The 128,589-nt window shown below is 31.1% G+C and overlaps 4 protein-coding genes and 4 long non-coding RNA genes across 14 annotated transcripts; 4 read left to right on the top strand and 4 right to left on the bottom strand.

Annotated features, from left to right (window-relative positions):
• Positions 1-15,736: 15,736 nt before the first annotated feature.
• LOC105196957 (allatostatin A-like) lies at positions 15,737-64,921 on the top strand. Of its 2 annotated transcripts, XM_039449525.1 has the most exons (4): positions 15,737-16,082; positions 62,313-62,417; positions 62,490-62,573; positions 63,997-64,921. In XM_039449525.1, the coding sequence occupies exons 2-4, from the start codon at positions 62,328-62,330 to the stop codon at positions 64,309-64,311; spliced, it is 489 nt and encodes a 162-aa protein (XP_039305459.1). In that variant the 5' UTR covers positions 15,737-16,082; positions 62,313-62,327; the 3' UTR covers positions 64,312-64,921. The 2 variants fall into 2 exon arrangements, with proteins under 2 accessions (XP_039305459.1, XP_011161424.1); XM_011163122.3 differs by having other exon boundaries at positions 15,741-16,082; positions 62,313-62,573.
• On the bottom strand, positions 34,882-36,503 carry LOC120357836. The gene is made up of 2 exons (XR_005574840.1): positions 36,085-36,503; positions 34,882-35,188 (listed from the first exon to the last, which is right to left on the bottom strand). It is a non-coding gene; the product is annotated as an uncharacterized LOC120357836 (long non-coding RNA).
• On the bottom strand, positions 51,824-57,250 carry LOC120357835. The gene is made up of 2 exons (XR_005574839.1): positions 56,719-57,250; positions 51,824-54,573 (listed from the first exon to the last, which is right to left on the bottom strand). It is a non-coding gene; the product is annotated as an uncharacterized LOC120357835 (long non-coding RNA).
• A 19,396-nt stretch (positions 64,922-84,317) lies between the features above and the next one.
• LOC113003052 lies at positions 84,318-88,604 on the top strand. The gene is made up of 3 exons (XR_003268245.2): positions 84,318-84,462; positions 85,739-85,740; positions 88,565-88,604. It is a non-coding gene; the product is annotated as an uncharacterized LOC113003052 (long non-coding RNA).
• Positions 88,605-98,310: 9,706 nt separating this feature from the next.
• LOC120357830 lies at positions 98,311-101,104 on the top strand. 6 transcript variants are annotated; one of them, XM_039449517.1, is made up of 5 exons: positions 98,311-98,683; positions 99,066-99,770; positions 99,869-100,101; positions 100,521-100,692; positions 100,773-101,104. In XM_039449517.1, exons 2-5 carry the CDS (start codon positions 99,476-99,478, stop codon positions 100,805-100,807), a joined length of 735 nt encoding a protein of 244 aa, XP_039305451.1. In that variant the 5' UTR covers positions 98,311-98,683; positions 99,066-99,475; the 3' UTR covers positions 100,808-101,104. The 6 variants fall into 6 exon arrangements, with proteins under 6 accessions (XP_039305451.1, XP_039305456.1, XP_039305455.1 ...); XM_039449522.1 differs by having other exon boundaries at positions 98,313-98,683; positions 99,615-99,770; XM_039449521.1 differs by having other exon boundaries at positions 98,313-98,683; positions 99,612-99,770.
• Positions 101,105-105,400: 4,296 nt separating this feature from the next.
• Positions 105,401-107,718, top strand: LOC105196956. The gene is made up of 2 exons (XR_850790.3): positions 105,401-106,940; positions 107,294-107,718. It is a non-coding gene; the product is annotated as an uncharacterized LOC105196956 (long non-coding RNA).
• Positions 107,719-119,596: 11,878 nt separating this feature from the next.
• LOC105196955 (uncharacterized protein F10E9.5) lies at positions 119,597-121,887 on the bottom strand. The gene is made up of 2 exons (XM_011163121.3): positions 121,504-121,887; positions 119,597-121,441 (listed from the first exon to the last, which is right to left on the bottom strand). The coding sequence occupies exons 1-2, from the start codon at positions 121,737-121,739 to the stop codon at positions 120,958-120,960; spliced, it is 720 nt and encodes a 239-aa protein (XP_011161423.1). The 5' UTR covers positions 121,740-121,887; the 3' UTR covers positions 119,597-120,957.
• A 793-nt stretch (positions 121,888-122,680) lies between these two features.
• LOC105196954 (TBC1 domain family member 15) lies at positions 122,681-127,706 on the bottom strand. The gene is made up of 9 exons (XM_011163120.3): positions 127,510-127,706; positions 126,809-126,901; positions 126,229-126,730; positions 125,967-126,137; positions 124,712-124,806; positions 124,425-124,623; positions 124,121-124,338; positions 123,728-124,042; positions 122,681-123,649 (listed from the first exon to the last, which is right to left on the bottom strand). The coding sequence occupies exons 1-9, from the start codon at positions 127,612-127,614 to the stop codon at positions 123,347-123,349; spliced, it is 2,001 nt and encodes a 666-aa protein (XP_011161422.1). The 5' UTR covers positions 127,615-127,706; the 3' UTR covers positions 122,681-123,346.
• Positions 127,707-128,589: the final 883 nt, after the last annotated feature.

The raw sequence follows: 128,589 nt of genomic DNA, 5'->3' as shown, positions 1-128,589 counted from the left end.
CACGCTCAAGTTTAAGAATAATGAGGAAGTATGTAATTAAAGGTTAAAAGTGTACCTTGAAAAAGTTTAGAAATGCTCAAAAATAAAAATGCCTTATAACAATTGTCAGTCATTAGCATATTAGCATCACTAAAAAACAACTGGCTTCTAAACAAATAACTCCATAAGTAACTGTTAGAATACGTCACCTAATAATGGAAATAATAGGGGTTGCCATATTGTCGACAGTAGCCACAATACCTCCTCTAATAGTAATTGAAATAAAGTTATAGATTTAGAAAATTGAACTTAAGTAATCCCAATAAACATTCATGGGTATAAATGTGATATAATATACGTATCAATGGTATATAAATGGTATAGGTGTAAATAATAAACGTTTTTTATACCATATAATAATATACGTTAAAAAATGATAATAGATATACAATTTTTAAACGTTTTTAATTGGTATAAATATAATAAAAAACGAATTTTATATCGTATAATATTATACGTTTAAAAGTTGTAATAAATGTACATTTTTTATCTATTTTTAATTGATATAGATATAAGTAATAAGCAATTCTTATACCATATAATATTATACGTTTAAAAATTGTAATAAATTTACGTTGTTTTAACGTTTCCTGCTGGTATAAGTTTAATAATAAACGAATCTTATAACGTGTATCAATACACGTTTAAAAATTGTAATAAATTTACGTTGTTTGAACGTTTTTTGTTGATATAAGTATAATAATAAATGAATTTTATAACGTATATCAGTATACGTTTAAAAGTTGCAATAAGTTTACGTTGTTTTAACGTTTCCTGTTGGTATAAGTATAATAATAAACGAATCTTATAACGTGTATCAACATACGTTTAAAAATTGTAATAAATTTACGTTATTTGAACGTTTTTTGTTGGTATGAGTATAATAATAAATGAATCTTATAACGTATATTAGTATACGTTTAAAAATTATAATCAGTTTACGTTGTTTTAACGTTTCCTGTTAGTATAAGTATAATCTCTTACAAAAATAATTTTGCAACTGATATTGTTTACAACAACTATAACAATTAAGAAAGCATCATATATGTTTCTTTAGTAATTTTTTCCGTTGAATCGATTAGCGCAGTTTTTCATTACAATCAATTTTTAATAATTTGTCTATAACAATTAATTTTCAAAATTGACTTTTGCAACGTGTTCTTTACATTAATAATGTTTTTTCATACTCAGGTCCTATATCTGATTGTTTTTTGGCTACTTTTGTCAGTCTGGCCATAAGCAGGAACGGTTTTAATTATTTATATAGTTTATTTTTTTGCATAAAATATGAATGGTTTAAGAAAGAGTCATATATATTTCTTTACTAATTTTTCCCGTAGAATCGATTGGCGCAATTAGTTTTCCTCTACAGTAAATTTTTAATAATTTATTTATAACAATTAGTTGCAAAATTGATTTCTGTAACGTGTTTTTTACGTCAATAATTCTTTATGCTCCAGTACTACTTCCAATTCTTTTTTTTTTTTACTATCTTTACTGGTTTGATTATGGACAGAAACAGTTTTAATTATTTACAAAGTTTATTATAAAAATATCTAAATTTAAATAATCAAAGGCCTAGTGAGTGTTCGCGCGGTACTCAACACTCAAGTTTCTTCCTGTTCAAATCTTTACTTCAAATATAACTTTTTATTAACGATATTTCAAGTGTACAATTAGCTCAGTGTTAGAGTATTAAGTTACCGTTCCGAGATCTTAGGTTCGAATCCCGCCAATGCGTTTTCAAAGTTTTAAAATAATGCGTAATAGTATTTAGTAATTAAAAAATCTTATATGCAAAACAGTGACTACAGATTAAGCTATAAGAATAATAAGATCTGTTAAAAAACTAAAAAAGAAAAAATATATATTTTTTTAAATTAAAAAATAAGTGTATTATTATACGTGTATTATAAGTGTATTATACATTTATCTCATACGTTTCTTATACCGTATAATACGTATAGTTATAATGATTATTATATCTATATACATTATATATTATAAACGTATTTATAAATATGTTTATAATACATTTACATATATACATTTTTTTTACGTATATATAAATACGTTAAAAACATGGGATGGGTTGCGGACATGTCCACGGATTATATACGTTTATCTCATACGTTTTTATACCGTAAAATACGTATGGTTATAATGATTATTATACGTATCTTATACTGATCTGTGTTTATTGGGATATTATATCTTTTATATGTACAATATATATAATGTTGATAAATATAGTAAGATTATATACTCAATAGATTGAATGTATCTAACTTATTTTAGTTTCATATATAATCTACAATTTACAATTTCATTATATTATAGAACGGATAACAGTTATAAAATGGTAGCGGTGCTACATTCAGTTTATTACTTTATTAATTTTATTTTATTAATGTATAACAATCATATATATATATATATCTCAGTCTCACATTGCAAATATTTGTTTTACACTTCAATCTTTAATCATATTTAGCATAGAAATATTAAATAAAATATAATCACAAAATAAAAAATAAAAATCCTAGACTCATGATTAATATTAAAAATAAACTCACTGTTTTAGCAAAAAACTGCTTTTTTATAACAAAATATGAAATTGCAAAACTGTAAATAAACTACAGTGTAATGTAAAGATTACATTTAAAACTAAAACATTAAACATACCACATTTAACATTGAGATAAAAATATTAGAAATATAATATATAGTAACACAAAACTAACTTCTTTGGCAATACATTATATAATTTGAAACATAGTTTAAACTAAAACTTTTTGGATAAATTCTCTTTTAAAGTAGCTTTTGTTTGCATCTTTGTATTTTCTTTTTCTTTTTGGTTTATTTTAAAAGGATAAAGACCAACATTATTCATCTAAAAAAATATATTTTATAGTATTGCTAATCAAATACTATTTAGTAAAGACATTTTATTTCAAAACTTACAGGAATTAATTTCACACATGAATAATTATTATGAGAAAATAGAGGCATTTGAGGCTTTAAAATTTGTATACTTTGTAAAAAAGTTTGCATAATTAAATTAGTTTGTTTCCGTTGAAAGTTACGTTCCTTTTTCATTTCATGTTGCTCTCATTCCAATGCTTATCCATTTCTTGTTGAATTAAGGCGATGCTGAACTGACAGTGGAATTCACTCGACGCCAGTATTGCAGATTGTTGTAGATTTTTCTTCGATGAACCGAGGGTCGCGCGTGAGGCGAAGAGTAAGAAAAAAAGGCTAGCGCACTTTGTCAAACGCACTCATCTGTCCTTGTTTTTTTGATTTCAACGTTTCTAATGCAAGAATCTAAACTACAATGTAACTAATTTCTGCTCTTTGCACTAATACACGTGAAAATTACATAAATAGTTTTCATACATTTATGAACATTAACATCTGTTATATTTAAGCTTCTAGGATTATTCTGTAGGTGCCATATTGTTCTTTGATTTAATTCACACCTTGCTAGCTACTTATTTCATACACACAATGTCTAAAACTTTTATATGGGTATGTATTGTCACGAGTCGGCTGCAGAAGCCGATAATTAAAACATAATTTTTTAATCAACTTTTGTTTTTTGTATTAAATTATAGTTAGCCAGGTGTGTTTTTGTCACTACTTTAATTTTGTGAAAGAATTGTGCGATCTGTAAAGCCAATTAAGAGTTATCTGCACAAAACTAAGCGCGTATAGAGACCGGTCCAGTATCGCCTTAAAGGCCTAATTTTATTTATCTTTAATGATCTTTTATGTTTATTTTTTTTTATAGTTATACCTTTCTTCTCTATTGTACAATGCAATATTTTGTTATTAAAATACAGAATCATTAATAATTGTTATAATATATTTATATTTTTTTTAATTGTAGGCATTTTCCTGGAATAAAATAGACGTATTGTAACTTTTTGACAACCATATTTGCCATTTAATTTCTTGTTTTTATTCACATTATCACGAGTCTTGTGCCTTGTATTTAATAAACAATATTTATAAAAATAACCATGAAATTGTCAACAATGTTAATAGATGTTCCATGTTCTTTTTTGTTTTTTGTTTAATAATGTTTTAAGTTTGGGAAAGTAATATCAGACGTGACAATTCCACGCATTCAGGCACAAAATTAATTTTTTGTTTTTGACCTTATATAAAATATCGTTTTTGATATTTGATGAAAAAATAGCGTTACAAATCAAATCAAATTGTTTACATACACCAGTAAAATTCTAATAAATATTTGTGTTAATATCATCCGAATATACTTACTCGTTCAAAAGTTATTTACCCAAAACAGCAGCAAAGCAAAATAAAGTAATTTTAGCTGCATAAACCAAACATTTATTGTTTATGTTTTTGCATCTGATTTCATGGACCAACATTGGAGTATTAACAATCAAAATTTTTTTTTTGTTAATTAGGTAAAAAGGATGAATAAATCTAAGAAGCCTATAGTTTTTAAATTTTAAATTATCAATTACTTTTTTAGCTAGTATAAAACATCCTTTATTTAGAAAATTACAACATGTTGATTGCAGTTTCTTCGTAATAGCAAAAACACAATAGTATGTATACTTATATGAATATTAAAGCTTTCCGAGATTACAAGTTTTAGCAAACAAGGCTTCTGTTATTTGATGTAATTGAATTTTACATATAATATATAGTTAAAACGCGAGAGAGTATAATTTCTCGAATAAATCTCGAATATCATGCTGTCACTTTTTTTATCAACTTCGCTTACGGGAAAAGTGAAAATCTTAGCGTTAAACTGCTCGCGCTTCGGTGTACATTGCGTTGTACGACTTTTAATGCTGATGTATGGAATTGAAGCAATCTTAACCTTGCTGATCTGTTTGAGTTTATTTAACCAAAAATGATTTTTGTTTTTCTGCAACATTTTCATGTGACAAATGAGCGTTTTGGTCTTTCATGACTTTGTTGTATGTCTTAAAAACTTTACTATGATTAAGAAAATTTAAAAAATCTTTTATTTTTTTTCTAAAATTTTTAGTTGGTATGTACGTTAAGAGGCGGAGCCCGTCCCCCAAGCATCTACATTTCACGTAAAACTACTCAAAATAAAAAAACATATTTTAAAACAGTTTTTTTACTATAACAACTACAGTATTAAAGTTAGATAAAATATGTATATAACCTTTTTATAGAGCTCATTACGAGCTTCATTTTTTGTTTGACACATTTTTTTTGTAAAATAAATATTTTCTAAAATAATTAAGAAAAACTCTTTTTTCTTTCTCTAAGTATATCTCGAAAACTAGACGAGAGCGTCAATTAATTTATAAGAAAAAGTTGATCAGTATCCTTGCCTTTATAACATACGTCAAGGTCAACATGATTGGAGCTGGGTTCTCTATAGTGCACAATTACCTACAAACTTTATACAAAATTTTTTAGTAAGAGAAAAACAAAGCGCCAGCCAATGATTATGTTTTATAACATAATCGACAATATTTATAACATAACGCCACGATTCTATGGCGCTATCCGCGGAGTGCGCGACTCGTCACTCGCGTGCGTAGCCAATCGCCAGCCAATCGATCATCCTCGCAATCTCTGCGAGATCTACGTCACGCCCAATCGCAAGGCTCTAGAAACAAAGTTGAACGCCGAAACTGTCGCCGAAACCGGCGCAATTGGAAAAAAACACTGTCGTCATAGTTCTCATTCAAGACAGTAGCGTGTTCAAGCTCCGGTTCTCGTGGGCGATCGGCTGTGCTCCACCTGAGTGATGAGGCGCGAGTTTCTCTCGAACACAATTACCGTGTTCCGCCGAGACATGTGTAAGTGCCGGGCTTACATTGACAATGCTCCAAAATCTTGGAGCAACACGGACGGCGTAGTGATAGCACGTGATCGAGCGTTCGCACATAGAGGTCGCAGCCACACAATCAAGATCTTCGCCGCTCCGCGCGCAAGACTTCCGTTTCGCGGATTAACAGATCGTTAATCATTTCTCAAGATATCTATTCAGAAGTAAGCTGTGCATTTCTTTCAAGATTTCTGTTCTTACGCTCGTACTCGTCACGTTCGTCGTCGTCTCTTGTCGAGACCACACGCGACTCGCTAAATCCGCCATTGTCACCGGCCGACTTGCGAAAAAGTTAAGTGTCGCACCGTACTTCCCGCGATTCGCGTAATTAGCGAACCTCCGCATTGGAAGAGTGACGACTTGGAAGAGTAACCTCCTTCACGGTGTTCTCATGGGCACGCGAATTATTGTTAACTCACGATGCAATTCTTGCTTCAAGTATCGAAATCATATGGCGCGGTAACTGATTCTTGCTCTTAAGGTTTTCAATTTTAAATTATAAAATATTCAGTGTAACAACGAGTGCTCATTTAGCCAACAATTCTGTATTAAATCAAGTGCTTATCAAGCTGTAACTTTTGTCTGAAATTATCGAGTGTTGAGAATAATGTTATGTATTCTTAAAACGATTATCAATAGCCAATTACAAGAGAGATAATCTCACGTAGAAGATTGTTTCTCTTAAGAGGATGCTATAGTGACGGCAATTATCGATACATTACAGTGTTCATTAATTTTCGAATTGGCTCTACAGATCACAAAATCCTTTTACAGAATAAAAGTACGCACCAAAACAAAGTGCGGGCTGGTAAATTTTACGAGAAAATCGAACAAAAAGTTAAAAATTTATTTATTTTCGGCTCGTGGATCTGTCAACCGAGGTTAACTTTTGTCATTTACTAACGTTCTGTAGCTCGTATGTATGAAATGAGACCAGGCCGCACTTTAGAAAACTCTAACGAACAACACTGACTGTGTGTCATTCCAGTCAAAAGCCTAACAAAAAAGTTTAACGTGTAAACAGCTGTATGTGTACAAATTTCGCTTAGCGCACGTAAACAATGGCAAGCAAAGTAGTGACTGTAGTTGATAGGTCTTTTCGCAGATGGCAAAATAATCGAAAAACAAAGACAGATCTATGCGTTGGACAAAGAGCGATAGCCTGGTCTCCCTCGAAAAATAATCTGCAATGCCGACGTCGAGGAAGTTTTTCGGTCACTATAGCATCCTCTTAATTTGTCATTACAAAAGTGCGGGGATAACCTATATATCAGAGGGTATAAATAGCGAGCAAATGTTAAACAAAACACACAACACATTTTATTTCTATACATCTGCTCACATTACACATATCTTCCGAGTCGTTTACATATCGGAGCAGCATCCTCCCATTCGCAGAGATTGGTCTAATAACAAGCATCTACATTGACTGTAATTTGAACGCTAGGCGAGCGATGAAATAAAATTCTGGTATAAGGAACAGATTATTCTTATTGATTCGTCGCGTGGATCTCCCACGTCGAATTATTTGTCCCAGATCCTTACGGAGAACAGTAACATATTTGGAACATTCTACCGTTGGCAATTAAAACTTTAGATAAATGCGTCGGCTTACAACCGACGGCATTCGATACAAATAATAATTTCCTGTTCACCCAATTTTTTGTGTCGAGCAAATTCTTTCGCCTCACCTATCTCACTTACAAGTCAATGCATGACTCATCTTCGTGAACAAAGTCGCAAATAATCGCGACGTAAATAATATCAATTTATAAAAAATATTTTTCTCTATTTTTTGATGAATATATTATTTATTATTTTGTTATCTTTTTTTGAATTTTTAGTCAAGGTTTTTAGTAAAGGTTTTAACAGTCTGTTTTGTTTTTATACCTTCGCAAATATATGAAATAATGAGTCGAGTCATATTGATCCGAACAGACCAACTGTGTAGTAAATTCAAACAGATCAGCAGGGTTAAGAATCTTTGTTTGTTTTTAACAATTGAAAGCTAAAATTCTCATTTTATTTATTACATTTTTATAATTTCATTAACGTGATTTTACTTTAAATGCCATCATATCAGCTGCCAAAGTTTTGATATTTAAATTCAAAATACCCTGAACATTGGTATTTATTAACGCCCAAAATATTTGATCGTTAAAAAATACTATTATATAATGTATTGTCAATTTAAATGCTGAAACTTCGGCTGATATGATGATAAAATAAATTACTCGTTTCCGAAGACTCTCCAATCATTTTAGTGGGTTAATAATCTCATGCAAAATCCAATATCGCGCTTCGACACTCCTCGGTTGAAGCAGATGGATATTCAAATAAGAGTAATTAATCTCAGGCAATCTCAGGTTTATTATGTAATCATAAGTGAAATGATTAACAACAGAGGTTAATCACCGATTTTGCCTCAATAGGTTTAACAATTTAGGGAATACAAAATGGTAAATGGTTTAATATAAAAGTCTTTATAATAAAATATTAATAACGTCCTTTTCCTTTAAATTTACATAAACATTCCATAAAAGCATAATAAGTATTAAGCTCGTGTGCCACTACGTATTGCGGATGCGGATTGGATTGGGATTGCGAATCGCGAATTAGAATGCAGCCAATCAAAGCCAGGCAGCTTCAGATCCGAATTGCGAATCGTAGAATAAATGACTTTCTATTTGCTGCATTCTAATTTACGACACGCAATCCTAATCCAATCCACAGCCGCAAAATGTAGTGTGACACGGGCTTTAAACGCGTAATATTTGGCGTCAAAAAATTTGAGTTATTGTGAAGATATATTCTTACATTGAAATCGTTTTCGTTTTTGCATCATTTCTGAACATTTGTTCTACATATCCGCAGTATTATCTTTCTGTTATCTAGTGTTGCTGTAATTAATGTATGTATGAGCGATATATTGACACAATTATTCGGACCGCGCAGTGTATAATCCCGCTATAAGGCATACGTAGTCATATTATTGAGAGGATTGATCAAAAGGTAACTGTACCCGGTGGTCCTATTTTCTGTTGAATTTAACCGATTATCAAACTTACTCTGGCAATTGATTATTGTGTACAGTCAATCTGGTGATATCGCACGCAGTGATTGATTTGATGCTTATGCTTAACGCTTACGCAAATTTATCTAGATGTAGCTGAGCAATTATTTCTTAAGTTGATCGAATCCACGATCAGTCGACGTCAACGAAAGCACAATATTTACAAAAATAATAAGTTGAATTAGGTAATAATCTTTAAGGAAACTTTTAATTTTGTTATGATATTGTAACTTTATTTTCTTAGTATTTAAAAAAAAATTGTTTCAATTCGTTTAAAAGTCTAAGAAATTTTCTAAGAAAAGTTATACAATTTATATAGAAATTGTGAAAAATGTTGTATATAAGAAAAATACTTGAAAAAGAATTTTCACAACAATTAAGATTGTAAAGTTTTTAATCCTAATTGGATATTTACGTACGCTTGCAGATAAAGAGTTAAAATAAAACAAAGGTGCATAATTTTTGTACAGAGAAAAAGGAAAAAAAACAAAAAGGTACAGTTAAAAGAAACAAACCTATTTTATTTGCAAAATTTTCTATTATTATATTGCCAGGGAAATTTTAGAGAATCTTCCATTTGCTCTAAAAACAAGAAGGTAAGGAAGGCGTTTCATATGGTGCGGCGTTATCGCCTTTCCGTATGAAGTCCTTCGCGTCCGATTTTTACGATGTCGCATTGAATTTCACACAGGAACAAGAAAGGCCTTTGCGCAAAATGAGATCATTAAGCATCTGTCGTCGTGAATACCGCCGATAATGGATCCGCGGAGATTGCGCCGCTAGATTGTTAAAGATGACTGTTTGTCGCGGCGGCACAGGATCCACTGTCAGAAAACTGTCACAATCGCTTCACGCTTCCGTAGGCCCATGAATTTTGTTTTCAAAGCGGCAAGCCAGCCGAGGAAATAACTTCCGTGTCCATCGATTCGTGTGATTCTGTACGGCGTATATAGCTCGGATCTAGCGGATTACCTTTCATAGACTCTTCGGTCAATTAGAAACTGATATTTTATCAATATGTTGTCATTTCTTATAAGTTTTTGTTTTCAATTTTTAACATAAAATTGAAAACAAAAATAAAAAGTGCTGTTTTGTTCGTTTATTTGATCTAACATTTTATTTTCTTATTAATATTTTATTTAAAAACTTTTTCTTTTGTATTTTAATAATGTCTGTTAATGTAAGATCCTTTTTTATAAAAAAATTTTCATTTCTTAGAGCTTTTTGATCGGATTTTTCTAAACAATATGAAAGTAAAGGTAGTTCAAACAAAACTGCAAAGTTAATAATTTATTGCTATTTATGAAGCTTGTTAAAATATACTTGAAATTAAAGTAAAAATATAGTTTCTATTTAATTGTAATCTTTTTCTAGTTTCTTAGCTTTTATTTCCAAATTCTTAAATAACTTTGAAAAATATTGCCTATTTTCCTTGAATCCTTTAATCCTTTTAGAAAAGATCAATCAGTTGAGGAAATAATTATAGATGATAAATATAATGGTATACAAAAGTTTGAAAAGTATAACGTTATCTCGATCAGCGATTTATTACCTTACATAAATTAAGATTATATTTATATTTATAACACGTTAATTATTTAATATCGTTTAATTGTTTAATTGATGAACGTTTTTTTAATATTATGAAATTCCATTGCAGGTGCCTTTTCGAATCGAATTCACCGAAGTTTCGAAATGTTTCTATCGTGGCGATGATTATTATTTAGAAAGTTCTCTTCAATCTCTTCACGTCTTTTAAATAAAACGTTGGGGTAAACATTTGCTGAATATTGACGCGGTGAATGAATAATTACAACTGACCCATTTAGGCTTGAATGCCCGCAGAAATTCGGCGTACCGTCGTGTGAAAAATCCCGTCAAGAAACTTCTTTTTACTTCGGCTGATATAATCAATTTTGCCTAATTAAACAAAATGCATTTGTATCTGTATTATAACGTTACTTTTTTAAAACGCATTGCTTTAATAAAGTATTATTAAAATTAGAAAAATATCTACACTACCGATCAAAAATTTTAGCACAATTAAGATTTTCTCACGAAAAGTTAAGGATCTCTATGAAAAAAGAAACGTAGACAAATTTGTAATAATTTATTTTAAAGAGAAAAAGTGGAGCTTTTTAATCTGTATTTTAATTTTGCTTCTACAATATTTTGTTTTTAAATATAACATTGAAAATTGGTATTTTTATATTATTTTATTATTTTAAAGTACTGTAATTCAATGAAACATTCATGGATAAAAGTTACATTAAAATTATTTTAATGTAGATTTTTTAAGCTTCAATTTTTTTTGTTAAATATTGATCTAATAATTTTTCAAACTTATTTTACATAAAATATTTTTTAACTTTAAAATTAAAAAATTTTTTTTACGAAAAAAAGAATAAGAACTGTTATAATGTGTTTGATACGCACAAATTTTTTCAAAGCTTTTTATAGATTTTTTAAATTTTTTGTTATAAGCGAGAAAATTTTAAACATTGCTGAAACTTTTAAACGGTAGTGTGATTTTGACATTTTTATAATAAAAAAAGAATAGCAATAAATAAAATATAAGTGACAAAGAGAAAAGTATACACGTTTATATAATAAAATATGTTGCAAATCAAAAAATATTTTTTTATTTATAAGAGCATTGCAGAGAATAATTTAGAGAATGTTACATCGATTTAAATTACTTAAACTAATGGTTTTATTTGCTCCGTTAAATTTCTGTCGCAATCAACATAATTTACTCTGTTCGCACGATATCCTTTGAAGCAATAATTTAAATGACGTCGAAAACCGCAGGAGATCGTGTGTGACTTCACGCGATGAATATTGGTGTCCGGTATACGGAGAAGAGCAACGTTAATCCGACAGCGGATTATAAAAATCCACAATGTGTCTACGTGGAAATGAAAAATTCACCCTGCTGCAGTCAATAGATTTGTCAGGAGTGAACGTTTGATTTCCATTGAACAATACTTCAAATTCAATTCCGATAGTTGCATTCCACCGCGAGCGTGGGACTTTTTGATAGAGCAAGTGGATAATGTAAGCGCAAAATAATATGTGTATTGCATGTAAATGCTAATGTGAGGCAATCGTCGGCGCCGGTACAAAATGACATTGAAAAACAGCGTACAAGTAAAATCGTGAATTGCAATGTGGCATATCTAGGAAGAAACACCATTTTCTTTGTGTCGCGATACTTCATGTGATAAAAAATGCGACTCGTTGCACTAAGCGCGTTAATAACAGACTAAATAATGAGAGATCGGGAAGTGTTTTCAGATTACTCGGCTTCGATCGAACGACGATCTTATACAATCAACAGAGAAAGAGGAAGCCGAATTAAAGGAGCGATCAGTGATGCGATTGCCGGGGATTCCTTCGTCACTTTGAGGTGCCTAATCGCTGTGAAACTGTCATATCATTCGCGAATGATTTTCTGATAGAGGAAACTACATGATATAATTGTTTGTCCCCGTCAATACGGTTCAGTGTTTGCCGCGGATTCGACGAATAATGAAAACCTGCCGGAAGCCGATAGCCAGGGTGCTACTATTGTTAATTCACTTGAAATATCTCGATCATGAATTGAAAGCCGCTGTCAGCGGCAAAGGTTGACGCGTGTTTACGATAATTTTTAATTAGAACAAACTGGAGTGAGAAGCAATAAAGTGGTACGGTGCCGAATATTGTGAAAGGTGTACGGAATCTTGTCCGTGCGCTGACATTAATCTAAATAATATATGCGAGATATATTTAGTCCTAATAAATTTTATTGCATGGATGAATAAGCATTGCTCTTATCGTGAACGTAGGGAAAAAAGGGATAAGATCACAAAGTGAATAAGATCTTATCAACAGAAGTGGATAATAGAATAACAATCTGCAAGTGATCTCATAAAAAATCGTATATAAAAGTGGAAAAATACGTATATCTTCCACAAAAATTAAGATAGGGAGTTCTTTTTATTTCTAGTCTGAAGGACTACGGGCCTTCGTATGTAACAGCTATAAAAAGAAATTGCTATTTAATTTTAAAATCGCAAATTTAATATGTCGGACAATAATGTTAAATTTTGTTCTATTCACAACTAACAAAGAAATGTCGTCTTTCGATTTTGATGAGTTTTGAATAGTTTTAGTACGGATATTATGGTATAGATAAAAATAAAGGATACGTATTTTTTTTTATACGTGCTTGTTTTTACTTTTAAGGAGTGAAACACCTCTTTAAAGGAAATCGATATTTTTCTTTCGAAGCAAATATCGTCGAAACTATAAGAAATAGAAAAACATATTCTGAATGAAAGTTGAATGGCTTGAAAAGTGCTTATAACAATAATAAAAAAAATTCTTTAAATACTGAAGTAGCTAAATTTTTTCCTCTATTTTCTAAGATCTATTCTGTATTATGAAAGAGTTTATAGATCCGACAACTTAAAAATTCTTATATTTATTGTTGATTTTTGAAGAAAATTAAGGATTACCTGAAGCTAGGATTTGGGATTCTTAATATAGGCACGAAGGACTTTTGCAACAAACAGCATTTCAAAAGGGTGTTTCTATTTTTGGTCCTTCCATTGTTAGGGTACGTTTTCGTGCCCAAAGTCGCAGTATTATCAAATTAGACGCAGTATGATCAAATTTCTGTCTTGCGTGACACATCGTAAATATCCAAAAAAATGTTTCTTATTTCCTGCGAGGGAGGTATTTATCATTCTTTTGTTGGTTAGGACTTTTACAACGATGCAGTTCGCGATGGAGAGAGTCGGGCGAATGGAAAGCGGGCAACGCGAGTCCGCTCGTTTACGAGTGGTTTGGCAGAAAATTCCACGTAAATCCTCCACCGCATGTGGCTGATGTGTATCCAACGCTTAACCGCGTTGTTGGATTTAGTGCCGGGGTGCTCCCCTCGACGCGGTTTATAGCGAAGCTTTCGTCCAACGAAAAAATCGTACACACGTATATGAATCACTTACGGGAGATACGCGAAGTGACGTCGTAATTATAAAAATGAAACCGTGCTCGTCGGAGGAAAGTCGCAAATCGGAAGCGCGGAAAGTGAGTTTGCGCGAAATGAAACTGACAGCAGTAGAAGCAAGGAGCGTAATCAGATAAGAATGCAATTTACATTTCATTTAAAAGAGAGCTTTATAATACGCGGAGGCGTCAATTTCGCGCGATAATATTTTATAATAATCACATTTTATTGCTTCAGTAACCATATGTCTTTTCAGGTGAACGAGATACTCAATGTATAATAGCTTTCGCAATAATCCTTTCTAATTTAATCAAATGCGTTATGTGAAAAGTCATATTGCGCACGCCAATATTAGAGAAAATTAATATTCCGTCATTATTATGCACTCGCAGCTCGATTCAGGATAAATTTCTATATATCTCTGCTGAATTAACAGCAGCGTAAAATTAAAATCAAACAAAGTGATCGGCGTCCAGTGTTTCCACTAGAGTGGTCTAAAATTTTCCTTCTCCTCCTCCTAAATTTCCCTTTTTTTTCCACATTCTATCTTGAATTTTCCCCGTATTTTCCCTTACGTAAAAAAATGTTGTTATTCCAGATTTTATTACTTAAGAGCAGCTTACATTTAAATTCTTTAATTTAATAAAAAATTTTTGAAATCATTTACATCATTTATTCTGTTTCTTTATAATTTCTTTATATTTTAATGTCATCCTTAGGCCTTAAGTTAAACTTAAATTAATGCTTTTAATCCAAAAAAAGAAAATAGGTTATGTCTACTTTCAATCAAATTGATTAAAAATGTATTTTTAATAATAAAAAGAATAAACGAGGAAAATAAACAAACATCTTTTAAAAATAAAAATTTATTAATTTTTTAATATTTGATTACAAAACAAAACAACGTAATGCCAACTTGGTGGCGTTAGTGTTGCGGTGTCGTGAAAAAGGCCGGGATGGCCACTTTTTCCTTCTTTCTGATTCACAGAATCATAGGCTGGTATTCATAGTCGATTCTTATATTTAAGATTGTCTTAAGTATCACTCGTCGTTATATTTAAGATCGTCTTAAGATGCCATCAACCAATCAGAGAGCCGTATTAGTATTTTAAGATGTTACTTAAGACGATCTTGAAATAAGAATCGACTATGAATACCGGCGGTAGATATCTAATAAGATTGCCAACTTCTTAAGTTCAATCGATCGAGTCCCTCAGGTGTAGAGAGTAAAAATATAGGAATTATAATCTCAGCCAATCAAACGGTGCTGTCGACTAGTGAAGTCTTCTAATTGACTGTTCCTAGTTTCTACATTAGTTACACTCAAAAAGGGCAGTAAATTTATTAATGAGGCTAACTATATGTTTTTTTATTATTTTCTCGATTTTGCTGAATTTTCTCTCATTTTTCCCTTTTTCCTCTTCTTTCTTCAAAAGTTTAAAAATTCCCCGAAATGGGAAATTTTCCCTCAAAGCGGAAACATCGTCGTCGCTGGAAGTCCATTTTCCATTGTTATAGACATTTCGCGAAGTGGTACGATCTACGATTCCCCCTTTTATCTCGCCGAACAATTGGTTCGCCGTCGCAATTAAGCGACGGACGTGGTGACCGCGCGCGTGGCGTCATGCGTCGTCCTGTGTCAGCATGAATCTGCCCTTACGCATTATATGCGCGAAAGACGTCGCGATGCGTCACCTCAGCCCGTGAAAGCGTTTTGAGGGGAGGAAAAGGTGCCACGCGGCCCTCGGAGGATGAAAAAGACGGGGACCTCCGTCGTACAGGCGTCGACGCACAGGCGCTGACGTACTCACACATACGTATAAAAGGCCGGTGTCGCGACGCTTTCGCCGTCATTCTCGCGCGCGCGGACGCCGAAGTTGCGGTACCCCGAGTCGGGCGTCATCGTCGTGTCTGTCATTGGTTATTCACGGAGGCACTTAACAGTCGCACATCCTCTCAGCGACGTGAGAACGAAGGACTACTCGTCCGCAAATGAGAGTTTCATCCCCTGGCAAAAAGAAGAAACGCTACTGTCAGAGCTTTTAACAGTCCGAGAGTGTATTCCGTGTGTCACACTCATCTCCCACCTGCAGGGTCGCACCAGCGGAATCTGACAGCAACAGGTGAGCAATTCGTCTCCTGAAATACGGCCTTTCTCTGCACGTACTGTCCTTTTTTATACCCTCTTTTCTTCCTGCTTTAAGTACATTCATAACAGTATTTTTTTATATAGTAAAAAGTTTAAGGTTTTCTATGTACCTTCAATTTAATCTTGTAGGGCAATCGATTTTGAGTTTTACTTATCAAGTATCTTACTATTTATTTACCGTATCGCGCTTGACGATCTTAAACCAAGGATGGGAAAACTTTGCTTCATGTAGTAATACGTTACGAATTCTATCAAGCTTATAGATTGAATGGCGTGTGGCGTGGATGCAAAAAGAGTTTATTAAATGCAACTGAGTTATCAAAGAAATATGATACTTTATGAAAGTTTTTACTTGCATACAACCGACTTCAGATAGTAATTGGCATACCTGGTATCTTGAATCACTTTTCTTAATTTTCTATTATATGTATTAATATGTGACATTGTTACATATAACAGATTTTCGTCGCGACTCGTCTTCTGATCCACTATTTTTCTATAACATTTCTTTCTAATTTTTTTCACAAGCCGATTTTATATTTCAATTATTTTTAACTATTTTTATATAAACTTGAATATTATTAATACGAAGAACATATTTTTAAAATACACATTTGAAAGAAAGAATAAAAGAAAAGAAAGAAAGAATGAAAAAAAAATTTTTTTAATTATTTATTTGATAATAAATACACTTTTTGTAACAAATATCTAATAAAAAAACTTTTTTAAAGATTACCTCTCTAATAACTAGAATTAAATGTTATTAAACATTAATAAGATTAATTCTTTTGTTCCTTTTAATTTGTTATTCTTGTAAGCGTTCCCTCAATAGTAGTACCAACAGGTGAGAAGGAAAACAAAACCGTTTCTCGAGATTTCTACATCTTTACCCTTTTTTTTTTGTTAATTACGTTAATATTTTTCATCGGACAATTTTAAATTACATTTTTATTACGTATTTTTATTTAAAAATTTCTCAATTAGCGCAAGTACATATTAATCTTTCTAGAGTTACATCGCAAGATGTTAAGGGAGAACTATGTATGCGTAGAGTAAAGAAATATGAAAAATGTCGTAAAATATCAAGTTTTTGACGCTGAGTAAAACAAATGACAGAAATAAGAAATTAAAAATGGCAAGATAGCGTGATGGTGATTACGTTCTATCTTTCCTTTTTACATTTCATTTTTTATAAACCTTGCTAGGTTTGATATTCTGGTGCAATTTATTGTTTCCGTTTACTATTGTTAATATATTGAAGTAAAAATATATTAACGTTAGCACGCGTTAAATTGAAAAGCAATATTACAATCTTTTTAAATCTGAATCAGTGGATAGTCACTGATTATCTAGTGGCATACTTGGCACTGATAAATTAGTGATTTTTTTAACCTAAAAGTTAATGAAAAGTTACTGGTAATCATTGAAAAGTTCTTATTGATTAGTGTATTAATAAATACACTCGTAAATACTAATAATTGCAGTAATCCGCAATAATCATTAATAAATATATGATAAATTCATTGATTTTTCAGGTAATCACTGATTACCAGTGGCATACTTGGCACTGATGTCAGTGATTATCCACTGATTCAGATTTAGAGAGATTGAAACATCGAACAAACGTCATTGTTTAAATTTGATAAAGGCTTTTGTTATTATTTTCTCTGCAATCTATAAAAATTATTAAATTATTAAAGATGTATTTGTGTCATATTTCAAAAAATTACCAAAAATGAAAAAATTTTATAAATTGTTTTATTATTACATGTGAGTATCTGTATAAAAGAATATTAAGAACAGTATTCTTATTAATTTAAATGTTACTTAATTTCTTGTTTATCTTTTTTTTTCTTATGTAAAATTACATTTAGTACTTATTAGCAAATTTCATGAAAAAATTGGATTACGCATTCAATCTAATTTTTTCTATATACTATTAAAATTCTAAAAAAATTATTATTTAAAAGGTCATTTAAAATTATTTAATCAATTAAAAGTCATTTATAAAATTGCAGCAAAATGTAATCATTTGCGACACATAAACTAAATTATTCTTTGTTTTGTTCTTTGCAACTGGTTTCAAGAACAAAATTTAGGTATTTACGGTTAAAATTTTATATACACACATATGTTAATAATTAGATAGAAAAAAACTAAAAAACATAAACCTAAGAAATCGACGCTTGTTAAATTTTGATAACTCTTAACTGACATTGTGTAACTAAACTTTCCTAAATGCTTACATGCAGATACTTATACATAATATTTTTATTATATATATTATATATTATATGTTATATATACACACAAACACACGCATACGCATACGCACACGCACACGTACACGCACACACACATAAAATAACGTGGTTTAAACTTAAAAAAATTTTAAGTTTTAAATTTGTGCAAGCAAAAAATTGCATAAATTATATGTAGACGGCATGAAAAATAACTGTCAAAAATACAAAGAAAAATATTTTAGACCTATTTTAGTTTGCTATCCATGTGTATTTTTATTTATTTGATTGAAAGATCATACAAATTTCGGAAAGCAGGAAATGGGAAATTTCTATTTGTCGATCTAGCTGCTGAATTGATCTTGGCTGTCGCAAAAGATTGGGATTACGCGAAATCACATACATTATGCGCATAAATCTAAATTTACAATCAGTACATTATTTCGTTTTCTGCAATTTTTAACATTTTCGAAAGAAACTAATCCTTCTCTTTCTTTCGGTGAATGTGAAATTCTACGCATTTCGCGCTGCTTGCGACGTTTTAATGTAATGCTCTTCGCCGGGAAAATGAACTTTCTAACTGAATGCCGACACCTGAGTAATGGAGAGCTTACCTCAGTGACACAAAATCGAAGATTAAGTCATACCGCTATTGTCACATGCGCGACAGAATGAATGATATATCATCGTATTTCTGAAGAAAGAGTCAGCTGAACAACATGCGCGCTTGTCGCGTGACAATAACATGACATTGCCGCCTATGTAAGAAAAGAACACTTAGGAGATGAAAATGTAACGTAATTTTTGTGATTATTAAATTCGATATTACATTCGGAATATTCGTCAGTTTTCGCCGACGTAAATATACATGTGTATTTAAGAAAGTTTACATGGATGAGAATGAGAAAATTTACATCAAACACATCAAATAAAACAAGATGAGCTGAGGAGCCGTGCTGGGTGTTGTGCGCCAAAAACAAACAAATGCCAAATAAAAGTAAACGTTTCGACCTTTAATCAACAGTCTTCTTCAACAAAAGAACTTAGGTTCAAATGTGAAAATACGACATCCGCTTACAAAAATTGTGATATGTCGGAAACGCCGTAGTCTAAATGATAATCTCAAGGACCGTGAATAAATATTGATTTTCGGAACATGATCTATGAGTTCCGAAAACTACATCTTGCAAGAGGTTACTGAGAATGTCACAACACAAGTGTATTTAGACTATGGCGTTTCCGACATATCACTATTTTTGTAAGCGGATGTCACATTTTCACATTTGAACCTAAGTTCTTTTACTGAAGAAGATCGTTGATAAGGGCTTCTGACTCTTTAGCCAAGAACTCTGTGTTGACGATAGCGACATTCCGTCGTGGACAAAATTAGAACTGATACACATGAAACGTGACAGATTGACGATGAGATGTTGTCGTGCATGTCATTTTGTTATTATGCGTTTCATGGTGAAAATATGACTTGTCTCGTATTTACCAAATTCGTAAAAATGGACCGCGAGTAAAGTTTCTTTGAATTTTATACAAAAAAGTACATTTTTCACTTCTTTTAATAGCTATCCGTGTGTTTTTCTGTCTGAATAAGCGTCACTTTACGTGCTTTTTACGACTATTAACTGACTGCAAGATGAAGAAAGAATAATCGTGACCAATATTTAGAAATGTTTTAAAGCCATCTAATTAGTCTGTTTTATCCAAATTGGCTTTATTTACAAATGGCATGTTTGACAAAATTACATGTGATTTCACGCAATTTCTCGCTTCTGACGTCACGACTTCAATATGGCCGTGGCAAGTACTCAGAAGCCTTAAAGGTCAAAACGTTTACATTTATTTGGCATTTATTTGTTTTTGGCGCACAACACCCAGCACGGATCCTCAGTTCGTCTTGTTTTATTTGAACTTTGTTTTTCTTTCAAATATTATATATTTCCGCAAGAAAGTGATACAAATTAATAAATTTTCAAGTTTCTTATTATTTGTGAATTGTGTTTTAAATACAATAGTTTTTAATTGAGAAAAGTGGTAGTAATTAAATTTAAATAAAGAAAGAAAAAATCCGAAAGAAATGAAAGCAAGATATATGACAAAAATTAAAATTAAGTAGTTTTTATGTTTAACATTATAACATTGATTACAAAATTAATATTTACATTACTTTTTAAGAACTCTCGATTTCTATAATTAACTCCAAGTTACTTGTGTTTAATATTGCTGTATACAATTAATTACTTTTGAAATACGCAATTTCTTTCCTCTCTTTTAAATAATTTTACATTTTTGTGTTACTTTCTTCGGGGGGTGCAATATGATTGTTTCTGGCTTTTTCATCTTGAGCTTCAGTTTTTGTACAAATTATTTATATTATACGTCATTGAAAAAAAGAAAATCGTTAAAAGTGTTCTATTTAAATTTTATGTTGCTCTTCTCATTGTGTATGCCGGCGCGAGGTGAAGCATAATGCATTAAGACATCAACAATTCTTATTATGCACATAATTGTTTCGTGATGAAAATATCAGCCCTTAATAAGACCTTAAGAGGATGCTATAGTGACCGAAGAACTTCCTCGACGTCGGCATTGCAGATTATTTTTCGAGGGAGACCAGGCTATCGCTCTTTGTCCAACGCATAGATCTGTCTTTGTTTTTCGATTATTTCGCCATCTGCGAAAAGACCTATCAACTACAGCCACTGCTCTTCTTGCCATCGTTTACGTGCGCTAAGCGAAATTTGGACACGTACAGCTGTTCACCTATTAAACTTTTTTGTTAGGTTGTTGACTGAAACGATACACAGTCAGTGTTGTGTGTTAGAGTTTTCTGAAGTTCGCCCTGGTCTCATTTTATACATACGAGCTGCAGAACGTCAGTAAATAACAAAAATTAACCTTGGTTGACGGATCCACGAGTCGAAAATAAATGAATTTTTAATTTTTTGATCGATTTTCTCATAAAATTTACCAGAGCAGACTTTGTTTTGGTGCGTACTTTTATTTTGCAAAAGGATTTTGTGATCTGTAAAGCCAATTCAAAAATTAATGAACACTGTAATGGTCGGTAATTTCCGTCAGTATAGTATCCTCTTAAGGCGATGCTGAACTGACGGTGGAATTCACTTCCTTCGATGAACCGAGGGTCGCGCGTGAGGCGAAAAGTAAGAGAAAGAGGCTAGCGCACTTTGTCAAACGCACTCATCTGTCCTTGTTTTTTTGATTTCAGCGCCTCTAATTGCAAGAACCTAAACTACAATGAACCTAATTTCTGCTCTTTGCACCAATACACGTAAAAATTACATACATGAACATACATAAACAGTTTTCATACATTTATATCTGTTATACTTAAGCTTCTAGGATTATTCTGTAGGTGCCATATTGTTCTTTGATTTAATTCATACCTTGCTAGCTACTTATTTCATACACACTATGTCTAAAATTTTTATATGAGTATATATTGTCACGAGTCGGCTGCAAAAGCCGGTAATTAAACCGGTAATTAGGCCGGTAATTATAATTTTTTAATCAACTTTTGTTTTTTGTATTAAATTATAGCTAGCGAGGTGTGGTTTTGTCACTATTTTAATTATGTAAAAGGATTTTGTGATCTGTAAAGCCAATTAAGAGTTATCTGAGCACAAAAATAAGCTCGTATAGAGACCAGTCGGCTACAAGTTTACAAACTATATCCCTACTATATCTCTCTATAGATAGCGGTCAATATATTCTTTAACTATGAATAAAACTAATGAATTTTAACAATTAAGATAAAAGTATTAACAATTATTGTCTTATATTGCAAAAATTTATATATTATCAAATAGAACTGTTTTACAATATATAAATTTTTTTGCAATATGTAGTTATTTTTTTCAGCGATGCGCGGCGTATAATATGCAGGTTGTAATTTAACAAAATAAAGAGGGAGAGAAGAGAAAAGAAATCCTTTTTTCAGCAGCAGGAAAAGAATGGACTGTACAGACTGGACATGAAATTGTCACTAGAAAAACGAATGTACACAATGAGAGTAATCTCGGTGTGCGTGCGTTTAATGTGGTGTGTCTGGCGGAGGGGATGGGAATGAGTAAAATGTGAAAAAGTAAGGAAAAAGAAAGAGGAAACCGCGATCGTTAGATGTCGGTTATTGGATCGCCGCGTTATTGCCAGACTTTGTCGCTCGTAAGTCGCTACTTGCCTTCCGTTTATTAAACTTGCCTCGGGTTAACGCATTATTTTGTGCAAATAAAATCCGAAACTGCGCCAACTGGGTCATCGTACGAGAAGGAACACAGTTGCAATAGCAGTAGCAGTAGCAATAGCAGCAGTAGCAGCTGTCGTTGTCGTTGCTGCTGCAATAAAGTGTGCATTCCCATAAAGTTCACTGCCGCGTTTAAAAAGCGACATTTTACCTGCTTGCGAAAGGGTGCAAGTGCCGCCAGAGCTAATTAATTAAGAATTCAATTCTTAAATGCGTTTGAAATTAAATGCGTTGTTTGTGCAATTGAGCGCGCGGAATGTCGCTCCAAAAAGGGCAAAGAGAAAAAATCAATGTTTCAACTTATCGTTTCTGTCACTTTTACATGTAAAGTAAATTAGTGTCAAATTAAAATAGTTATTGTTTCATGTAAACAAGAATATTAAATCCTTTAAGACAACAAGTTAAATTTCGGCCGTTACTTTAAAAAAATCAAGAAGGAAAAGAACTGCCGCTTTTCGATCAAAGCGGGTGTGGAGGGTATTTAATAATTTTTTTCTACATCAATATTTAACTACATTTTTCAGTTCTAGATATGAACTGTTTGTTGATACAAGTTGTCGGACTTGAAACGCAATCACAAACTGAAGATAGAAATAATATCTCAAATTAATGACGAAAAAATGGCACTTCTTTTCCTTCTTTGCCTTCTTTAAAGAGTGTAAAATCTAAAATTTTAGCAAAAAATATTAAATATTTATTTTAATCATTTAGGGAGCAACAATATGATTACTTTAATAATAATAGAATTAAAAAATTCTAATTCTTTGATGATATCGTTATTTCTTGTTCGATATTTGTTTTCTGTACAACTTATAAAAAATTATTATCAAATAAAGATAAATATATTTTTTTCGATGAAATAAAATTTCTCATGTAAGTTATGTCTGTTTATGATTATCAAATTCTTTAAAAAAATTTTATTTATTTGCTTATGTATGAGACAATGATTGTTGATTTGATATCAGTTTTTTGTCTCTGTATGTCGTATCTTTTCATCTCTAGCTGTCGTTAAATCAAACATTCGGAAAATTGTCACGTAACGGAGTATTTGTGGCATTTCTACGTGTTGTCGGAAATCTTGTAAATATTCATTGTAAAATACCGTACGCATGTTTTCTCGTGATATTGCACGCAAGCTTCTTTGCAGACAATAGTATTGCAAAGTAAATAAGGGGGGAGGACGCCCTTAGGACAGTTCTGGATACATGTATATATATAGAGAACACGATATATCGCGCGAGAAAGAACAAAGTAACGCACATATGTTATCTCGCATCGTATTTATTTTCCTTACACCGCAAGACTTTACGCGCCGTGCCGTAAAGTTTTCTTCCACGCCCAAACGATTCTGTCATTAATTTCGTTTGCACTGTCGTTAGCGCTGCATTTTTAATTACGGCCGTAACTCATGAACCTTTGACCACTTTTCGATGACGCATTAATAAATGCCTCGTGTCGCCTTGTTATACGCGCGCGTTTACTTTTATGTTTCTTTGCACTATGTTAATTAGTGGTTTGCGGGGAGATAATTCGTAAGCCTTTAAAGAGGTGGACAGTGGCGTGCATTCGATCAGATTTCCTATCTTCGTGCCTGCCTTGATTCGCGACAGTATATACGAACTGACATATTTGACGTAGATCTGTATCATGTTACTTAGAGAGAAGAAAATAGACATATTATTATATATGAGGTGAATTTTCTCTTGGACAGAATTTATCCTTTCAAAATCGTAGTAGTGGAACAACTAATGGAATTTCGAGGAATTTTACTACATTTTTAGTAAAATTTAATAAAATTTCAATAAAATTTAATCAAACCCTTTTGTAACACAGTGGTACAAAAAACCAGAACGAGATTAGTCGTTTCTTTTAGTTTTTTCGATACTGAATACGAATTTGCTGTCCAAATTGCTCCATCACGTTACAATTTTAAAAAATTTGTAATTAAATTGGTAAAAAAGTATTTTTATGTATTTTGTCAAATTACAACTACGACATGACGTGGAGAAGTTTCACGACAATCAAAATCAAGTACTTATGTTGTCAGAGACTTTTAGTCTTAAAGAAAAATTTTTGATATCGATTATGGTTAATAAAACATTCATTATTAAATATGGGAAATTGAGGAGAAGCTGCGAATTAGATCACTCAGATCACTGACAATTTATCTAATTTATCTTAACTAATTTCTATCCTGGTAAAAATTTTTGATAGAAAATGATGGAAAATAATTCACATCTGTGAATTCACAAATCCAAATCCATATTCAAAACGATGGAATTTTTTTTATTGGAAATGTTTATCAGGGTAAGCAGTTAAGTTCATTTAAGTTTAAATGTGTTTTAGGTCGCTGAAAACAAATTTGAGGTCAAAAATGTCATTTTTTTATGTCAAAGTGCAATACAAAGTAATTTGGTCAAATTTTATTAAAATTATAGTAAAATTTGACGAAAGTCACGTCGTCCCACAATTTTCATGGTTTTAAAAAGATTTAAAAGTTGTAAAAGAAAATTCTTTCCGTATAACAAAGACTCAATAATATAAGCAATACAAATATCTTTTTATTTTATCTCTCTGTTTCCTCATTCTATGTATTTTCAATAAACGAGAAAATAATTAATATCTGAAAGCAGTATTCGTGCACAATATATCGCTTCACTCATATGCTGATAATCATCGCGATAGAATTGCTTGCTATGCCGCAAGTGAATGTGATCTCTCGCTGATCCTAGGTATAAACGCGGAAACGTTGGTGATTAAAGTCAACGGTCACATCCCGAGGGACGTTCGGAACACGTGTAAATGCAGATCGATAGCACCGGGGAGAAATTGTCGTTCGAGAAATCTCAAAAGGAAACGCTGGCGCGTGTTATTGCATAAGTTCAGCGTAAAAACACCACGATATTACAAATTACTTTCCGAGAACTCTCGATAGAAATGGAAATCACGGTGAAATTAATCAGCCTTTACAATCTTGCTACGTTAACTTATCTTGCACGTGGGACGAAATCAGAAAGTATTTAAAGGGATCGAAAGGGGGCGCGCAGATATAATTTGCACTGTTCTTTCCGCTATTGTGGATGCGAAAGGAATGTTTAAGTGACATTAATCTAATTTCCGTGTACAAAGTGAAAACTTGTTCCCGCGGTTGCGCGATAAGATTGACGATAATATTATCGACTCGAACGTAGTTGTCATTTCAGAAAAGCCGCCCCCCCCCCTCCCTCGGAGAGTGTAGACCCGCAGACACTTGTAGTCTATCGCATCAACACCTCTCGTGCCGTTGCCCATTGTTATGCATGACGCGTATAACGCCAGACGTGTACACAGTAAACACAGGTATGCTATCGAGGAAGCGTACGAATCGTTTATCAAAACGGAAGGCGCGAGGGATCGCGCATTGTTTTGCACAGAAACGCGGAAAGATCACCAGTTATCAATGCTAGCAATATATATTGCATTTACGATTTTCGAGATGGAGCAACTGAATGCGCTTACGTAATGATACTTACCGCGAAAGAAATAGTCTTATTGACAGTTTGTGACACTTTTAAAACTATCAACGTCGCTAAAACGTGTACATATTCTAATTTATAACAAAACCCGCGTTTCAGAAGATTTACATAAGGAAACAAAAGCATAACCTAAATAAACAATGTGATACGGAATTCTCTCACAGAGAACCAGAGAAGCATATCTCCTTAACTCTTGTTATCTTCTACCTAATTCCTACAACATCTTCCTTCCTCCAGTTCTCTCCCTTTACTCCTCCTAATCCTTTCCTTCTTTATTTTACTTTCTTGGTTTATAATTGTCTTTACTTCAATTGTTAACTTCTATTGTTAATATTAGAAGCACCGATGTTTTTCACTCACTAAAAAGACCAACTGACCAAGCAAATTATTTACTTATAAAATATATAAACAAAAATGTGAAAATTAAAGACATTTAATTACATTGTGCGTTCCTCTATAATACACACAATTATATATGTTAATGCATTTATGTTATTATCAAGCGGCAGCAATCACTTATAGCGATTTTTTTGTTAAACATTATATTATTTTAATATTATTTACTATCAGTTTTTAATTTTAATTTTTTAATAGTTTGAGGATGACTTCATATATCGATAACATAAGTATTAGAAATTTCTGTTCTTTTTTAATTTTATGTTACTTATTCTGATTTATTAGCACAATTGCCTTGCTTGGTTCTCTTAATTATAGAGGACAAAAGAGTAATATGGCACCCATGTTCATTTTATTTAATAATTTTGTTTATAATTAATATTTTCTATTGAAACTTGAACGATTACATTTGTCAAAGTGTTATTTGACAGATTCTAGGCTCAAAGTAACGAGATATTTATTATTTCGGACGTGATTTCTAAAAATCTAATGTCCTGCATAATCGGTGGCAAAAAAAAAGTGGTTGTAATATGGTTATCTATCAAAATAATTAAAAAAAATTAGTTTAGTTTAAAAGAAACACCGTATCTTGTTACAAAATTATTATTTTTAATTGTTTAGAATTTTCCTAATATAGAATTTTCCTGCGTTCAGAAACTTTAGAACTATCATTAAAAATTTAGTTAGAAATATCATTTTATCCTTGTTTAACATGAAACAACAAGCATAAAATTATGTCTTTAATGTTTCTAGACAACGCTCTCTAGAATGACGATCGATTTATTAAAGAAATATTTCGATATAAAAATTTTGCACACATTGAACAAGAATGCCTACTACGGTCGTAGCTAGGTCTTCGTGCTTGTATTGTCTATGTGATTTTATTTTCCTCAAGTTCAGTGAACTGCGCGCCGAATTAATTTTCAGTCATAACATAATTCTAAATTGAACGAGTATATTATAGTAAGTAATATCACGTATTATTAAATATTAACCCTTTTCCCCCTGAAAAAAACTGTAAAAAAATTATTGCGAGTTAATATTTAATAATACGTGATATTACTTAATCTCGTTCAATTTAAAATTGTGTTATGACTGAAAATTAATTCGGCGCGCAGTTCACTGAACTTGAGGAAAGTATATAAAATCACATAGACAATACAAGCACGAAGACCTAGCTACGACCGTAGTAGGCATTCTTGTTCAATGTGTGTTGATACAGCAATGGTCAAAATATCTCTCTTTATTACTATAAAAATTTTGCTTAAAAAACCATATTAATAAAATTCCATGTTTGTTTTAACTTTGTATAACTCAAAATGTGTATAACCGAATAAAAAGGTAAATAATAAACAAACACTCAAGTGTATTCGTGTGATAATACACTCAAATTTAAGAATAATGAAGAAGTATGAGTAATTAAAAATTAGAGATGTACCTTGGAAAAGTTTAGAAGTGTTCAAAAGTAAAAATGCTTTATAACAATTGTCACTTATTATATATTGTCATATTAGTATCACTAAAAAATGGCGGGTTATTAAATAAATAACTCCATAAGCAATTGTTAGAATACGTCACCTAATACGGAGATAATAGGGGTAACCATATTGTCGACAGTAGCCACAATACCCTCTTATCCTCTACTATTTGAATTTTTAATCCGCTGATGCTTTTCAGAAATATTTTCATGTATATCAATAATCGAGCTCCAGAGAGTATCGATAACGTAAAGCGTGTTGGAAATTAATCGAAGAATAAAAAATTATTCTTCGATTAATTTCCAACACGCGATAAATTGACATTCTTCGAACTTCAAAAATTCACGAAAAACTTTCGCTTTGCTTGAAATTGGGAAACAATTAATGCATTGATATTTCTATTAAGAAAATAATTAACTCACATGTGCATAAACACATGTATGAAATAAATACTTCAAAGGCGGAAAGAGCATCTATTAATCAAAGAAATGTCAATTCAATTTGCATTACAAATAATGCGCATGTGTAATTTATGATATATTTGCAATCTCCGGTGTTTAAAGGTATGCAAATGAACGGTTTAAGTATGTAAAGAACAATGTTCTCTAACAATAAGTCATGTGTGTCATGCCGTGCATTTAATAGCATTTAAAACTGTAATGAAAAAATTTTGTGCAGTTTTAGTTCGCTTCGTGCGGGTTTCGCTTTTAAAATAATCTCATTTATTACAAAATGGATCATTAATATTCAAATACTCGACAAAAGACACGCGATATAAAAGACGACACTAATATTATGATAATAGAAAATGTTAATTTATTACTATAATAAAGATATCCTTTTATAAATTTTAAAATTAATATACATGCGAAAGATAAAATATGTTTTGTAAAAAAATGTATTAATATAATTTACAATTTCCTCTAATAATTAATTTCTCAAGTTAATCCTTTAATTTGAATATCTAAAAAATTGTCAACAAATTTGCTTCTGCTTTGTTCCATTAAAAAACAAAAATGACAAACTGTTAGAATATATGACAGATGAGCAAACAAGTGAATCCGTTTCAAATTTCATTTTGCGAAACATGTATATTGATTCACCCTAGAACGAGTTCCATTAATTTTGTTGATAGATGTAGCAGTTCTGGAAAAGATAAGAATATATATTGCTGTAAATAAAGGAGGACAGAAAGAGAGAAGGAAAGGGAAGAGAAGGAGGAAGAAAAAAAAGAAAGAGGAAGAGACATATTCCATGCGATAGGTCTGATATCCCACTGAAATGAGAAAAGGGAGCGGACTTTCCGTAATCGGACTGTACCCTCTTAGGCTTCTGCAATTTACTTATACATTCCACTTCATGCACAGATACGGGTCAGAATTCCAAGAATTCTGTTGACCTCTCGGTCATTCTTGTAATCTAACAATAAGTGGAAGATAATTCGGGCGGGCAAGTAATTTCTATTAAAATAATTTCTACTGAAATAAAATTGTATAAAAATGGTATAATAAGTTTTACATTTAATTTTTAAATTTATTTAATAAAGTGACTGTTTGATTTAATCAATGTTAATGGCTATTAAATTATTGTTAAATTAAATCAAGGCCTTCAGGTGCAATTCCGAAAAAGTAAATTCTCCGACTTGGCTGCATTGTTATATTACTGTATTTTGGTGTGCTGATTACGAATATGATAATAAAAGTCACTAACAAAATTATCTTCAAGGTAAAAAATTAAGGTAAAAACCAGATTTTTTAATATTCTTTTACATATATCTCGGAAAATATTGATTTCCTAGAAAAAAGTGTCCAATAAAAAATAAAACTCTTGAAATTGTCTTCAATAAAGCTTCTATACATAATTTTCGTAATAGCAACGGTATACGCGTAATTATCAAAAAATAAAATAAAAGCATAAAAAAGGAAAATGCTACGAAAGTGACGAGTCGTAGAGTTCATGCACGTGCCAGAACTACACATATACTCACACATACACATATACTCACGCATGTACGCACGCACGCACACACGCACGCACGCACGCATGCACGCACACACACACACACACGCGCGCACGCGAGGGGGGTGCAAAAGAGTGGGCCTGACGGCTCACCCCTTTCTGCACCCACCCTGTCATTAGTGCGCTCCACTAATGTTAACTCCCTAAGTTGAGGGAGAGTATTTTTCATATTATCTCGTTTTTTTTCGAAAACTATTGGTTCTGTGCAAAAAATGTATAATACATAAATAATGTATTATTTCAAGAGCTATAACTTTTATTCAAAACTTTTTTGAATTAAATTAATATTTATCAAAATAATATTAAAAAACCAATATTTTTTAAGTTTTTAAAATCTTTTACCTTGGAGATGACCTTGTCAATGATTTTTATTATTATATTTGTATTCAACGCAGCAAAATACAATAGTATACCAATTTGCAGCCAAATTGGAGGGTTCACCTTTTGGAACTTTATCCAAGCCACCTTTCAAAGTAGCTTAAGGCTCCTGAGTACTCGCCGCGGCCATATTGAAGTCGTGACGTCAGAAGCGAGAAATTGCGTGAAATGACACGTAATTTTGTCCGACATGCCATTTGTAAATAAAGCCAATTTGGATAAAACAAACTAAGCAGATGACTTTAAAACACTTCTAAATATCGGTCACGACTATCCTTTTTCCGCCTAACAATCAGTAAATAGTTGTAAAAAGCATGTAAAGTGAAGCAATTGAAACAGGAAAACACATGGGCACATAATTTTGTCCGACGTGCCATTTCTAAATAATGCCAATTTGGATAAAACAGACTAATCAGATGGCTTTAAAACACTTCTAAATATCGGTCACGACTATCCTTTTTTCGCCTAGCAGTCAGTAAATAGTCGTAAAAAGCACGTAAAGTGACGTCTATTCAGACAGGAAAACACACGGATAGCTATTAAAAGGAGTGAAAAATGTACTTTTATGTATAAAATTCAAAGAAACTTTACTCGCGGTCCATTTTTACGAATTTGGTAAATACGAGACAAGTCATGTTTTTACAATGAAACACATAATAACAAAATGACATGCACGATAACATTTCATCGTCAATCTGTCACGTTTCACGTGTATTAGTTCTAATTTTGTCCGCGACGAAATGTCGCTACCGTCAACGCGGAGTTCTCGGCTGAGGAGTCAGGAGCCTTAAGAGGATGCTATACTGACGGAAATTACCGACCATTACAGTGTTCACTAATTTTTGAATTGGCTTTACAGATCACAAAATCCTTTTGCAAAATAAAAGTACGCACCAAAACAAAGTCTGCTCTGGTAAATTTTATGAGAAAATCGATCAAAAAGTTAAAAATTCATTTATTTTTGACTCATGGATCTGTCAACCAAGGTTAATTTTTGTTATTTACTGACGTTCTGTAACTCGTATGTATAAAATGAGACCAGAGCGAACTTCAGAAAACTCTAACACACAACACTGACTGTGTATCGTTTCAGTCAACAACCTAACAAAAAAGTTTAATAGGTGAACAGCTGTACGTGTCCAAATTTCGCTTAGCGCACGTAAACGATAGCAAGAAGAGCAGTGGCTGTAGTTAATAGGTTTTTTCGCAGATGGCGAAATAATCGAAAAACAAAGACAGATCTATGCGTTGGACAAAGAGCGATAGCCTGGTCTCCCTCGAAAAATAATCTGCAATGCCGACGTCGAGGAAGTTCTTCGGTCACTATAGCATCCTCTTAAGATGTAAAGATAAGCACGCAAACACACACACACACGCATACACACGCGCGCGCGCGCGCACGCGCACGCGCACACACACACACACACACACACACACACATTAACGAACGCGTACATTTGTGCTGCGGCAATAGAAAAAATAAAGTGGCGCAACGGTAATGAGGAGAAAATTAATGTAAATTAATGAAACAAAGAAATCAATGTTTTCTGATTACTAGGTATGTTAATTTAAGTGAGATTTTTATTATAAAGATATAACTGTTTCATCTCGTGGCGATTTTTCACAAAAGCATGCACAAACATCGTTAAATATTTTTCAAACATCAAAGTAGTTTTATAATTTGTTTAATGAGATTACTTATATTTGCTTTTGTAAATGTTTGATTTACGATTAAGAATGCATTGGTTATAAACAAAAATGGTGAAAAATTTATGAAATTTATTTAGAAGATAAATTTTAAGTATGTATAAATATATATACTCAATTTCAACGATTTAGTTTACAAGTTTCTTTAAAAGTTGTAATTATCTTACTGTAGTTTCTTATGGAGAATCGTAAAACTGTGTGACACATATGTATTAAACTTCAGAGGATGCTAAAGTAACAGAAGAACTTCCTCGACGTCGGTCCTACAGATCACCGCAGATTATTTTTCGAGCAAGACCAGGCTATTGCTCTTTGTCCATTGCATAGATCTGTCTTTGTTTTTTGATTATTTCGCCATCTGCGAAAAGTCCTATCAACTACTGTTGGGCTCCATATTGCTCTGTTTATAACAGTTCAGCTTCGCTGATCGAAATATGCGCGTGGTAAAAGCACATTAGCGTATCTTTTTTGTTAGGCGTAATTTTGCAAGGTCAGTGTTATTCGTGCATGTTTTCTGAAGGGTGCTCTACTATCATTTTGTACGCACGAGCTACACAACTTCTGTATTAAGGTAAAGTTAACCTCAGGTGACGGCTATACAAGTGAATTTTTAATGATTTATTAAATTTTTGTTCGATTTTCTTATAAAATTGACCTGAGCACCTTTTGTTTTTACGCGTATTTCAATTCTAAAAAAAGTTTTTGTGATTCTGTAAAGCCAATCCAAAGATATTTAATGTACTGTAAATGTCGGTAATTCGTGGTACTTTAAGATGTAACTGAAGAAGTTAAATAGAGGATAAGAAAGAAGAAAAGACGCTTTTGTTTAACTCTTAAATACATATTGAAAATTCCCTAGATTTTCGATCGCTTACTGTTTGAAGACGGAATGAGAAAAGAGATTTAGGCTAGGCGAAAAAAAAGTTTGAAGTCTCCTCTATCGACTGCTACGATTGACACGAAAATAAAGTTTTTTTGGGAAGGTCTCCCAGACTCACCTATGTGTTTAAGAGTTAAAGATGAATTATCTTAGAGCATGATTTTTCCTTTTCATATGATAATCTGAAAGGAAAGGCGGAGAAAAAAAATAAATGAAAATTACGAAACAATTTCTGTGAGTTTTTTTGCTTGTAGTTATTGAAATAAATGTGAGTCTCTTTTTATATGCGCTCCTCGATTCTCCACAAAGAAATCAAATGTCGAGATAATTACGCTAACAAAAATATTTCCCATTTCAATATTTTTCATGCTGTATAGTCCTTTTAACGCGATTTTTGGTACACCACAACTTTTAACGCGCTTAGAAGGGCCATCGATCGTTCAAAAATATAAAACACATGTGGCGCTTGTAGAGTTATATAATTGAATCAGGCATTCGAATAAAAAAAAAAAGAAAAATACTTGAACTCGTGTTATTTTCAAAACGACCGAATAAATTGATTTATCTATGTATCTACGTGCATTAGTGTATCTCTTATGCTCACAATAATTAAAAATAATATTTAAAAAATAATTGAACAAAATATATTTTGAAAACATGAATGATTGGAGTAACAAAGCGAGACGAAGAAAGAATATACATTATAGTAAATTAAGAAAAAAGACATTGCCGCATTATTCGACATATTATATTCGAAGCATTATTATTATAATTATTTCACATTTTTTGTTATCTATATTCTGCTGCAAACGTTACGATAAGTCTTCAGCACATGTCGATAACAAAAAAAAAAAATTGTGATGAGATGCCGTGAATGTATATAAATAAAATTCGGTATAAAACGAGATGTAATTTTGACCCTTATTGAGATCCAAGCGTGAATGGCTCAATGAGAAGCATTCAATAAATATCGATCAAGATTATTAACATTATCGCCCTTCAAGAGGGGCGATTTTAAGGGGGATTAGGAAAAGATATAAGATGACAGGAATAAGGGTGGAAAATGTTTTTCCGAGGCAGCACTAAATTTAATTGTTTAAAATGCATAGTGTAATCAAAATAATTACGACACGACTTTTTGAGCAAACCGTCGATGATTGATGCTCACTTAACAACGTGTTCAACAAACCATGAACGATCCGGCACGAGAGATTCGCCGCATTCGTACTTTCGAGCCGATGATATCCAGCAGTCTCGTCGCAAATCAGCCAGGTCTTCTGCTTCATTTAACGTGAATTTGAAGCTGGGCTATTGTGTAGGTGTTATCTCATTAAAATTCTTGAAGGCTTGCGTCACGGTGTAAAAACTCTGTCTATAACTGATGAAAAAAATCGTGACGAGAGCATGCAGAAAAAGAAACCATCGAGCTGGATTTTTCTAATCTACTATGAAAATCTTTTATGTTATTTTAAGAAATAAATGTTCAATTTAAATGTACAATGAAGATCAAATCTTTAAATATAATTATTCAGTTTTATATAATTTAATTAACACTGGAGTGTTACTGTAAATTTTCAAATGCTAATTTAAATTTTTGTTAACTTAAACTATTAAAATTTTGATAACTTAATAATATTTAATAATATTTTGTTTACATTATATAATTAGTTCATTAGTTAAATACTTTGTAATTATTTTATTATATTTGTTTAAACTGAATTAAGTTAAAATTAACAGTTTATGTCAAGAAATTAATATAGTTAAAAGTTAAACATATATAATATAATAAACAAAAAACTAATTCAATTAAAAAATACGTTAAAATCAAACTAAATTAAAAGTTAAAACGAGTATAAAGTTCAACTAAATTTTATTGGAACTTAAGGCGATGCTGGAGTGACGGCCGAACTCCGACGGTCCTGCGCCATCTACTAAGTGGAACTAAAAATGTCGATAATATCGATATTTTTAGATCCATTATCATTTGAGTTCTGCACTCATCCTTGTCTTTTCAACAAACGAAACTGCCCAACTCAGTACCGTATATTTCGACAGGCACGCTCGGGCCGTTTTGTAGGCGGATGAGTTTATGCGAAACAATTTTTTGTCCGACCTGTTGGGTTTCTGCTGTTGAATAAGGACGTAATGTGTTGGCAATATACATTGCACTTTGACACTACGCTATCTCTTTTCGCTGCATGTAACAAAAAGAGATTGACGTTAGTCAGACTAAATGTTTAGCACATTTATTGCCATTTCATTAGAAAATGATGTATATAATACATAATACTAAAATTATATTTTCATGTCAAACATGAATATGGCAATATTTTGTAGGCAATATGGAATGAATCCTTCATTCCCATCGCCCATTTTTATGAAACGCAGAAATTTTTCATAGTTTCTCTATTCTCGTTTGCTTATGTTTGCCTATAAGATAGGCAAATACAAACTTAAAATAGTCAGCCCACGATAAACGCCTCTGATATCTAATTAATAATAGTCAGCACACGACAAACGCCTCTGATATTTCATTAATAATAGTCAGCCCACGGTAAACGCCTCTGATAATTAATTAAAAATAATCAGCCCACGGTAAACGCCTCTGATATTTAATTAATAATAGTCAGCACACGATAAACGCCTCTGATAATTAATTAAAAATAATCAGCCCACGGTAAACGCCTCTGATATTTAATTAACAATAGTCAGCACACGATAAACGCCTCTGATAATTAATTAAAAATAATCAGCCCACGGTAAACGCCTCTGATATTTAATTAACAATAGTCAGCACACGATAAACGCCTCTGATAATTAATTAAAAATAATCAGCCCACGGTAAACGCCTCTGATATTTAATTAATAATAGTCAGCACACGATAAACGCCTCTGATAATTAATTAAAAATAATCAGCCCACGGTAAACGCCTCTGATATTTAATTAATAATAGTCAGCACACGATAAACGCCTCTGATAATTAATTAAAAATAATCAGCCCACGGTAAACGCCTCTGATATTTAATTAATAATAGTCAGCTCACGATAAACGCCTCTGACAGTAAATGATTAATAAAAGTACAGCTTACCACTGTAAACAGTCTGTGATGACAGAAACCTTTCGACATTATATTGTCATTATAGGTATCCTACACCTCTGCATTATATCCTCTTTTGGACAGGGACAGGTTAGGTTAGGTTAACGACATTTAAACACAGACTAAAATGTTTATGTCAACTATAACTTCACCGTAATTTTGCGCCCCATCACTTTCCTTCCCCTCTCTCCGATCTCCGCAGTGATACCGAGACATGTGCGTGCGCGCGTTTCTCCCGCGACCGCGCGCTCGCCTGGCCACGAAACATGTCGCGCTGACCGAATCGTCGCGCGCGCCGTGTCACGCCTCGGCTCGTTTCGAAGATCATGCACTAGAGCTAGTCTTTCCCTCTCACTCCCTCCGCTCGCTCGCGCGCGATAATGTCGATGGACCGAGCGCTCCAGAATTCTTTTCGACTGTCGGATACATGTTATATATGTGTATATATAAGTTTGCAGAAAAATATACATGTAATATTGTAAATTAAACATTATAGCAAATCATTTAATCTTTCAATAGCATTTAAACAATTTCTATATTATAAAAAATTTTTTAAAATAATTTTAAAAAAGTTATGAATTTTATTAATTAATTAAAATTATATGACAAATCATAATAAAAATACGGAATTACATTTATGTCGAAAACATAATTTTAATTCGATAGTTAATAATTTTAGTTTTTCAATATTATAATAGCCTCGGAACATATTATTGTTTTATGCTATAGGAAAAGAAATTGGTGTGCCATGAAACATTTATATTTTTAATATAATTTATAACTTCATTACATTTTTAATACTAAAATAAAAAAAATTTTAAACTATAATAATAATTTAATATTTATAGTATTCATAACGCAATGTAATAATATTTATTAGTATTGTTCATTAATAACTCTTGTCCTGTAGACCATCTTTCGTCCTTTCATATGTAAAATGTGAAAATAATAATAAATATTATTACGTTTTATTATAACCATTATATATGTGTATCAATATACATATATACTTGTGTGTACTTTACATTATTATGTTCTGAACCCTCTGAAAACTAAAATAAAATTTACATTTTAATGTATTTACGTTTAAATTTTTTAAACATATTTTTTAAAGATAAATATTTTTTTAAAGATAAATGTTTTTTTTAAACATAAATATTATGTACGCTAAAATTGCCTCCATTCATTAAACATTACAATTCACGGAGTCTTCACTCTCATTTATACTTTACATTTTACAGAACTTTTTATTTTTGGGACATTATATGGGTTAAAATTTTAATTAAGAGCTTTAGTAATAAAAGAAAGGTAGCCAATTCAACATTTTATGATTAGAAACTTAGTAATGTACAAAAATTTCCTCACAGGTAAGCACACAGAGCGTTAGAATCACGACAATGTTCAGAATTACTCATATATGAAAGTTATCGTTCCCAGTCAAAAAAGTGAAATTTTAAACCAGAAAGGTCAGGAAAGAAACAACAGGTTTATCAGCGAGAACCCGCCACTACAAATAACTTTTAATTTATCTATTCGCCATTGGAGCTTTGTTTCATGAGTTATTCAGCTCTAAAGTCTGTTACGATAAGCTTTGTGGGAAGTGAAAACTCATTATATATGGGAAAACACATCTAATCATGTTCAGATTATAAAAAAACCAATTACTGCATGAATATTAATCAAAAAATCCGTGTAGCATCGTAAAATAAAATAGTAATTTGTTTAACGAAGTAGAGCTTTCTAGCTATAAAATGCTTTTTTCAGAATTTCATTATCATCATTTTTTACAAAGTTTTACACTTGAAATATTTGTCTATTTTTCGGAATCAGAATAATGTTTGATCAATTTTGTTGTTATGAAGTGTATAATGATAATTATCTTATTTGCTATTTAATTTTTAATAATAATAATTTGTTTATTTAGGTAGTGGTATATTATTTTTTTAATATTATATGCTATTTGGATTATATATATATTTGTTATAGGATAATATTCGATATTGTATAATTGTTAGTCGGTCTTATTAATTTTGGTTATTGTCATACATATATAAGGTATATGATTCGTTATTCATTGAATTAATTATCAATTTGTAGTTTTATTGTACTTTTCTGTCAGTTCTGAGTCTTGGTTGTATGTTAATTCAATTTATATCTTGTCGCTACTACTGTCAATTCTACCACGACTACCACAAGTCTTTTTGAAGCTATTTTTCGTAATTTACTTTCCAATTGCCTGTATCTCGTTTTTCTTTCTAGTACTAGTGCTAATAAAGCTTGCGTCAAAATCTGTATGACTTGGGAACACGTATCACTGAGAAAACTTGCTATCTATTTTAGACTTTTTGACATTCGTCGGTTAAAAAATTAGAATTGAACATTAACTTAATTTTCTAGAATTATATAGTTCTTGGTAACTTGAATATCGTTTTCTCTTCTCGAATTAGTAGCAATGGTACTGAAATTAAAGTTTGTATGTTTTGGGAACACAACTGACTGAGTCTTTGTTTTTGACACCTTTGACATCCATCGGTGACAAAATTTGTATGTGGTGTAAAGCTGATTTAAATGATTCTATAGCTTGTGGTCACTTCACTAGTGTTTTTATTCTACATTTAGTGGTAATAAAGCTTATTTAAAATTCTGTATGTGTTGGAAACACGGGTTATTGACAAAATTGAATGTCTATGTTAGCCATGTGATACTCATCGATCACTAAATTGAAATTTCAATGTTTTATTAATTTTTTAATAATAATACGCTTTGTATCAGCTTGACTATCGTTTTCTTTTCTAGTCTTAGTGGTAATTATGCCAGAATAAAAGTCTGTACACGTTGGGAATGCTAATAGCTGAGAAATATGCCATAACATTAAAATTTCAATTTAGTGATCGACGAGTGTCACATGTCTAAAATAGACAATCAATTTTCTCAACAACCCGTGTTCCCAACACATACAGAATTTTAAGTAAGCTTTATTACCACTGAATCTAGAATAAAAACACTAGTGGTGTGACCTCAAGCTACAGAATCATTTAAATCAGCTTTACACCACATATAAATTTTGGCACCTTTTAAAAACAGACAGTCAGATTTCTCAGCCAGTTGTGTTCCCAAGACATACAAACTTTAATTCCAGTACCATTGCTACTAATTCGAGAAGAGAAAACAATAGTCGAGTTACCAAGAACTATATAATTCTAGAAAATTAAGTTAATGTTCAATTCTAATTTTTTGACCAATGAATGTCAAAAAGTCTAAAATAGACAGCAAGTTTTCTCAGTGATACGTGTTCCCAAGTCATATAGATTTTGACGCAAGCTTTATTAGCACTAGTACTAGAAAGAAAAACGAGATACAGGCAATTGGAAAGTAAATTACGAAAAATAGCTTCAAAAAGACTTGTGGTAGTCATGGTAGAATTGACAGTAGTAGCGACAAGATATAAATTGAATTAACGTACAACCAAGACTCAGAACTGACAGAAAAGTACAATAAAACTACAAATTGATAATTAATTCAATGAATAACGAATCATATACCTTATATATGTATGACAATAACCAAAATTAATAAGACCGACTAACAATTATCCAATATCCAATATTATCCTATAACAAATATATATATATATATATATATATATATTCCAAATAGCATATAATATTAAAAAAGTAATATACCACTACCTAAATAAACAAATTATTATTATTAAAAATTAAATAGCAAATAAGATAATTATCATTATATATTTCATAACAACAAAATTGATCAAACATTATTCTGATTCCGAAAAATAGACAAATATTTCAAGTGTAAAACTTTGTAAAAAATGATGATAATGAAATTCTGAAAAAAGCATTTTATAGCTAGGAAGCTCTACTTCGTTAAACAAATTACTATTTTATTTTACGATGCTACACGAATTTACATTTTTGAAAAGGACATTTTTTAAAAGGAAAGGAAGCAGGAAAGCGCGACACAGATATAGAGATTAAAATAAATAAAATATAAATTATTTAGATGATTATTTATAAAATATTTTAAAGATTTTAATTAGAAATTAAATGTATAATAAATTATGCTATACAAATATATATTTGTCTAGCATTTATTTCATTTAACTATCAGTCAAAACTTTACACATTTTTATGTATCATATGAGAGTAATTATTAATCATTTATATTACTAAGTAGTCAAATCCCTACCTATTTTAAATTATTTTCATTTGATATTTTTATTTATTAATTTTTAGTAACTAGTCATTTGAAAACACCTTTAAAATACTTCTTGCATAGTAAAAAATAACACAAATAAAATTTGCGCCGAACACGTTATGACATGTCTTTTTCAACATTTACCGTGCCTTTGAGATAAATCCTAAGATTTACCAAGTGAATGGTGATAAAAGTTCGAATAGAACGATGATTACAGAACTGTTCGGACTTTTACCATTAAGTGTTGGTAAATCTTAGGTTTTACTGGAAAATCTTAGGATTTACCCTAATTCGGGCTTTTACAGTAACATATATAATTTGTAAATCATTTTTAAATATTTTATGCTAAGTACGTTATTATACCAAAATATTAGGAAGTTTAGAAATGCTTTTGTATTATCAATTAAATTAAAATTTCTTAAGAACACAAATGATATTAACATAAAACAAATGATATATTTGCCATGAAAATTTTCAATGAGTGTTTTAAGAACGTCAGAAAAAGTGTTAAATTTTTTAACTGTGTGTCCAATTTTAAGTTAATTTAATTGTAGAAGAACATTTTTGAATTTCTGGTTTTTTTCAATACTACATTTTGCAAAAAAAAATTTTGTCTCGAGGAATTGAACCTGGAACCTTTAGCATAGTAATCAAGAATCATGACCGTCCAACTACAAAGGTCAATTTAGAATTTTTCTTCCATAATAGTACTATAGCTGCTAAAAGTGTTGATCTTTTTCTTAAAAATGCTTGAACGAGTTCTATCACAGTAAATGTATGAATAAATATTACAATTATATCAAATTTCATAAAATCGGTGACTAAAGACCGAGTTTCTTTCGTTAACGCAATACTGAAAAATTTTCGTCGCATGGTCGGAAAATCGAGATTGGAAAAAAAAAATATGTATATATATATATATATATATATATATATATACATATAAATTGAACGTATGTTCAATATACGTATAATTATTCATGTGTGTGTATATATATATATATATATATATATGTATATAAGTGAGAAACATAGAATAGTAATACGTCGCGCGCGCGCGCGTCGCAACTCGGTTCCGCAAGACGAAAATCTGAAATCGTTTCACTAAGCTATGCAGTGTTGCCGGCTTGTCCTCATTACAGGACAAGCCGGCAACACTGCAGAGAAAGCGAGAACACTCGAGATAGAAGAGGATAGTCGAGAAGGAGAGAAACCGCTTGAGAAAGAAGGAGACAGAAGAGCTCCCCACGCATCTTTCTCGCTTGACGCTGGATTAAGAGAGAAAGCATACGACGTGATCGTACAAGCAACGGCGCGCCGTTGAGTCGGAGAAGACTCTTCTGTTTCCTTCTCTCTCAAGCGTTCCCTTTCTCTCTTCAACTATCCTCTAACGTTTCGAGCTGTCTGCTTTTCTCTCGTTACAGCTGTAGATACGTAATTTCCGATCTCGATTTGCCGACCATGCGACGAAAATTTTTCAGTATTGCGTTAACGAGAGGAACTCGGTTTCTAGTCATTGATTTTATAAAATTTGATATGATTGTAATATTCATTCATACATTTACTGCGATAGAACCCGTTGTTCAAGCATTTTTGAGAAACAGATCAAATACTTTTAGCAGCTGTAGTACCATTACGGAAGAAGAATCGTAAATTAACCTTTGTGGTTGGACGGTCATGATTCTTGACTACTATGCTGAAGGTTCCAGGTTCGATTCCTCGGGTCAAAAAATTTTTTTTTGTAAAATGTATTAAAAGAAAACCAGAAATTCAAAAATACTCTTCTACAATAAAATTAACTTAAAATTGAACACAAAATATATGTAAAAACATATGTAAAAATTATTAAATTTTTGTTAATGTTTTTAAAACACTCATTGTAAATTTTTATGGCAAATCTATTTTTTGTGTTCTTGAGAAATTTTAATTGAATTGATAGTAGAAGAGCATTTTTAAATTTCCTAATATTGTATTCCTAATTTGTATAATAACGTATAATTCATAAAAGTATACCAAAATAACATTTTTTCGAAAGTCTATCTACAAAAGAACGATTTATTTTCTTATAGTATTATATTTTCTTATAGTATTATTTTCTTTTAGTATTATATTTTCAACGTTTTTTTCTGGCAACAAAACATGATTTCAAGCATTTATATATACATACATGTGTGTGTGTGTGTGTAAACAAATTTCAAAGCATTCACATAGATTATAAAATGTGATTGCTTTTATTATGATACATTTTATAATCTAAGTGAATATCAATTTGAATATTTCTCTTAAAAAGAATTTAAAGGTTGCATCAAATTATTGAGAATTGCAAGTTGAAAATTAGAATTTGATCAGTTAGATAATTTGAATTTTGCGTTTTGTTTTGACTGGTTGGATTCTAATTTTCAACTCGCAATTCTCTATATCTAATGCGTAATCTGATACAGACTTTATAGCCGTTATATATTTTTATTATGATTTTACGATCAACGGCATTGTTACGCTAGATGCAAAAATTTTTCTCAGGGCACTAGAAAAGTTTTACGAGCCTGAGTAAGGTCGATAAATTAGGTCGTTGTAATGATCCAGCGATACGCTTCGCTGCAAATTCGATTACAGCGCCTCCGTCGGAATATCGAGCAACTAAACTAGTGCTCTTCGCACCAACATCACGATAAAATTACATAAACAATTTTCATACACTTATATCTTTTATACTAGAGCTTCTAGGATCATTCTGCAAGCGCCGTATTATTCTTTGATTTAATTCACAATTCGCTAGCTACTTATTTTATACATACAATGTCTACAATTTTTATATGAGCACATGTTGTCACGAGTCGGTTGCAGAAACCGACAATTATATTATAATTTTTTAATCAACTTTCGTTTTTTGTATTAAATTATAGCTAGCGAACTGTGTTTTTGTCACTACTTTAATTGTGTAAAAGGATTTTGCGATCTGTTAAGCCAATTAAAAGTTATCTGTGCACAAAAATACGCACGTGTAGAGACCGGTCCAGCATCGCCTTAATATTAAGCTAAAGATGACTCCAAAGAAGAGTCAAAACGTTCAAACTTGTATTAAATAAACAAAGAATTTTGTTTAATTTTGTTGTTGTGCGTATTACTAACCGTGCTGACTCTCATTAATCTTTGTACTTGATACTAATTTTATCAAATTTTTATTTTTCGCAGTAAGGTACAAGTATTAGTAAAATATTATTGTCTTATATGTATGTTATGCATTATTCTTTTTATTATGTTTTATATTTTATTATATTTTAAAAGTAATATTTAAATTTATTATATTTAGAGGACACAAAAATATTTCAGAAAGATAGCAGATTTCTTCAACAACTTTTCTACAAAGTTTCAAGTGTAATAATCGAGGATGTTTGCTATTCCAGAGTTGTTTCAGATATATTGTAAACATATTTTGCAATTATTATGAATGTTTCACTTTTTAGTTGAAACGTTTCTGAAACATTCTTTGAAAAATTTTATTGCTAAATAATATTCAATTATTAATTTTATTTGAAAAATCGTACACGTGTAAGATCATTTAAACAAAAGTTCGAGACAGAAAGAAAAACATTGCTTTTCCATCATATATTTTTTTCTCACTTCGCCGCTTTTTGAAAAGTTGTAAAAAGTTTTGCTTACTTATTTCAGCATGACGACAACCAGACAAAGTGCGTAAAATAAAAAAATATTTAATCTCTGTTAAACTAAATAAAATAAATCATAACGCTATTTCCTTCTTATCTTTCTTTTCTGTTATGAAATGCTTCATTTTTCTTTCTCATTATATAGATAAAGATTACAAGATAGGTTCTTACTCACATGTTTCTTGCATGTACGTTTAAGCATTGGCAATCATGTTTTATATTTGTAGTCCAAAAATTTTGCTGACGAAATCAATAAGAAGTATTCCTATTTGGAAAAAAATGTCCAATATTCTCCGAGGTATTTGCTGCCTTGAGTGACGGATAAGCCTCCTTCGTTGTTAGGAAAGGAAAGACAAAACAAACAAATGATGTGAAGCAGAACTTCATTATTAAGTAAAGCGATAATTATCAGACATTCGATAGTTATCAGATTTAGATGTTTTTATTTATGCTATGTAATTACAAAAATAAACACTTTTTCAAATACAGCTCTTGAAAATAAAACATAATTAAATTGAAAGTCAATTTACTAATACTGATGCTAGCTTGCATCTCTAAAATCCCTCCATCCTGAAGAAAGTGAAAAATTTGAAAGTAACGGCGCACAGTTTGAAATGAACAGAAACATATGAAATATGTGGGAACTGTAGGTTGCCACAGTGGATAACGAAGGCGTGAATAAGTTACAAGTGTACGAACTTTATTTGCTTATTCTTACAATATAAAAGTCTAACGACAAGAATATACTTTGGTAGAATAAACTGCTCTTAGAAAAGAGTAAACTGCTCTTAATACGAATAAAGAGAGTACAGAGAAAAGGGCAGTATAGCGACAGACGCGTTACCTATGATAGACGCACGTAGGGCAGTGGCCAATGACGCGCGTATTACAATCCAACAAAATATTATTTTAGGACGAAGATCTTGCTATGACCATCTCGGCCTGTCTTATATTAAATCTTTGTTGTTTTAAGAAAAGAGAGATGGGCAGCTTTATTTTCTAAAAAACATTCAATTAGAATAAGTGTTGATATTCAAGAGTGGATTGAATTAAAGAACTATTATAGGTAATTTCGTTTATCATAAAAATTATGGAACAATGTGGAATTTGGTGCAATGGATTGTATGCATTGAAATAACATTATTTTGCAATTTATGAAAATTATTCATGCAAGTGGAAATGCGCGCACGAAATCTGTTACCATTGAGTTTTTGATAGATTAATATGTCGTACAATACCAACTAAAAGTTATTGAAATTTAAATTACTTTGAAAACTGTAGATTTATTCTTAAGTTTAATTTTAACTTTTTTAATCAATGATAAAAAATTTTTGGTTGTGATATGTAGAGGAGAAGCGAGTATTATGGCTACTGTCGACAATATGGTTACTCCTAGTATCTCCGTTATTAGATGACGTATTCTAACAATTGCTTATGGAGTTATTCATTTAGTAGCCCATCGTTTTTTAGTGATGTCAATATGACAATACATAATAAGTGACAATTGTTATAAGGCATTTTTACTTTTGAGCACTTCTAAACTTTTTCAAGGTTCACCTTTAACCTTTAATTACTCATACTTTCTCATTATTCTTAAACTTGAGTGTATTATCACACGAATGTACATACACTTGAGTGTTTTTTTTATTATTTACCTTCTTATTCAGCTATACACATTTTAAGTTATACAAAGTTAAAACAATAACATGGAATTTCATTAATATGGCTTTTTAAGGCTCCTGACTCCTCAGCCGAGAACTCCGCGTTGACGGTAGCGACATTTCGTCGCGGACAAAATTAGAACTAATACACGTGAAACGTGACAGATTGACGATGAAATGTTATCGTGCATGTCATTTTGTTATTATGTGTTTCATTGTAAAAACATGACTTGTCTCGTATTTACCAAATTCGTAAAAATGGACCGCGAGTAAAGTTTCTTTGAATTTTATACATAAAAGTACATTTTTCACTCCTTTTAATAGCTATCCGTGTGTTTTCCTGTCTGAATAGACGTCACTTTACGTGCTTTTTACGACTATTTACTGACTGCTAGGCGAAAAAAGGTTAGTCGTGACCGATATTTAGAAGTGTTTTAAAGCCATCTGATTAGTCTGTTTTATCCAAATTGGCATTATTTAGAAATGGCACGTCGGACAAAATTATGTGCCCATGTGTTTTCCTGTTTCAATTGCTTCACTTTACATGCTTTTTACAACTATTTACTGATTGTTAGGCGGAAAAAGGATAGTCGTGACCGATATTTAGAAGTGTTTTAAAGTCATCTGCTTAGTTTGTTTTATCCAAATTGGCTTTATTTACAAATGGCATGTCGGACAAAATTACGTGTCATTTCACGCAATTTCTCGCTTCTGACGTCACGACTTCAATATGGCCGCGGCGAGTACTCAGGAGCCTTAAGCAAAATTTTTATATTGAAATATTTCTTCGATAAATCAATCGTCATTCTAGAGAGCGGTGTTTAAAAACATTAAAAACATTATTTTATTCTTGTTGTTTAATGTTAAACAGGGATAGAATGACATTTTTAACTAAATTTCTAATGGTATTTTTAAAGTTACTGAACGCAAGAAAATTCTATATTAGGAAAATTCTAAACAATAAAAAATTAAAAATACATAATTTTGTAACAAGATACTGTGTTTCTTCTAAACTAAACTAACTTTTTTAAATTATTCTTATAGATAGCCATATTACAACCACTTTTTTTCTGCCACCGATTATGCAGAGCATTAGATTTTTATAAATCACGTCCTAAATAATAAATATCTCATTACTTTGAGCCTAGAATCTGTCAAACAACATTTTGACGAATGTAATCGTTCAAGTTTCAATAGAAAATATTAATTATAAACAAAATGATCTAATAAAATGAAAATGAGTACCATATTACCCTCTTCTCCTCTATGTAAAACAAACTTTGTTATTTTATCGATAAATATCAATGCGATTCAATTTTGACTTCCATTACTTCATATTTGAAACATTTTTTAAATTTTTTAATCACAAAAATTTATGTTGTTTAATATTCCATGACAAACTAATTTAATAGGATCATACATTTAAAATCTTATTTTATGGCTATATATAAGTTAAAACAAAAAAGTATATGAACGGTATACTATAATTACAAACAGATTTATAAATTTCTTATTTAAAAATATCCAAAAATAAACCTCGTTTTAAATCAAGCGTTTTATTTTTAACCGTTTGTTTTTTTGCTTATTTCATCAAATCATCAAATATCGACGAAACATTTGAAGAATACAGGTTAAGGTATTTCTTTAAATATTCAAAATATTAAATTCAAAAAACTTTTTTTTTACCTTTTAAAGAAGAATATCCTTTTAAAGGCCTTTTTCACTAATCTCGGTTAAAGCTAACCGAGAGGTTAATCCATTGAAATTGACCAATCGCATTGCTTATTGTGTGAAATAACAAATGCGATTCACCAATCTAACCGATCGGTTAGATTGGTGAAAGAGGCTCTAAGAAAAAAAGAACTGCAATCACATTAAAACAAAAAAGAAGAGAAAAAACACCTGTTGCAACCATCAAACAATTTCTCGGCTTAAAGTAACTCATCAGGAAACTCGCCGATTCATTCTCACCCTCATAAAAACATTGCCTCACTCTCGTGTACTAAATATGGCAAGAAACTGTAATTAGCAACTTTTCCTATTATTAAAAATTAAAAGATACAGCTTATATATACACTAAGAAAGCAATTTTATTTATCAGAACAAAATACTATATCGTATGGTACTTGGATTACATAAGATTTAACTTTTATTTTATTTTTAAAAAGTTTTATAAAATGGGATCTATAAAAATTTATTATTTTTAACTCTATTAAATAGAATAAAAAAGAATTAAGTAAATCTTATTCAGTCTGGATATCTTAATATAACATTGCTGTATAACAAAAATAAATTTTTTACTTATATTAAGAGAATGCTATACTGACGGGAATTACCGACCATTACAGTGTTCATTAATTTTTGAATTGGCTTTACAGATCACAAAATCCTTTTGCAAAATAAAAATATGCACCAAAACAAAGTCTGCTCTGGTAAATTTTATGAGAAAATCGATCAAAAAGTTAAAAATTCATTTATTTTTGACTCGTGGATCTGTCAACCAAGGTTAATTTTTGTTATTTACTGACGTTCTGTAGCTCGTATGTATAAAATGAGACCAGGGCGAACTTCAGGAAACTCTAACAAACAACATTGACTGTGTATCGTTTCAGTCGACAACATAACAAAAAAGTTTAATAGGTGAACAGCTGTACGTGTCCAAATTTCGCTTAGCACACGTAAACGATGGCAAGAAGAGCAGTGGCTGTAGTTGATAGGTCTTTTCGCAGATGGCGAAATAATCGAAAAACAAAAACAGATCTATGCGTTGGACAAAGAGCGATAGCCTGGTCTCCCTCGAAAAATAATCTGCAATGCCGACGTCGAGGAAGTTCTTCGGTCCTCTATAGCATCCTCTTAAGTATTTCCGTAGTATATCCCTTTTAATATCAATATACACATATTCATGTTACGAAATAAGTACGTAAATCTTACGTACGTTAACTTCCATTCATTCACAATTAGAGGATTAGCGACATCGTAGACGAGTTGAATTGAATTGTGGAAATGTTACTTTTCTTGCGCACGTGCTTTTTCCCTAATAAAATTGCTATTTTATTCTAGTGCTATTTTCATTTGAATAAACGGCCAATCGAAATTAAATAGTACAGACTCTGCGCGTGGGCTTTGCAACTTTTATCTGTTGAATAAAAACAGAAATGAAAATAGTGCGTACATAAATGTAACATACGAGTCGGATATTACACGTACAGGAAAAATGAACGTACACGAAACATGTCTTATTTTATTTCGGCAAAAATGAGGAAAATAAATCTAACCTTACATTCGAGTAAAACGTAAGAGAAGTGATTTGCGTTATTTTCTCAACAGCTGGATTTTCTATGGACTCTCGCCATTTTTATCCACGTTCATTCGCGCGGCCTTGTTCCCGCCCTTTTGATCTGTTTAAGCCTCTCGAAAAGCAGCGTGAATCAAGCGGGACGAAGGAGAATTCATAATCCGTCAAATTTCGCCATCAAATATTGAACGAATCGCCCGTAGAGGATTTTGGTTTTAGCGGTCTGTAACCCTGCCGCAAATTTACTTTAGAACACTATAGAAATGTCTATAGTTCTGAATGTGTTTTTTGAAACAGGTATTGCATATACGGAATGGGATTCTCCTTATACAACTTTTATAATTTTTAATAAGGTAATACGTATGTTCATTACCTTATTAAAAATTATAAAAGTCATGTAAGGAGAACCCCATTCTGTATGTTTTTCTATAGAAAAAATATCTATAGTTCTGAATGTGTTTTTCGAAACAGACATTGCATATACGGAATGGGATTCTCCTTATATGACTTTTATAATTTTTAATAAGGTAATGAACATACGTATTACCTTATTAAAAATTATAAAAGTTGTATAAGGAGAACTCCATTCCGTATATACAATACCTGTTTCAAAAAACACATTCAGAACTATAGACATTTCTATAGTGTTCTAAAGTAAATTTGCGGCAGGGAACGATGTTGTGACATTCAATCACGCCAGACCGTTTACTCTTTTTTGCCATTCCACTGTGGTGTTAAATGTTTGCTCGCGCGCTGCGTTGGTCACATGCATATTGACATCATGCACTCATAATGCAATTGATTTTATCAGGTTTGGCAAGTAACACGTTACTTGTAACGTCGTTACCATTACAATTTTTTTGGTAAAAAATGAGTAACGGCGTTACATTTCATAATTTGTAACGGTAACGAGTTATATTTCGTCGGTAATTGTAACGATTTAAATATTTACTTTTATCGTTACTTTGTATAGATGGAGTGCATTAATTTGCTAGATGATAGCAATCTGACGATAACAAACGATTTTTATGATCAAACAATTCTAATATTGAGATGTCAAATAATTATCCAAAAGTTAAATCACTTTTTATTAAATACAATACTGCACCCTCAAGTACAAGTGTAGAAAGACTATTCAGTGTGAGATATACCGTATTAACACCGCAAAGAGGTCATCTTAATGATGATTCTATAGAAAATCAACTTTTTTTTAAAAATAATTAACAGATCTTTTTTGATGAAATTTGATGCACAAATGCAATCAAAGCTAAACTATCTATGATTATATTGGATACAAGTATGTGTGACATTAGTGCATACAATAAAAAGACGTTGACTTAAAATTTCACGTGTATTTGATATAATTATATACATATATTTTGAACCTTATTTCTTTAGAAAATAAAAAAAATTCTATTTATATTTATTTCAGAAATTTGTATACATTTTATTAATGTAAAAAAAGTAACAAAAATAGTAACAATTCATTAATTTTAACTCGTTACCGGTAACAGTAACGAGTTACCTTTTAAAATCAGTAACGAGTAACGATAACGAGTTACTTTTATAAAGCAAAGAACGGTAACGTAACAAGTTACTTTTATAAAGTAACTTTGCCAACCCTGATAATTACATACAATTAGACATGATTTTTATATATAATTATACGCATTTTTATATAACCACACATAATTGTATATAGCGTGCATATAAAAGGAGTTCGTTATTATTTTTTAAGAATGATACATCGGGAAAACAATTTATTATATATGATTAGATTTGTATAAAAATATGCTTTAAGTCTGTCATTAAAATATTTGAAAATTTTTAAAACAAATGTGAAGTGATGGGGAAGTATAAAAAATAATTGCAATTTTTTTTAATTATTAATGTAAAGTACTTTTCGAGCCATTCAACTTTTATTCAGAACATTTTTTTATCTCTTATAGTTTCGATGATATTCGTTTAGAAAGTAAAAAACCGATTTTTTTTAAAGGGTGTTTTATCCCCTAAAACTAAAATTGGGCACAAACAAAAAATATTTTTGTGTTATGGATGAACTACTCTATGTGTACACAAACTTTCAGAATTTTCTGAATTTTCGGGTTTGCAAATGTAAGCAACAATATATTGTCATTATTGTGCTATCTCTCATGTTTTATACTCAGAAAGGATCTCTACATTCGAAAATCTCTGTATAAATCGACGTAAGCATTTATAGAAACAGGGTATTGTAAGAAAATAGCGAACTGCCGTTAGCTAAAGTAACGCGTAATGCACTCTCAAAAATCTTTGGAGTGGAATTCCACTCTAAAAGTGTTAAAATCCTACCAGTCTTGATAAAGAGTGGCAGGATTTTCACACTTTTAGAGTAGAATTCCACTCTTTTAGATGAAATTCCACTCCAAAAAATTTAGGGAGCAGCCGTTCAATGGCGCCAGGCGTTCCGCGCGATGATCGATAGCGATCGGAGCAAGGAGCTGTCATGCTCCGATATCATGATTCTTTGCATCAACTCGTATGATTGTAAAGGACCAATCAAAGATCCTCGTTGAAGCATCGTTCGCTTCGAGACCGTTTGAATCGCAACTGAGAAGGACTCTACTTTGTGCCGGCGCGGCGCGGCGCGGAGACAGCATAAGTTCTGCGAGGGAGTCGCGCCATTGTCGAGTATTTCTATGTTTGTCGTTAGCCTAAAGTAAGCATCTGTAACATTCGAATAAAGTGATTGTCCAGACAATCTTGTGTGCCTGCATCCCTGCCTTAGAACATATTTTAGATCTGTGAATAACAGTACCGTGTCGAGACAAGAAACCGTCATTCCGTGAACTACGTCTCGTGGTAAAACGGAAAAGAGGACAGGAAAACAGTAATAAATAAGTCGAATCGATTCAACATAAACTGTTTATTCGTTTCCTGACAAATAACCACAGTCGAAGTCTTTACAGAAAATAATCGAAAAGAGAACATTGCCGTATTACAGTTGGAAAACCTCTAGAGTGAGATAACGCGGAGTATCTCTCTTTATCTCTATCTCACTTACTCTTGTGGGAACTTACAGTATCTTTAAGCCATCTATTTTTACCTTCTAATTAAGAGAGTTTCTATTTCTTGTCGTTTGAAAAACTTTAATCAAATAACGGTTTTTTTAAATATATTGTATTTACGCGAAAAAGAGTTTTGTCAATAGGCGTATTCTTCAAAGATGCTTACTCAAAATATAAGAAACATCGCGCTTTTGGTATATATACATTTTTTACACCAAATTTGATAATCGCCGATTTTTATCTTTTTCAAACGGAATTAACAAAGAAAGTCAAGTCTTTTCATGATCGTGGACTATATTATAACGAAAAGGTTGATCCATTGATTCATTAATTTGTTCTTCACACCTAAAAAAAAATAGCAAAATATGCTCATCAAGATGACACCAAAATTTACTTCAGAAAAAATAAAGCAGATGTTTATTATTCTGAAGGAATGGCGAAAAACTCGCAAAGCATTCTTTAAATATAATTTGCTTTAAAAATATATCTTTTATTTCAATAGAATTTCGCATTTAAGCTTTATTCTCCAGAGTAAAGCTTAAATGCGAGATTCTATTGAAATGAAAGATATATTTTTAAGGCAAATTATATTTAAAGAATGCTTCGCGAGTTTTTCGCCACTCTTTCAGAATAATAAACATCTGCTTTATTTTTTCTAAAGTAAATTTTGGTGTCATCTTGATGCGCATATTTCGCCATTTTTTTTTTAGGTGTGAAGAACAAATTAGTCAGTCAATGGACCAACCTTTTCGTTATAATACAGTCCACGATCATGAAAAGACTGGAATTCCTTTGTCAACTCCGTTCGTATAAGATCAAGACCGACGATTATCAAATTCGGTGTAAAAAATGTATATATACCAAAAGCGCGATGTTTCTTACATTTCGAATAAGCATCATTGAAAAATATGCCTATTGACAAAACTTTTTTTATTCGTTTCTGCGATTTTTCGGCGTATTCTTCCACGATGCCTACTTGAAATATAAAAATCATGGCGCTTTCGGAATGTATACATTTTTTACATCAAATTTGATAATTGTCGATCTCGATTTTATACAAACGGTGTTGACAAAGGAATTTAAGTCTTTTCACGTGGACTGTTTTATAACGAAAAGATTGATCCATTGACTGGCTAATTTGTTCCTCACACTTAGAAAAAAATGGCAAAATATGCGCATCAAGATGACTCCAACATTTACTTCAAGAAAAATAAAGCAGATATTTGTTATTCTGAAGAGGTGCGTGGCAAAGAACTCGCAAAGCATTCTTTAAATATAATTTACTTTGAAAATATGTCTTTTGTTTCCACCGAATCTCGCATTTGAACTTTTATGAATTTTTTGGAGTTCAGATGGTCACTGATTTTCTGATACTTTGCGTTCTAATCTTTTTAACTTTACAATTATAAAATTTAATTTTTGTGTGAAAAACATATTACTCCATATTTTTAATTAAGTTTATTAAAAAATTGATACCGTCATTGTGAATATTAAGTTTTAGAGTGTATAGATATCTTTGTAAAAATAACTAATAAGGAAAAGATCGATTTAAGCTTATAAAATTTATAAAGATCATTTATAATTTTATTACTTCGAAAAAATTGAGCTGTATTATTTATAACACGTATTATATATAATAATAAAGTTATTGTTACAAAGACAAATATAAAAAGATTTAGTCAAACAAGTAAAATTATTTATATGTCGTTTTCTACCATTTTGTACCATTTTATACATTTATATAAAGACTTTCTTTTGCGATAGGAGGGTCCAAATGCCTTAATATAGTCTTAAAGACAAGCTAATAAGCAAAGACGATATTGACGCTGTCGTTGCGAATTAAGTCCTAGAATATTGTTTATATCCTCAAGAAAGTAGTAGTAGAGAAGTAATTTATTTAAAAGCTACGACAAATGGCAGATTAAAAATATCTTTGCAATACTTGTTCGCGAGTATCTCTGTTGCGCGACTCCCATTTCCGGTATGTCATTATAGTCTCTTTTATTTTACTTATATTTCATAATACGGACAAGTCTCTAACGAGTCTTACGTCTAATCACAATCAAGCACGGCACTTCAGCGAAGTGACCTTTATAAATACAATGGTCCTGTATTTAGAAATTAAGTAAATGTGTGGTCAGATAATGCTGCGATGAAAAAAAGCAATGCTTCTCTATTTCCATTCAAAATTCATCTTTTATCCCAGTAAAAATTTTTTATCAGTATAACCATCCTTGGTCATAGAATTTTAAACAGTTCTTTTCGCATCCTCAATAACACCACTAGAATCACACCGTCGTTTCATTCTTCCTAAAAGGCTTTAATAACTGCAATTCTCGTTCAACCGTACAGTCATTGTAATACTTGTGATTTGATTTTTCTTCGGAACTTCTTTGCCTAATTTGGGACCCGAAAACGCCATTTGACAGAACTTTTTCCAAATCCAGCGTAGGGATACTCAAGGTCTGCAGCGTTAGCGGTCCCTCATCCTGCAACATTATGTATTCCGGACTGTCTAGTGATGTCTTCCCTTGATGTTAGAAAGTCTGAATATTTTTGGAATCCATTGTTCAACTGCTTTGATTCGAGTTCTAGATAAAAAAAAAAAAGAAAATTTCAGTTTTGTAAAGAGCACAAATTTTATATATGTATACATATATAAAATTATGGATAAGATACATTTATATAAAAGTAATTAAATAAATAAATATCAAATATAGAGTAAGGAAGAAATAAATTAGCCGTTATACGAAATTATATTTATATATATAGAAGGACGAATAAATACAATAAAAAATTTTCTGAAGGGTTAATGCATTTCTATTTTCAACGTTATACATTATAGATAATATTATTAAATTGGAAGTATTAACGCAGAGAGTTTCGCGTTTGCTCTCTGTGCCACATAATATCTGCTGTTACTAGAAAACAGCAATATGTTTTAAGAATACCGTTTTTTTTAAATTTGGAAAAAATCCAAAAGTGTTCCGTTTTTTTTTTAAATTGCTCTTTTGCAAAAAATTGCTGTTTTTGCTATGTAAATGACATGCTATCTAATTTTACAATATTATTTAAAGTAAGACATCTTGTATAAGTGCTAGAATTAATATTGAGCTAATTTTTATATTATATATTTGAAATAATGTATATCACTTGAGATTTAATAATTACATAATTATTAAATAAACTGTTCTAAGAACAAATGTAATCTTAGCAACTAGTTTAAAGACTAATTTAAGTTAATATTTATATTAATTATTCAAAAAATTTTTTCATAATATTAATAATTATCAAGAAACATATACGTTTTATTTTATTTAAGAAATACATTAATTCTGTTTTTATTTATTTTTGTAATTTGCTTTTTGTTTCCCTCGTATTCATATTATTATAAATAAAAAGAAAAACTTTAAGGACAAAAACTTAAAGACAGAAACTAACATTAGTTCAACTTTATACGGACAGTTTTCTAGTTATTTTTCATTCATTAATAAAGATTTTTAACTCTAGTTCGCCATATTCTGATCCGGTGAAATCCTGAAGTGTAATCTCGTTTTATAGTTTGCTTCTTCCTGTATATTGTTATAAATTTAATTATTTCAAATCATCCTCTCGATCTACTATTACTTTATGAGCATGCAATTTACTATAAGTATTTTTTAATTTTTGCAATACAAGCTTTTAAATATTAATTAGAATAAAGTGACAAGACAAAAAATCGAGCTGTTACACGAATAAAAGTATATGGCAAACTACAGGCTCGAACATAAATGTGGCGAGCTAGAGTTAAGAAATCATATCATAAAACAGATAACTTTGATACTGATGAGATACCACCATAGTATAACACTTGTGAGATACCAAATATAGAATACTGAATAATAAGGACTTAGTCAGACTGTTGATGTACGAGAAATAAGCACCAAGATGTCAGTGGAGTCTTGGTCTAGCAGTGAGAGTGTTAGCAGTCGGAACAACGGATCCCGAGTTCAAAGTTCAAACCCACCTAAGCTCTTTTATTTTTCCAAGTATCTTACAGAAAATCTACATCGGAGCAAAAGGCATACGAAGCAGTAATAGCAGTATCTTGCAGATCAACGGAGCACAAGACAGTATCTTACACACTTTTTGAATTTTTCCAATAAATTTTTCTATCCTTAAGAAAAAAAAAACCGAAAAAATCCGCGGAAAAATTGAAAAAAAAACGGATTTTTTTCTAAGCCTTTAAAATTATATGCAGAAGCTTTTCATTATCGCGCTCTGTCTTTTGAGTGTAATCGGGCCTGTTTTGTTAGACATGTTGAGTGCACGTAGTGACGTGCAAAAAAGAGAAAGAAAAAAAGAGAGAGAGGGGCAAACGCTTGCGTGGCGCGGCGATCGGTTGGCAACAAAATGGAGCGATTACCCTGAAGCCCAAATCATACCTAGCGATTGACGATTGCGATTGACGATTGGCGATTACTTTTCAACTAATTAGAGCAAAGCAGCCACTGATTGTTTTGCTCTGATTGGTTTAAAAAGTAATTGCCAATCATCAATCGCAATTGTCAATCGCAATTGTCAATCGCTAGTGTGATTTGGGCTTGAGGCTTAATGCGCACAGGACGCGTCAACGCGTTATGCGTCGTAAGGTAGTCAATTTTTGACTTTTATGGAAAGAAATAAAAAAGCGAAAGAATGATTGACTATTTGGCATGCGTAATGCATTGATGCGTTCTGTGTGCATTGAGCTTTACCTTGATACAAAAAACGCAGGCAAGAATGAACAAGCACCAGCGTTCGCACGCAGGCGCGGGCGATTCCTCTGCCGAAGGCGATCGTCCGGAAAAGACGTTATCTGGAGAAGCGTCGTCCGGCTGCCGTTGTAAGTCCCCGATATCGAAGGATCGCATTTGAATGTTGCGCTCTCAAGGAATGCGTCATGCTTATGCCGTAATGGCGGCGCACGCGGAGACTCGGCCTTGTGCATAGCGCTTGAATTTGAGATGCTCTGTTATCTCGCTGTTACCTCGATCCTGCTGCAACCTTTGGCCGATGCTGCGCTGAGTTTCCGGACGTTGAATATCCGGCTCAAAAGACCAAATTTTTGTTTTGTACATTACCGTGCGTTCAGTAAAAACACCAATCACAAAACTGTATGTATCGCACAGAAGGAGTGCGTCAAGAATACGTAAGAATCGCTGGACTTATCTAACTTGATTGAAATGCATCGCTATGATGCAACGTATAATAAGCGCGGCGAACGCGCCCTGTCGGGCGATGTAATGCGTTAATTTTTACCTTTTTGGGAAAAAGAGCATAGCGCGCGCTTTTCTAGTATTTTAACCAGCGCAGCGCAGTAAAGTTATTGTACTAAACACATTGAATTGGCCGTTGAAGTCGCCCGATGCAAATCCTATCAAAAATGTGCAGGCATAATAAGCACAAGATTCGTGGAAAACGCACGTACACTTTGAAACAGTTATCTCGTGAAATTCGTCGTATATGAAAGTCCTATGCCGTCAATTTGGTCAAGAACGTGCCTTGGAGATGCCAGACAATTATTGACGCTGGTGGTAACTGGACGCATTATTAACGTAATTGCATCTTTGTTCTCATTGAGTATAATGCCTATATATATTAAAAAATTTTTTTAAATATATTCTTTTATAAACTCTGCCACGCTCTTATTTGACTGACTATATCTAATATTGATGGATTTATTAATATATACACTCGACAGCAAAATTAAGGGATCACCTAGTCTGACTCCGAAAAATAGGCGTAATTCAAGAAAGTGTAACTTTGTCAAAAATGATCGTAAAAAAATTAAAAAAAAAAGCATTTTAAAACTTGAAATTTCTAGTTTTGAAATTAATAAGTTATTAAACAATTTACAGATTGTTTACGAAGTTACGCGTATTCAAATGGGGATGCGTCAAATTTTAAAATTTTTTACAAACTTTGCAAAGCTTCACGACGCAAAATAAAAATTGCATGCAAATGCGGTTTACAGCATTCAAAAGCGTGGATCTTTATCTTTAATTTGTGTTTTTGTTGAACTTTGTACGATTTTTTTTACTGATTGTTAGACAACACTGAAGCAAAAATGCTTCCTTTTTTCAATGTTAAATAAAAATCGTACAACGCTCAACAAGTACGCAAATTAAAGATAAAGATTCACGCTTTCAAACACTGCAAACTGCATTTGTGTGCGATTTTTAATTCACGTCAAATAAATTCGCAAAATTCGTAATAAATTGTTCTGCATTTTTATTTTTATCCATATAGCTCTGTAAAAAATCAGTTTTGAAAGTCGATATTAAAAGTGAATGTAGAAACATTAAGCTGTGAAATACGTTTTAAAACATTTGATTTATCATTTTTGTTGATTTATCATATTACACTCTTTTTTGGAGAGTAACTTTTGGTGATCCTTTAATTTAGCTGTTAAAAGGATGCTATACTGACGGGAATTACCGACCATTACAGTGTTCATTAATTTTTGAATTGGCTTTACAGATCACAAAATCCTTTTGCAAAATAAAAATACGCACCAAAACAAAGTCTGCTCTGGTAAATTTTATGAGAAAATCGATCAAAAAGTTAAAAATTCATTTATTTTTGACTCGTGGATCTGTCAACCAAGGTTAATTTTTGTTATTTACTGACGTTCTGTAGCTCGTATGTATAAAATGAGACGAAGGGGCGAACTTCAGAAAACTCTAACAACACTGACTGTGTATCGTTTCAGTCGACCTAACAAAAAAGTTTAATAGGTGAACAGCTGTACGTATCCAAATTTCACTTAGCGCACGTAAACGATGGCAAGAAGAGCAGTGGCTGTAGTTGATAGGTCTTTTTGCAGATGGCGAAATAATCGAAAAACAAAAACTGATCTATGCGTTGGACAAAGAGCGATAGCCTGGTCTCCCTCGAAAAATAATCTGCAATGCCGACGTCGAGGAAGTTCTTCGGTCCTCTGTAGCATCCTCTTAAACGCTCACTTAATCTTTGCTGAAATCGATATTTGAACTTCGTGAAAAAAAATTTATTTTTTTTATTTTTATTATGAACATCACATTTTTAATCCTTAACTATTGAAGTAAAGTTCTACTAAAAGAAAACTTTTTTTATTTACAATTGTTAAAAGATTGTGCGATTTTTAGCTATCATCTCTTCTTTTGTGCAATAATTTTGCAAAAAATCTTTTCTTTACTAACAAGAAACGTTTGCAAATCTGAAAATTTAAAATATTCTGAAATTTTGTATACACATAGAGAGAGTTCCTCAGTAATATATTTTTACAAATATATTTTTTGTTCGTGCCCAATTTCTAAAGGGTAAAATACCCTTGAAGAAAATGTACATTTTCTTTTCGGCGAAATAACTACCGAGAGTGGTGACACGTATAAGAAAATGTTTAAACAGAAGTTCCATCTCGTTATTTTACTCTACGTAACTGCTTATAGATAAGAATGAAAATATTCGTGTTGTTCAAGTTACTCCTGTCACCAACCCTTAAAATTAAACTTTTATCCTTCGTAAATTTATATGAAAATCTCCACACCTCTTTTCACACTTTTTAAATCATTTTTTGTAATATCTTTTATAAATAAAAGAAAAATCAGTATAATTCATCAAATATTTAAAGTCTGTTTAGCAGCTTTATTATTTAAATGGTTTCAAACAGAGATATTTAATTATTATTAATATACATTTCACACAGCTTTCACTATATAAGCATGACAATATTATATGTACATATACTGATGACGACCTAAAAGATGAAACTAATTAAAATGAATCATTGACATATTTGAAGTATAACAATAGCAACATACATTACTTCAATGCTATTTTATTATACTATTATGCAAACCGCATAATAAAAAAAAAAGATAAAACTCTACTTTTAAATGTTAAAATATATGTGAATAATTACCAGGGTTGACAAGTAACGCATTACTTGTAACGTCGTTACCATTACAATTTCTTTTTTTTGGTAACAAATGAGTAACGGCGTTACATTTCATAATTTGTAACAGTAACGGTAACGAGTAGTTACATTTCGTCGGTAATTGTAACGATTTAAATATTTACTTTTATCGTTACTTTGTATAGATGGAGTGCATTAATTTGCTAGATGATAGCAATCTGACGATAACAAACGATTTTTATGATCAAACAATTCTAATATTGAGATGCCAAATAATTATCCAAAAGTTAAATCACTATTTATCAAATACAATACTGCACCCCCAAGTAGTGCAAGTGTAGAAAGACTATTCAGTGTGAGAGATATCGTATTAACACCGCAAAGAGGTCATCTTAATGATGATTTTATAGAACATCAACTTCTTTTAAAAATAATTAACAAATCTTTTTGCTGAAGTTCAATGCAAAAATGCAATCAAAACTAAACTATCTGTGATTATATTGAATAAAAGTATGTATGACATTAGTGCATATAATAAAAAAACGTTGATTTAAAATTATACGTGTATTTAATATAACTGTATACATATATTTTGGACCTTACTTCTTTAGAAGATAAAAAGTTCTATTTATATTTATCTCAGAAATTTGTATATATTTTATTAATGTAAAAAAAGTAACAAAAATAGTAATGATTCGTCAATTTTTGAGTAACGTTAATGGTAACAAGTTACTTTTTAAAATCAGTAATGAGTAACGGTAACGAGTTACTTTTATAAAGTAACTTTGCCAACCTGGATTTTACTTTTAAATTGAGGGAAGGGTATATTTTAATTAATAACCGCAAAATTTATGGACAATTGTATTACTGATGTAAAATTGGTACATTTTTTCGTACTTTAACAAAATTTTTCAATTGACCACTATTTTGTTTTTCAATAAAATGTTATTTATGAAAGAAAAAAACACAAACATAAAAGCATTCATGGTTTTTCCTAATTTTCCTAGATCTAACGTTCTAAAATTCAGTCCGATGTTAGTGAGAAAGCTTTTACAAAAAAGAGAGGATGCTACAGCTATTGGAATCCATGTCGTAAAATTGGCGCAACACGAGTTTACAAATAGGAGATACTTCTCTACTGAAATAGCATTTATCCCACAGCAATCGTAAATAACTCTTTATTTTATTTTTACATAGTAGAATTCCATTTGCGTACGTTTGTGCCTTGAAAGACCCATAAAATCTTGCACATAATGTTGCATTAACGCTCTTTTATGCTGAAATTCCAAAATAGGTAAGAGATAAAAGATTTCTTAAGAGATATAGATACAAAATTTCTGAAAACATTGTGAAAATATATCATTATAAATAAAATAATAATAATAAATTTATTAAAGTGCATAAGTAAGTTAATAAAGTAAATGTAATTTACAATAAAATAAAGAGAAGCTCTATTCATACAGATGAAAATAATGGACTTATAGATAAAAAGCTATAATAGCACGACATGATTTTTACATATTAATATAAAATAATAGAATATAAGTATATTGTAATGTCTAGCACAATTCTCCACAATTCTTCACCCTCTCATTTTCTTTTTTTTGCATATGTCGCGCATACATTTATATTATGCGCTAGCTCATAAGTTTCATTGATTAACAATTGCGTTTAACGCCAGAGAAAGCAAACGGCGAGTATCGTTATCGAGTATCTTTACTTAAAACTTTTATAGAATACTTTTGGTGTTAAATTTTTAAACGTTAAAAATAACAAAGAAGAGAAGACACTCTTATTACTTTCTGCTGATCACCGGTCGCAACAATCACGATAGAGTTCCAAAAAGCATGTCCCCGGCGATCAGGTGTCCGTGAGAAACCCTGCCTTGCCCTTTGCCTTCTCTCGCACATTAGTTATTTAAAATTATATGCAAGTTAGATTTAAAGAATATCATTAAATTTTCCTCTTGATAAACTTTAGAATTAACTTCTTTGATCGCGTCTTTTCGCTGCTTTCTATTTAGATTTAAACGTTGGGGAAATTTACCTTTATATTATAATCGATTCTACGATTTGTACTGTTCTTATCGTGTTGACATTTGATAATACAAGTATTCAATCTATAATATTTACATTACAAATTAAATTATATTATACGTATAATATTGCGTTTAAAAATAAATGTTATTTACTCTTCAGACTTTATAAATTATTTTATATATGTATATGTATACATATTTTTAAATAAGATGAGAAATTAGATAGGACAAATTTTATACAAGTGAATTTAAAAACTCAATCTTGGAACTACCGTGAAAGTTCATATGACATTATTATAATATACATATTATAGGAATCATGTCCACATATCCAATATTAGTCTATTACACTTTACATTTCCGCGTGCTTTCAGATTCAAACAGGCACCATGAAGTCAAGAATGAGTTTAATAACTATCATAATTATTATATTCTACGTGTTGAATGTCGTTGGACGATCATCAGCGGCGATACAAGAGGTATCTTCTTCATCTTTACATATTCCACGATTTCACCCGTTATTAAACAACTTGGAATTTAAAAAACCTCAGAAAAAGTCCTACATTGAAGAATATAAGAGACTACCCCTTTATAACTTTGGCATCGGGAAGCGGATGGATAATAATGAAGATAAAGTGAGTTATACATGAAATAAAACATTCTGTTCTTTTTATAGATCAACTCTTTGTTATGAAAAAGGATTTCTAATTATAAAAATGTTACAGAATCACTATATGATAACGTACTTATAAAAAAATTTGATATAGTGACTGTTGGGAAAATAAATTTGCTCAATTTATCACTTAAATTTTAATTGCTTATTATAATAAAGAATGTAAAAAAATTAGTTTTTTATTATAATAAAAATAATTAAAATTTTTTACTTGAAATAAGTCTTGGACATAAATCAAGTAAATTTTTAATCAAAATAAATCTATTAAAATAAATTGTTGTTATAATTGTGATTAATTAATCAGTTGACAAAAATTATATCCTGTTGATTAAAAATAAATTGTAATAATTGTAATAAATTGTATTAATTATTTTAGTTTTACTGATTTAAAACATTGATTGATATAATAAATAAAGTATTTTATTCACTAATCTATTTGTGATCTTTTCGATATATCAAACACATTTAAGCTAATAATTATTTAAATGCTAAATTATTTTGAAATATAATAAAAAACAATAATATTAATACATTTTTTAAAATTAATAGTCTTTAATTTATTTTAATAATTGAATAAATCAATAATAATTTTGTTTATTATTAATTTTAAATTAATTAGTTAAAACTAAATCGATAAATTATACAATTTTATTTGACAATTTATTTCATTAATTGATTATATTACTCCTTCCATCACAATTATGTACTTTTAAAATTTTATTTCAGTTAACAAATTACTCTATCGATGTCCAATACTGATTTTAAGTAAAATTAGAATTAAATATATTTTTATAATAAAATATAAATTGTGAAAGTTACCGCAATTGATAAAATTATAATATTGAAAATTCAGAATGTGTATAAAAGATTCAACTCTGGTCAATACAGCTTATTGAAAATCAATAATTAGGCGGAAACAAATATGAATGTATAATCTTGATTTTCTCCACAACGTTAAGTTAAATGTTCAAAATGTAATAAAAAGTATTGAAAACAAATCTGAAGGAGCTGTCTATTATTGTAAAAGTCAAGCTTCTAAAATTAAAATTATTATTGAGGAAAAGAGTTACTATTTATCTGTCGAATTAATTATCATTCAATTTGTGTCTTAGTATTTTGTTGTGTTTGACGTCTAGACTCTCTTTCTAATAATAATTTTAACTTTGGACCTTTGAATTTTGATATCCATAAATAATAGGTAGCTTCTTAACATTTAATTTTGGTATTTTTGGTATATTATTTTAATATGTTTTCAATCTAATAATTTAATTCTGAAACAACTCCATGTCTCATAGGCAATATATATTTTTATATTGATTAATTTTTGTAGCCTTACTATATTGTTACATTTTATATCTCTAAATATTGAAACTTTATATGCACAGAGAAACCAGCAATTCTCATTCGGCATCGGCAAACGTCTTCGAGACTTCAGGTTTGGTTTAGGAAAACGCAACGCATACCATCCCTTCAGTTTGGACTTTTTGGCTGATAACATAGAGGGATATCAATCACGCGACAACTCGAACGATTTTATGGGGAACAAACGTAGCCAGTACTTCGGTTTTGGACTAGGAAAACGAACCTGGAAGTTACCACCTGAAGAAATGACTGGAAAAAGACTGAACGATTCTGTAGTCCTGAAATTCTTGCTCGGTTTGGGCAAAGAACCGGATGAGGACAATGATTTAATTCAGTAAAGCGTTCTCGTCGAGGAGCACAAATTGTTATCTTGCTCAATCGCTTTTAATCCCTGGACGATACCAGAGGAAATATCTGATTTATTTATTTCCAAAAATATTTTGGCAAAATACAATAACAGCGGATAAATGATTGAAAAGACTGTACAATTTATTAATTGTTTGACGTTTCAAATTCTAGATGTCTAATATTTTAACAATATAAATCTATTATAAAATCGAGATTTTATGTTGTATAAATCAATAATTAATTGATGTACTTCATGATAAGACAGATAAATATTAAATTAAGTAGATATTCCTATTTTTGTTATAAATTATAAACTCGAGATTATCGAGATTAAATTCATTAAAATTACATATAATGCAGTTTTCTTGAATGTTTATGTCAATACCATCTCGTACCGTGTATGATTTCATTAATTGTCGAAAGCAAAACACACTGTCGACGGAAATTAAGAGCGATATCGAGATTTTCTTTTTATTTTCTAAAACTTGGTATAAAATTAGTGCGCCATCGACAATACTCCCTCCAATGTTTAAAAACAAAAACGCAAGAACGATCTATTTGAAGTAGAAAAATTCTCCGAATATTTCTTTTTAGACATAGCTGTGAATATTGAACAGTTTTGTCTATAAAATATTTGGAGAATTTTTCTACTTCAAATATATCTTTCCATTAAGGAAGTACTGAAGGTAATGTTCTAACACTGACAATGCCTTGAAAATTTTATAAATCGTAGCAATACATTTCCACTTGGACTTTTGGGCTCCATGTCAACGATACTATAAAGATATTATAAAGAAGCAGCATTGCCAATATTTTAAAACTTTGTTTATGAGTAAATAAAATACTCAGCAATATTTCTAAAAAAATTTTATATCAATTTACTAACTTGTTATTAAGATATCAATGATAAAACGACGCAAAATTCTGATGGGCTACATAATCACGCTTCGGCTTCTCGTAAATATTGTGTTAATGATATTTATTTAAGTATAGTATGGATTTTTAAGTACCATTTGATATCTGATATACATTAAATGTTATCAGAATGCGTCTTCTTTTATTTATTACAGTTGATTTCAGGTAAAATTCATGTCCAAAAAATTTTGCCGACGATCACAAAAATTGCAAAATATACAAATATATTCATTTGCAGTGTCAAATATCATGTTAACTGGCATTATTTAAGTCCTATACATGATACGAGCACATATGGTACACGTCTTAAGTTATAAAAAAATAAAATTTCATCAATTTTAAATTTAAGTAACTTTTGTCTGGGATTGTATAGCCAGAAGATTCAAGATACTTGCGTGTTCTTTTTTAAACATTTACAAGTGGAGAGAATGTTGTCGGAAGCAAACAAAGAAAAAAAAACACAATTTCTTGTATTGTATAAGTTTATTGTTGTCTGTTAGTTATATATCTCAACATTATTTAGCGCTTATATATATTAATGTCAAAATTAAATATTATTGATGTTACAATAAAATTAAATATTATTATGGTCAAAATAAATTTATATTAAATTTAATTATATTATTAATGTCAAAATATATTAATATTATATTCAATTAAAATTAAATATTAAATTATAGAAAATTAAATATTTTCTTTAACATTCCACATTTACAGAATATAGCAATCTAATTATCGGCAAAGATGACAAGAGAATTATTAACCGTTAAACACATAAGTGGGTCTAAGAAACCCCATATGAAATTTCAAATGCTTGCTGTGTGAAGATAGAATGAGATAGGAGGTTCAGACGAAGACGTAAAAAAAGTTTGAAATCTCCTCCTTAGATTGATATGGTTGATCAACCGTTTTGATAAACTAGAATTCGAACGGCACAGCAGCAAAGTTTTGTTAGGGTCAATGTAACTCATATAGTGTGTGTAAGTAAAACTTTTTTGTCAGTAATCTTATGTAAAAAAAAAAACTGGACAAAACATGTTTAAACAGGTCCGTTTGCGTATGTCTGTCTAAAATTAAAATACTATAATGTCGTGAAAAAGAGGATTGCGTAAGGTCTGAAATATATTATCAAACACATCAATTTTTAATTTTAGACACCTTGAGTTAATTAAAAATACCTCATATTCGCTTTGTTACGTAAGTATATTTTTTAATAGAAATGGTAGTGACATAACTTTTTTTTGAAAGTATGACTCTTTAAAACGCCGTATTGTAAAGTCTTTAAAAATTTTTTGTTGCAAAGATATAATTTAAAAAAAAAAAGTGAATTTTTAGACACCCAAAAATACCTCATATTCTCCTTGTTATATAATTATACTTTTTAAAAGGAATGACAATACTATAATTTTTTTTGAAAGTATGACTCTTTAAAACATCGTATTTGAAAGTCCTTAAAAGTTTTTTGTTACGGAGATATGATTTAAAAAAAAGTGGATTTTTAAACAATTTATTATTTTTGCTTAATAGTTTTTCTTTTATAACTTAACAATAAATCATTTTTTGGCAATGCCAATTATGAAGTCACATCTCTGAGAGTCTAAACTTTTATGTGAAAAAAGATTATTTAAAAATGTTGATTGGTACCAAAGTTATAATTTCTCAAAGTTGAAAAAGTCTCCCAGACTCGAAAATGTGTTTACGTATTTTACGAGATCGGTATGTTTAAGGGTTAAGTTAATTGCAGGTTTGGATTGCTATACACTGTAATTTAGCAAACAATTAGATAAACAATTTACTGTACAATAAATAAAAATTTTGTCCCGATGTGCTAAAAAGTTATATTCACCTAGCTGCGGCAATATTGTACTTATCTTTATTGTTCGACGGTTATATTTTTAATCGTTGTAGGAAAAGATGAAACTAATTGTACCAATGTTCTGAATGTCGTAATAAATCTGGGGAAGAGAGAAATAAAAAATAATATCGGTGTACAATAAAGTAGAAAAGAAAAGAGAAAATAACAGAAGAAATAGACGAAGCGGAAAAAGTAATAATAGGTGGAGACTTCAACGCAAGGGTTGCAGAAAGAGGAGGACTGTTATGGGACAGAGAAGAAGAGATATTCAAAAGACAAAACAATAAATAAACAAAAGGAAGATCTTTAATTTTAAAACGCCGTATTCATAAAGGAAATCCAGAAACATGGCCTAGGGATACTTAATAGAAGGAGAATGAACAAAGAAGCTCAGAGAAGATCAGTGATAGATTATGTAATATGTAATAATATAGAGGTACACAGTAAAAGATAAAATGTCCCAAAAAGTCACTCTAAATTTTAAAATAATTCAAAAGTTAAGTTAAAATAACTTATTTTAAGTTATTAAGAGTTATTTCAACTTAACTTTTGAGTTATTTTAATTTAAAATTTAGAGTAAACTTTCTGGGAAATACAAAAGTGTTAAATTAACATTTTATTTTTTACTGTGTATGGGAGAAAGTAAAACAGATGAGAATAAGAGAGAGAGCGGACTCGGGTCACATGCTTTAGGAAATAGAAATGAAGTAGAAATGCAGAGAGAAGAAGAAGTAGACAGGAAGAAAAGAAGCGTACAAATAGAAGACTGGTCGGAAAGAGGATGCAGTAAGTACGAGGAAAATCTGAAAAATAGGAAAAAAACAGAAGGTTTCTCCAAGCTAAATGGTATGAACTAAAAGAAAAGAAAATAAATAGGGCAATACCTAAAAAAACCATAATACAGAGGAAATTCAGGATAAGGCAAAAAAAAATGGTGCAGTGAATGTAGGGAAAGCAAGAAAAAGCTAAACAAGACTCTCAAAAAAATGAGCAAAGGAAAATAAATAGGAAAGAACACATGGAGAGCAAAAGAAAGCACAAAAAACTGCAAAGAAAAACAAAAAAGGGAGAGGTAAAAGGAGCAAAGGAAAATAATGCAGATCAAAGATAGGAATGAAATCTGGAAATACATTAAAAAGAAAAGAGGAAAAAAAGAATGGCCAGATAAAAGATAACAAAAGAGTAATGAAGAAAACACTACATGAATTTATTGGAAGGCAGAGAAACAAGAAGTACAAAAGAGGAAGTAGTTAGGCAAGAGAGGAGAGTGGTAGAAAAGGGAAGAATTGTGATTGCCACAGAAGAACTGAACAGAGCGAGGAAAAGTGAGCAGAATGAAAGCAGCGGGGAAAAATGGACTAAGAAATAAGGCATGGCTACTGGTAGATATAAATACAACAGAAAGGCTGAGAAAGATCTTGCAAAGGATAAATGATCAGGAAAAAATACCAAAGAGATGGAACGAAGATTGGATATGCCCAATTTTCAAGAAAGAAGAAACAAAACAAAAAAATATTGAAGAGTGACATTAATAGACACAATATACAAGATATAGGCAATGATACTTGAAAAAAAGCTAAGGAAAGAGGTAGAGAAACTGAAAATATTATCAGAGACGTAGGCGGAGTTCAAAAAAGAAAAAAGCGAAATGGATAACATATCCGCCTAAAAAATATTAAAAATGTAAAAAAAACGGCAAGTATACTTTTGTTACAATATAAACCCAAACCAAATCAAACCAAACCAAAATTGCAATAAATAAAACCAAATATAATATCATAAAAAAAGTAAAATTAAAAATATTCCAAGTATATTTATTACTGGGGTGAAGTATCGAGTGTACGTCTCATATATTTCTGGAGAAGTTTTTAACTATTTTTGGAAAATAGAAATGTCGCAACATAATTTTGTCATATATCATTGAATTCGTAATAAAATAAGCTTTATTTTGCTTATAAAAATTTTGAAAAAAACAGGTAAATGGAAAAAATGTAAAAAAATAAAAAAAAAATTTTTTTTTAATTACAGTTATAAAATACTCTTCAAGCCATTTAACTTTTAATTAGAATATTTTTCTCTATCTCTTATAGTTTCAACGATACACGCTTCGAAAGAAAAAAAACAATTTTCTTCAAAGGAGTGTTTCAGCTCCTAAAAGTGCATTAGGACACATATAAAAAAATACGTGTTCTTTATTTTTATCTGTATTACAACATATTAAAAGCTCATCTAAATCTGAGACGGACATTTCCGAAAGTTTCCTTGTAAGTGTTGTGTCCGGTGGCAGTCCTGGCACGTCACTAGGGTATGTCGGAATCTTTGCTGCGCCCAAGGGGTTAGGACTCGAAAAGGGCCGCGTTGACGGGTCAGAGATGGTAGACACTCTTGATTTCACAACGTTAATATATATATTTCTTTTAAATTGCCCTTTTACACTTAATGTATAATAAGATGTGTCGCTGGTATACTTGATTTCGTGGATGACCCTGTATATAGGTCTCTTCGCGTTATCTCCGGATTACGTTACCGGCTCGGTGTGTAAAACCCATCATACATAGAAGTCCGTAACGACGTAAAACGTAACCATAAAGGAATTGACTAATCACAATTAAGTATGCATTTAGTCCGTAGCCGTAGTATCTAAAAATTTTGGTTAAAATTATATACCTATCGACATTAACCCGTAATGGTTACACTTCTAAATAATAACATAATGGTCACACGGGGTCCAGTGAACCCCCCTGCACAAAATCAATCGCCATTTGCCAGCTTTTTGATATTTCGTCGCAAAAATTTTACTGAGCATATCTTGAGGTCTATTTTTTATCATCTAATAATTTTTTTTAATTAGAATTTAACATAGTCACAAAAAAATCGAAAATAGAAAAAACTGCAAAATTTGATTTTTTTTACAAAAATATTCATAAAATTTTTAATTTTTGAGATAATTCAACAAAAATTTAGGAGTATTTTTTCAAGAGAGTATACTTTCAAATAAAAATTAGTTTCATAGAAGGTTGTTTGATGTTGAATGATCTACCCTTAAGTTAAAAGAAGGACGCGTGGGGTCTTTTGGAATCCGTATGACCATTATGGGTTAAAATGTCCACAAGTGATAGTCACAAAAACACAGCTATACAGGTCGCACTCATGGACGTTCGGCCATTTTGTCTATGGCGTTCATGATGATATTCATGATATCGATGCCATGAGGTGCCAATGCGTCCGCGCATCGTTGCAAACCACAATACGTCGAAAAGTTTCAATGCCGAACAATTGATGGTTTATGCCCGCCGATTACGTGCCTATATCGGAAAATACGAAGCAAAGCTCTCTTTATAGAGCTCTCTTTAGATCTCAGTCACTTCACGTATACCATCGAAGTACTTCGTAGCCGTGAATCTCATGGCCGGAAATATCATTACTGTGAATTATTTTTAACAACAAGAGAAACTTGTCGTTATTACAATGATCTTTTGTTTTATCCAGTACCGCTTCCTTCGTTCGACCTAATACAGCAACTAATTTCGGCAATAATTCGGTGATGTTCAATAGCGATGATAGTTTTGAATTGCTGCGGTAAAGAATGACATGCGCGTTTGTGCCATCTGAAAAAAACGCACATATTATTCTTTGTCGCAGCAATTCAATTAATACCTATAAGATCACCATTCCACGGTGGGTTTGTCGACTACTCGAACAGCTCGCGTTCCTCCTTTAAAGCAGGAATGTCTGGATTTGGAGTATTAGAGTGTAAGCAACGGTAATTAAAACAAAGACGAATACCGATGGCTACTAATCCCAGGGTAGGAGTGATACTTGCATAGCAATTTGCATTTTAATACTCTAAATCCAGACATTGACTACTTTCATCGCGATTAACACCTTGGTGATCGAACATAATCCACTAGCCGATTCCGAGTGACCCATGTTAGATTTGACGGAGCCTATTAGTAAGGGAGTCTTCCGATCTTTGCAGAATAATTTGTCAATGGCAGTTATCTCCACTTTGTCTTAGGGATGTTCGATTCCGATTCGATTCTTTACAAGATCGATTTTTTTGGTTTAAAAATCGATTTTTTAAATCGAATTTCTGGTATTCGATTTTTTTGCAAATCGATTATTTACCCTAAGAATCGAAAAACCGATTCTTATTTTTAAAAATTATTTTTTTTTCTTTACCTATTGCCCTTAAAGCGTCGTCTAAAATAGAGACTGAAATTGAGGTTACGTATGATAGTCTGGACGCGGCCATGCTGTTATTTCTGAATTCAGTGTCCATTAAAGATTAGTAATTATAAAAATATTATATAATTTTATATTACAAATAAAAGATATAAAAGTACATAAAAGGAACGTATGTAAACAAAAAATGATATGAAAGCAACCTATACTTTAACAAATTTTTTTTTTTCAAAAACTTAATGCTTAATTACATAATTACCTGTTTTATTTATTGGTTAAAGTTTTAAAAATTAAAATCTTAGAACTAATAATAGTTAATTTAAAATTGATAAAACGTTAATAATTAATTAAATATTAATGTACGTTTTAAATATATATATAAATTTTTAGATCGATTTTTTAGATCGATTTTAGCAAGATCAATTCTTTGATTCCAATTTTTTTGCAGAATCGATTTTTATGATTCGATGCAAAATCGATTTAAGAATCGATTTTTATAAGAGAATCGAACATCCCTACTTTGTCTCCTACTTTAGTATCGGTACCATGAGTCTTTATGTAACTCACATCCGTGCAGAATAAATTGATGCATGACATCTATACCGAGGCAGAATTAATTTCTGTCTCGGTATAGATGTCACGCATCAATTTATTCATTTCATCATTGGGATACGTAATACCTTGGGATTTGTAGCCATCGGTATTTGTTTTTGTTCGAATTACCGTCGCGTACACTTGATGCGCATCTTTTGCTTTCTGCAAATATATCACTACGACCGCCTTAGCCCTCACGTAACCATTAGCCGAAACGTCGAATGCTTTGCACTAGCCACCCTGAAATAGTACATATATTTAAGGGGAAATTTGGTTTTTTAGGTAAAAAAAATCGATTTTTTTAACGGAATTTTTTAATTTAATATCTAAAGAATAGCTCCAGAAAATTTCATTTCAAAATTCGTAAAATTTCCAGAGTTATGAGTTAGTCTTAATTGACCCGAGCGCAGGTCTTGATGAATTCGATTATGAACCGCCACTACATGAAGATGTTTAGCCATAAATAAAGCTAAGTTTCAAATATTTATCATCAAGAGAATTGTTAGAAAGATGTTTGGGTGGTAAATCTCAAAATAATAATAAGAGTTTTTACTTTACCTGCGATTCGTGACTAAACACTTTCATTGTGAATCAAAAATAATTGAAATCGTGGATTATTTATCAACCAAAATTTTTAATGAAGGATTTTATGATGTCCTTAAAACTACGATAACGATAGGAAAAGTTATAGGAGAAAAAGGCAAAATATATTCCAAAGGAAAATCCATACCGGCTTGAAAGATTAGCGCAACGTAGCCTCGAGGCTACAAAAGAAGCTTGGACAAAATGTAGAAGCAAACAAATGGCTCAAATTTAATTCTACGAAGAAGAAAAAGGACTACTATATGGATCTGGAATAACTGAGTAACAGAAAAATCATGTAAGCACTTGATAAATTAACTTAAAACTTTAAACGCTGTTTTCTTGAAACAGCATTTTTGCGGATGGTGCATGATATTTTTGTAACCACTGAACCGATTACCTTCAAATTTGGCCTGCAGTAAAGTAACATTACTTTATCGTTTGATGAAACAGAATATTGATAGGTTACTATACATACTTTTTTTACATAATAAAAATGGACGAATTTTGATAGTAAAAACTATAGTTTTGATTTGAAAATGAATAATTTCCGCAATAATTTTTTTTTAAATTTTGGTTCATCAAACTGAAACTATATATGTATAAAGTAAACGCTATTTTATTTTTCTGTTTCAGATTACCTGAAAAATCAATATCGTGCACACCAGTAAATGAAGAATTTTGCGCAGCATGATATTCAATCATATATAACTTCTTTATTTATAATTAAAAATTAACAATAAAAAACGGTATGCTTTTAAAACATGGATAAAAACTAGGGCTGGCAATTTTCTTCGAAGGCTTTGACATTCGAAGCTTTGAAGATTCAAAACTTCAGTATTAAAATCTTCGAAGTTCGAGGTTAACTTCAAAGCTTCGAAGTTTCAAAAAATACGTTTGTGCTCTTCAAACTGAAATATCATTGTTAACGGCTATTCACTACCGTAAACATGAGTTTTCAACTGCGGGTAACATTGTTTTGCTACAACGGAACTGTCTTGTTTCTGAAAATATTTTGACAAATGTTTTTATTTTTCAAAATAAGTTTCTATTAGAGTAAGTCATATATTTTCATTAGATATAATTTCAATAAAGAAATATTTTTATATTTATTCTACTTCTTTAAAAATATTTTTTCACCATTCCTGAATTTTCTTTCAATGTTACGGTGCGATTAAAAACAAGCTAAAATATATTTTTTTAGAATATATGTTATACAATGCAAGTTTTTAAAACATGCTGTAATGTATTGTAATTGTACTAATCTTTTAATTTACACAAACGTATTTTTTAAAACTTCGAAAGATTGAAGTGAACTTCAAAGCTTTGAATTCTTTCAAAGCTTCGAATCTTCGAAGTAAGTCAAAAGTAACAGCACTAATAAAAACATAGTCTAAATTTTAAATTAATTAAATAGCTAGTTTCTGAAAAAAAATTCCTAAATTTTACTATTGTTTTGGTCAAAAAAACAGAATTCCCCTTTAATTTTAAATTTTGTAAAAAGTAATTTGGTTTTAATACGAGATTTAGTCCACCGACGATTGATGCATCGCACTCGCCAGCGTATTGCGCTTACAGCTTGATGTGTTGCATGTAAGAATGAGGAGCAAGCGGAATCTAACTAACTGAGAAAATATTTGAGCACCATTTTATATAATATACAAACCATTTATGGTCTCTGCATCTCGCATCCAGAATTTATCCGATTCCGAGAAAGAGATCGTGAGAGGATCACGTACCGGGGTATTTATGGGTATCTAGTCTATTTTCCACTAGATATTATACCGACGAATATCTCGGTACGCAATCTTTGCAAATCTGACTGATAGCCCGTAAAGGTCCGTTGGCCAAGGAGTATCTCATGGGAGGAATGGACATGGTCAGCAATGATGAGCGCTGACCATGTCCATTCCTCCCATAAGATACTCCATGGCAAGGCTGGACCGGTCTCTATACGTGCTTATTTTTGTGCACAGATAACTCTTAATTGTCTTTACAGATCAGAAAATCTTTTTACACAATTAAAGTAGTGACAAAAACATACCTCGCTATAATTAAATACAAAAAACAAAAGTTGATTAAAAAATTATAGTTTAATTATAGGCTTCAGCAGCCAACTCGTGACAATTCATACCCATAGGGGAAAGTAGGTATATTGCACGCACCTAAGGAAAATTTATTGCAGTAAAGTGATTTTTAAAGTTGAAATCGATACGAGTACAGAAATAAAAACTTTAAACTTTTTCTATCATTATGTATTGTCATATTGAACAATTTTTTATTTGGTAATGCTATATTCAGCAAAAAAAAGGCAAGTAGATAAACGAAAAAATTTCTCGGGCCTTGGGTAATTGTACGTGCGGTTGGATAAATGTACGCGGAGGAAAAATGAGGTTATAGTCCATTCTTTTAGCTGCACTACACTGCACTACACTGTACTAATGACACTATAGTTGATCTCACGTGATCTTACGCCTTTTAAGATGGATACGTAAAATTGTCTACTGCGGACTTGATTTGATAAAAAAAACAATTACTCAATGACTATTTAATGAAGTTTAATAAACAATAGCTCAAAAAACGCACGAAAAAACGTACTTTTGTTAGGTATAACAAGATTAAATAAATAAATTAAAAATACGGACTTATTTTCTGAATGCTGAAATCGCAACAAAAATCATGATTTTACTTTTTCTTATTTTTTCAATTAACTACGTTTTTAAATGTATAACGTTATATATTAAAAAAATACCTTCACACTACAAATATGGTCGTGATATAATCTGTATTCATCGAGAAGATGTCAAACCACGAAGCGTACAATTACTCAGTGCGTACAATAATCCTACTTTCCCCTATAAAAGTTTTAGACATTGTGTGTATGAAATAAATAGCTAGCGAGGTGTGAATTAAATCAAAGAACAATACGGTGCTTGCAAAATAATTTTAGAAGCTTCAGTATAAAAGATTTAAATGTATGAAAATCGTTTATGTAATTTTCACGTGTATTAGTGCAAACCCAGCCAGAAATGATTAGTCGAATTGACGTCGATTCGACGTTGATTCGACGTCGATGCGTCGATAAATGGTCGATGGTCGAAAACTAGTCGATATTTTTATCATTTTTTACTTTGTCATAAAAATTGTTTATTGAGTAATTGCAAATATTTTTGTAAAATTTCTATTAACTTTTATTCAATTTTACGTAGATCAACATAAATTGGAAGGCACAGTATATATTTTACTTTTTTATTACATTGTTTTTATGCACTAAAACGTTGAGATATCGGAATGCGATATGTGTTCTTTTGCATACACAATTAAATCAACATATAATCTGTATATAATCTTGATCTGCAAATTGTGTAGATATGCATACATTATTTGCATGATTTAACAACTTTTTAATAGCAATAAATGGATCTTAAAAATTGTTACATCTGTTATAAAAGAATGACACTCGAGAAAAATTTTTTTTATATATAATTATTATATAATTATGTACACTTATATGTAAAATATGTCCGTATATATAATTATATTATATGTAATTATATACAATTTTATATAATTATATGTATATTTATTTACATATACATAAATATACATAATACAAATATAAATTACATGTAAATATATATAATCATATATATTTATGTTTGGACATATTTTATATATAAAATATTTTTTCCCGGGCATTTACAATGAATATATCACTAATCTGCACTAACATTTTTCATACACATGTATATTTATAATAATTTTCATATCTTATAACATTTATAATTATTATAAGAATTCATCATATTTGAAATTTTTCTAAAGGAATTTTTAAATACCTTAAATATTGTCAAATTTTATAAGCTTTCTATGAAAATGTAAAATGAGAAATGTAGAAAAAAGATTTTTTTATTATTTTTTTATTATTATATTATTATTAAATATATTCTTGAAATGCGCCCACATTGATCATTATCGTGCAAACAAGGTTGATAAATTACGACTATTACTATTATCGAACGGCAGTGTATGGTAATATAAGTATGCATCACTTACGCTACGCTTTTAGACTTGGCGCAAATTGCAATTGTGTCTCTTGAATGGTTGCGTTTTACAGTTGAGTGAGCGATCACTGTTATTGGTGTATTCTTTAAGAGCTAAAGGTCTGTTTGAATATTTTACTATGTTGATTTGATTTTATGTTTTAATTGTGAAATAGTTTGTTCTAGTTAAATAATGTTTTTTTTTTTAATTTATATTATTATATTAGGTACATTATTTTTCACAAATGAAAGTAAAAGCCAAAGAAGAATTTAAAGTAAATGATAGTGAAGTATTGTATCCAGTTATAGTTGCAGCTATTAGTAATTCTCTTGCATGTAAATACAATTTTCGATGGCAAACAAAAGAGACCTTTTTGTTAATTATTGTTGTGGGAAGTGATTATAGGTGAATACATACTACTTTATAAATTTTATTTGTATTTTTTATAACAGTAGGAAAATACTTTGTCTTCAAATATTTCTTATTTGTGTCTAGTAATTTTACACAAAACATTTTATTTCTAGGCGCAATTCAACTTGTTATAATCTCATCTCTAGATATTCCCAGTGAGAAATGATGACAAAATCGACGTCAATTCGACATCGATTCGACATCGAAATCATCAAAATGATATTATTTCGATGTTGATTCGATAGGTCATTTCTTGCTGGAAATTAGTATTAATTCGACATCAAATCGACATCAAATCGACTTGTCGATGACTGATCGAAATTTAAGCCCATTTTTAAGTCAAATCGACTACACATTTCGACCGTTGATCGATCAGTGTTATCGACGTCGAATCGACGTTGATTCGACTAATCATTTCTGGCTAGGGATGTTTGTGTGCATATGCATAAAAGTCATTGCACTCTTTCATAAAATTTAATGTACATGACATTACAACACAAAGATTGAAAGTAAATCAATATACATATGTGTGGAATTTAATGTACATGTGTACAAAATTTAATATTCTGTGCATAAAATCTAATAAGTTTTCTATGAAATTTAATATACATACTCATAAACGTTTTAATAAAATTTAATGTGGTGTGCATCAAATTTAATGTTCATGTATATGACATTTCAACATAAAAGCGGAAAGTATATCAATGTACATGTGTATGAAATTTAATATTTTTTTGTATAATATCTAATAAATTTTACATAAAATTTAATATACATATTATGAATATTTTTATAAAATTTAATGTGGATACGCATAAAATTTATTGTTCATGTACATGACATTTCAACGGGAAGTATATGATTGTACATGCGTATAAAATTCAATATTCTGTATATAATATCTAATAAACTTTATATAAAATTTAATAATGCATGGACTACAATGTATATGCACGTTAAATTCAATGCAGAGATTATATACAGATTTTAATACGACCATGTAGATCAGGCTTATCCAAAATCTAGTTCGCGAGACAAAGCGCTATCCGTCACCTCGATAGAGAGAGATAGAGAAACAAAAAAGGACTCTTCGAATGTTTGCAGAGCTGAAAGTTTTATTCTTTTTTATTTATTTTTTGTCTCAGTATTATATCAAGATGACGAAAGAATGAAAACGTTTGGCTTTCGAGCTGAATTTAAGACTGGTCCGATCTAAACAGTCATATTAAATATAATAAATGATAATAAATTAGAATTTCTCATGATTTAATTCACGTTAACAAAATTAATACAAAATTATGTTTTTCAAAAGAAGGTAAAAAAGAAAGCGCCAAATGTGTGTGCGTGCGTGCGTGCGCTTTTAATCTTTATTTTTTGTACAAAGCCCAAGTGGTATTATTTTTGTTTTCTCATTAAAAAATCTTATTTCAACTTTAGTAGTATTTAAATAATAAAATTCTTGGGGAACCGCTCGTGTTTTTAAATAAACAAAAAGTATAATATTAAAAACGGTCAATTTTAACGAGCACAATTAAATAAGCAATTTTAGTTTACAGTAATATAATTTAGTTAAGTAATAATTAATTAGGGACGACGTTTTGGCTTTACTTAGCCTTCATCAGCCTATAAAGTATATGTAATAATTAAAAGTTTAATTTGTTTCAATTATCTGGAGATTACAATTTTTCCTACACTCTCTTTTTTTGAAAAACATCGTGTATCGCATACCGTCTATGACTATTTTGGATGGCGAACTGACAATCGTGACTCCAATGTTTGTGTGTGTGTGTGTGTGTGTGTGTGTGTGTGTGTGTGTGTGTGTGTGTGTGTGTGTGTGTGTGTGTGTGTGTGTGTGTGTGTGTGTGTGTGTGTGTATGTATGTCCAAGTGTTGAATCTTCTCAGCAGTACTGACCTTTTTCCCCTCCCTTTGCATCATGGGAATTTACGACATGATGAAAAATCACTCGCGGCTCCATATGCAAGTTATTTTTCAAACGTAGTGTTTGCCGCGTTTGTTCTCTATATGACGATGGAGTTTATTGTTTTATATAAGTCAAAATTTTTTCGTAAAATAAAGTAACTTACTTGGAAAAGTATTTTTGACGGTAACTTTATAAACGTTTGCCATCGTCATCGATCTTGTTGTTGAGACAGACGGAGCACAAGTGAGGCAGAACCGTTAAAGCAGGAGTCAATAACGTATCTTCGTATTATCTTTAAGCGAGTCGAGTAAACAAAAATAAGAATCATGAAGGAGATCTGTGTCATTCTGTGAGTTTAGTCCATTTGTTTGTTGTTTTATATGTATCATTTCGGAAATTAATCTTTTTTGGTAATTTTCTTCAGTGTCAAGAATTTTTATTTCCTTCCAATTGAAGGAGTGGTCAAAAAATATTCTATGGTTTGTTATGACTGAGTGTTTTGAAGGATCAAGTTTTATATTATTGATATGCTCTTTTGTTCTAGTCCTCAGTTGCCTCTTCGTCTGTCCCACATATGTGGCATCGCAGTCATTACAAAAAATCTTATAAACGACATTGCTACTGCCACTCTCCATTTTGTCTTTATGTACTTTTATGAAATTGTTGATTTTATTTGTGCATCTGTAGCCAATTGTAAATGTATTTTTGTCTAACAGGGATGTTGTTCTTTCGGAAATGTTTCGAATGTACGGAACGACCATGAATTTTTTTGTGTTCTCATCTTCTTTTTTTTGGTCTTGTTCATTTTTGTTTTTTATGATGGTGGGTGCCAGTTTTGTATTGAATAAATTTTTTATTCTTGTTCCAATGTGTTTGAAAATGAATTCCAGAGGGTATCCGTTTTTTTGAAGTAATCCGATAATTAGTTCTAAGTTTTTTTGTTGGAAAATGGGGTGAGAAAGCATTAGCGCTCTGTCCACCATGCTATAAATTGTTCCAATTTTATGGCAAGTAGGGTGGTGAGAAAAAAACGATAAATAGCGACCAGAAAAAGTTCTTTTGTGGTACCAATCAATAATGATTGTGTTGTCATGTATTTTTAATGAAAGGTCCAAAAAACTTAGGTTACGGTCCTGTTCGAATATTAATGATAATACAGTGAGGATCACATTGGAACTTTCTAGATTTATCGATCTGGAAACCAATCCAATGACCTCCACTAACAATAAATGGTTCGTCAATATTTCGAAGACGGAAATTCCCCCGAGTGTCTCGAACCTGTTGGCGGTAATTTTTGCCTTCCTCCAAACAAAAAAACCAGCATAACTGAGTTCATAAAAGACATTGAGAGCAATAGATGTATTCAAAAAGAAAGAGGAGAAATCCCCATTTCAGTCATTCCAGTGCTGCATAATTTTCTACACAACAATTCCAATTTAGATGAGGTAGAAAAGGAACTACTACGCATGAAAAGAGCCACTTCAGAATTTTGTAAATTGAATCCAAATGTTATATTTACACGGGCAGACAAAGGCAATATCACGGTAGCAATGGACAGACTGGATTACATCAACAATATGGAACAACTTCTCCATGATAAAGAAACATATTCGATAATCAAAAATAATCCCATAAAAAAAGTAGAAAAAGATCTAAATACTACATTAAAAAGATGGTACAACAAAGAATTTATCTTAAAACAATCATATTTCTCTCTCCACTCAAGTGATTCCACAATCCCAAAAGCTTATGGCCTTCCTAAGGTACAAAGAGAATTTTCCCTTCAGAACCATCGTCTCCTCGGTAAACACGGCTCTTTATCCGATTGCAAAATTCTTGCATAAGATTATCAGTATTACTTTACCCATTGATTCGAGACAAGTCTGTAACAGTTTCGATATCGCGAGGTCTCTATCAGGAATGAAAATTAGTGAAGAATATTGTTTAATATCTTTAGATGCGAAATCCTTGTTTACAAATATTCCTTTGGATTTGGCAATAGACGGTATTCGCAAGAGATGGTCGTTAATAGAGAATAATACAAAGATTCCATTAGATGAATTCGTATTCGCCTTAAAATTCATACTGTCTTCTACGTTCTTCACTTTTAATAGAGTTTTTTACAAACAGACTTTTGGCACACCAATGGGATCACCTCTATCACCTATTATAGCGAATATTGTGCTGTTGGATTTAGAGGAAAAAGCGTTAAAATCAATAAATTTAGAAATACCGTTCTACTATCGTTACGTCGACGACATTGCTATGGCAGCACCTACAAACTCACTTAATTTTATTCTTGAGACGTTCAACAGTTTTCATAACAGATTGCAATTCACTATTGAGTTAGAACAGGACCGTAACCTAAGTTTTTTGGACCTTTCATTAAAAATACATGACAACACAATCATTATTGATTGGTACCACAAAAGAACTTTTTCTGGTCGCTATTTATCGTTTTTTTCTCACCACCCTACTTGCCATAAAATTGGAACAATTTATAGCATGGTGGACAGAGCGCTAATGCTTTCTCACCCCATTTTCCAACAAAAAAACTTAGAACTAATTATCGGATTACTTCAAAAAAACGGATACCCTCTGGAATTCATTTTCAAACACATTGGAACAAGAATAAAAAATTTATTCAATACAAAACTGGCACCCACCATAAAAAACAAAACTGAACAAGACCAAAAAAAAGAAGATGAGAACACAAAAAAATTCATGGTCGTTCCGTACATTCGAAACATTTCCGAAAGAACAACATCCCTGTTAGACAAAAATACATTTACAATTGGCTACAGATGCACAAATAAAATCAACAATTTCATAAAAGTACATAAAGACAAAATGGAGAGTGGCAGTAGCAATGTCGTTTATAAGATTTTTTGTAATGACTGCGATGCCACATATGTGGGACAGACGAAGAGGCAACTGAGGACTAGAACAAAAGAGCATATCAATAATATAAAACTTGATCCTTCAAAACACTCAGTCATAACAAACCATAGAATATTTTTTGACCACTCCTTCAATTGGAAGGAAATAAAAATTCTTGACACTGAAGAAAATTACCAAAAAAGATTAATTTCCGAAATGATACATATAAAACAACAAACAAATGGACTAAACTCACAGAATGACACAGATCTCCTTCATGATTCTTATTTTTGTTTACTCGACTCGCTTAAAGATAATACGAAGATACGTTACTGACTCCTGCTTTAACGGTTCTGCCTCACTTGTGCTCCGTCTGTCTCAACAACAAGATCGATGACGATGGCAAACGTTTATAAAGTTACCGTCAAAAATACTTTTCCAAGTAAGTTACTTTATTTTACGAAAAAATTTTGACTTATATAAAACAATAAACTTCATCGTCATATAGAGAACAAACGCGGCAAACACTACGTTTGAAAAATAACTTGCATATGGAGCCGCGAGTGATTTTTCATCATGTCGTAAATTCCCATCATGCAAAGGGAGGGGAAAAAAAGTCAGTACTGCTGAGAAGATTCAACACTTGGACATACATATATACACACACACACACACACAAACATTGGAGTCACGATTGTCAGTTCGCCATCCAAAATAGTCATAGACGGTATGCGATACACGATATGTTTTTCAAAAAAAGAGAGTGTAGGGAAAATTGTAATCTCCAGATAATTGAAACAAATTAAACTTTTAATTATTACATATACTTTATAGGCTGATGAAGGCTAAGTAAAGCCAAAACGTCGTCCCTAATTAATTGTATTACTTAACTAAATTATATTACTGTAAACTAAAATTGCTTATTTAATTGTGCTCGTTAAAATTGACCGTTTTTAATATTATACTTTTTGTTTAGTAGTATTTGCTTAAAAATAAATAAAACTTTTAAATTGAGTAATCTAATTCAACTTAAGGCTCCTGACTCCTCAGCCGAGAACTCTACGCGTTGACGGTAACGACGTCGCAGAAAAATTAAAACTAATATACATGAAACGTGATAGATTTACGATGAAATGTTGTCGTGCATGTCATTTTGTTATTATGTGTTTCATTGTGAAAATATGACTTGTTTTGTATTTACCAAATTTGTAAAAATGGACCGTAAGTAAAGTTTCTTTAAATTTTATACATAAAAGTACATTTTTCACTCCTTTCAATAGCTATCCGTGTGTTTTCCTGTCTGAATAGGAGTCACTTTAAGTGCTTTTTACAACCATTTACTGACTGCAAGACGAAAAAAGGATAGTTGTGACCGATATTTAGAAGTGTTTCGAAGCCATCTAATTAGTCTGTTTTATCCAAATTGGCTTTATTTAGAAATGGCACGTTTGACAAAATTACGTGACCGTGTGTTTTCCTGTTTTAATAGCTTCACTTTACGTGCTTTTTACGACTATTTATTAACTGCAATACGAAAAACGGATAGTCGTGACCGATATTTAGAAGTGTTTTAAAGCTATCTACTTAGTCTGTTTTATCTAAATTGGCTTTATTTACAAATGGCATGTTTCACAAAATTACGTGTGATTTCACGCAATTTCTCGCTTCTGACGTCACGACTTCAATATGGCCGCGACGAGTACTCAGGAGCCTTAAATATGTATTTTTTCAAAAAAATCTATAAAATTTTTAAATTGCACCAATTTATAATTATAAAAGAAATATTTTATTACCTTTTTAAATAAATACTGTACTATTTTTAACAAATAAAATCCAAGCTGTATTCTCTTTATTTTTTAAATAAAATCTAAGTGGCTGTGTCTATAATTTTTTTTAACAAAACCCAAGGTATGCCATCTTTATATTCTTATTAAAAAATATTTTTGTTCTTTCCCAAGTAGATGTATTTAATTTTAAAAAGTTTTAATGTTAATGTAACAATAACTTGGCGCTGTTAGATAAAAAAAACAATGAGAAAATTGAAATAAAAAAGAATGCAATAAATGTAACAGCTTGTGACCGATGTAGCTTAGTATTAATTTTACATTTATATTATTATATTTAGACAACTCGCAGCATAATTAAAGTAAGTACGATATATTAGCTTTATTTGTTCAATTTGCCATGTAACTACTAAAAACAACAAGTAGGTGACATTGGATATTAGACCATGTTGAGTATATTTTCTTTACTTTTAATTTTACCTGAGATTTTTTGTGCGTATTGCAAATAAATTAAATTAAAGTTTGTTTCTTTTTAAGCAAATTGCAGGCAATAAAATGTTTTATTGCAACTTCTGCAATTTTGGAACTCCATATTTGAAAAAACACTTAGACCACCATATTTATCATAGAAACATTACTCATTTCTGTTATTGTGGCTATGATAAATGTAAGAAATGCTTCCAAAGTGGTACATATTTAAGAACACATTTACGTCAAACCCATGAATTACACTCAAAGAAGCATAAAAAATTTCTGTCTATAGCTTGTTCTGCTGATGAAAGAGAGAAATTTGTATGTACAATCAACATTTGCAAGAAAGAATTTGATAACTTTCATCTTCTTATAAAACATTTGAAAACGCACATTAATAAAAATCAACAAATCCACAGTCCGTTTCAAAATTGCAAAAGTAGGTATTCTGTGTTATCTTCTTTTACCAATCACATATCAAAAATCCATAAAAATCGGTAAAATCAAGCAGAAATACTGTTGAAAATCCTGTTGTTGAATCTGAAGAGTCATTAAACAATACACTTCTTGAAATTGATGATCAGCCTAATATGATAGTGCAACATGAACCTTGTAATGCCCAATACGATGCTAATGAATCAAATTTATTCCTAAAAAATGTTGGTCAATTTTACTTAAAACTAGAAAGTAAGTTACTACTTTCAGCATCAACAATTTAGTATATAGTTACTAAAATAAATAACATTTATAAAAAAGAACAAGAAATCGTTTAACAAAAATTACAAGAAACTTTTTTGGCTGAAAAAGTTTCATCTGATAAAATAAATTAAATTATCAAAAACGTTTTCAAATGTGATCCTTGGATTAAAAGTAATAACATTTTTAAAACAGATTATAAGAGAAAAAATTTTTATAAAAAAGAGTTTGATTACGTCGATCCAATCTTTATTGAAATCAATAAAGTAACAAAAAAATATTTTGTTTACGTGCCTGTGCAAAAAACGTTAAAAAAAATGTTTTCAAGGATAATAAATCGTTGCAAAATGTAATTGATCTTAGATTGCAACCTCAACACAATAAATTTTTACAAGATTTTACAGATAAAAAAGTTTTTAGAAGCAACTTATTTTTCAAAGATAATCCAGAAGCTTTATAAATAATTCTTTACCAAGAAGCATTTGAAGTCGTTAACCCAATAGAGCAAAGAAAAAACATAAATTATTGGCCATTTATATGAGTTTGGGTAACGTACCAGACAACTCTCGTAGTCACATTAACTTCATTAAACTTGTTGCTCTATGTAAAGAAGCAGATTTTAATAATAAAAGTGTTTATGGAAAAATAGTAGAAGATTTAAAAATTATTGAAAAGCAGAAATTGAAATTGATAGTAAATTTATTAAAGGCTGTCTTGTTTTTATCACTGGCGACAATTTAGACAGTCACGCATTGGAAGGTTTTGTTGAAAATTTCAGTACAGTACAATATTTTTGCAGATTTTATCATGTAACAAGAGAACAATTTAATTCTTCTAATGGTTCATGTAAAATATACGAATCAAGGAACATTGAATCATACAATAATGTTTTAGACAAGATTGGAAATAAAAATGATTTTTAAGGTATCAAATTCAATTCAGTTTTCAATCAATTAAGAAATTATCATGTCTGTGTATCAAGGTTATCTCCATGTACCATGTTTAGGACATGATTTATTTGAAGAAATTGTAGCCTTTGATTTGCAATTATATATTGTTTATTTAATTGATAATAAGTGGTTTAAAACAATTAAACAAGAGAATTGAGAACTTTAAATATTCGACAAAAGATCGACAAAATAAACCTTGTACAATAAGTGCTACGAACAAGAGAATATCTAGAGGTGCTTGCCGAATTTGGAACTTTCTTAGACTTTTGTCTCTTTTAATTGAAGACAAAATTGAAACAATTGATGAAGTGTGGGTTTGCATACTTCTACTCAGTGAAATCGTTGAAATCATTTGTTCTCCAATAATTCATAAATCTTGTTTACCTTATTTACAATTAATTATTTCTCAGTACATTTCAACAAGAGAAATGTTATTTCTTCAAGTTAAGTTGCGGCCAAAGCATCATTACCTGATTCATTATCCTGCACTCATTTTGCAGTTTGGCCTTCTAATAAAAGTGTGGACTATGCGTTTTGAAAGCAAGCGTTGTTTTTTTAAAAGAGCCATTCAATACATCCTTAATTTTATAAATGTACCAAAATCTCTCAGCATAAAACGTGAACTTTTACAGAGTTTAGTACGATTAGGAGCAGATATTAAAATCCAAACAGAATTCTATAAAGTAAGCAACTTTTACATCAAATTGTACAACAAAGATATATAGAAAATTATACAGAATGCTAGGTTACCTCAACTGATCCAGCAATGCAGCAGAGTTGTTGGTGTCGAATATAAACAAGGATATGCTTTAGTTTTATACCAAGATGGTTATTGATATAATATTGTCATAGGAAAAATATCCCTGTTTCTCTGTTGTGAAAAGAATATTTATATTTTACTTGAGATGATGAAAAATAAGTACATACCATACCTTCATGCTTATGAACTTGGCCGAATTAAATTATATAAATGTCGTACCCTACATGAAATGATATACTTCAAACCTGAGATGTATTGAGCCCAAACGAACACGCGGCACCATTGAGGGACTGAATTATTTAACTAGTCAAACACAAAAGTTGCACCAACACCTGAAATGTGCAACCGGTGTGTCTCAGCCGAAATCGCTATTAATTTCAAATCAATTTATACATTTTACACATTTTATCGGTAAAACAGGACTTCAGGATCCTCTTGAGTCTGAGCACAAAGCTTGTCGTAAATGTTCCGACAGTATTCTTTCTATTTTTCAGATCGCAAAATGCTATTATTCAAAGTAGAATCACCTGTTTACAAAAGAATCATGATAAAAGCAAATAATATATCCAAAATAATTGAAATTGCAATTAAAAAATTAAAACTTCCTAAAGACAATACTAACAAGGTAATTATTATAAGTTTTTATCATTATTTATAATGTATTTTTTCAATTAAAGTTATAGTTACTATTCAATTTTTGTGTGTTGTTGTTTACTTTATTATTCTTAAACTAGTGCAACGTAAATATGTTCAAATTAGTAAAAATTCTAAAATCTTTTTTTTTTTATAAAAACGTTTTTACGAATAGTATAGGTATCTTCTTTATTAGAATCGATGGATTTACAAATAAAAATTGCTTGCTTTTTTATATAAACAATCTATAAAGTAATTTTTTATATAAGAAACTTTATATCAGAAACTCCCCCCCTTCCCCCAAAAACGTTACATGTGTATTATTTACAAAAAATGAGTTACGTTTATCAACCTATTCATTATAAAAATATAATGTAATTGAATTTTTTTGTAGTTACTTGTACAAAACAATGGAACAGAGATAGATGATAATGATGTTACTAGAATATGCAGAATAATGTAAAGATACGATTGTTTTAACAATTTTAGATATAAACATGTCTTTGGACTATGATAAAAAAAATGAAGATAACTAAATGAATCTAGTTCAACGATGCAGAGAAATGACATTTCAGGTATACATTTCATTACTTTTTTCATTAAAAACTTGGTTTTTATTTATCATCAAACCTTAACTACCTTGTCTTATCCCGCTTTTTCCTATACACATTCAAGTTTTTTTTTTTTTTTTTTTTTTTTATTCATTTCAGATTCTAGTTCTATCAGTACACGTTCTATAGCATTAAGTTCATCAAATAGATCAAGTACAAAAGTAAAATCAGTCAATCTAGAAGACGGAGTATGGAGTAAATTATCGGAAAGAATAGTTGCTTGCGTAAGAGGAGATAAACTGTGTTTTTCAGATGAAAAAGCAGTTATTCAGAAAATCGTAGAATATATAATTGATACTCTCAAAAACACGACAAGAAGTAAAACACATGAAATTGCGAAAATTCTCTGCAATACTTATCCAAAAACTTTTACTGATATAATTGGTAACAATGGAATGTGGGGAAGTGGCTTAGAAACCATATGGTTTGAAATTTATAACGCCTTTCTTTATAAGATCAATTTAAAAAAATGTAAATCGCTTTCGAAAGCTACGAATTACGATAGTGACGATGCGGAGCAAAAAGAACGTCAGCAGCAAGCTACAACATCACGACGTCAAGACGAGTATGGCTGCGTTGAGTATGCACCTATTCTATTAGATGAAAATGCTGAAAGTGAAAATAAACGACGTACTTTATTAGAACTTTTCGCCCTTCACGAAATAAAACCACAATTAAGTTTCAAAATTAATGAAAGAAACGTATCCAACTCTTCGTGCCGTATTAAATGATAAAAACAAAAATTTAGAGATAATAACAGCTGAGTAGCGTTTTTTACAAGAAACCAATTGTTTCTTTCAACACTGTTCTCGATTGTTAGGGAAAAATGTTGTCCAAGTCTGGACAAATTCACTCAGTAACAAGACAAAATCCATATGGCAATATTTCAAACATTTACAGAAAAAGAAAGCAAATAAAATAAATGAGATTATAAACGACTGCAAAACAGCTGTTCAAATAAGGAAAGATAAAACACCAAAACTATTAGTATTATAATTTTTCGATTATTAATCTTTTATTTCAATGAAAAGGAAAATTTTCTTTTTGAACTAATTGGAGTAAGTATAAGTCATTAATAAAAAAGCTCAATAAAATGTTGAAATGTACATTAAAAAATAATAAACTAAAGTAAAATTAATATATTTAAAAATAAAATAATATATTTAAAAAATAATATTTATATATTAAAAAAAAATTTTTTTAACTATTAAATTATAGTATATATTGTTTTTTGAATAAATTTAAGCACTAAAATCTAGCTACGACTGTTGAAGACAAAGGCGTTCTCGTTTGTGTTTTTACCGGTCGAATATTTCTCTGTTAAAGTGTATTTTTATATTTTAGAATGACGTTGATGACGCTGATGTAATAAATGCTGCTGACACTGAGTATCCTGTGCTTATCATCAGAGGTATTTTTATTAAAAATAATAAATAATCTCTAAACAATAAATGCTTTACTTTACACCTTTAATCATAATTTTGAATTGTAATTTGCAGGAAAATCATTATACGACGAGAATGCAAAATGTACTGTCGTTATTGGTAAAAAAGTTTCAATTACTTCCACAAATTCTCTGGAAGGAATCTTGATAACTTTTCTCGCATACTACGTCTATGGATTTTGCTATCCACCTGAAATTGAAAAATCTCTAAAATTTATACAAAAGTAACTACAATTTATTATAATTTCTATATAAATATATATAACGTAAGTATACCTCATATAGCTTAGTACCCAATATGGCCTACTTATTTCTAAGTTTCTTGGTTATATGATGAATTGAACAAATAACACTGTGTCGTACAGGCTGTCAACGTGTTTGCAACAGTTGACAGCTCGGTTTTTGTATTTTGTTGTTGATAATAAAATCAAATTTTTTTATTGTCTTATGAGAATTTTTTTGAGTATGTTTCTCATGATCTAATATTTCGTAGGTAAGTCAGTACTTTTTATAATTATCAAGTGACAATTATTAATTTTTGCAGTTCATATTACTGTAAATCTATATTTATTATTATATTGTTACGTCCGCGGTTTGAGACCGGGGCGCAATTTTTGACTTTTATAACCGTTGTCACCAATTTGTTACGTCTGACATAACAATATATTTTATAAAAAAGTAATAGCGTTACTGTATCTTTTCCCATCGCTGTTAATATGTTAGTAAACTTATAAACTTATAAATGTATTAGTAGATGGTTTTTCAGTTAGAAAAATGATCAAATTTGACATATTTTACATTGTTTAAATATAATTATTAATATATTAATTTTTAATATATTATTATTGAACATTTTAGTTAAATTAATTAAATAAGCAATGCCAAAAGTATATAAATTTTGAATCAATATAAAAGTGAGGTTTAAACGTGTCGCAGGTGAAGAATGGTGAATGGGAGCCAATTTCCTGCGCGCGTGCGCTTTGCAATATATTTACAATTTTTTGTGAATTATTATAAAAGCGCAAAAAGTCACCAACTTAACTTCAAGTACACACTGAGAGGAATACTCTAATATCTCATTTTTATAATTTAAACGCGGTATGTCGTGGAATGATGAATCGACAGCAAGAACGGGATTGAAAACAGGATGTAACGCATATAAACTATGCTTACAGATATATATTTTAATATATTTTTGCGGTTTGCGTGCTAATTTCATGATAGATATAAATGACGAGATAAAAAAATTATGAATATATAATTTCATTTTGCAGTGTGTATTAAAATATTCGAAAATTTACAGAAAAATTATCGTTCTCTAATGCAATTTTTCATTGTCAAAGACGTATGAATAAAAAAAACTAATCGACAAATACACTTCAAACTTTCACAAATAATACTTTAATGTATATATTTGATACCAGTATACTTCATTAAGTGAAAATCCAAAATCGACTTTTGGTCACTTTTTCGAGTTTCTGACCCACTATGGGCTGGTGTGTGTTAGCAGCGTCAGTATTTCCAGCTAATTTTGGAACGTACCCCATATCAGCTATTAACTTTTGTTAATCTATAATTAACTAACTCAATATTTAGTTAAACGTATTAAACTAAATATTTTAGTTTTTCAACAAATTTTAATACTTCCCAGCAAACACAGAAAATAATAGTTATATAACTTGTGTGTGTCACGTTATATAACGAACCTTTACATTCTAGCAATATTATAGTTATGTAAAATTGAATTCTTGATATTACAACATCATAATTTATAACAGTCATATAACTGCCATTTATTAGGTTTATATAACAAACATTTTATTTTAATAATATAACTGTTATAAAACTGAAATTATTAATATGACTCCTGTATAACAAATATGATACAACTGTTATGTAACTGTTATTTTTCTTATGAGTGGGAAATTACAACTAACATGGACATTACATATAACGCGCATGTTATATTGCGTGTTACTTCCGATTTTATTCTATTAACATTGCTGTGCTTATGCAACTGTGTTTGCTGGGTTACCTTGTGAAAATGTTTCAGAAATTTTATGATGAATAAAAATTCTCAGAGTCAATTAAAACGTATTATTTTTATCGATTAATTTTAAGTTACAAAGGCTTGCATAAAAAATTGAATCACCGAGTTGGCAAACGTACTTAGCTGTTGCAATAAGTCCTATTCGCAAAACCGACATTTTGTCGGCGATTATCGCGAGACATTGATTAGGCCCGCCCATTCGCGTATTGCGCAACAGACATCCATCCACCGCTCGTTTTCGCACGCGTTGCATAATCACGCATGGCCCTCGTATCACTCATATACCACCCGGCTCGTATAGCGATATCGTCGAGTATCACGTATTTCGTTCACACTAGATATACTATTGTGATTTCAATTATATTTAACCTTTAAACGGCCGGCATTGGACCTATTATAATTCCCTTAGAAAATTCCCGAAATATTGTACTTATATCTTCGATACAACCTATATAATAGGGAGTCCTCCGTAGTGTCTATATTTAGACTTTTTAGACTTTTTAGATTAGTCTAAAGGTTAATGTTTCTTAATCTCACTCGCGAACTCTCGCGTTATGTGTTATCTCTCGCTTCACGTTTACTTTAGCGCGCGGCGCAACCGTGCCTCTTGATCACTAAGACGGTTGCTAACCGAATGATCAATGATGCTCGTTGTTACAATGCTGAACCTCCAGATTTCCCCTACCATGCGGTGGAAAATTTGAGACGGTTGCCAAGAGTGCGTTCCATTTCTCGCATCAAGGGCATAGATAGCAGCCAATGCACTGCGCGCATGGATAACGTTCCGTTTTGTTAATGCGTAGTATGCGTGTTTAGAAACAAAACGGTTAAATACGTTTGATGCAGTTTAATGATATGCGGCAAAATATCAAAATAATGGATAACAAAAGTGTAATAATTTTAATTGTTTTAAATAATAATAAAGAAATTGAAAACATTTATAATAGCAGTGATGATTCTGATAGCGATAATAAAAATGAAGAGTTTTGTTTAAATGAAGAATTACATTATATATTGTATCTCATTTCAATGCTTGATATTACGCGGGAAGAAATAATAACTTAAAAAAAAATTAAGTAATTATGTTAAAAGAGTTATTTCCGACTATCCAAAACCAGTATTAAAAGAACATTATAGGTGAGTAATAATTGAATAAATTAAGAAATAGAACAAAGTTACTTTTTAGTTTCTGCATTTTTATTTTAAGTTTTATTGATTTAACTATTGCAGAAAATTTTGATATGTAATGAAATGATACATTAATTTCACTAATAATTATTAATTTCAATTAAAATTACGATTGAAATTAGTAAATATAAAATTTTATAAAAGTAAATATAAAATTTCACTATTTCATTGCTTTTTCAACAGTTTTGTTGGTCACGAATAGCGTTCGCAGTTCATCATTTAATAATAATTGAAATTCTATAAGATCTCCCATTTACATTAACTGAAGATGAGCTGCGTTCAAAACGTGGTTAAACGTGTACAGGAGTACTATTGTCTACGAATTTAAATTTACAGTTTATGCGCAGGTGCGCACAGCTTGCGACAAGTTTTACTTCGAGTAGCTGATGCGCTCCTTATGTACTAGTGGTGGGGAGAATCTAGAGATTCCATGGGCTACCAATGCGCGCATTAGGGGTCGATTGTGTATCATGTAACTAAAGTGAAAATTACAAAAGTGAACAAATTTACTCGAGTTTATAATTTCATTAGTCAACACCTAGTAAATTTTGCCCACTTTTGTAATTTTCACTCTAGTTACATAATATATTATGTACAATCAACTCTTAGAAGAAAAAGGAACGATTGTCTAATCAGTTTATGCGCATTATGTGAGCAATGAAACGTACGTATAACAGTGGCTAACAAATGTTGCTAACCGAATGACTTTCGTTACTATGACACTGAGCGTCTCACAATCAACCACGATTTCCCCCACCACACGGTGAAAAATTTCGGCCATTTTATTCAGCCACGCCTTCGTGGCCGTTTGTTGCTAACTCCAACCACCGACGAGAGACTATTAAAGACCGTCAACCCTGGGTAAATTTTCGAGGCCGTCAGTAGGACCCCAGGGGCCCGGCGGTAATTGAAGAGCGATGACGTTATCGACTATATGATTGTTAATACAAATATTTGAGTAATACGTTATTAAAATCTTGATTTTTTTATTATACAAATACTTCATAAGCAAATATGCATACTTATATTTAATAATATCATTGTATATTGCTTTAAAATTGTAAGGGAAAGTAGGTAAATTGCACGCACCTAAGGGAAATTTATCGCAGTGAAGTGATTTTTAAAGTTGAAATCGATACGAGTACAGAAATAGAAACTTTAAACATTTTTTTATCATTATGTATTGTCATATTGAACAATTTTTTATTTGGTAATGCTATATTCAGCAAAAAGAAGCAAGTGGTTAAACGAAAAAATTTCTCGGGCCTTGGGTAATTGTACGTGCGGTTGGATAAATGGACGCGGAGGAAAAATGAGATTATAGCCCATTCTTTTAACTACACTACACTGCACTACACTGTACTAGTGGCACTATAGTTGATCTCACGTGGTCTCACGCCTTTCAAGATGGATGCGTAAAATTGTCGACGGCGAACTTGATTTGATAAAAAAACAATTACTTGATGACTATTTAATTAAATTTAATAAACAATAGCTCAAAGAACGCAGGAAAAAACGTACTTTTGTTAGGTATAACAAAATTAAATGACTAAAGTAAAAATACGGACTTATTGCCTTATTTTCTGAACGCCAAAATCGCAAGAAAAATCATGATTTTACTTTTTCTTATTTTTTCAATTAACTACGTTTTTAAATGATATAACGTATGGTTATATATTTAAAAAATGCCTTCAGCCTACAAATATCGTCGTGATATAATTTCTATTCATCGGGAAGGTGCCAAACCACGAAGCGTACAATTACCCAGTGCGTACAATAACCCTACTTTCCCCTAATTCTTTTTGATCAGTTATTATCTCTGTCGATAATCAAACTTGGATGTTAACATCAAAACTGCAATTTTTAATAAAAATCGAGAATTTTTGGGTTACAAATACATAAGCATATCTATGAAACTTCAAGATAACAATAAATTATAAAATTAGTACTGTATTGTCAGTTTATCATTAAAAATTTAACAGTCACACAAACTCCCGTAAGATTAGCGGTCTTTAATAGTCTCTCGTCGGTGCTCCAGCTAATCCGACCATTAATTCGGCCAAATGTATGTGAGTGAGAGAGAGAACCGTATGTTGAAATTTAAGACAGGCAACCTATTTTGAAAGTGGCGTCTTCGCTCGTCTTCGTCAGTACGTGACAGTCTGCCAGTTCTCTCTTCCATTCAGGGTATATTCCGAACGGTGTTAGTTAGGCTTATCTTTTTTCTAAAAGTTGGCAGTAGTGTAACGGAGAAGTGTTCCGTACCTGTAAAAATCATGGACTTAGGAATAAAAGGTGCATAATCTACAGCAGGCATGGCCCCGTGGGCGCCCACGAAGCATGCGAGGAGGAGAACATGCTCCCTCTTCGCACGGTTGCTTCTTCCCGTCTTTCCTTCTGACTCCGCAATCCACTCCATACGACCGCTCTCGATCCCTACTATGCTACAGTATGTGCACGTGACTCGCGCGTGTGGAAGGAGAAGCGGAGAAGCTCGAGATATAGTTTGTGGGCCATGCCTGATCTACAGGGAAGAGGCACGTTCGCGGCAGGGAGGCCGCTATGTTGGTTTCAAAGATCGCACACATTAAAATATATATGTGTGACATAAACAGTACAGAATAATAAAGTTTAAAATTTTGTTAATTTTTTACATTTAATTTTTTTTAAATTATTTAATAACATATAATACATTTAGCAATGTAATAAGCTAGTATAACAAACATATTAAATAATATTTTACATATAAAAACAAACTAAAAAATAAACTCTGATAAAATAAAAAATAATAATTTAAAATAATTTTTTTTGCTTTAAATAAATAAAATATCAATAAACACATACATCAATAGTATTAACAAAGAAAATATTTTTTTATATTAATAAAAATAAAATATTACATATTAATAAGATCAATATAATTTTTTACCTGTAGAAACTAATTTTATGTTTTGTTCTGAAATTTTATATTTTGTTTCAATACTTTCTGAAATTTATTTTTATATTTGTCTAAAGAATTTGTCGTGAAACATCCTGGTACTCTGCATTTTACCATTTTTATTTTTAAAGAGTGAATTAACGTTGATGAATAAGACAAATGAGTTCGAATGCCTGACCTAACTTTATGGCTGTCACACTAACACAGTGCAAACGAGATATCACTGACACATATCTATGTATAAGTTTTTTGAAACCAATATGGCGGAGAATGGTTCCTCCCACATGCCTCACAGAACATCCTCTTTTGCCTAAAGTAGGACTTTAAGCTCCGTCCCTCTATTCCTAAGTTCGTGGTAAAAATTAATACCTCTCAAGAACAAATATTTATATTTTCTTCTTTTGGAGTTGATGAAAAACTCTCGAAATTTCAAATAATTGAATCTCGTCAAGAGGGCTAATGAGAGTCAGCGCGGGTATAGGTGCGCAAATGTTTATTTCTTGTCGACGACAATTTTCGACGTGTTACTTTATATCTAATTACAATAATTCCGGACGTTTTGACTCATTTTGAGTCATCTTCAGCGCAATATATATATAAAAATTAAAAATAAAATCTCCTCATCAGTCAGCGGCGGTGACGCGATGTCCTCCCGTTTTGCTGACTGATGAAGAGATTTTATTTTTAATTTATATATATATATTGCGCTGAAGATGACTCAAAATGAGTCGAAACGTCCGAAATTATTGTAATTAGATATAAAGTAATACGTCGAAAATTGTCGTCGACAAGAAATAAACATTTGCGCACCTATACCCGCGCTGACTCTCATTAGCCCTCTTGACGAGATTCAATTATTTTCTTCTTTTCTAATAAAATATGTAAATATGAATCGAAACAAAGCGATAATACTTGATATGGTTTTTACAAGTTCTAGTTCAAGTGAGAGTAATAACGAAAATATAGAAATTTTTCTTAACAAATTATAATAAATATCATAAATATCATTTGATATATAAAGTTGTATAGTATTGGAATTTTGTGATAATTTTAATATTTTTTTATCATATGTTTCAGTTTTTGTAGATTTACTTTTATTAAATAATTCAGGATATTTTTGTTTTTGCATAATTAAAAATTTTTCTACGTATGACGGATCTGAAAAGTTAAAAATTATGACAAAAATTTTGTTTTTGTAATAATTTATTACAATATTTACCACTACGAGTTATATCATTAATATCTTTTAGCACCAAACAATTGTAAATTTCATTATCATCTTGTATCTCTAAAAAATACATTTTTGACATCTTTTTCTGGTTTAACACACGTCTACGATTTATTACTATGTTGCAGGTCACTGCAAGTTAAACGATGAGTGCGGAACACTTCTCTGTTTAGTTACATAATTGCCAACTTTTAGAAAAAAAATAAGCCAAATTAATACCGTTCGAAATATATCCTCAACATTAGTATTGTTCGTTTTGTCTCTCGAAAACTGCTCGGAGTCACTCCGAGCAATCTTGATAGTGTTCTTTTAGACGGAAGTTATATAGAGAGCAATTGGAGTAAAAACTTAGTTCTGTTTTATTACCTACTGTTAGAGCAGTTAAGAACTATTCAGGTTTATTCAGAGTTTCTCTGTAATGCTCACTCGCAAAATGACAGTTCAAGGCGGTTCCATTTGGGTTACACAATAGACAACTCGCGTGTTTTGAAAAACGTAACACGAAAATGCAAAACGAAATAAGATGGACATGACCTGCAAGAAGACATTGACTTGACAAAACATATGTTAAAGTAAAATAAAATCAAGAAATGTCGCATAACAGGATGTATAGCTCTGCAAATAAAAATTTTTCTCATAATTTTTATACAAATTGGAACATTTTTCAGAAATACTCAAAAAATTTACATCGTCTTTCAGAATTTTTTATAAATTTAAATTTTGAAATTTCTCATCCTATAATTTCAAAAAATACTTTTAACTCTGATATTTTATAACATTTTGTTAAAAATTAGAACAAAAAATCTTTAGAAAATTTTTAGAATATTTTATAAATTATACGTATAGTATATATAAATAACTCTGAGAAATGATATAAACTTTCTAGTATTTCTGAAAAGTGTTCTAATTTGTATAAAAAATTTTAGTAAGTTATAGAACTATACAAATATTCTGAACAATTATATAAAAAATTTTTGAGAAAAATTTTCACCAGAGAGGTTATATTTGGTCAGATTAGATTATACTATCGTGTTCTTTTTACAGCCGCCAGAGTAGGCCTGAGTTCACTTCAGAGTCGTTCAGAGCAATATCAGTAGTTCACTTCCTATTCTACGATCCACTCCCGGAATTCCTCTGTCTTAAGATTGTTTTGCTTCATTCCATTCTTCGTTATCGTTCCATTCTTCTGTTATTAAATTTGTTTCCGGAATGTCAAATAAATTTTCAAAATCCAGAATCTCTGCTTCTTCTACTTCTAAATCATTTTTATACATATCTTGTAATATATTTCCTACTCAGTGAGAAATGACAGGTTGAAAAGACGTTTATTCGACGTCAATGTCGTTGATGGTTGATATTAAGGCGATGCTAGACGTTTAGCATCGCCTTAATATCAACCATCAATGGCATTGGCGTCGAATAGACGTCTTTTCAACTTATCATCTCTATTGTCGTCCAAATCATATTTCTTGCAAGACTTATTCATAAAATGCCCAAAACTTTTTAATTGCGATTTTCTCGAAAATGCTTGAAAGCAATGTTATTTGTATTTTTGTACATAATACTCAAAATAAGTAAAATTAATTACTGACTAATTTAATACTGCCAAAATTAAATTTCTGTAAAAGCATTCTTATAGAAATTCCATTATTGATCTTACTATTTCTGGTTAACTTAATTAATCGATCGATTAAATTCAAGAATTGTCAACTGTAAAACATAAAACTCATTAACTATTATATTTTATTTTTCTTGTTCACTTTCGATACATTATAAATTATTTATGTAAATACATATAATATTTTTATTTAATAATGAAGTTATACATTTAATTATAATTATATTAAGAAATTAAATAAGGGATCGATGATCAGTTTTCAATTTTGTAGTTTACAATTATTAAATTGGTGCAGCTATTCCATCAAATATATTTTTTAAAATGTGAGCGCGTTACACAACATCTCGAGGTCTGTTCTTTTCAATTGAACCTTTTACATGTGCAAAGCTAAAAGAACGGACTTCGAGACCGTTGAGCAAGCGCGCTGAGCCGGCCTACATGCGCGCTATCTCCCTATCATTTGTTTTCCGATGTTAGCGGAATTTTAGTGCAGATTGTTTTACGATACGTAAAGGTGTTGTTGGTGTTGCGTGTGTTGTGTTGCTTCCCATTGTTCCCATTTAGCAAGAACGGTTGTGGCGAAGATAAAGTTGGACAGTCATGTAAGTATTATATTTTTGGCTTTATCTATATGTATATACAATAAAGAAGTTTTTTATATTAACACTCTGTAAACACGACAAAAATGCCCAGTATATTTTTTCCTTTGAAATACTATGAACATCGTGATATACAACAGTTTTTATAACCTTTTTTTTAAAAAGTTAGACTTTCGGTGATATTCTTAAAACGTTGAATTTAGATCGCGCTTGTTCTTTATCACTTTATCAAGCATGCATGCGTGCGTGTACAATACATGCGTACGTGTGCACGCATGCATGCTGCGTATGCGTACGTGTGCATGCGTATGCGTGCGTATGCATGAGTGCGTGAATGTCTGACTATATTCCGTTTCACGTATATGATGTGCATGATGTATTTTAGATTGTAATCGGAAGCCTGTTCCCGATTCTGATAATGTACACAAAAATCTAAGGGACCAACCTTTAATTAATAAAAAGAATCTGACGTCTTCTACTAATTTCATTGATGTGGATAAGATATCTACTCAACAAGACTTTTCTTCAAAGAACGTAATATCAACTGATAATGCTAAAGTTAAGAATTTAGCTGTATTTGAAAAAGTTAAATCTAAACTTGATACAAGAAAAGAAAGAAGTGATAACAAACAAAAAAAGTCTTCGTCTCATAGTAATTTTCAAGAGGTTTCAAATTATTTTGAAGAGACCAACGTGGGGCATTTTTCTTCTACAAATATTCCGAAACAAGTTTGCTCTTCTGAGAAATCTATTACAGCAGAGACTTCTCCTTTTAAAATATCAGTAGAAAAGGAAATGCAAGATACAAGAAAGAGGCAAAATAATGTTTCAATCATACAACAATCTTATTCTAGTAACTCATCTGAATTGGCAGATGAGTTTGATGCAGATTCAATACAAACGAAGAAATTCCAGCAAAGATTTGATTCAGAAGGAACTTCTGACATCCCTGATTCTCCCAAAAACTTAATGTCTACGGAGTCATCTAACACAGAATTAAACTCAGATTGTACTACAGAAGTTGTAAGAAAAAGAAAAGAGTACAAAAAAACTTCACTTCCATCTTTAGAAAGACATTCTGTGAATTTAGGTATTATTAACAAAAAAATAATCTTGATTAACTTTTATATCATAAATATTCGATCTATAATTAGTCTTCCTTTCTCTAAAAGTACATTATATTTACAGATTTTGACCAAGATATAAAAACAATTCTAAACAATATATATCTTAGAATGGACAAAATCAGCAGCAAGCTTGATGTATCAATAATAAATCAAACAAAATTAATGACTTTCCTTTTGCCTCATGAGAAAAAAATAAATAGACCCAATAATTTACCTGCCTTACCTCTACAATCTATAAATGATCTTCGAAAATTTGAGAAATACTTGAGAGAGCCAGAAAATATGTCAGCTACGGTAAATTATATTGACATATACATAATGATTATATATACACTCAGTATTTAAAAAAATTGTGTTCTCTTTTCTTATTATACGTTTTAAAATACTTTTAATTTCACAGTATATCCAGCGTCATCGATTCTGTCCCTCAGAAAATTTTCCAAACTGAGAAGTCACTATCTTAAATTTCTACATACAGTTTATGATTAACATAACGACCAATAAGCTATAGTCGTTACATTAATCATGAACTGCGAGTATGTAGAAAGATGGTGACTTCTCAGTTTGGAAAACTTCCCGAGCGACAGAATCGATGACCGTGGATGTACCTTTTTTGTATTATTTATTCTATTTATGATTATGATCGTAGCTCTTTCTGTATTCTGTTTTTTTCTAAATTATATCCTTAGACCTTTATTCTTATATTTTTATAGATTAAATATATTAGTTTTTATGGAAGTGATCCAGATGAAACAAAAGCAACGATGAATGTGATGAAAAAATTAATGTACAACTGTTTGGCAAAAAACATAAATTTTAAAGGTCTTGATCCCAATTCATCAAAAATTCCTCTTGAACAATGTCATATGTGGGACCTAATTCAAGGTAAATTTTTATATTCTTCTGCACGTTGATTACAGATATTTTTAGAAATAATTCCACGATAATATAAATTTTCATTTCAGGTGTTGTGATGTGTAATAAAAAAAAAAAATTGTGACATTAATAAACTGAAGAGAGCATGTCAAAATTGGTTGAAGCAAGCTCCACATCGGAAGCAAGAAATTGCATATATTCCTGTTAAGACTCCTGACGCCTCACCGAGAACTCCGTATTGACGGTAGTAACGTTTCGTCGCGGACAAAATTAGAGCTATAGTAGAAACGTGACAGATTGACGACGAAATGTTGTGTATGTCATTCCATTATTATATATTCCATTGTGAAAATTTGACTTATCTCATATTTACCAAATTTGTAAGAATGGACCGCAAGTAAAGTTTCTTTGAAGTAATACATAAAAGCATATTTCACTCCTTTCAATATCCATGTGTTTTCCTGTTTGAATAGGCATCACTTTACGTACTTTTAACGACTATTTACTGACAGGCGGAAAAAGGATAGTCAAGACCCATTTTTACAAGTGTTTTAAAGCGATTTTGTTATTCTATTTTATTCAAATTCTATTTATAAATGCCACGTCGGAAATTTTAGTTCAACTGTGTGTTTTCTTGTCTGAATGGTTTCATTTTATGTGCTTTTTACGACTATTTACTGACTATTGGGCGGAAAAAGATTAGTCAAGATTCATTTTTACAAGTTTTTTAAAGCTGTATATTAATAGAAACGAATGTAAATAAACGTTATTAAAACTACGTTTATACGTCACCATTAATCGAGTTTAATAACATCGGTAGTTATAAAACTGGTTAATTACAAGTATTCATCTGAAGAATGGAATGACTGTAATTGGTCAGTTTCATAACTACGAGTGTTGCTAAACCCAATTAATGATGACGTGTAAACGTAGTAGACGTTTAAATACGCTTATAAGACGTTTCTAAGGCGTCTACATAAATGTCTAATAGTCGTTTAATAAACGTTTATTGAACGTCTTTAAGACGTCTACATAAATGTCAAATAGTTGTTTAATAAACGTTTATTGAACGTCTTTAAGACGTCTAATAGTGGTCTAATTTAGAAGACACAAAAACGTCTAATAGACCAAATTTTAGACGTCTATATCAACTGGTTTTTTAGACGTTGATTTGACGTTTTTTCAACCTGTCATTTCTCACTGGGTATCCTCTTTTTCACTTCTATTTCCGTTTTTGTAGTAGGAGTTTGAGGCATATTTAAAAATAAAGTACTCATTAGCAGCAATATTATGTTTCTCGGATTGAATTGCATTTTACCTAAAAATAAACATATACACATTTATATGTTTAAAGTAAAACTATTGTAATAATTATATTTAAAAGGTAGCTACGCGCTCTATTTTCTTGCTTGATATTTATATTGTTAGAGCGGAGGATCACTTCTTAATAACTTCATTAGGCTTCTCCTAATTACTTTGTAATTTAAGAGCTGTGCCACGTATTCTTTGAGAATTACACAACCAAACACTCTGACCAGATTCGAAACATAATCGCCTATCTCTTTGATCATACCATAACTTACACTTTTGAGATTTTAACTCCAACCGTTGTCTTATAACGTCATAAATTAAAGCTAATCAAGCATATCACAACAAAGTTTTGATCGCCGTCTACAAGTTGCAAAGTTACAGAATGCAAATTAAATACACATGTTCTTTTATTATATTAATGTTAATAAAGAATGGAATTATCATTGCAATTATTATTATTATATACAGGGTGTTCCAAAAATACGTGGAAAATCTTCAGGGGCATATTCCTTGCGTCAAAACAAGACAAAAAGTTCCTATAATTATGTGTCCGCAAATGCGCTATTTCCGAGATACAGGGCGTCGAAGATGAAATATAAGAACGGCTAAAAAAAGAGCCACTCAGACAATAATAACATGTTTACTCACTGTAGGGTAATTTTACCTACTGTGAGTATCTCTTATTTAGTTTATGTTAGTCTGTCTGGCTGTCCATTTGTATTTGTTTAAAAAATAGAACGTTACACTAACAAAGAAATGACTGATATGCACATAATGTATACACGTGCATTCGAAAGCTGCTTACAAGCCCGGAGATTGTACCAGGAAACTTTTCCATATCGTCGTCTTCCAATAAAACATTTGCAAACCTTGATCACAGATTAAAAGAAACATGTATGTTATTATTTACTAATAAGTACTTCACATAAAAATCAAATACTTACTATTAGGCAGATTTGAACCTGCAACAATTAACCGAAGTCGACCTGTGAAATAATTTAAATTTTTTGTACTAATTAATAATAAACATATTATATCACATTTTGTGAATTTTACCTTTGACGCCCTGTATCTCGAAAATGGTGCATTTGCGGACACATGGTTATTGAAACTTTTTGTCTTGTTTTGAAGCGAGGAATATGCCCCCAAAGATTTTCCACGTATTTTTGGAAAACCCTGTAGTTTTGAAGATAAGTTTACAATACAATGTGAGTTTAGAATCTAATTTTCAATTTTCAATTTCTTGGTTCAAATATGACGAAATTCTTTGAATATCTAAAACTAAACAAAAAAACCATCTCAAGACTTTCCTCCAGATTGCGTTTCACGCTTGGTGTTCGTGGCAAACACAATTGCCACGATCTTCAGGTAAAAAATTTAATTTAGCCAGACGTGTAACTTCCAAATATTAGTCATAGAAATGTCTAGCATTTGGTAGTCATAAATTTTCGAACCCGTTCAATCTACAACGGTTCAGAAGTGAAATTGTTAGCCCAAAGATTTCAAAAAGAAGATCTCACTTGACTACGGCCGCGAGCATATTACTGTCACGTATTAATATAAATATTTTATTGCTAAATAAGTAAAATTATATATGTTAATCAATCGTTTCTTTCGTTAATCTTTCCGCTCCATCACCATCTCGCTTCCAAACTTCAACATGAACATAAACATGTGCTTTGCATTTATTTAATACATCTTCTCTTAGCTTTCCTAATTTTATTTCCTTTTCTTGTATATTTGTTCTTCAAAAATATTCATCAACCAAGGATAATGAGAAAGAAAAACGGAAAGGAGAAATAAAAATTTTATGAAAATATGCAATTATTTATTCATGACTTCTCACTGCTATTTTCCTTCTCTCAACTGAACACTCAGAAATAAAATCTCTCTTTTGTGTTTAGATTAAAACTTAAAAAAGAAATATTCAAAGGACAAATTACATGAGCCAAAAAGCCGCAACTGTTGATAGTGTCAAATATGTAATAACAATAATAAAATTATTCATATTCGTGTTGATAAAACTGTATTAAGTAAAACATGCGTTTCGACCTTTTAAAAAAAAAAAAAACGAGAAAGCTTACTTGCTATAATTCTTGCAGTGTATCATACAGTATGGTTAAGGCACGAATCTTTTACGCAGATAATATGATATCGTAATTTCTTTCAAGAGTCTGTTATCTCCGTACTTATTAACGAATCCATATCCAAGTTGGCCAAGGTATTAATGGGATTAATTGAATCATGCCTAAGACATTGGCAACGATTGCGATAAGATTGGTCTTGTTGCCATCGTCGGATTTATATTTTTCAGCTAATACCAAAAAAGCCACCAGATGCGGCTGTTGAAAGAATATATTCATTGTTGCAAGACAATTCAATATGTTTTGTGGTACAGTACCGCCCATCTCAGCGTCGTTACCTCCCATCATTTCTGAAGAAATAACAATGTCATAAGAAAATTGTGTTAATATAAAATTAATAAATTTAGAACAATATTAAAATATGCACTACGTATCATTATTATTTGATAAATCATACCTTTTAGAAAGGGTAGTATAAAAGTTGAGTTTACGAGAGAAAAAGCAAAGAAAAGGCAAATTGAAAAGTTTGGAAACAATTCATTCAAGAATTTAATTAAAAAAGAGAAGATTTGCATTTTTTCGAAAGGTTTCGAAAGGTTTGAAAACTCGTGTTTACGATAATGAATAGTCGTCAACAGTAATATCTCAGTTCGCAGGTTACAAACGTATTTTTCAAAACTTTGAAGCTTCAAAGTTAACTTTAAACTTCAAAGCTTTGAAGCTTGAAGTACTTTTGAAGCTTCGAAGTCAACTTCGAACTTCAAAGATTTTAATACCGAAGTTCGAATCTTCGAAACTTTGAATTTTGAATGCCAAAGTCTTCGAAGCAAGTCACCAGCCCTACTCTACTCTCACAAGATCGTCGCTCTTCGATGCGATATATACGTTTCTTGAGATTAAGCTGCATTTATTTGACGTATTTATTTGACGAATTTATTTGACGAAGCACCACTATAAAACTTGCGACCGTATTGCTTTCTTTATCACTGAATTTGTAAGTTTTTCTGTTTTTATTTTTAACTTTTTTTGTAACTTTTTGTTATTTACAATCTTTATACTTACAGTTAAATAATTTGCAGACACTGAAGATGACTCAAATCAGGGTCGAAACGTTTGTTAATTGTATAAATCAATAAATTGGAATCTGTACACGACCATCCGGTGTTGGCTCTTATTGGCACTTTGAGAATTGTTGACTTTGATCTTCGGAGTTTTGACTTTCGTGATTATAAATATATAGTAATAATATAATAAAATAATCCCCAAAAAATCAAGCAAATACATTATGTAAAGTTCAAAAGAAAGAGAAAGACAGAGAAAGTTACAGCAAAAAATATACAAATACACTATTAAAAATAGTACACTAAAAAGAGTTGCGTTCGGACCGCCGTGGCAATCGGATGTGCGGAGAATCAGCTAGCAATCCAGCTTTGAGAGTTAGCAAGGGCAGTGTAAAGAGTGGGAGAGAGTTAGAGAGAGAGAGAGAGAGAGAGAGAGAAAGAGAGAGAGAGAGAGAGAGAGAGAGAGAGTGCGAGATAGTAGGGTGCTTTTACAAATTAACATCTGATTAGTATAAATCAAGGGATGGAAAACGTTCCCCTGGTCGGACGGGGGAAAGATTTACTCCATATGATAAAGAGACCGATAAATTAAACAAAGGTAAAAGTAGAAAACGTTTAACATCTTTAAGTAGAAAAGTGATTGAGATTATGGACGAAGAAGTAAACGCATCTGATTCAGATGAAAAGCAATCAGAGCCGAAATCACGACTGCAATGAGAAAATATCGATTCAGCCAAGAAAGTCATCTTAGGTGAGGACCAGCAAGAAATTTCAGTTATGGAATGTTCAAATGACGGAATATTCAAATAACAGTACCGGTCAATCACAATGCGAGAGAACATCAGTACAGAGCGGTTCGAATGGGAAGACAAATAAGGGTATCGTTACCAGGGGTGCGTTACCCACCAGGGGTAACGCCCGCAACGCTTGCAAACCAGTTCCACATAACGACTGCAATCGTTATGGTCGCGACCGAAACGTCATAGATGACGTCATTAATCGCGACCGCGCCGCATCGAGCCCACAACGCTCACGATTCATACATGAGTCCATGCGGTCGTTTTGTTGTTTGCGCGCTATCTTTGATTTTATTCGGCAGTGAAATGGCTACAGAGAAAGTTTCATTTTATAATCCTTTCAACGACACATTAATAGAATTGAACTTGTCATCAGAAGATGCTGTTCGTGCTTGTAAAGGTAACCTCATGTTGCTTATAAACAGCTTGTATAACAATCGATGCCTTTTATGAGGTTAACCTTCTCATTAAAATTAATGTTTTTTTGGTTATAATTCATTTAACGCTACAAATGTTTTTAATTGTTCTTTTTCTTATTTTAAATGAAAAGGAAAGAAGAAAAACGCTTCAAAGCCATTTGTAGTGTCAAGTGAATTACAACCTTTATAGGAAATTATTAATGACACAGACTATATTTTAATGTTAACTAACGTTAACTTTGTTTTTTTAATATTCTTTTCTTAGACTTAGTATTTGCAACATCCTTGATGAATGCTGCTCTTCAAGAACAGCAATCATGCCAATTAACAGCGGTCAATCTAATGGCTACAAATTGGCATAATGCATACTTATTATTATAGATAACAACTGAAAAAGAAAAAGCAAAAATGTTTTCCGAAGAGTGAGACCAACACCGTCTCGAAAGATCAGCGCGACTAAGCCTCGAAGTCACCAAAGAAGCTTGGACAAACCGTAGACATGAACAAATGGCTAAAAACCAATTTTACGAAGAAGAAGAAGGACTGTTATATGGCCCTAAAATAGCTGAATAACAGACAAATCATGTGAGTACTTGATATACTTATGTAAACTAAACTTAAAACTTTAAACGCTGTTTTCTCGAAACAACATTTTTGCGGATGGTGTGCAGAATATTTTTGTAATCACTGAACCGATTACCTTCAAATTTGGCCTGCATGTTCAGCAAACATTACTTTATCGTTTGATGAATCAGAATATTAATAAGTTATATAGTTTTTTTTTACATAATAAAAAAGGACAAATTTTGATAGTAAGAACTATAGTTTTGATTTGAAAATTAATAACTTTTGTAATAATTTTTATTTTTCAATTCTGATTCATCAAACTGAAACTACAAGTGTATAAAATAAAACGCCGTTTTATTTTTTTGTTTCAGACTACCTGGAAGATCAATATCGTGCACACCAGCACATAAAGATTTTTGCGCAGCGGTATATTTAATAATATGTAACTTCGGTATTTTTAATTAAATCTGAACAAAAAAAACTGTACATTTTTAAAAGATAGGTAAAAACATAATGCAAATTTTGAATTAATTGCATAGTTAGTTTCGAAAAAAAATTCCTAAATTTTGCTGTTTTTGACCCGAAAAACCTGAATCCCCCCTTAATTTACACTCATTGATAAATTCGTATCAAAGCATTTTTGTGGATGTACTGTTTTTTGGTTAATATTGAGATATTCCTGTGACCATATTATAATAGGGTAAAGTCAGTATATACGTATCTACCAAAAATTTAATTTATTAAGTATTATTTATTATGTTTAAGGAAAATAAATTATACCAATAAAACTTCATACTGTTTACTATTATAAAAAAAATTTTAAATATGAAGTATTTCTTTTCTTATACTTAAAAAAGAAACTTAAAAAACCTTCACATTTTTGTCATATAAAAAAGTGGCGGGATTTACGACTACTCATGTGTAAGATATACGGCGCATCGATAATTTACAAAGAACATTTACAAATATTATATAAAATAACCTAATGACTTACAAAATGTGTTTACAAAGTCTATTAGGGAATAAGAACAGTAAATATGTATACAAAGTAATAATAATGCAATATTGAAGAAATTAATATAGCACAGACATCAACAGAGTGCAGATATGTGCGCATTGTGTTTTCAACATAGAAGTTTTTTCAATGTTTACTAACGTATTCTAAAAAGCTTGAGTGTTGCCAGACTTTCATCAAATCTTACCCAGACAGCACAGAGACGTTTTAAAAATATATTTAAAATGTACGTATTGAACATATTAAAAACATTCAATTTAGATCTACGGATATCTTAAAGGCGTTTCAAAAACATCCAGTTTACTATTATGGACTTCTTAAAAACGTCCACTTTAGGACAAAATGGATTAAAACTGTACTAAATTAATACATTAAACAAATTTTAGACTACAATCTAGACAAAATAATTCTTATACAATAAATTTTTTGTCGCTGAAAATAATTCCGTAAATAAAATTGCTCTATCATGTTACATTCCCCAGAATATTTTTTCTTACAAAGAAAAATTTATTTATAAATATTTATTTTAATATTGTAAAAAACCGTTTTCTTAATGTTAATTAAAATAAAAATGTTACTTATAGTAAAAAAAAAATTGGAAATATTTCTCAAGTATTTTTTTTGGAAATTTTCAAGCGGTTACCTATCAAAGTTATAACCTCGCCCAACGTTGCTTGACCTGTAAGACTGCTGCGAACTGATGCCTGATGGTGATCTGTGAACATTTTGTGTTAACATATGTATATCAAGTCAATATATGTTATTGAAAAGATGAAACATATAATTAAAGCATGTTATTTATATAAATAACTTGGAAAGTTGACCGCTTGGAAATTTTCAGAAATAATTCTTGGAAAAGATCTTAATTTTTTTTTAACTTTAAAAACAGTTTTATCTTATTTAACGTTAAAAAAACGGTTTTTTAGCATTCTAAAATAAATATCTTTTTCGTAAGGGTTTGGAAACCTGTCCCTGTCTAAACTTGTGTCATAGATGTTCGACGAATCTCTTGTAACAAAAACGATGTCCAATATCCAAAATACACGTCTAATGGACATCCATTGGACGTCCATGTGCAATCTGGGCTCGGCGCTTGCCATTTATTGCGTGCAGTCTGAACTAAGCTTTAAAATCTAATTGAAAGCATATTTCACACGAAATACTTCGTAATGAAAGTAAAACCCTTTGTGTGATTTTTAAAAAATTGTTAAAAAAGCAAAAGCAACACTATAAGAGCAAACTTAAAAAAACTTTAAATAAAATGGTCATTTTAAAAATGTCCAAATGTAAGCATACTTTGTACGTTATATAACGTACGTTTTTAAAACGTTTGTATTAAATCCATGGACGTTTGGACCAAACTGAAACTAAAACTGAACGTCCAATGGATGTCCTGTGCTATCTGGGTATATACAAGGTTTGATAAGAGTTTAAAAACGTTTACTAGTGCATTCTAAAAAGTGTTGCTTGACCGTTGCCAAACTTTCATCAAACGTTATATACAGCGTTTGATAAGAGTTCAAAAGCATTCTAATTCAACAACGTTTCGTAAACGCTCTTACAAAGTTTGGAAGAGTATAAACTCTTAAAAACCCTCAACAAACGGTTGTGAACGCTTTATATAAAGTTTATTATTTTCGTCAGGGATAGCCTGTGCGCTCGCCGAATTTAATACCTTTGGATTTCTTTTTGTGGGGATTCATAAAAGAACAAGTATACAGACCGAACACCTGTACATATGTAGGATGAATTAATGCGCAGACTGTATAATGCATTCGCACTTGTCACTCCACAACATGTTGACTCGTAGCAGAAACGACATAATTCGCCGCGCGAGATTGTGCATTGAGGCGAGAGAAGATTATTTCGAGCATTTATTGTAACAAACTCGATACAATTTCAACCAAATTTTTGTATATATATATATTGTAATAATCTCAAACAATTTCTTGTAATTAATCCTTTAATATGCATGAATTTATCAACAAGTGTAAATTAAGGCACAATTTCAAAAGTTAATTATAATATGTCTTAATTCACACTCGTTGACAAATTATGATTTTTTAGTTTATTTTTTCTAGTTTAAATCTTACATTTTTTATGTCTTAACTTTTATGTATTAACTAAATAAATTAAAAATAATAATATTTAAACATTTTGTTGAATTATTACCGCGGGCGTGTCTCGCGTCTGTCGAGTGCGCCGTGCCTGAGCGCCCGATGGTTCCGCTCCGTAATTGATCAACTTCAACAGGTCACCACTCAAAAATTATTGATGTCTCAACTTTTCTTTTAAGAACTTTTATTACTTATTTTTATGTAAGAAATCTTGTAGCGTATTCAGTGTTAGGTATTTTTGTATACAGCCTGTATACATCACGGAGTGTAACAATTTAATTTAACTTTAAAATAAATAATCTTTTATTTTTCCATACAAGTCGGATTTCTTCCTTTTTTCGAACCCCGGCGAGCTAATCCGCGACCGCGAGAAAAGTCAAACGTTACATAATTATTCGTTGATGTTATTATATCATCTTGCGTATTACTCTCTAGCAAATTATTATTATTATCTCCTCTATTCTTTTGTTTCTTTGTTCTATTGTCTCATTGTATCTTATTAGTGAAATGCAAGCAGCATGAATAAAATTATTATGACTAAACTTTATTTCCATCAGCATAATTTTAGCATTCTTCTTCATTGGTTTTATTAGTTTTTTCTTTCCTTTTTAGAGAGAAATTTCCGAATTAAGATTCTTTGTGTCGGTTTTTGTATCGTTCTAATTTTTGTTCAATAATGTCATATTTATTACTAATTTGCATGTTTGATGAAACGCTTCTATGTTCCTCCGTTTTCTCCATAATTTTGTACACCCAAGGACTTTGATTCTGTCCACCAATAAGCTTTAATCGTTTCATTAATCATGAACTGCGGGTATGTAGAAAGTGGTAACTTCTTAGTTTGGAAAATTTCCCCATGGATAGAATCAAAGTCCTTGGGTGTACATACATATCAAATACATAACATTTACGTTAATTGAATACATGTACACTCACGGTCATTCTGTTCCTCGGAAAATTTTCCAAACTAAAAAGTCGCTATCTTTCTACATACTTACAGTTCATGATTAACGTAACTACCAATAAGCTCTAGTCGCTACATTAATCACGAACTGCAAGTATATAGAAAGATGGTGACTTCTCAGTTTGGAAAATTTTCTGAGAGACAGAATCGATGACCATGAGTGAACATGATCCAGTATCCACGTAATTAAAAATTTACTTTTAATAAAGATTCTTTTATACAGATTATATAGGTATAATATACAGATATTAAAAGATAAATATGATACGTTTAAATAACAGTGATTGTGTCATTGTGATTGTGATGATTGTGGCATAAGTTGTGGCGTGCACCTACATACAGTTATCAATTCTGTCAAAGTTAATTTGTTTATAACTCGCCTTCTAAAATAGAACCCTTTTTTTAAACTTTATTAGTGAATTTCTAATATTACCCAGAAGGTTTGTGCAAAGTTTTAAAAAAGGGTCTTCTTAGAAGATAAATTATATCCGGGAAATTTATTTTTAAATGCAGCTTGTAAAACTCGGAACATCATATATATTACTGAGAAGAAGTCGAAATTCTTAGGAACAAATGGTTATTTGAGACATTTCCCTCAATATTTATTTGTAATAAAAAAATTTGATTGTGATAACGAAATATATATTTCTGTAAAGTATATCTCAATTTTCTTATTAATTGTAAAAAAATTTTTGTTTAATTCTTACTGAAAAAGTAAATTTACTTGAGGTAAATAAATGTTCTGTTATGGCAAATAAAATTTGGTTACAATAAGATTGATCTTTATAGATAAATAATATTTATTTCTAGCAATTATATGTATTTCTTAGAAACAAATCTTTATTTGTTTGAATTAAAGGTTTATAACCTATGATTATGCATACCAATATGGCGGCGATGTGCACGCACGAATAAGCCACGCGATGTGACGATGTGCATGCACGAACAGGCTATGCGGTGTGACGGTGTGACTGTCTAAAGTGTAGTGATCTTTTGTGGTGCTTTGCAGTAATTTATCTATTGCAGTAATAAAAAATAAATTAATACAACTACTACAATTCTTGCATTTAGAGCGTTGGAGCGATAGTCTAATAAATAAGTATGCAATATCTTATATACTCATAAAATCATCTTTTTGAAATCATGCATTGGTTAAATAATTTAGAATTAATAATGTTTACATGCATATTATCATTTTATTAATTAAAATTTTATTAATTAATATACTGTGGTATAATACTTTAAAATATATGGTTGTAAATTGTGTCCAGAATTAAGCAATGTTATACCATCGATAGGTGCAAGAATTGCACTACAAAATTATTTTGTTAACAATGATTCGAACAAAGAAACAAAAACCTTGTCTCACATTTCTCTATCTTCTGTTTCGACGCCTTCTGCGACCCCAATTCTGACACTCGCCAATATTACACCACAAGATATATTGGATGCAGCAATATCTCTTGACAATGAGTCAGTGAATAATATAGAAGAATGTATAGAAAATATTGAACCTAACCTAAAGACATCTAATACACAAAATATTATAATATTAACTGGTAACAAACCAGCCAATAAAAAACAAAGGATTGAAACGGTAGATAACATGGTATGTACAGTTCAATTATAACAAATGACTATTATTGCTATTTGTTGTTTCTACCCCGCTTAAAAAATATAAGAAAACGGATAAGAAATAATAGAAACGTATAGAAATTTAATAGAAATCTTTTGTAATGTTATCTGAATCTATAAGTTTCTATCAAATTTCTATATGTTTCTATCATTTCTTATACGACTTTTTAAGCAGGATAATGTGGATTATGTTATCATGTTTAAAATATAATAAAGAATGAATGAAGTAATGTCCTATTTTCTGCCCTGGTTTTCTATTTTCTTTTCATAAATATGCTTTCAATTCACTTCTTTTACAGTTAGAAAACTTTGATTTAAAGACGTTACTTCAACAAACAGTAACTGTACATGCAATTATAGCTTCGTACGATGCAAGGAGTGGATTATCATCAGATGTCAACAACATTTGGCAAACATTATTATCTGCCATTTTTTGATAATAACATTAAGTAAGCAAATAATATTATTCAAAAATAATATTATTTCTCTACATATGTAACTATACTTGATCTTTCAGTGTTCAATTAAATAATGAAACATTAAAGAAAATTGCGGATCATATAATTACTCTTTTTCTTGCTGAATGTAAGGAAGTATATTATTGTCCACCAGTAAAAAAGAAAGATTCGAAAAATGAGAAATCTGGTATTGTCAAAGGAAAACTAATTGATAAAAATAGAAATATGGTAGCATTTTTAAGGGAATGTCAATTAATTCCACTGAACAAATCTTCATCAACATCTGATTCTAAAGATGAAGAAATAAATGAAGGTTTGTGTGAAAGACATATTTTATAATTTATTTCATATGTAATTTGTAACAATTTTTTTATATATAGTTTTTTATTTGTTTTTTTTTTTTGTTAGATTATTGCAAGGAAGCAGAACGGAGTCGCAATTGGCTTAAAAATAATTTTGAACCTTGTGAAGAGGTTTTGTGTTATTGGGAAAAATCGTTTGAACTTAGAAGACATTTATTATATGACCATATTAAAATCTGAGTCTAATCTTTAATTGGTGATAAAGTTCCGGAAGATGATCCATACTGGCATTTATCTCTACTCCTAATACAAATTATCCACATCATAACAGCTTTTGAAATTAATGTTGAAGAACTACATTTCTTGCAAAGATTAATCACTCATCATCATCAAATGTATATGGAATTATTCCATGAGCGCCTAAAACCTAAATTTCATAATTTGCTACACTATACAAGAAAAATTAAAGATTTGGGCTATTGCGCTATTTATCATCTATTAGATTTAAAGCTTTTTACAAATTGTCCAAAATTAATGCACGTTTAATAAGCTCACGTATAAATATTGTATTTACATTAAGTCTTAACTTACAACCGAAGTTTGCATATCGTATTTTAAATAAAAACGGTTTTTATCCAAAAATAGACTTTGGTAGATATTTGTAATATTTCAAAATTGCCTGAATATCGTTTTTTAAAACGTTCCATAAAAAATGAAAATTATAATATAATTTCTTGGGTTAAAATTAATAGTTTTACATACAAACCAAGATTAGTATTTTGCCTGAATGCAAATGAGTACAGCGAACCACAGTTTGGAATAATTGAGTACATTGCTATTGATAACTTTAAACAGTTTTATATTATTTATGATTCTTGCGAAAATATTGGCTTAGATTCTCATAAATATGCATATGAAATATCAGTCAGGCAAAATGCTAATTTCGATTTGTATGTAAAACCAATAAATATTGGAATCATACAATTTAATTGTGATAATCTTTTTGTTACTCGAAGCGAATACCGTTGAAACTATAAGAGATAGAAAAAAATATTTTGAATAAAAGTTGAATAGCTTAAAAAGTAATTTATAACAGCGAAAACAAATTTTTTTTTAATTCCTTTTATTACCTTTTTCCATCAGTTACTTATTTTTTTCAAAATTTTTATTTTTTTTTATAAGCAAAATAAAGCTTATTTTATTATGAATTCAACGGTATATGGTAATGTTACGATACAACATTTTCTAAAAATAATTAAAAATCTCTTTATACGCACGGTACGCGTACCCGTCCGCGCGTTCATGCGCTACGGAAGTGACTCCCTCCGATTTCGACGTGCCTTTAACATGTTGTACAGATTAAAATAAGGGACACGTATTTTTTTACACGTGCCCTAAAACACTTTTAAGGGTGAAACATCCCTTTGAAGAAAATCGGGTTTTTTCTTTCGAAGCGTGTATCGTCGAAATTATAAGAGATAGAGAAAAATGTTCTCAATAAAAGTTGAATGCATGTTTATCTCGCATAAGGTGACAAAAACATTTCGAAGACAGTCTGTGTCTAATATGAAAACGCAGACATCAAGAAAAACATTTACTACAAAATAAAACGACACTACACTGAAGAATAACAACAATTACTGTGTTGTAAGACATTAATTTCTTGTTTAGAAAATAATATGTAATTAATATAAGTTAAACATTTGTTTACTGGTCTACATAATTCGACTAGAATATTTATTCTTTTCAACATTTTACAGATAAGGAGACTTGGATTACAAAAAATTATTACTCACACATTCCATACCTTCACTATTTAACGCCAGCTCATCAACTAACAACAAGAAAACTAACATAAAACTAATTTAAAAATTAGTTAGAAATTTCATCTTTGATACTGTATTTATACAATTCAATTAATGTGTTTATTAAATTAGTATAAAAATATGCATAACTACGCTACTGGTGCGTTTACTTTGGATCATTTCTTTACGTAACTCTTGAATCTATACATGTCAATACTGCCAAGACTTAAACATTCTATTTCAAGATAGGAAATTATACTTTAGAGTTTAATCTTCCACGTTTCGACACTATTGATATGTTTCGGCATTACAGATTCTATTTATATACTGATATGTCTAGTCGCAAAAATATTTTCCTGGATAATGTAATTTCGAGGAAACTGCACATTTACATAACAATTAAATGTGTTCATTATATTCGAATTGCATTATTCATCTGAGCTTTGCCTTTGCAAGTCAGAATCTGAGGATTGGAACTAATTATGATTAATGCGTGTGTGTGTGTGTGTTAATTACTATTACGTTGTCTTTTATTTAATGCGACAAAAATGTTTTAGTCAATTCAGTATATATTGAATTCAATTTGTCAAGCAAATATAGAAAAATTATCAAAGTCAATTTTCTTATCGCGTGCACTTTGGATCATTTCTTATCTTGAAATAAAATGCTTACGTTTCGGCAGTATTGACATGTATAAATTCAAGAGTTACGTTAATGTTTTTCTCGATGTCTGACAATGAGTTTTCATGTTAGACACCTACGAAATCCGATAGCGCACGTTGCAATAGCCCACCAATCAATCATCTTGACTTATCTAACCCAACCAACGGAAAAACTCTAGTCATCGACCGCTGTGAGTGGTGGTGTGCTATCGGTCCCTTGTGCTATCGGAATCCGCCCGTTAGACACAAACTGTCCTCGAAATGTTTTTGTCATCTTATGCGAGAAAAACATGCATTCAACTTTCATTGAGAACATTTTTCTCTAACTCTTATAATTTCGACGATACACTTCGAAAAAAGAAACCCGATTTTCTTCAAAGGGGTTTCACCCTTAAAAGTGTTTTAGGGCACGTGTAAAAAAATACGTGTCCTTTATTTAATCTGTACAACATGTTAAAGGCACGTCCAAATCGGAGGGAGTCACTTCTGTAGCGCACAAACGCGCGGACGGGTGCGCGTATCGTGCGTATAGAGAGGTTTTTAATTATTTTTAGAAAATAGGAATGTTGTATCGTAACTTTATCATATACCGTTGAATTTGTAATAAAGCTTTATTTTGCTTATAAAAAAAGGAAAAATTTTGAAAAAAATAAGTAAGTGGTGGGAAAAAATAATAAAAAAAATTTTTTTTTAAATTCTTTTTGCTGTTATAAATTACTCTTCCATTCAACTTTCATTTAAAACATTTTTTTCTATCTCTTATAATTTCGACGGTATACGCTTCGAAAGAAAAAAACCGATTTTCTTCAAAGGGGTGTTTCACCCCCTTAAAGTGCGTATGGGCACGTATAAAAAAATACGTGTTCCTTATTTTTATCTGTACTACAACATATTAAAAGCTCGTTTCAATCTGAGGCGGACATTTCCCTGTGTTTCCTTGTAAGTATATAAGAAAAGATTCATTTTGTACTTTTCTTTTGACTTTAACACATGCAGACTTGAAATATATATACGCAATTTAAATTAAGGACTTCTATTATTTTCATGAGCCTCAATCCTTTCGATAGCGCGCGCGTGTGTATGTGACATATTAAAAACATGTTTTGTACTATTAAAATAAATATTTATTTTAATATAATTAATCGCTAATCAATTTAATACTTTCGGTATTAAATTACTGAAAGTATTAAATTTCTATAAGGAAAATGATGTTTCACAGTATATTCAAATAAATGTTTATTTTAATAGTATTATACAAAATACATTTTCAATTCAAATAAAATAAAATAGAAAAAAAATAAATGCTATTATTAAACTAAATATAATTTATTTGTTACAAATAAGTTTATTTACAAAAATTAAATACAATTTAATAATCACAATTAAATACTCATGGCGAAGAAATAAAGAATTATTTGCAATAAATAAAGCTTATTTCAAAAATTAATTTAATGATTTATTTTGTAGAAATAAAACTTTATTTCGCCGTATCCAAATAAGAAATTTATTTCAGTAAAATAAATTTATTTCCTACAAATAATTTTTTCGTAACTTTTTTCTCAGTATACTGTTTTTAGCATGTTTTTTTTATTAAACCTGAAATGTTACTTTGTACGACTGTTCTTTAGTGGTATATAATATATGCTGTAAAATTATCTGCTTAGAACAATTTTTTAGCGCAGCAGACGCTGTGAGCGAAAACCGTTAAGAACCGCTTTGTCGAGCGTATCGCGCGGTGGCTGTTTGCTAGGTTCATCTGCTAGCTTCAGCGTTATAATTATTTTATATTAATTATTTGGAATATTGATCTAAAATTAAAAATTAAAAAAAATTTTTTATATTTAATTTAATTATTGTATAATATTAACTTTTTTTAGATGTATTCTTATTTAAACAAATAACAGAAAAGTTATTTCAGGTACTATTTCACAGCATTTGTGAAAATCAATAAAAGTAATGTATATGATGATGACGATATCGTCATTTATTGAGCGCTCTAGGATCAGATCCTCTCAAGCGCTAGGATATGTGTATTAATACAAAGTGTTTGCAGTTAGATATCAGTTTATAGAAGTCAAGCAACATTGTTAGCGGTTCTATAGGCGTATTCTGTAACTCTTAAAAAGATGCTAAAGTACCGACAAATTACCGACATTTACAGTGCACTAAATAGGGGAGACACAATTCGGCAGACGGGGCAATTCGAAAAATCTTTTTATGGGTACATATTAAAAATTTACTTTAAATACTGTAAACGCGTCCTAATGTAAGAATGCTGCTAACAAAGTTTTGTTGGTAACGGCGTCATATTGAAGTAATAGTGAAAAATGTGTTTTGCGACAATCGAAGTAATTTCTGATACTCAGCATTTCTTCGAAATTTAAGTAAGATAAATAAGATTCTTTTTGAAAATTTTGAATGTATCATGTCCAGTTGAATGTATTTGAAATATTTTGTGTTTACTTTTTGCTATGATGTTTATTTTTTGTCAATCATACGCAATAACGGGCACAGATTTTTTTCTTTCACATTTACGTCTTAATACTGAAAAAGTGTAATTACACAAAATACGAATAATCCATGACTTGTTTTGAAAATGCTAAAGCAATAAAATTTTTTATTGTGCGTAACCCAATCAACGAAAAAACTCTAGGCATCGGTCGCTGTGAGTGATGGTGTGCTATCGGGATCCGCCGATCTCTAGCTGGTAATATTGTCGTTATGAAGTTAGGTCTACAGAATAGGTCTACTGACTTGGATGGGTGACCGTCTTTTTCGGAAATTTCCAGAAAAAACTTTCAGCAAGTTTAAATAAAGCTTCATTTGAACTTAATTAAAGCTTCCAGGGAGCTCTCAAAAGCGGACATAGAAATGTCCAGGAAGCTCCGTACGAGTTCTTTGGAAGTTTAAATAAAGCTTACAAAAAATTTGATAAGCTCCCCGGGAGTTTCTCGTGCCCTGTAGGATATACCGAGTCAGAATAAATATTGTTCTTTTTACAGACATATTCGTAATCAAATTCTGAGACGATTTCTCCTTGGATAGGTCTCAAGGGATGGGCGATGAACCAAAAATACCAAGTATTTTTTTTAATAATTGATGTTTTTCAATGATTATTTTTTCTGATGCTTAATCGATGTTCGATTTTTTTCTTAACATCGATCAACTGATTGGCTTTTTCTTTTATCCGTTAAAAAAACTTGCTTGTATCAGATATCGAGATTTATAGCGCTTTCGAGTGCAATGTAATTTTATTTATTTATACGAAATAATTAAATGTAAACACGTTTGCGTATGTGTGGTCAAAAATTAAAGTATAACAGAAAATTTCTCATTTTGATTAATAAAAATATTTTTAATATTTTTACAACTGGATCTTTATACAAGTATAATGTAAGAAATTTGGTCTTATTGTTAATCAATTACTTCAATCTATTTTTCAAATACTGGTTTTGCTATCATACTATGGTAAACTTGACTCTATGATATGCAAAATTGAAGATTATTTGTCTCCTAAAATTTATCTTGGACATGAAATTGAAATTAAGTTAAGTGGTATAAACGAAGAGCAGATCATATATGAGAGAGAGATGCTTAAAATTTTTAATAGCCTTGTTTGAATAGATTCGTTAGATTGTCAGATAATATTAATCACTTGCGGCATGCTTCTTTATTTGCAATAGAAAATGCATTAAAACTTGTCAATAAAGAATCAATTTTGCCTTTTCTCCAAATAAGAGATTACATCACAGAAATAAAAAGACATCGGAAACAGTTGACTTTTGTGAAATGGAATGCATGTATGTACCACCTTTAAACTATGAATTAAAGTAAAATCATATAAAGATTTAAGTGATTCTTGTCCATTCACGGAATTAGCAGATGTAGCCATGGTGGAAGTATAACATCCCATATACTATTCCTTCCACCATGAAGGTAGCTATAAGCATATCATCTCTTCCGCATTCAAATGCCGAAATTGTTCGTGTTTTCAGCCAGTTGAATATAATTAGGAACAAGAAATCGTATGAAAATAAATTTGATTAATAGCATATTAGTGATAAGAGCAAGTCTACGTAAATTAAAAACTGACTGTTATACTTATGAATTGCCAAATGATGTGATGATCAATTTAATAGGAACAAAAGCGTCGTATAATGAAACACTCACTGAGGTGAGGATGAAATTTTAATTTGTAAGTTATTAAGAAAGCATTTCATTTGTTTGTTTTCTATTAATTTTGTAAAACAGTAATCAGACTACAGATTATTAATGGGATTGGAATTTAATTAATCTGAAGAAAGAAAACAACCTTTAAGTTTAGTTAATTGTGCTTCATTCAAACTACTTTCCAATCTCGATCTCTAATCTAATTACAACTTAAGAATCTGTAGTTTACACACTTGTGATGTTGTAAACCATTAGCGATACCGTGCAATCTTGTGATATCTTGTGCATACCTTGGTAACATCTTAAAAATTACTTTAAAATAATAAAAATATGTATTATCGTATATATAATAATTATATAATAAAAGTTTATAATAAAAATCCATTTATTAAAATTATTTTTTATATGTTTACTAATAAATGAAATATGTTAGTTATTTTCAGTTAGTTTTAAATTAAGTGGTTATTTCTGGTTTTTTTCAATATTAAAACTAGTTGGTTTTCATAATACAAGTGATGGCAACAATGTTTATTGATCGTCCCTTGCACTAACGGAAAACAGAGACATTTTGGATTTAGTTTTTAGAATACAAACAGGAAACATTTGATGCTTCGGATTTGTAAAAATACATTCATAAGTTTATTTTCAAAACACATATCAAGAGTCTGTTTGGGGCCGCTTACGTATTCACCCGTTACTGATTTTTTTGTTGTAACCATCGAATGCATCACAATCGGGATGATCGCTGTTTCTTTGCCATTATTGTTTTTGCATCGTGGACATCATGATTATATCGTCCCTTCAATTCTGACGACAGGAACTAACCAAACATACACACACACACACACACACACATACACACTCAAAATACATATTGCATCTCATAGAGCACTAGATTAATTAAGGTCTAAGGTCTAAGAGGAATATTGGGCCAATATTGTGGATTTGCTGTATCCTCGTGTCGCTCGATCATGCTTTGCAAAGTGGTTTCCATCGTTAATATTTTGGAGCCGGCGTCGCCGTAGAGCAGTTTGGCCTCTTCCTTTTTCATCCGGGCTCTTTCAGTGGCGCCGATAAAGGATATCTCTTCCGAATTCTCATGCACGTCCCTACCAGATCCGCGCTTTTGCCGCATTTCCCGCTTATGCCTTTCGCTCGTCTCGAAAAAGTTCAGCATGTCCTCGGTCACGTTGAATTCTAGATTATCATCACTCGTATCGAGCTTTGCATAATTTTCTTTCCGAGCTTTATTGTCACTGTAATTCTGATACCTATCCTGCGGAGTATCGCGATAGCCGCGACGTTGAGCTAAAAATCTAACCTTGTCGCGCAGTAATTTATTCTCGTGCTCGAGAGCGACGCAACGTGATCTCCACCAGGTTATGTTGTGTCTGTAAACCGACGAGATGGCTTTTGACAATCGATTCTCTCCGACTTTATCTACTTCACTTACCGCTTCTGCCATTCCTGGGCCACCGCGTAATTCTTCCAGAAAGACTCTGCCTGCATCGTGCCCGACGTTAATGTCTCGCGTGCATTGGTGACATTATATTCGGGGACAACCATCTCAACCTCAACCATCCGATACTTCGCGGACCTAACCTTACGCTTGAGCCGTTCGCGCAGCCGTTTCTTCAAAAGTCGCTTCCTCTTGCACTTCCCGCGCTGTTTTGTAACGGGAATTTCCATGCTCTAGTCTACTGAATTTTTCGTTGTTACAATAGACTTGAATAGACCAACTGAGCACACCTATCTGATAGTTATGTCATTGTTTACACCCGTCCCGTGCACCGCGTATGTACATACCCGAACGCCATGACATCCACCGCGAAATTACAAAACTTGAACAAAACTAATCTTTTTACTTTTGAAAAACAAAATACAAATTATTATAAATATAAATGATATATTAAATATAATAAATATATAAATCAGTAAGAAAATATTGAAAAAAAAAATTTTTTAATAAATTGATACTTCAATATATCTGATTCCGATCATGGAACGTTTATCTGTGTAGGTTTTCTATTAACAATCAATTGCAAATAATATTATGCTTATTTAATATTAAATTGACAGTTTAATATTGTATTTCCGACTTCAACATAAAATTACATTTCAGAATACTTATTAATTTAACGCAGAAATATAAAAAGTTTATTACAAAATTACAAAATGTAAATAAATTTTGTTTCATGACAATATTTAATTAAGGAGCCTTATTTTGAGGCCTTATTCTTGAAAACATGTAAATAACTTATATATATATATGAAAGTAACAAAATAGTCAATGAAATTATTTGATGGTATTCTCCCATTGACTATTTTGCCACTTTTGTATACAAAAGTCATTTGCATTCAAGAATACGACCATCGAACCTTAGGTCAAACGTTGTAAAGAAGTTTCAGTAAACATTTGCCAGTTTATTGACTAAATATAATTTTTATCACTGGCAATTATAAGTAATACTAAAAGTTAATATTTATTTAGTGTATATACACATACTAGTTGATATTTGCCTGTAAGTTTATTTCTTATATTAATGTTTTCCCAATGTTACATTTAAATTATTTTATAGACAAAGTGATTATATATTATAAGTAGGAAAAAGAAAACTGCACATCAGGAGTATATGAAAGATTAAATAGGTGATTTTTATTAAAAATGTACAGTAATATCGTGAAGCTTTATACAAATCTAGAAAAGAGACTAACTTAAGTTACACATATATAACACATATCGAGGTTTGGGGATGTTATCTTTATTCTGTTTCTGCAAAAATCCATGGAAGTCATGCATCACAATCGTCACGGGGTCTTCTTCACATTAAAATATCCGCGCGCCTTTTTACATGCATAGCGACTATAATTTCTTCATCCCTGCCCATCTCTGTACACGCAGTGTCATAAATATTTAAAAATTCAACACTACCATTAGTTACTTCTCGAAACATTCTGCATTCTGTGGTTTAGAATTTCAATCTCGATCACAATCAGTCAATCACAACGTTTAAAGCAAAAGAAAAATAATTGTATCTACTACTCAATTAATAGAAATCTGCTCGATGTACGTTTAGGAACGTGCTTCCTATCGTTTATGCCTTGAAATATCGATGTTCACTGAAAGCCATTCTTGGAAATTATTGTCAATAATATCTTTAAAGTATAAGATCAACTACATTTTCAAACTATTAGACAATATGTGACTTTCGTTCTTGAAGAGATAAAGATATCTTATTCTCTGTTATGTAGACTTTCAGTTTTCTATTAATGATTATAAAGGTCCAATCCTGCCCTCACATATACGACATGTTCAATCCGCGTTCAAACGATACTTCGTCATCTCCTAATTTAACATTGGCGCTGCTCGAACTATTTCTTCTCGAATTATTACGAGGCCCATTAGCTCGGGCATTATTACTAGATGCCTCATCATCGCTGCCATTCGTCGACGATGATTTATGCAATGGCTCTAATCCGATAATTACACGCACGTCATCGGGAATCTGATGTTCCACAGACATCAGCTGATAGTAAATACCTTCCGCCTTAGAAATTGTCCAAGGTAATTCGATATGAAGTGACAAATCGTTTATATGCTGCAAACAATAGCATTACAAGGTATTAAATTTAAATAATCTTGTCATCTAAAGAAAAAAAAGGTTTTAAAACGTTACCTTTAAAATTTCCGTAAATCCGTAATTGTTCTCTATTAAAATATTCTTCTCTGTGTCCAAAATAGCTGCACATACAAGCAAATGAAAATTTTTGCAGGGTAGATCGGTCCATAGTATCTCCCATAATTTCAATATGTCGATCGCACTAAATTCTCGTTTGAATAATACTAACAACCATCGAAAGCAAAAGAACATATTGCCGGAATCGTGTCTATTCAGGTAGTATGCCAGTTGCGGTTCCGTAGTGCACAATAACGTGTACAATTGGCACAATTGTGCTTTCATGCCTTTTTGATCCATCTCGAAATTAGTGCTCTGTTTCAAAATAACAAAATATTTGCATTCGTATTATTTACAGTACAACATTATTTCACAGAAAAACGTTACACTTACCACTTTATCCATGAATCCAACGAAACACCAAAACGCATCCACCTCATTATCCATTAAAAATAAGATAGGACTAAGAAGATCGCTCATACCCTGAACGTATCCTAAATCGAAATTGTACATTATATACGTCATGAGTATGTCGTATAATTGTTCCAAGTGTGGGTTATTATCCCCCGCATAATATGGATGTGTTCTATCTGTTCTATTAACATCCTTTTCTGGAATAACATTAAAAAATTTAATTCTTATTCCAAAATATAAAAACACAATTATTCCTATAAAAATCTTAATCTTATTGCATTACCTATCAAACTTTTTCGCTCCCTATAATCAGAAAATCGACTTTCTTGCGCGGTTGTAAATGTACGCCATTGTAATTTCATTGTGAAATATTCGTCAGTCTTTTTTCTCTTAAGTTCTAATCTTTCGTTATGTGTCGACTTCCATGGATAGTAATTCAATAAAAATTTCCATACTTCAAAACGCAGTGATGGACAAATACCCTAAAATTAATATAAATAGGTCATTAAAAAATTGTATTCTACATATATTATATATATACATATATTATAAAAATATTTAGACATGTACCCCTCGAAAGATAATTTCTTTGATAGCTTCGGGATCAGTGATTCTTCCTTCTCTATCTTTACATTTTTCCCACTGTTCTTGTGTTAACGGCGCTCCTGATAGAATTATAATTTTTGTTTAAATACAAAATATATGTAATCTTTCTCTGTATAATTATACATGCTATAGAAAAATTTATATATGTTATGAGTAATCTGACTAATTCAAATAATTATAAATAATGGCCAACTAATATGGATGTCTGTTTATTTTGGTTCATACTGCAAAGTACATGCGGATGGTGGAGTATTTCCACCCTCCCTATGGGGAGGCCAGAATTTTTGTTACGATTGATCACGTTGATGTTGACGTTTCAATTGACTGTTATCATTTCAGATTTGAAACAAATTGTGTTTGGGTTAAGTTACATCTTTCGTGTGTAACCCTCCTGTAAGGAACCTTTCAACATCCATCTATACTTTTCAACGCGAAAGATGTAATTTAATCCAAACACAATTAATGTGAAAAAAGAGAATATATAGTTTTCTCTTCTTTGAGTGGTTTATTGCAGCATCATTACATTGTAATAGGCTGTAATAATGCATTATAGACCCTGTAGATTAGATTTTCAAACCAAGATTATTGGGAAAATCAAACAAGATAATTTATATAAAATGACTATTTAGTATTCGAAAATATACAAAAGAACTGGAAAATTTGATTAATTTTTTTCTATTAATTTATTTTGACCAAACAAAATAGGTATTATACATATCGATTGGCCATTATGTATAATTCCCAACATATCATAGATATTATTAAAACATTAAAGTAATAAATAAAAATGCTGTAAGCTTGTAAAGTATGATGGCATAAAAAATATAAATTAAAAACTATACTGCACTTTCATATTTTTTGTTTTGAAAATTCTAATAAAAACTTTTTATTTAAAGTTTCACTATATAACTAGTTATCTAATTCCTACATGCTATATGCAGTGTATAAATTATAGTATTAAAATATTTTATGAAGAATATAAGTTAAATAAAGTGATTTATTCATGTTAAAGACTAAATGTTCCTTTTAAGCTTTTTTTCAAACTTCAAAATTGTCATTTCTGAAATTTCTAAATTATTTGATCAGCTTTTTAAAATAATCGGATAATTTATCGTAATTTATCAGTAAGTTACTATTAGATTGGGTCATTTTCATCTCTAGCTGTAATTATACATGCTATAAAAAAATTTATATATAAATTTATATGTTAATGTATTACCTCGTGGACATGGTGGACGTGGAGGTAGGTCTACTCCGACTCCAATCACTTCGTATTCTTCTCCAGATCCTATAGATACAGATACACGTGGATGAGGTTCGATCGTAAGAGACTGATTTAACAAGTCGGCAACTGCTTCTTCAACAGGTCGTTTCACTGGCTCTTTATACACTGCATTATGAATACATATATAAAACTATTTAGATTTATCAAATTAATAAGTAATGTGTATTGATTACAGATCATCAATCTATCCACTTACACCAGATATCTGCTAGTTTGCTGAATGCTTCCATTGTAGTTTCATAAGGACGATTATGTAAATTTTTCACAAATTTCCATACATAATCAGAAGTGTTCTCTTGAAACAAATCCAATTCGGCAAAAGATTTTTTTAATACAGTCTCAACTTCGTCCAGCACCAAATACAAATTCTTGTCCGAGCGTGATTTTACAAATTTAATAAATCCTTTCAGCGAATTAATAAAACTTTCAGCGTTAGCTAACTGAAAGAAGGCAACATAGGTGGTACCATCTCTCTGCATAAATATGAGCTGCTGTCCACCATGATTCACGCGAAACGACTTTAAATCGGAAAACAATATTTTAACGGTTCTCGTACGTCCAAGGGAGTCCGGACCCTCCGAGTTTGTGCGAGTCCTTCTCGTATGTGTATCCACTAAGGACCATTCTGGATCTTGATCTTGACACTCTGATACTACCGAGTCTTCTACAGGCTTCCATTCTATGCATTTGCCGAAACTCTATTGTGAAAAAATATCAATTGCAATCAATGTATAATATCAATTGGAATAACAATCTAACGATGTAATAAATCTTACATATTCCACAATATTCAGCGTTCCTGAACTATGGACCTCGTCTTCTCTGGCATTTGCTCCACGAAGTACAACGCCCGTATGGATGCAGAGATCCTAGTATCAACAGAATTAATGATAGATCAGTGATTTGCAAGAGGTAATATATAGAAGTAATAACTACAGACAGCTCTATCTTTAAAGGTAGAATCTCAGGTCCAAATGTAACTGCCGACGTGTCGTAATCAAAGCCAATGATCAACAACAAATCGCGAACATTATTTATAGTTATAAACAGACAGTGAAACATCAAATATACAATGTATCCTTAGTTTCGAGGAACGAATCACTCGTGCGTATTTTTCCTTGCAAGACTGAGGATTGCAGTGCGTGTTGATCATTCGCGAAATGCCGAAAGTTGTGAACCTAACCTCTCCGCCAAAACTAAAAAAAACATCGGAGAGTGAGGTCCTAAATCGAACACCGGGCGTTCTCAGTCACGACCGAAGACCCAGTTGTCGCACGCGGAACGTCGGAATTTCCATGCTTGTCGAATCACGCGACGCACGGGTGTTAGTATATGTAGGCGGGTGCGCTCGAGTGAACGTCATCCCGTGCAAATTGCACGCGAAACACGAACACACGCTTGGACGCCCGGCGGCGCACCGTCCTTCGGAGACGACCCGCGCGGACGTCAGGATAAAAAGCAGAGTCGTCCCGCTCACCTTTCCCTGCTCCGTGGGCTCGAACATGTCGGACCTCGCGCGATCAGCCGTCGTCTTCGTAGAATTCAACTCCCTGCACTCGCTCTCATCGCAACTGTCCCACATCGCGACACTATACCAGTATACCTTCTGACTCACTCCCTCTTTCTCTTTCCTGTCTTTCTCTTATGCGCGCGTCTGTCTTTCTTTCTCTCTCTCTCTCTCTTTTTCGCGCTCGCGCGCGCGCGTCCGAGACGAAACACCACCAATTCCCCGTCTCTCTCGCTCGTTCACAAGCTAACGCCGTGCGATAACATCGCTGTTTATTGTACGGACTTTAATCCGCCGTCCCACGTTGCCTCGCGAATTAAGACAATGAGCGCACCGCGAGTCGCGAGAGTGGCGAGGTACTTTTCGCCGGGTTGAAACTCGTGGATCCTTCGCTTGACATCGGGGCGAGCGGCGAACGTATAGAACGTTTCCACGTGTACAAATGTCGAAATGTACGACGTAAAAGACTCGATACTGCCGTACATTCTACGCTCTATAATTTTTAATGCAAATAGATACGTAAATTGGAGAGATCTTACTGCAAACCGGTTTCGTTTAATCGGATTGAGGGAAGCTCTTCCCAACGTAGAGATCATTTAAAAAGTATTTGAAGCAGACACGTCGATCCGCAAATGCTTGAAATAGATATTTGATCGTGTATTCGATTCTCGAACGTTTTGCCGCGCGATTTTCCTCCGGTACCTAAAATGGACGGGTTAAAACTCGGGTACAGTGCATCGTGCATTATTGAGCACGGCAAAGTGCGCATTTTGGTGTGATAAACGATCAATTTCACTGTACCTCTCGCGAGTGCTCTCCCTCGCACGCGAGACAGATCAATCACAGAGATAAAGGGAATGCGTACGCGCAAAAAAGTTCCTTTCTGGACGCGCCTGTACGTCGCAACCCGTAGTACATCATGTATGCAGATTAAACGTGCGTAAACAGCTTTGTTATTTTATACGAATGACTGATCTCAATCTTTTGAGCTCAGAAACACATAACAAAGAATCTATCCTTGATTTAATAGCGCTTTCGAGTGCGATGGAG

The sequence above is a fragment of the Solenopsis invicta genome, chromosome 5, assembly GCF_016802725.1.
Source record: "Solenopsis invicta isolate M01_SB chromosome 5, UNIL_Sinv_3.0, whole genome shotgun sequence".
Taxonomy (NCBI): domain Eukaryota; kingdom Metazoa; phylum Arthropoda; class Insecta; order Hymenoptera; family Formicidae; genus Solenopsis; species Solenopsis invicta.
The sequence above is the reverse complement of the archived record's forward strand: the minus strand, read 5'-3'. Positions and strand labels throughout refer to the sequence as shown.

Bases quoted from the DNA above. Each gene is read 5' to 3' on its own strand.
- LOC105196955 (XM_011163121.3), bottom strand. From the start codon at position 121,739: ATGGAAATTCCCGTTACAAAACAGCGCGGGAAGTGCAAGAGGAAGCGA. The intron at 121,442-121,503 runs GTAAGTGAAGTA...GTCGGTTTACAG, and splicing joins GCCCAGGAATGGCAGAAGCG to ACACAACATAACCTGGTGGA.
- LOC120357830 (XM_039449517.1), top strand. From the start codon at position 99,476: ATGCAAGATACAAGAAAGAGGCAAAATAATGTTTCAATCATACAACAA. The intron at 99,771-99,868 runs GTATTATTAACA...TTATATTTACAG, and splicing joins AAGACATTCTGTGAATTTAG to ATTTTGACCAAGATATAAAA. The intron at 100,693-100,772 runs GTAAATTTTTAT...TTTTCATTTCAG, and splicing joins TATGTGGGACCTAATTCAAG to GTGTTGTGATGTGTAATAAA.
- LOC105196957 (XM_011163122.3), top strand. From the start codon at position 62,328: ATGAAGTCAAGAATGAGTTTAATAACTATCATAATTATTATATTCTAC. The intron at 62,574-63,996 runs GTGAGTTATACA...TTATATGCACAG, and splicing joins TGGATAATAATGAAGATAAA to AGAAACCAGCAATTCTCATT.
- LOC105196954 (XM_011163120.3), bottom strand. From the start codon at position 127,614: ATGTGGGACAGTTGCGATGAGAGCGAGTGCAGGGAGTTGAATTCTACG. The intron at 126,731-126,808 runs GTAAGATTTATT...TTTTCACAATAG, and splicing joins CGCTGAATATTGTGGAATAT to AGTTTCGGCAAATGCATAGA. The intron at 124,624-124,711 runs GTACATGTCTAA...TATTAATTTTAG, and splicing joins AAGAAATTATCTTTCGAGGG to GGTATTTGTCCATCACTGCG.